This window comes from Gouania willdenowi, chromosome 20, assembly GCF_900634775.1.
Source record: "Gouania willdenowi chromosome 20, fGouWil2.1, whole genome shotgun sequence".
Taxonomy (NCBI): Eukaryota; Metazoa; Chordata; class Actinopteri; order Blenniiformes; family Gobiesocidae; genus Gouania; species Gouania willdenowi.
In genome coordinates this window covers 25870908-26001070 of record NC_041063.1, presented here as the reverse complement: position 1 = coordinate 26001070, position 130163 = coordinate 25870908, and the positions used below count along the sequence as shown (strand labels likewise).

General features: G+C 36.4%; 5 protein-coding genes and 1 non-coding gene across 9 annotated transcripts; 3 read left to right on the top strand and 3 right to left on the bottom strand.

Moving 5' to 3' along the window:
* Positions 1-25129: 25129 nt before the first annotated feature.
* On the bottom strand, positions 25130-69058 carry mtrr (5-methyltetrahydrofolate-homocysteine methyltransferase reductase). Of its 3 annotated transcripts, none has more exons than XM_028434167.1 (15): positions 68944-69058; positions 66802-66955; positions 64871-65024; positions 64615-64732; positions 62845-63316; positions 62521-62634; positions 60637-60793; positions 60461-60549; positions 57610-57790; positions 47169-47211; positions 42537-42717; positions 41989-42107; positions 34550-34642; positions 27119-27313; positions 25130-25866 (listed from the first exon to the last, which is right to left on the bottom strand). In XM_028434167.1, the coding sequence occupies exons 2-15, from the start codon at positions 66943-66945 to the stop codon at positions 25722-25724; spliced, it is 2205 nt and encodes a 734-aa protein (XP_028289968.1). In that variant the 5' UTR covers positions 66946-66955; positions 68944-69058; the 3' UTR covers positions 25130-25721. The 3 variants fall into 3 exon arrangements, with proteins under 3 accessions (XP_028289968.1, XP_028289969.1, XP_028289967.1); XM_028434168.1 differs by lacking the exon at positions 68944-69058 and adding an exon at positions 68704-68920; XM_028434166.1 differs by lacking the exon at positions 68944-69058 and adding an exon at positions 68712-68920 and having other exon boundaries at positions 25131-25866.
* A 13-nt stretch (positions 69059-69071) lies between these two features.
* cct5 (chaperonin containing TCP1, subunit 5 (epsilon)) lies at positions 69072-75862 on the top strand. The gene is made up of 11 exons (XM_028434169.1): positions 69072-69442; positions 70285-70345; positions 70431-70595; positions 70688-70886; positions 72700-72892; positions 73891-74040; positions 74116-74235; positions 74326-74511; positions 75106-75243; positions 75307-75487; positions 75573-75862. Exons 1-11 carry the CDS (start codon positions 69338-69340, stop codon positions 75698-75700), a joined length of 1626 nt encoding a protein of 541 aa, XP_028289970.1. The 5' UTR covers positions 69072-69337; the 3' UTR covers positions 75701-75862.
* Positions 75863-78383: 2521 nt separating this feature from the next.
* trnat-agu (transfer RNA threonine (anticodon AGU)) lies at positions 78384-78457 on the bottom strand. The gene has a single exon. It is a non-coding gene; the product is annotated as a tRNA-Thr (tRNA).
* Positions 78458-79279: 822 nt separating this feature from the next.
* Positions 79280-103310, top strand: marchf6 (membrane-associated ring finger (C3HC4) 6). The gene is made up of 25 exons (XM_028434165.1): positions 79280-79651; positions 82243-82342; positions 84493-84566; positions 85637-85780; positions 86958-87030; positions 87118-87286; positions 87395-87587; positions 89693-89754; positions 90557-90589; positions 90723-90774; positions 90870-90928; positions 91004-91084; positions 91233-91301; positions 92344-92418; positions 92888-93022; positions 93109-93329; positions 94780-94917; positions 94978-95200; positions 96243-96312; positions 96399-96580; positions 96655-96789; positions 98390-98479; positions 100067-100199; positions 100342-100477; positions 102785-103310. Exons 1-25 carry the CDS (start codon positions 79633-79635, stop codon positions 102870-102872), a joined length of 2754 nt encoding a protein of 917 aa, XP_028289966.1. The 5' UTR covers positions 79280-79632; the 3' UTR covers positions 102873-103310.
* Positions 103263-105127, bottom strand: LOC114454067 (arylamine N-acetyltransferase, pineal gland isozyme NAT-3-like). The gene has a single exon (XM_028434176.1). It carries the CDS (start codon positions 105056-105058, stop codon positions 104207-104209), a length of 852 nt encoding a protein of 283 aa, XP_028289977.1. The 5' UTR covers positions 105059-105127; the 3' UTR covers positions 103263-104206.
* Positions 105128-106992: 1865 nt separating this feature from the next.
* Positions 106993-120612, top strand: zdhhc20b (zDHHC palmitoyltransferase 20b). Of its 2 annotated transcripts, XM_028434171.1 has the most exons (14): positions 106993-107120; positions 109051-109077; positions 110190-110284; positions 110363-110483; positions 110552-110621; positions 110731-110763; positions 111880-112000; positions 113312-113347; positions 113552-113690; positions 115607-115733; positions 117411-117500; positions 117576-117688; positions 117770-117817; positions 118974-120612. In XM_028434171.1, the coding sequence occupies exons 1-13, from the start codon at positions 107003-107005 to the stop codon at positions 117811-117813; spliced, it is 1134 nt and encodes a 377-aa protein (XP_028289972.1). In that variant the 5' UTR covers positions 106993-107002; the 3' UTR covers positions 117814-117817; positions 118974-120612. The 2 variants fall into 2 exon arrangements, with proteins under 2 accessions (XP_028289972.1, XP_028289973.1); XM_028434172.1 differs by lacking the exon at positions 113312-113347.
* Positions 120613-130163: the final 9551 nt, after the last annotated feature.

Genomic DNA, 130163 nt, shown 5'->3' with positions numbered 1-130163 from the left:
ATCACTGGCTGGCTTTCCGTTTCAGATTTTCGCTAAAGAAAAGCGATATTTGTAAATGTCGACAAAGCATGCTTTTGCTTTGAATGTGTTTCCATTGAACGTTGTTTTGAGCTGGAGCCCTGCGACTCCCGTGAAATCTCATCCCGCGAGACTTCGGCACAGGAAGACGGACGCTCCAAACCTCCTAATAACGCTCCTTATTACTTTGTCAGTAATCATTTTTCACGTATAACGCTAAAAAATGTCCCGGTCTCTTCTGTCTACATGTACCGCGTCATGTTTACTCTGAGAGAAATGGTCATGCGACACGTATTTGTAGAAAAAGTGTTTCCATAGCGCTTTTGCGACACATTTGAAATATTGAAACGTCTGAAAAACCTCCTCATTGAAGCGTAAAAACTTTTTTCTGTTATTTGAGTGTTTTTCCATTACCAGTTTTTATTGCACTATTTAGATTTTGCACATTTCCAAGGATAATGGAAACGCAACTAATGAAAGATAAGGATTTTTTCATGTTTTGAAACTGATCCAGAATCAGTATATTGATCCTGACCCCCTTCAAAATTGAATGGAATCTTCCATGTCATAAGGTCTGTCTAATTTGTCAAAATTTGTTGAGTACTAGACCCCGCTGGGCTTGTAATCGGAGGGTCGCCGGTTCAAATCTCACCGGGGCCATCGCTGTGGGATGTGGAACAAATTTGTATAAGTATAAAAACATATATGCCAATAAATAAAGGCGAAAGCCCCGATTTAATCTTTATCTGAAATGTGCAATCCCGATCGAATTTGAAATAAATTCAGTAAAGAAATTGAAGAACAATCCAAGAATAGTTTTTTAAATTTTGTCAATGAAAGAAAGGGATTTTTCTGTCTTTTGAAAGTGATCCAGAATCAGTATATTGATTTGGATCCCCTCCAAAATGTAATGAAATCTTCCATGGCATAAGCTGTATCTTTGGTTAATATTTTGTCAAAATTCATTGAGTACTTTTGACGTAATCCCATGAAATGCCCAATCCAGATTGAATCTGGAATAAACTCAGTAAAGAAATTAAGGATCAAGAGTTTTTGAAATTTCGACAATGACTGATTGGGATTCTTCACTGTTTTGAAACGGATCTGGAATCAGTATATTGATCCAGATCCCCTACCAATTTTAGGTAAATCCTCCATGGCACAACTCATTTTGTCAAAATTAGCTGAGTACTTTTGACTTAATCCCATGAAATACGCAATCCAGATCGATTCCGGAATGAACTTGGTCATGAAATTGAGAAACGTGTTTTTTTAAATTTCATCAATGAATGGTTTTTCCCTGCTTTGAAAGCGATCCAGAATCAGTGTATTGATCCGGATCCACTCCAAAATGTAATGGAATCTTCCATGACATAATGTGTTTCTTTGGTTAATATTTGTTGAGTACTTATGACGCAATCCTGCTAAAAGGTTAATGGATACGTACACCAAAGCTATCCTTTGTCTTCCTCATAACAAAAGGCCATTTTGATATTTCATGCCTAACTCATGTATTTTTATGTGTACTTTCTAAGTTATGTAAAACTGCTCAAGTCATTGTGAACTTCCTGGAGCATGTGACCCACAATAGTCACTTTTGCCAAAGTCCGTTTTGTGATTTAGGCATATTTCGTCATGACTTTGGCTTTTTTTCTCACCCTCTCACAATGTCTGATGGACTAAAAATATTAGTTTTTTTTGTGTAAGTCATCTATTAAACATCTACGTTAGTCAGAAACCATTAGCTTTGCCTGTGTGACCATTATGTAATCATAATAATGTAGTATTTGTGCACAAAGGAGATAAAAATTACTCATTGGTGTAAAAATGTAACCGTTCATTTTGCATTTTCTCATAAAGGGGCACAAAATGACTTGGATGTTTTTGTTTTGAAATGTGGAAACTTGCCCAGTGCCTTTTTGGGAAAAGCTGTTAAATGAGGTTTGGTCCTTTGCTTGCTACTTTAAAATTAATTCACAAATCACAGTGCCAAACTATTCTCTCTAGGCACACAATTGTGATTGATGACCTGACTGCCCTCCTGTAGCTTATCATTATATCAGAAAAATCAAACATTGCTGTTGACTTCAGGTGTATTGAAATTAAGAGTCGCACTGTCGTGAATTATTGTGGTTTAGCTTGTATGTAAAGCTGGAGAAAAAAAAGGCTTTTATTCCTCTCAAGGGACTTCTCTGACGAATAGGGAAGCACTTGTCGTACCCGTGGTCGTAAAACTAAAACAAGCTTCGAGACTACTGAGATACCACAATTGTGCTCTCGACTAATTAGATTTGATTTATCAAATAGACAGCTTGGTTGTGAAAGAAAACTGTTGGCTGTGTGGAAATACTTTAAAAGTTAGTGAGCGTTAAAGAACAATATGAGCAAGTGATTGTTTCTGTAGTTGCACCAATTGGTATTTGTGTTTGTGCTCATTTTGGAATAACGTGGTATAGCCATCCCACTACATTATCAGTGACACCATGTAGAAGCCGTTATTAATTCAGTGATGCTCAACATGTGGCTTTTTATGTCTTAATTTGAATTATTCCCCCAGAAAACCTTCAGAGGGGGACAATTTTTAACCCCTTTTTACCGATTTCCTTTTTGTCCCATTTTTGCCCCTTTTCAAAAACGTTCTGATGCTTTTTCCAGACTACTTTTTTGCCAATAAATACCCATTTTTCCTATTTTTTTGTCCATTTTTGCATGTTCTTTTTACAGTTTTATCCCATTTTTGTCCACTTTTTATCCAAATAATCTAACTTTTGCCCAATAAATACTACTTTGCTCTTTATCACTATCGTTTGCCACATTTTGTCCATTTAAGCTACCGTTTGCCATTACATACCATCCGATTCTTATTTATTTGACCATTTTTTGGCCACTCTCCACTGCTTTTGGCCCATTTTTACACTCTTTTTTTGCCACGTTTTTTGCCACTTTTGAACCATTTTTGTTACCATGTCTGAATGCACTCGGTTGTTAAAAAAAAAAAAAAAACGTTGTGGACCTGACTTGATGGCCAGTCAACCCCTGGGTGTAGGACATCGTTACTGACAAAAAAGATCAAATATTGAGTTTTAAATAAGTGCCGACTTCACAAAATGCTGGTTGTAGGATCTTTTTTCTTTATCTGTCTCAGAAAATGAGAGTGCGGAGGATGGTGACACTGGTGGTTGATCATTGACTTACCTCATTAGTGGCCTGGTTTCTTCTCTGGTCTCAGCTTTAATCCAAGACACATATAGCCTTCATCTTCCCTACATAACACACTCTTTAACACGTCCTCTACAATATATAAGAGCAGGTAGATTCTGTACTTTTCCAGATATTTTCAACCTTAATAACCACTAACAGATAATGTCTTAGATTATTGTGAAAGGCTAACCTGAAGCTACAGAACAGAACACGAGAATAATTGGTTGGAAACCATGTCAAGAAAGACTTTAAATCATCTGCTTTCACAAAAATATCTATTACAGCTCATAATAACCTCAAAACAAAACCTCGTCCACCCTTTGAGTCATTGAAATGAAATCTACATATACGTCTGGATTTACCAGGATACAGTATGTCATCTTTTCACATCTTGTCTGGACCGTTTGGCCGGATTTTATAAATAGATGAACATGTTAATTTAAAACACCGTAACTCTGCTAATATTTGCTCTATTGGAGAAATTCCACCAGTTTCTGGAAGCCAAAGAGTTTCTTTTTACAGCCAATATGGTTCATTACGGTAATTTTACTCACATGTGATGGAATCATTGAAGATTCCACAGCAGAGAGAAGAGAAAGCCTGTGGATTTCAAACCTCCATGGGTGTTCAGAGAAACGTATCCTAAGTTAAGTTCACAGTTATATATTGAAGTCTATATTTAATGATAATTGAATGTTACGTAATGTTATGTATGGTAAAGTTTTCATTTCTCATTGTTTCAATGATAGAGAGATTTTAAGGTTATGGTTTATATGAGATTTTTTCAGGACAGATTGTTATAATCATGATAAAGGTGATTGACTTGAGTCACCACTGATTTCTGTTTTTTTTTATTAATATGTTTATATATTTGTTTAAAAATGCATTTCTCTCTTTATAACCATAATGTTATGGTCCATTATGGACCATAACATCTGTCATTTTTGAAATAAAAACCTTGAATACGGCCGGGTTTGGCCCAAGTGTTGTCTTTTTTGGAAATCTAATTATGGTCACCCTATCTACATATGCTGTACACTAATGTAATGAGAATCATTTCTATAGCAGCAAAGTTTTCTGTTCAGTAGCATCTATAAATACCAACATTGTGTACATGGTCTTAACTAGTCCCACAGTTGTTGATGCACCTCTGAGCCTGTGGGAACACATTTGTTTGTGACTATGCAGGAAAAGATTAGCAAAGTTATTCGAACAAGCTGTAAAACTATTTTGAAGCACATGCCTGGGTCCTATGGGGTGAAGGCTTCTAGCTTAATTAACCTAAGAATGACCCAGACTAATTGCGGCGAGTTATTAAAACTTCCTTTGAGCTGCTCGGTGTGTATAGAGTCGAGCCTTTTAGCACATGGTCATTACTACAGCCAGCTAAACATTCTGCACTTACACAGTTATGGTGATTAAATAATGAGTCACATTATTAATGAAGGAATGGAAGAAAAAGCTCCTATAAGAAGAAATTATGTTGGGCCTGAAAATATTCTGACATTTTTACCCATTTTTATCCATGATTATTAAATAGACGCACTGTAAAAGATTAGTTTGATTGGATGAATACTTTTAGAGATATGGACATCTGAAGATTTTCAATGGGGTTGAAATCTGGAGACTGGCTAGGCCACTCCAGGACCTTGAAATGCTTCTTACGAAGCCACTCCTTCGTTGCCCGGGCGTTGTGTTTGTGATCATTGTCGTGCTTGGGTGACACGCTCTGGAAATCCCAAAAAATACTTTTTTATACCATTTTTATTGGCCCATAACTACATGTGGGAATGTAAGTCATTTTTCTATCTCCGTTTTAATTTATAATATAAAGATTGTTCTTTCTTTGAGATATAAAACTATTTTTCTTTATGTGACTTTATTTTGGACCCCCAACTTGGGTTATTTCATCTCTTATTTCAGGGGCTGGCATGTCCACCAGATAGAATGTATAGCAGATATTTTAGTACTGTACATTCTGAGAGAGTAGGTGGAGCTATATTACTATAACAGTTTCATATGTGACGTAGATCCTGAGATATTAGAAGCTGAAAAAGGAAGAAAAATAAGGACGAACAAAAATGAACACATACCCCACCTCACTGAATTGTCCATATCTCTAAAAGTATTAATCTGATCAAACAAAGTGTGGCTATTAAATAATCATGGAACAAATGGTTAAAATTTTGGATTTTTTTTTAGATATTCTGAAAATGTGTTGAAATGGCATGAAATGATTTAAACTTTTACTCCTTCTTGTTGGCGTTCAGTCCTTACCTTTCTTGTCCGTTTGAAGTATAAAGATGGATGTTTATAATGTTCTGCAGTCTTATTGCCTCATTTTCCCAATGTATGACCAATGAAAAGCCGGAGTTTAAACTAAGCAAGCCCTCAAGATGTCTGTACGTGCTTATAGTACAGGACCAATATCACACATGGGTAGATATGATATCTGTTTGAAGCTTATGGTAAGCTATTAATTCCACAGAGCTGCCCCTTGGCTTCAGACTATAAGTCGTCAACCAAGTCTTCGTTCTTTAACTTCTTCTCGATACGTCATCCGATCCTACATATAGTCAACTCGATAAAATCTCTAGAGTTAACTTTTCTCTTCATGTACTTTTGTCATTTTTTACGAGATGTTATTTGAGCTCAGTTGGCGCGCTCTTCCTGAGATAATAAAATAATCAAGACAAACAATTCTGAGACATTTGTGTTTGCAGCTCACACAGATCAAACCTCCAGGTGCAAAAATAATGATGCACTGCTGGTTTTTAGCATGCAGAGTCAGGTGGAGCAATTTCCCCCACTGCCTCATCACTGAACATGTAATTTCACAAGTTTCTTGCGGGGGAAAAATGTAAAAGATAGTGATTTTGGCAGTGCAGGTATCTAAAAATAACACACAGCTTGTGATTCATCCAGGGTCCGCTCCTCCAATGAGGAAGATATGAGGACCTAAACAGAAAAAAACGTGTTTAAAAATGTGCCTGTGTGCAATAAAAAGACATTTTTAAAAATGGCCCAAGTTAAAAATCAAGCAAGTTAAATACCACATTGTGTTCAGGGTATCTCTGCTACAACTGTATTTTTAAAACTTACCAGTTTTAGAAACCTTGTACTTTAAAACTGGTAAAAGGCTCTTTTTCTCTTCTGCGTATGACTGAGAGGGAGATTCTAAATCAAATTATTGTTGATTTAATGTAGAGGTCGAGCGTTATATGGACTTTTTTCAATATCGGCCAATTTTTTTATTATAATTTTTTTAGCACTTTCGAGAAGCCATTAAAGGAAAAAAGAAAGAACATTAAAAATGTACGTATGAATATACAATATTACAAATAAAAAGCCGATTTAATAGGATAAGGATAGAATATAATAGTGCCTGATCAAATATCTTTATCCTATTATATCTTTAATAGGATAAAAAATGTTGTTTAACTTGGTCATTTACTGGTTTATATAAAGTTCAATTCATGTTAAGAGTTCTACTGGTGTATTTAATGTAATTTCTAACTTTATATTTTATGAGTGTTTCAATTGTCTTTCATAATGAAATCGGCCATCGGCTGAATTTAAAAAATAAAATAAAAATTGGTATCTGCATCGGCCTTTGAAAATCCCATAACGGTCAACCTCTAATTTAATGTTTTTACTGCTGATTTTATGTTTTTACTGCTGCTTTTATGTATTTACTGTTGATTTTATGTTTTTACTGCTGAATTTAATGTTTTTACTGCTGAATTTAATGTTTTTACTGCTGATTTTAATGTTTTTACTGCTGATTTTATGTTTTTACTGCTGCTTTTATGTATTTACTGTTGATTTTATGTTTTTACTGCTGCTTTTAATGTTTTTACTGCCGAATTTAATGTTTTTACTGCTGATTTTAATGTTTTTACTGCTGATTTTATGTTTTTCCTGCTTCTTCTTCTTCATTCTTAAACTGTTAAATGTTTTCTGTTGCACTTTTGAATCATGTAAAGCACAATGAATTGCCTTTTGTATGAAATGCGTATACAAATACATTTGCTCTGGCTTGCCTAAAAGGAACCAACCATTTGTTAAAATGCAATGCAATATATGTCAAGGGAAATCACCCACAAGGATCATTATTTATCCCTCAGTGATGCATAATCTGAAAAAAACTGAAACAAATTGAAACTTGAGGAAGAAGGAATACAGTCACCTTGCAGTAAAACCCAAATCTCTAAATGTTCTGGATAAGCATTTGTCGACTGCACCACTTGTAATAAAAAGGTAAAGGTGCATTTATTGTCATCGTAAAAAGGAAGTGCACTTAAAAGTAGACCTTGATTCTGACCTGTTCCAAATAGGCACGGCTCCAACCTTTTTCTAACCTTGAACTAATTCTCTACATCACGTGTCAAACTCGAGGTCCGGGGGCCAAATCTGGCTCTTTAGAATAGATCACCCAATTCAACCCACAGGAAAAAAGTAAAAAAAGTAAAATAAAACATGAATTATTGCATTAATTTACCAAATATTGAATTTGTTGCCATCTTTGTCCCTCCATATACACACATTTAATAAAATAACACAATGTTTGAAGGGGGAAACAGTGTTGTCTTGTGCCTATATCACACAACTGCATTCATAATTTATTGTAAATTGTGGAAATATTTCAAATTTTTTCAGAATTCCAGCATTTTCCCACACAACTTCTCTAAATTACAAAGAAAACAGTAAAAAAAAAAAATAAATTCTTGATGAAATCAGATCGGCGGATGCTTTCGGCTTCATTTTTGCTGCAGTACCATACATGAACTGCAGGGTGCAGTGGTGCTTCATCTTTTACATTGTGATGAAGAATTGCGCAACAGAGGAAGAACCAAGTCACATGACTCGAGCGCCAAAAAATTACTTGCCAGTGGGGGGGGCAATGATCCCCCTGCCCCCAGCAAACTCCATATATGGCACAAAGTACACAAAAATACACAACATGGCAAAAAGACAGAAACAGCAACCACTTGAACTAACAAAATTACTACAAAAACACACAAAAACATAGACACATTACAGAATAGCTCCAAAGACACACAAACTGTCAACAAAATTACGCAAAATGAAAACACCTACAAAAATTAACAAACAGAATTAGAAAAAGCAGATATTTGTTCCGTGTATCCTCAGGAATTGTGAAACTGTGTTAAATTAAAGTTCTATTGTTGAACTATTTTGTTTAATAAAGCTCAAACCTATCTTCCAGCCACTCCTCTATCATTGACGTTCATGAGTTTGCACAAAACTCCCAAGATATCAGTCATCGGTCCTGATTCATCACTGAAGCAACACCAGTCTGCAGTTGTCCAGTTCTTCCCCTGTGTGCACGTACGTCTGTCTTCTACGTGCACATTTGTGCTCATTGCAGGGAAAACATGCATAGATATGCATATCATAAATGCTCCAGGGAAATATCTCACAGCAGATGACTTTTCATTATTATGATTGCATTTTTTTTTTCTCCCCAAAGGACAGGAGGACGACCATTATTTAGCTTTTATTTTTTATTTTTTCTCCATACGCGGTACAAACCAAAAAGTGATTGAAGCCGTGACCTTGAATGCTGGTCATTGTCGTTCATATCTCGTTATTATTCAGACGCTCTAATCAGACATTGACTTACACCTGGAGACACAGGTTAATCCAATTTCTTGTAATTAACGCTTGGCACGCAACCAGAATTTAAAACCTCTCTTTTAGTCAGAGGAAGAACGTCAAAACCTAACATAATAATAATAATAATAATAATAATAATAATAATAATAATAATAATAATAATAACTAGGCAAGACCTGTATTAACAAGGCAAGTACATATTTAATAAATGAAAATTGAAAAATTGGCAAAAATGACAACCTGTATCTGGATTTGTTGACAAATGTGTTCTTTTTACAAATTAAATTGAAAGCAAAGGTCAAGGTCACACATTGAACAACAATGTTGTTCAATGGTGCCAGTCTGAGCACTGTATCTCAATTTGTGTTCAAGTTATAGGGAAAAAAAGTATTGGAGGTCTTACTTTGTTGACGCAACCTTGACATTGACCTTGACATTTTGGCTCCAAGAAAGATTGATTGCACATCCTTGACATTGTCCCTATGAGATGACATACTGTACGTGTCATTAGTGCTGCATTAACAGCCTAGGAGGAGTTCCACAACAAAGGAGTTGCAGAAAAAAAATGATAATAACTCCTACGACAACATTGTATTTAGCATTTTTCAATTATCAAATAAAATAAATCCAACACTGAAACAATAATTTGAAATTAAGTGCATCAAAAGACTTGATTATAAATTAAACTGTAAGCCTGTGGGCAGCTTGACAGTATTCATCAAACTGTTAGGCTTAATATTGTATTTTAGTTTACACATTTACACGTTTGTCGTTGTTTTTTCCCCTGATGAAATGGGAACTTGTCAATAATTTACCAAAATAAAATAAAGGTCAAATAAATAAATAAAATGTAAATTTCCAATTATTTTCTAAAGTTTAGTCCTCATCCTTTAGTCCTCATGCCATATTTTTGCTCCTTTTAATGCATTTTTGCTACATTACTCCCATTTCTGACACTTCTCCACCAAATTTTAATGTGTTTTCTGCACATTATTATAATATAAACCCTTTTTCACCACTTCTCACACTAATAATGTTGCACATGTTGACTTATTATTGTCACTTTTAACCTCTTTTCACCATAATTCATGCTTATTTTTGCCATTTTAACCATATTTACCATTTGTCATGCCAATTATTTGCCAGTTTAAACTAATTGTTCCAATATTGACACTTCTGTCCATTTTTGTCCACTTTAATTTGCAACTTTTAACCAATTTCTGTGGTTTTTAAAATCCCATTTCACCACCTTTTCCGCCATTTTTTTTAATTTTTTGTCACTTTAGTACCCATTTCACTTACCCATATTATGCTTAGAAATAAAAATAGGATATCAGAATAAAATAAACCACTATCATGAGCAAGGCTGATGTTTTTTTTAAGGCATATTTATGTTCAAAGTCAAGTTGTATATGACTACATATAGAGTGGAAACGTGGAAAAATTACATACATTGTTTCCCCTTTTTATGTAAAATCGGACCCCAAACATCATCCAACATAGGGTCCCCACAAATCAAGAAATGGTTTTAAGAATATTTTCTAACAAAATATATATATTTTTGATATTTATTTGACATATTTTTCCTGATTTATTAATTTTTTTTCTTACACCAGAAAAAGCCAGAGAGATTTATTGCTTCCTTTTTTTAAATGTCCAAGTGTCTTTTGTCTTTGATGACTTTTTATTGATCAAAGATTAATACTATGACATAATGAGAGTTTTTTTTTTAAGCCTTAAAGCTTTCGTTTTGCTCAGTCTTGACAGTATTGTTGATTTAACACACAAAAAAAGCATAATTCAGACAATTTAGCAGCTATCAAAGACAGAGATTTAAACAGCACATGTAATACTTTGATCTTTGGCTCTTACTGAATAAAAGAAAGTTCTATAAATGAAGTTAAACTTTATATATATATATATATGTATGTATATTGTGCATGTGTCTCTGATGGAAATCCTTTAATAATCTCAGAAACATTTAATCTGCTAAAAGATTAAAGTTCCGTCTTGTCAAGATTTCCTTTTTTAAGTCCAAACTCCTTTTGTTTGATGATATGCACGACGTTTGGCCTCTTTGAACATCATTAGTGATTCATCTCAGAAACAGAGAAGGAGCAGAACATGAGGGTATAACACGTTTCCGTTTGGATTCTTACTTTGTTCTTTGAGTTTAATTTTGCACATGAAAGCTCAACCTTGGGGTCAGGACCCCATTTGGGGTCGCGAGACGCTGGGATGGGGTTGCCAGATGCCTTCAAAAAACTAATTTAAGCCCATTTTTGCTTATTTTTACCCATATTTGAACCTAGTTTCATCACTTTTTCTTGCCATATTTTTGCTCCTTTAAATGCATTTTTTCTATGTTACACTTCCCTATCAAATTTCAACACCTTTTCTGCACATTATTTCCACTTTAAAGACATTTTCAGCACTTTTAAACCCTTCCCACCACTTTTCCACCAGATGTTACATATATTTGTTGCATAAGTTGACCCATTATTATTTAACCTCTTTTCACCAAATTTCTTGCTTATTTTTGGCAATTTAACCACATTCACGATTAGTCGTGCCCAATATTTTCAGTTTAAACTAATTGTTCCTATTAATTCTTACAATATTAACACTTGGAACCCTTTTTACCACTTTTATCACCTGTGGGTATCTTGACTGTTGGCAACATCAAACTGATAGGCTTGATATTACAGTTCACACATTTCTGCAACTATTCTGAAAAATCAGAGCCTGGAAGTGAAGTTAAAGTTTCAAAATAAAACAGCAAAACAATCTGTTTAAAAGTATCCAACTTGTTTCAGCGCGGAGCAAGTTTGTTGCTTATTTTTATCCTTTTTCTGCATCCTTTAACCTATTTTCATCACTTTTTTTGCCATATTTTTGCTCCTTTTAATGCATTTAGCTACATTTCTCCCATTTCTGCCACTTCTCCATCAAATGTCAATGCCTTTTCTGCACATTTTTCCACTTTAAAGACATTTTCAGCACTAATATACCATTTCAACCACTTTTCCCACTTAATGTGGCACATTTTGACCCATTATTGTCACTTTTAACCTCTTTTCACCATATTTCATGCTTATTTGTTGCCAATTTAACACATTCACAATTTGTCACGCCCATTATCTACCAGTGTAAACTAATTATTCCTATTAATTGTTCCAATTTTGACACTTTAAACCTTTTTTACCAGTTTTTGTCTGTTTTTGCCCACTCTAATTTGCAAGTGATAACACATTTCTGTGGTGAGGTTTGGAACCACTGCTTTAGAGCTCAGTTTGCATGTTTTCCTTCAATATATAACCCAGTCTCATTGGCTAGACAGGTGAAAAATTCATCAAATCATTTGCATACAAGCCTAGAAATAATAAAATCATGTAAATTAATTTAACTCGAAATAATAGAAGGAATTTAACATGCAATTTTTCATTTTGATTAAATATTTAATTGGAATTAATGATAACAATTCACTATGTCTAGATTTATTAGCAACGGTGTCACACCTAAGGGCTTTGAATTTATTATTTTCTTTGCAGCCGTTCCAGGTTCTAATCAATTATTGATACATGGGTTTTTACACTGTGGAAATGCCAATATTTTAAAGGAGAACATGTAAACTCAGCACACTGAGAAGCGACTGTAGCTAAACCATGAGCCACTGATTATTGTCGTGATAATATGATCTGTAGAATCAATTAAAATGCATTTTACAGCACAAATAAACCCAATGTCCTGAACATCTGTGTGGAAACAGTTACTTGGCAACTGCAGTGTTGGTATTTCTTAAGATGACTGCAGCGCTTCAATCACTGGGTTTATTCTTGTTCTGTAGGAGTGATGCACAGAACGGTGTGTACAACTATTTCAGCCTTTGATTTTTCTCATTTGTACAGCGTTTCATAAAATGATATTCTGCTCTTCCTTTGAAAATAGATGCCATAGACAACTTGTGTCAAACTCATGGCCCGGGGGCCAAATCTGGCCCTTTAGTACGTCAATGAAACTCAATATTATCTGCAGGGCTCACTGTTTTTCCATGCATACTGTATCTCACATTTTTAATCTCAATTTGTTGAAAGGAATATAAATTATTCAGAAATCCTCCAATTTCATCAAGTTATTTCACAAAATTCCCCCAAAATTAAATAAGAATTGGTCACAAAAACAATGATATTCTGAAGTGGGAGATCCTACAGGGACTGATGTCTGTCATTTATTGTTTGGGAATTGTCTGTGTTTTACATACTTTATCATTTATATGTGGAAGTGCGAAGTAGGGCACGATAGTGTTTAAATGACTGGTTTTCTCGCCTATAATCTGCAGCCCAGTTGATATTAAACTGGTCCATATTTTACCCCTGAATAAAAACAAGTTTAACACCTGCCATAGACTTATTGTAAATTCATTGAAAAATAATACAACAAATAATTTCCTCAAAATGATTGTTTTTTTCCCATGGTTTAAAAACATGTTTGCCTGTAGGAGTCAATGTGTGAGGGCTGGGATTATTATGACCTTCTTTCTCATATTTATGACTTTCTTTCCCATAATTATGACTTTCTCATAATTATGACTTTCTCATAATTATGACTCTTTCTCATACTGTAATTATGACTTTCTTCCTTCTAATCATGACTTTCTTTCTCATAATTATGACTTTCTTTCTCATAATTCTGACTTTCTTTCTTATAATTATGACTTTATTCCTATAATTATGACTTTCCTAACTCGTAATTATGACCTTCTTTCTCATAATTATGACTCTTTCTCATACTGTAATTATGACTGTCTTCCTTCTAATCATGGCTTTCTTTCTCATAATCATGACTTTCTTTCTCATAATGATGACTTTCCTAACTCATAATTATGACTTGCCATAGTGATTTTATTTAGTGGCAGACACACGCTTCCATTTTCTGCTAAAACATATTAAAAGTTGAATTATTTAACTGTTAAACACGTAACAGTAGCAACTCAACGCCTTAAAAAACACCATACGCCTATCAGTGAGTTAGCCGTTAGCTATAGCTCTTTGCTAACACGTGTGCTTTGTGTATCAGACAAGCTAAGCTACATTTAGCCAATTCATAAGATAAGTTTAATATATATAATTTAACCTAAATTACAGAAACTGCCCTTTTATGTATGATGGTTTTTTTTCTGTATAAAAAATTAATTAAATAAACACTGAAAAATAACAAAAAGGAACATTAATAAAATAAATACAAACAAATGAAAAAATACAACAACAACAAAAATTAAATATAGATTGAAAAGAACAGGTGGAAATAAAAAGAAAATACAAACGAAGTATTTTATTGTTCCATTTTTACTTTTATTCATTTAATCATTGTAGTAAATATGTGTTTGTGTTTTGTTTTTATTGTTTTATTCACTTGTTATTAATTTTGGCAATTTTGCTTCATAACAAAATACAAATGTAAATGAGGGGGCTTTTAACTTTTGTATTTTTCCCATTTATTATTTATTTATTTGTATTTAATTTTAAATTTTCCTTTTTTCTATTTTACACATTTACTTATTTATTCATTTAATTTACATTTGTGCAGGTTTGGTCCTAAATACTAAAATGTTCTTCCAAGTTGTTTTTCCTGCTTTAGGAAAAAAGTTCAGCAAAAAAAGTTACTTTGAATCTTAACTTTTAATCAGATCGACTGACATTTTCTTGTTTGTTTGCATCATTTTTCTCCACCTTGTTTGTTTTGTTTTGCCGACTATTAATCTTTAATTCATCTGTTTGTCGCAGCGTATCCGACTAATTTCATTCAAAATATCTCAAATATGCAGAAAAACATTATTATTGTTGTGATGTATGATTTGCGTTGGACAGTGAAGCCCTGATGCAAGTTACTACAATTTATGTTGTAACATTTTGTAATTGCTCTTCTTGGTTTGTGTGGATTTTAGTTTTATTTTATTTTTTCAATAAAACTGTAATTACACTGGAAAATCCCAACTGTCACATGAAGCTTTTACTTTGAAGGATGGTGATTAATCACACAAACAGTTTCTGGTATTTAAAAAAACAAAACAAAAAATAACTCTAATGCGATATAATATCTTGCATTATTTAGCACTAAGTTTCAACACAATTTCATGTCGCTCTCAACTTTTGATGCATCGTGTTTGGATCCTAAATATGGGGTTGGGGGTGAGGGTGGGGGGTGCACTATGCAATAATTCATTGAGCTTCACCTCCTACTGCACTGAAAGCAAAGTAATAAATTCAGTGTCAGGGACCTCTCTCATCCACCTGCTGTCAGTCTATTTCTAGTCCCCCATCCAACCCCTTTTTATTCCTCTTTTTTCTTTATTTTTCAGGATAAAGTTGTTGTTTTTTTGTTTATTTCTCTATATTTTCCCTGTTTACCCAGGCCTCCCTCCCTTTAGTGTCACTGTTGTTTAGCTCAGCTTTGTTATTCTCTCTTCCAAGGCAAAGGCTGATAATGTAAAGCTGAACATTAATCCACCCGTGATGAGAACGACAGCTCATGGCTTCTCATTGGCCAACGGGTGAGATTAGGACGTCTGCAGTAAGACCTGAGATAAAAACTTCTTTTTTTTTATCTTTAAACTCACACTTTTAGGTTCAAAGACTTAGGAATACACTTCCTCTTATTTTTTTTGTATTTCTTTTCAATTCAATCAACATAAAATCTGCCATTTCTTACTTTGTTTTAAATACCAGCTCAGTGTCCGTAGGCAGTATGTGTTGCTATAGAAAAGTAAGAAAAATGAGGTTGTGTTTGAAGGTGGGACGTCAGGGACATTTAGGTTTGTTGTGAAATGTGTACAGTGATAACTATTGTGTTTTCAAATATTTTGGCTTTTTAGCAAGGACACTGTCGGGAGTTGAACCCCATCTATTCCTATTCCGGTTTGTTGTCCTGGCGGATCCTGGTCTCCTCAGACCAGAACAGACTTGATCCAGACTCGTTTCGTGTCATTAATCCACAACAGTCAGTTTAGATGCACTGATGACATCATCACTGTAGAGGTAGGACTGATGACTTCATCACTGTAGAGGTAGGACTGATGACATCATCACTGTAGAGGTAGGACTGATGACATCATCACTGTAGAGGTAGGACTGATGACATCATCACTGTAGAGGTAGGACTGATGACATCATCACTGTAGAGGTAGGGCTGATGACATCATCACTGATGTCATGCTGTGGTAGCTCTGCCCCGGTGGACAATTATATGAAATTATTTATTAACAGAATCATTGCAGTCGAAACAAATCCGACCCGGCACAATCTTGAACCAAGCAGCAGCCATGTTGAAAGTCTCACGTCAGTCTGATCCTGATGCGAAATGATACAGTATTTGAGGAAGACAGACAGAGATTCCTTGCTTTACAGATAGATAGATGCATCTACCAGTATATACTTTGTTACTAAAAACATCATAAACATAACAGGCCAAAATACAAAAAGAATTAAAAAACCAAACAAAACCAAAACACATTACTTTTCAAGTTTTAGCCGACGCGTAATTAAGCACTAAAACTAAATCGTGCTATTTAATTACAGACTCTCTGTGGGAGCGAAAATACAAAAATGATGCCTGACGTGAAGCAAATGCTTATTGTTGGAACCTCTAAAATGGCTATGAACATGTTCAGGAATATTACATGTATTCTAAGGCTAAAAGTTGATATAAAGTCATTTCTGAATTAGCTACAATGTTTTAATATTTACCTTTAGACCGATCATCTAAAGCAGGGGTTCTCAACCTTGCGAGACACTGGGAGGCCTTCAAGAAACAAAGAATATTTTCTGAACAATTTGAGCCCATTTTTGCTTATGTTTTACTCTTTTTCTGCAACTACACCAAACTTGTCATATTTAGACCTATTTTCGTCACTTTTTTGCCATTCATTCTGTTCCTCTTAATGCATTTTTGCAACATTACTCCCATTTCTGCCACTTTGCAATCAAATGTCAACGTCATTTCTGCACATTTTTACCACTTTCGAGACATTTTCAGCACTTTCAAACCCTTTCCACCACTTTTCCACCTAAAGTCACATATGTTGACCCATTATTGTCACTTTTAACCTCTTTTTCACCATATTTCATGCTTATTTTTTGCCAATTTTACCACTTTTTCTGTCTGTTTTTTCCCACTTTAATTATCAACTTTGAACCAATTTCTTTGGTTTTTAAATCCCATTTCACAACCTTTTCCACCATTTTTGGTCACTGTTAACCCATTTTATTCCTGAATAAAACACAGATTTACATCTTAAAGATGACTATATACTGTGGCCCAAATAATAATAAACGTTCCTGGATAACAGTGGATATTATTTAGATAAATAAATAAATGTGGTTATCACAGATTCATAGAACAATGGACTTTATGGATAGATTCTGGTCTCTGACACCTTTATTTTGGGCTGAAAAGGTTGAGAACCACTGCAATACACTATAATATGTACTGTATATATCTTTCCATGTGCCTCATTGAAATTCTAAATATGTAATTATGCATCTTACTGTGTTTATCTTTAAATTTCTCTTTTTTAAAACTTAGTCAGATCAAAAATCCATCCTAAATTCATCTCTGCTTTCTGTTCAAATTTAAACATCTCTGAAATGGGTGGAATTACACACGTTACGTGGTGTAGTGTATCCCACTCAGCAGAGACAAATGTCAGATGTGCGCTAAGTATTTTCTTTTTTTTCCTTCCACGTCTCATCCCTCCTTCCACTGTTTTTGCTGAACAGCTTCATCTCAGCTCTTAACCTTCGATTTGCATAAGTCATTATGGCTGTCTGCAGCAAGGAGGCCATAAATTCTGCTAAGTGTTCATCCATCTCTGTAAACTAAACCAATTTTTACATTTCTTTTGACTAATGAAGACAGAAGGAGCATCCGTTGCTGAAACATCATTAATACATTTGATGAGCCAAGCATTTTCTGCCCAATTCATCTGGACCAGCGGTACCCGACGTGTAGAGAGCGCCGCACTCCACTGCTCAGGTGTTTGTGTTCACGCCAACAAATCCAAAATCAATCACGTTTTAATGACGACAGGCGCCGAAAATGGGAAAATCTGGTAATGACTGCATAGGGAACGTCTTAAAAAATTCATACAACATCAGCAAACATGGAGAGCAATAATAATCAAGGAAAAGAACAAAAAGCATCAGAAAGAAGAAAGTCTGGGTTGAATTAGGCCAGTGGTTCCCAACAAACTGATAATTTTTTCCAAACAATTTGGCCCAATTTTTTCTGCAATTACACAAAACTTGCCACATATTTTAACTTGTTTCCATCATTTCAATGTATTTTTTCTATATTTTTCCCATTTCTGACACTTTTCCATCAAATTTCAATTCCTTTTCTGCAAATTATTTCCACTTTAAAGACATTTTTGGCACTTATAAACCCTTTCCACCCCTTTTCCCACCTAACGTTACATATTTGTTGCATATGTTGAGCCATTATTGTCACTTTTATCCTCTTTATACCATATATTGTGTTTTATTTTAATCAGAATCACTGAAAAAAAAGTGGTCAAAAAGGTTTAAAGTGGCAGAAAATGGGGAAGGGGTTTGGAGTAATGTGATTTAAAAAGTAAGAACAATTAGTTTAAACTGGCAAATAATGGACATGACAAATTGTGAATGTGTTTAAATTGGCAAAAAAAAAAAAAAAAATAAGCATGAAATATGGTGAAAAGAGGTTAAAGTGACAATAATGGGTAAACATATGCGATAGTAGGTGGAAAAGTGGTGGAAAGGGTTTATAAGTGTTGAAAATGTCTTTAAAGTAGAAAAATATACTGAAAAGTCATTGGAATGTGATGGAGAAGTGGCAGAAATGGGAGAAATGTAGCAAAAATGCATTAAAAGGAGCAAAATGATGAAAAAAGGTTAAAGGTTGCAGGAAAAGAATAAAAATAAGCAATAAACTTGTCCCGCGCTGAAACAAATTGGATACTTTTAAACAGAGTGTTTTGCTTGTTTTATTTTGAAACTTTAACTTCACTTCCAGGCTCTGATTTTTCAAGCGCACGCCTGATAGAAGCCGAGAACACCAACACCTGATGCCAAATACTTTTAATTGGAGCAAACCATTTTAGGAAGAGGGAGGAGTCTGTGTTTAGTTAGTTATTTATAGATGTTAGATATTTTGGGGGATGGTAAACAGTTTATTTAATACGTTTGACTTAACTATATACTTTGAGGGAATGTGTAGTAAATTGTTGATGTTATTCCTGTTTATTTTCTGTGTATCTCATTAAGGCCAGTGTTACACCTGGGTAGGAGGTGATAAATAGAGCTGAGCTGGGATGTGACCATGTGTGGAGCTCAGAGTGTTGTCTGGATAATGTTTAGCCATTTTTTATCTGCACTGATACTGGGTTAGAGAAGATGAATAGGACTGTTTCTGCTGCTTCTTTCTCCACCAACACCTCTCATAATCGCCCCTAGTCACTCCCAGGTAGAGGTTTAATACCAGCTAAACCCTACAATCAATCAACAGCACTATTTCATAATAACCAAACATTGTTTTCATCTGGGGAGAAAAATGTTTTTGGGGTTCAGTTACACTTTAAACTGTTAAAGGTTTTCTGTTGCACTTTTTAATCATGTAAAGCCTACGTAAATTACCATGAGGGTCCGTGAATAGAGATTAAAAACAGTGTGAGATATTGGAAATTAGGACATAAATAGAGCAGCAGTCAGGAGCCTCCATGCATTGCCTCTGTAAGTCTGCCCTCTAGTGGTGACACAAAAACCTCATCAAAAAAGTGCAAATATAAAGAGCACAACATTGCTTTCCACTAACCCAGGGGTCTGCAACCTGTGGCTCTGGAGCCTCATGTGGCTCTTTGACTCTTTTGCAATGGCTCTCTGTAGCTTTAACAAAACAAACAAAATTAAATAATGAATTATTTCTTACACAGGGTATTCATCATTAATGACATCAACTTGGTCCATTGGTCAACCTAAAAATAAATCACATTGTGCAATGACTCAGCACCTTCCTACTTCAACTCCTACAACATCTACAGACCATCAACTTTCCTGCACCTGTGGCAAACCTTACGTTTTAAATCCCTGCGAAAAAATAACTAAGCTAACAAAAAACGACTATTCTGGAAGAAAATAGAGATTTTAATTGTGTGGGAAAAGATTTATTTAATTGCCAACATGCCGGCTTAATATGCATGCTTGATATGTTACAAAAAAATTAGCATGTGTCATGAAATGATCATCAACCATCAAACCATTAACTCGTGAAATTATTCAATACTTTTTTAACTGTATAGAATTTAATAATTTGTTTTGGCTCCGGAAGGACTTTAATCCAGGCGAGATGAGGTTAAATGGCTCCTTTCAGAGTAAAGGTTTCAGACCTCTACACTAACCAAACATGCTTGACGTACTGTGTGAAAGTGGATTTTCAGCTTTGACACACATGAAAACAAACGTGACTTTGCGTGGAGAAAGATTTAAGACTCAGTTCATCCTCTCAACCTCACACTTCTCATTAAAGTTGTAGCTATAGTTGTATTTCACAGTTTCAGAGTGATTCATGTATGGATGTATTACTGGTATATGTTCAATCAACGCTGTCACTGAAAATGCCAATAGGCAAAATAATTAACTACATTGAGGGATAATTATGAATAAGATGTTTTCTTCTGTGCTTACAGATTATTATTGTTTTCTTTATTACATATTATTCCTCAATAAGATAGGTAAAATTCAAGGACAAATTACACAGTAGGGTTACATTGTATATATTACATTATGTTTTTGAAGTGTGCAGGAGAAGGGGGTACATGGCTTCAGGTAATGAAGGGGTACGGGACTGTGGAAAGATTGGGAACCTAGGATGTAAAGCCTTGTGTATGAAATGCGCTATACAAATACATTTTGCCTCCTTGGTGCAGAAAGTACAAGTGTTGATGAGAAGCGTAACAGGCTCCTCCCATATTCGTCCAACTTTAAAACGTCTTAAGCCCCAGCCTCTTTTCTCCGAGAAGCACATACAGTACTTATAACAAATAACGTTTTTCTAAGCTTCTACATGACCTACATGGCTCATTTTTGTTCAGATTGAAGTAGGACCCATCGTGGTTACAGATGATGTGAAACTTTGAAAATGTATGATACTGAGTGACAATAAATGATGTTTTAAATATAGAAATCTGTAGTCTGCTCAAAAAAAAACTTGAGTTACATCAAATGTAAATCAGAATCAGAATCAGAGATGCTTTATTGGCCAAGTACAGTTTTTTAAGACGGTACAAGGAATTTGACTTGGTAGTCTGTGTGCAAAATAAACAAAAACGGAAGAAAAAAAACAAAGAAAGAAGAAAAAGAAAAAAAACAAAGAAGACAATTCTCATTAGCGAAGGCTATCAAAGCAGAAATAATTAAACTAATGTATGAACATCAACTGGTTGGGCCAGGCGCCGTAGTGATAATAATAAAAACTAGAGCACTCGGAGAATGCAGACTTCCGCCAAGTACAGCACAAGTACCGGGGCTGAACATACACACAATGCACTTCCATAAGCCACCACGCCTAAAGGAGCAGGCTCAGGCACAGCTCCTATTTTCCTATTTTTTGGTATTTTCTCATTTTTGGTAATCCAGAACATCACCAAAATGTAATCACCCGTTCCTTGTCCCATTATCAACATTTCATATAGATTTCATCCAAATCCATTCATAAGCTTTAAAGTTATCTTGCCAACACAGACAGACAGACAGATGAATGCATGGTAAAATATAACTTTCCGCTCTGCGCTTGGCGGTGGTAATTAAGCCAAAGATGCTCGTTTTTGTACAGAAGTTCAGGTGGAAGCCCACTTTGTCACAAATGTGTCAAAGTTTTCCACAAGTTTGGGAACAAGTGTGTGACTGTAATGTCAGTCAAATTAATTCCAACCATTGTTGGTCTTATGTTTGACCACTAGAGGTTGCAATTTGGCTTGAAATAAACACATATCCATTTTTATTCAGGGTTCTGCGGTGCCTGCGTAATGCTACTTTACGTAACATACCCGACCTGTATATCAGTGGATTCAGCTCTGCCTGTAGTTTCACGCAGGCTCTTGTTATAGAGCTTTGTGTTTATTTTGTGACTCACAGCAGTGGAAAAATGCCGAGTTGTCGACTTTTCCCTATTTGAAAATAATGGCCTGGTGTGTGTGCTGTGGTCTTTTGTTCTGAATGTAGGTTGGATACAGTTTTACCTTCTTTAGGAGAGGTATATGATGTGTGATTTCATTAATTCTTTACAACATTTAAACCCGTGAGAGTTGCAGAAGCTGATGCTGCCCCCACGGGTGGGTCCGTCGGGGTTGAAGAGGTAAAGAAATGAGCTGTTGGAATTCAGAATTCAGCAAGTGACGACCCATTCGAGTCTGTATTTGAGAATCAAGGCTGCAGGTTTTTACAGGTTTTTGTGTTTGTGCAGAGATTAAAAAAAAAAAAACAGATGGGAAGTCTTTAACTTATTTTTACAGCAACAAACACAAATAAAAGTTTTTTGAAGTGTCTGGAAAAACACATCCTTCACTAAACCAGGGCTAGATACAGTCAGTGTGAGAACTTCATTTACCCAAAGTTCCTCAAACTGATTCTTAGCCTCGACTTTTGTCCCAGTCTTTAGAGTAGTTTTTTTTTTTCTTATCTTTTGGGAAAACGTGGAAATGTTCAACGTATTCCAGCTTTTTCTCGACTGTGTTTATTACCAGGAGAGATACTAGTGCTCTGTCTGTGACCCGGGAACGCTGACTCATCACTTTGACGTGGCGTCGTCGATGTTTTTCTGCTTCTCAGTTGTTCATAAAAAAACACTTTACACTTCAGCATCTGGAGGGAAATCTCTATGTTGCTACTATTGAGTTTCCTGTTCTCTGAGTTATTCTGGTGTGTGCTTATTGATGTAGGGGAACATAAATATAGATATATATAGAGAGAGCACCGCCTCAGATGGTGAAGAACAAATGTTTGGTGTAATTGATGCCAGCAGAGGATGCCTCTGGGGGGGGGGGTTGCATGTGCTCACATGACTGATACACAACAGAAACTTCAAAATAAGAGCCCTATTTACAAAAGAGTTATAAAAAAAAAAAAAAACTAATGAAAGACAAAAAGAGATGCTTTTATTTTGAAAAGGGGATGTTTGATTTTTAACTTGGCACAATGCATGATGGGACGGTTGATATGGCTAGTGTGCCCACCGTGCATACTGGGGTGACCGTGGCTCAGTTGTAGAGTGGGTCGTCCAGTAACCGAAGGGTTGGGAGTTCGAATCCTGCTCTATCCAAGTCATTGTGTCCTTGGGCAAGGCATGAATGGGTATAAATTGTGCATAAATGTTGGTGGTGGTCAGAGGTGCAAAATGGCAGCCACGCCTCTGTCAGGATGCACCAGGGCAGCTGTGGCTACATTATAGCTTACCACCAAGGATGTCACTGACTGGTGTGAATGAATAATGGTCTCTGTACGTTACAGTATTATTAAAACATTTCACTATATACTCATTTAGACGTCAGACCTGTAGTATGAGCAGTACATTACTAAGAGATTTACAACACAGCCTTGGTTTTGAACTTGAGCATTGATCATGATTCATGCATGTGTCGAGCGTGCACGTGGGTGGACCAACGGTCATTTTCAGGATGTCCAAGCAGCAGGACACTGATGATGAGGGTGAAGAGGTGCAGCCAGCTGTGTCCGACACCTTCCACCAATTATTCACCATCAGGGATTGTTTTCCTGCCACCGTTAATGCTTTGTTTATTAGACCCCCCCTCCCAAAAAAAGATGGCAACAAATGTGGTGTCAACCATAACAGACATTGTAAACATTGCCCCCGCCCACCCCCTCCATCCTGCACAAGAAGATAAATACAATGACAGTTTTCTGCAGCTCAAAGACGCCCAAATGGGAATAAAAGGCTTCATTTAGCAGAGAACGCCTTCATCATGTGACCAAAGTCACCTTCAACCATCAAATTAAGCGTAAATCTAAATAATAGGATCACGCCCAATCAATCAGAGTTCATTAGTTCCAGAATAATTCCCAAACAATACGCTTCCTCTCCTGTGTGTGTGTGTGTGTGTGTGTGTGTGTGTGTGTTAGATCATCTACAAATGGAATAAACAAAAACTCTTTTGACTTTTTCAGTCATTAATCACTACTTTTCTGATCATATTGTTGCACTTTCCAATATTTATACTGTACATCTGTTCTCTCACACACACACATTCACACTCGCTCAAACTGGGATCTGAAGACCCCCAGGCCAGGGGTCCTTAAGCCATTGTTTGGCGGTCCGTAAATGTTTTTTTTTTCCAATACTTTTTAATACATGATGCACTACTTTGTTACTGAGAAGTGCAGTGGCTATAAATTCGTGCAGATTTTTTTTTTTTTCAAATAAATAGGCACATATTTAGTTTAGCTTTTATTTTTTTAAAATAAATGTACACATATTTTCTTTTTTTTTTTAGATTTGCACATTTTTTTTTGTAAATACATTTGTGCACATTTTTTTTTCAATTAAATGTGCACATATTTAGTTTTTCAAATAAATGTGCTCATATTTTTAGTTCTTTTTATTTTAAATAAATGTGCACGTATTTAGTTTTTAGTTTTTTCAACTAAATGTGCACTTTTTATTAATTTTTTTAAATAAATGTGCACATATTTATTCATTTATTAGTAATACGTTAAACACATTTTATGTCAGATATAAAAAAAAAACTAGTACAGGTGCTCTTTAGATTCATTTCTACTCCAAGTATTCTAAATATTTAAGACAAGACATCATTTCTATGGTATTTAGGGGAACAAATTACAGTAAATTGTGTTTATTTGATGTGAGGATTATTAGGGGGTCCTTACATGAATATTTTCTCTCCTGTAAGGAGTCCCCGGATCTCAAAAGTTTCAGAACCCCTGCCCTACATAACTCATTTTACCCTTATTTAAAATCATCTTTTTACAGTATTTTTCCCGGACGCAATAAATCCTGTAATGCATTTTTATTAATTTTTAAAGCACAAAAATGAAGGATTACCTTAGAGTGAAATGCTTTTTAATTCTCAGCCACACGAGCACAGCATAGAATGGTTTATTTGAGAAAAAACACTTCAGTTTTGCAACTATTAAGTTATTTTATTCAGAGTCAGTGGATAATTGTGTTCAATGAATCTCTGAAAAAGTGAGTCATTCTGTTAACCATTAATAAGATTTCATATCCAAAAATGCCCTGAATGCCATATTTCTCATAACATTTTACACATATCTGAGAGAATCTTTACTCCATTTATCTGGCAGTGATAAAAAAAATGTTTCTTTCATTCCTGATGTGACTGAATCACTTCCTTTCTTTCATTCTCTGTGCGCGTGTGTGTGTGTGTGTTAAAGATTTCCAATTACAGATTACTGAGATGTTTCCAAAAAGGATGGAGTGATGTTCCTCTCTGTTCCATCACATTCCCTCCGTAAAGCCTTTTCTTTTATTCCTCCTGTGCAGACTTTTCTCCACTAAAAGCATTTTTTTTCCACAATCTTCATCACTGCAGCTCTGACCAAGGTCATTTCTGCTCAAACACTAAAGCCTGAGATGATGTAGTGAACCCGTGTCCTGGGGTCAGCGACACGTGCTACAGTATATTCCATCTTGTGGAAACTCTGGGTGGAGTAAACTAACCCCAGGCTTCAGCGTCCACAATTTTCACGGTTCGAAAGGTTGTAGCTGAGCGCTGGGTTTTTATTTTATTTTTATTTTTTTGCGCGTCAAGCAAAATAAAGTTGATCTCGTCATCATGTGCATCAAGCCCAGATGTCCTGTAGGTAGCGTTTCTGCTCCCTGAGCGTGGCCAGATGTTTCATAGCGTCCAACTGATCCACCTTTAGCTCGTCTCTGATCATCTCCACCAGGGCCTCGTTCACATCTTTAGCCATGTTTTTAGCATCCCTAGAAAACACAGAAACACGGTAAATATGAGCGGTATAGTTTGAAGGGCTACCAGTTAGAAAAGAACTTCTTAAATACTAAATGTTCACAGTTTCACTTTAATTAGAGGCTAAGATAATAAAGAAGCCCAGTCATAACTTAAAAAGGTCAGAAATGTTTGTTTCAACATGAAACACTTTTTTTCTCCTAATTTATGCAATTTTATCGTTTTCATGATACATTTTATTGAAAATGATCATCTTCCTATTTTAATACTAGCTACTAACAAACAACTTTACTAGGCAATCTTAACATGAAACACTTGTAAAAATGTTAAAATTATTATCCAAAAATCTACCATGCATTTTTGAAAATATATATTATACTGTATATCATAATATATATAACTTACACCAAATCTGCTACAGTTAAAAATATTTGTCACAATAAACACTGAAAGATGGTTAATTTACTACTAAAACTTTATCTGTCATATATATTTATCAGTGTGAGTTTGAATCCTGGAAAGTAAATCAGATTTTAGATGGAGCTCAGTGATGACTAGAGCCCCTGAGGGCCCCTCACATGGTCCATGTAGGCTACATGGGGCCCACGGACGCCGTGTTGGTGACCCTTGGTGTCCCAAAAAAAAGAAAGAGTTGATCATTGTAAATAATAAATCTTCAAAAAACTAACCTCACTCAAAAAACCAGGAAAGATAGTTGAAATTGTTTAGAAATGCATGCAAAATAGGAGTGTGCATTGATGTGAATCTAAATATATGATACGATTCAGGAATTCCATGTCACGATACAATATATCCAAATATATCCAAATGACATACATTGCCATATATTGCAATATCAATAATTACAAATTTCACCTTTACATGTACAAAATGGTATGAAATACAATTTATTTCATTTTTTCCAAGAAGGAAAAAAAGTAACAACATACCTTTATAAACGTGTTCAGTATGTTTTATGAAAATAAAGTGAAATCCACCTCCAGCTAAAATGTATTGAGGAGTTTAACAAGGTCTGATGAACACATGAATTCATCCCAAGACTTTGGAAAAACTGACATGTGCCATAAAGCCACTAAGTTAAATTTTGCCATTAATTTTCATATTCATGTGTTTGACCTATATTCATGTGAAAGTGGTATAAGCTGTAATTGTAATGTCCTGCAGCGCTCCAAGGAGACGTGTAATTACAGTCCTGGACACTGAGGAGAAAGTCCCACAGATAAGAAAGACCGAGGCTGTTCTTACCCGCAGACATAGATAACGCCGTTCTGCTTGAGCAGGATGTCGGTAACGTGTCGGCTGTGGCGGCGCAGGTTGTGTTGGACGTATTTGGTTGGATGAGCTGAGGAGGTGGAGCCGTCGTTCACCGCGTCGTCCCTGGAGAAGCAAACCTTGAGGTGTGTCAGGGTACCGCTGGACACAAAGCCCTCCAGATCCTCCCTTGAAACAAAAAAACATAAATACGAAGCTCATTCGGATATTTATTGCATTCGATTGGACATTTATTCACTTATTTATTCACTTTCATTAAAAACTCCAATCCTGCATATTTAAGATTAGACATGCGGCCTTCAGCTGCACCAAATAACTCCAAAAACACCCAGAATGACAATAAAATATCCACAAAATGACTTCATAAACACATAAGACGTTTAGAAATCGATACAAAACAAGGAAAGAAATGCACAATAAGACACAAACGCATAGAATAAGAGTAAAATACACAAGTAGGTCCAAAATACACAAAAACAACAATAGAAAATAGACAAAATAACTCCAAAAACACCCAAAATGACAGTAAAACATCCACAAAATTACTTCATAAACACACATGATTTTAAATGTATATAAAAATAGCTGAAAACATACAAAACAAGAATGTAAATACACAAAAGGACCCTAAAACACAAAAACAACAATGAAAAATACACAAAAGAAAAACAAAGAATGACAGTAAAACATCTACAAAATTACTTAATAAACACACAAGTTGGTTATAAATATATGCAAAAACTGCAGAAAATACACAAAACAAGAAAAAAATGACACGAAACAAGACAAAAACACACAGAATAAGAGTAAAATACACAAAATGATTCCAAAACACAAAAACAGTTATAGAAAATTCACAAAATGACAATAAAACATCCCAAAAATTACTTCCTAAACCACATAGACGATTTTAAATATATACAAAAATAGCAGAAAACATACAAAACAAGAATAACTATACACAAAAATGACACAAATACACATAGAAAAATAGTAAAATACACAAAAAAGCCTCCAAAAACACAACATTTTAGTAAAAATCTACACAATGGCAACGAAACAAACCAAAGCAACTTATAAACCACAGAACAAGAATATAAATACACAAAAATACACAAAAACAGAGCTAAAAAAAAACCAAAACAACAAAGGGCCTGTACTACTGTAAGCTAGATAAATATATCCTGATATACTGTATTTCCGTTAGCTTCATTAAACCAAACATTCTCCTTCTCAGAGCAGCTGTACTATGAAGCAGGATATGAACACATTCACTTCAACCTTTGTCCCGCCTACCATGCAACAAAAAGTATTCTTGATTGGCTCCGTTCCAAAAAAGAAACATGTTCCCATTAGTGAATGAAAATATCAATATATTTGGATATAGTTTTCTTTTACATGTATTTTTGGTTAATCAGCCATTGTCTCTACTGTGAGCTTAATGGAAGGACACAAAATAAACATCTTGCTGAACAATTACCAATTCTTATCTCCCTTCCTCATAGTTATTTAAATCCTCCACATTATAATGCAACTCCTCGAAAACTTCCGTTGAACACAAAATTAATCCGTCAAGCTCGATGAAACCAAGCTGTGATGGTGGAAAAATTGTGCCAGATACCCAATTTATCTTTGTTAACAAGAGAGGGAGCAGAAAATAGGAGATAGTGTTTGAACAAGGTCAAGTCTGGTCTTTAAAAACCTTTTTGCATTCGATCCCGATGGTTTTGTGTTTGGGTGAAACCTTGATACTTATCAGTGTTTTTGTCTGGCAACGACTACTTCTTCTTCATTAGTGTTTTTTTACAGGCCTGAGGTGCTTTGGAAACACAAGGAAGGGTGTGAGGAGAGATGGTTTACTGTTGTTTATGAAAGCAGAACACACACACACACACACACACTCATAACAACGCTTCGACATTGTGGCTCTGCCTCAGGGGTGTGAGTGCAGGGCGTAAAAAAGCTTCTTTAAAAAAACAGAGTGCAGCATGAATACCAAAAAACGCACAATTGTTCATTTAAAATTATAGAAAATGTGTTTTTTTGGGGTCCATCCATAAAGTCAGTAAAATGATGGTCCATTGTTCTATGAATCCGTGATAACCACATTTATTTATTCATCTGAATAATATCCACTGTTATCCAGGAACATTTATGATTATTTGCACCCTAGTATATTATCATCTTAAAGACGTAAATACTTGTTTTAATCAGAAATAAAATGAGTTAAAAGTGACCAAAAATGGTGAAAAAGGTGGTGAAATGGGATTTTAAAAACCACAGAAATTGGTTAAAAGCTGCATATTAGAGTGGGCAAAAACGGACAGAAAAAGTGGTAAAAAGGCGTCAAAGTGTCAATATTGGAACAATTAGTTTAAACTGGCAAATATAGGGGCATGACAAATCCTGAATGTGGTTAAATTGGCAAAAATAGGCATGAAATATGGTGAAAAATTATGGTTAAATGTGATGATAATGGCTTAACATTTGGGTAATAGTGGTGGAAAGGGTTCATAAGTGCCAAAAATGTCTTAAAAGAGGAAAAAATGTGCAGAAAAGGCATTGAAATGTGATGGAGAAGTGGCAGAAATAAGAGTAATGTAACAAAAATGCATAAAAAAAGGCAAAAATGGGCTAAAATTTCTTAAAGGCATCTGGCGACCCCCTCCTAGTGTCTCGCGACCCCAAATGGGGTCCTTACCTCAAGGTTAAGAACCCCCAAAGGATAAATATAATGATAGAAAAGGCGGTGAAATGGGATTTAAAAAAATGTTAAAAGTTGCAAATTAGAGTGGGCAAAAAACAGACAGAAAAAGTGGTTAAAAAAAAAAAAAAGGGGTTCAAAGTGTCAGTATTAGCTTAAAAGTGGCAAAAATGGGGGTGTTGGGGTAATGTAATTTAAAAAGTAGAAACAATTAATTTAAACTGGCAAATAATGCATTACAAATCGTGAATGTGGTTAAATTGGCAAAAACAAGCATGAAATATGGTGAAAAGAGGTTAAACAAGACAATAATGAATGTTTTGAAAGTGGAAAAATTGTGCAGAAAAGGCATTGAAATGTGATGAAGAAGTGGCAGAAATGGGAGTAATGTAGCAAAAATGCATTAAAAGGAGCAAAAACTAGTGATGAAAATAGGTTAAAATATGGCAAGTTTGATGTAGTTGCAGAAAAATGGTTGAAAAAAAAAAAGCAAAAATGAGCTCAAATTGGTTCGAAAATATTCTTAGTTACTTGAAGGCAGCTGGCAACCCCCGCCCAGTGTCTTGGGACCCCAAATGTGGTCCTGACCCAAAGGTTAGGAACCCCTGTTCTACATAAAAAAATGTGAAGCTAAACAAAAATCCCTGAAAAACACACACACACTCTAACATTATTTACATATAATCCCTGGTGTATCATTTCAACGGTTTTTCCTTTAAATTTGCAAATAATTTAATGTATTTTCTGCATTCAAAATATCACAAATCAACTTCTCCTTAAAGTGAGCGCTGCAGCGCAGATGAACGCAGTCAGCCCATTCAGCTGATGGCGCGTTGCTCTAATACTGCAAACCTGTTTAAAATTGAGTTCAACTCTTCACAGGCGGCTCATAAAACACACGCTAATCACTTTGGTCAACACCCAGGGAGTATTCATGAGAACGGCCCACACTGTGAGTAAACACTGCCTACTACCTGGTGTGCACTTTATATTTAAATAAAGGGAGCAAACAACACGCTCTCAGATCTATACTGGTATCATTAACGATGTTAATCTATTCCCTTCATTTGATCTGGGAACAACGGCTCAATCGCTGCACACAAGCTCTCTGCTGAAACTGGAAAAAGCATGTGTTGTTACTAAATAAAGACGCTTATAAATGTGTCCAGTGTCTTTTTCTTTAATCCCTGAATGATCATCATTCATGTAGATTTATAAAATGTATTTTCTTTGTTATTGTAATGGTATAAGGTTTTACACTGGTTGCCGACCACAGATCAAAGCGATCAAAGATGCTTTGATCCGTGATCAAAGATGAAGATATATACTATGTACTATTAGTATGATTAGGATGATGAGCATTCCCACTGAAGTATACTTTCAAGTTTCCCAAGATGCATTTGGAACCTACAAGAACAAAATCCTGAATCACACTGACGATAAATATCTCTGTTGATTCTCCGCCTTTACTTTGAAAGTTTTGAAAACATTTGAAGTGAGAAAGTGACCAAGTAGAATATCAACACATTTGATCCATAAAACTCACGTAGACTCATTTCATTTTAAATAATCTCATTTTGTAAATAAGTAGGGATGTAACAATTAATCGTAAGGCAGTTAAAAATCAATTCATAGGTAACACGGTTCACATCGATGCTCTGAAAATTGAATCGCAGTACTTTTTTTAAACAGCAGAGGGCACTATATATATATATATATCCTTCTCTTGTCCAGAAGTATTGGCGGTGGACGTAATCTGCTACTTCTTTCTTTCTGGCCGCCTTCTACTCTTAAACATGTTCATAAATGATTCCTTACCCATTAAGCACCGAAAGAATATCTGTAATATTACGTGAATATCTGTAAGAGTCACGTTTTTCTATTAGCTCTGTCTGCTAGCATAACATCTCTTCTTCACTGCAAGAATTTCTGCATGCCAACCGACCATTAGGTTACCAGCGCCCTCTGTTGGTCCAAACAAATATCTGACGTAAATACAGTGAAATGAAATTTTTAAAGTCCAATTGTTAAGGCACAAAAAACATTTTCAGTTGCACTTTTAAAAAGAAAAAGAACTATTATGCAGTTTTGCATTGTTTACTTTAGAACCAGAATTTAAATTAATAGGCTTCTTCTTCATTTGTATTATTCCTTTATTTATTTCATTCAAGATTTATTTTTAGTTAAATTGCATTGTTTTGAATAGTTTATCAAGGGATTCTTTTGACAATGAAAAATAAAACGAAAATAGTACAGTATTTTCCCAAAAAAATAAAGGAATATTTTTCAGTCATTTGTCTACAGTCCCATTTTGTAAAATAAATCGTATCGTGAACCCAGTATCGTGAATCGAATCAAATCAGAAGTTGAGTGAATCGTTGCATTCCTCGTTCACACTAACAAAGTAACTACTGTTGTTGACTATTGTTCTATGTTTGAATAACATCACTTGATCAAACCTTTTCTAACATCCAGCACTACAAAATAAGTAATAAAAGTATGAAGGATTCATGCTGATATCATATTGAATCAATATCGGTATCGGCCGATACGCAAGGCTGCAATATTGGTGTCGTATCGCACATCCCTAATGTTAATGACATTTTGAACACAGCTAATAAAAATAATGAGGAAGACTAGGGTGAAGAAGATGATTCAGTAAAAAAAAGGAAAAGAGTTAACAAAAAGAATAGGAAGTGTAAAAGAAGAAGAGATGTGCACATGATGACACCAAGACGATGTTACCACACTTGGAGATTCACAGCATATCAGCACTAATTCTGTTGACACGTCTTTTTCAGTCTGGGATGCTTTTCAACGCACTTCCCATATGGCATGGTTTTAATCTTGATCAGGTTTTTCTGGTGCCTTCGTTAAAACTAAAACGTGCCTCTTAACCACTCGAGTGATGGACGGAGGCTCAGGTGTCGGAATACAGACTCATCAAGAAGTTGGCTGTTCAATCCTGAGATAAACATTTCAATACACCAAACTGTCTTTGTGCAAATTAAAGAAGTTTATTAAAAATGGAGGAAAAGTTCCTTTCTAGATGGTCTGTCACTGTTGGTGTATGCGTGTTCACATGTGTGTGTGAAACACTGGCTGTGTTGTAAACATCATACTACTCATACTAAGTCAGACATGCAAGAAATACCTGGATGTATATTATATGAGGACATTTTTCAAGTATGCACAGTGGGAACACTAGTCATACTCAACCGTCCCATGATGCATTGCGAGCGGAATGTAAAATGGTCCAAATACTGACTTCAACCTAAAAGGCAAACATGCCTGTTTCAAAATAAAAGCATCTCTTCTTGTCTTCCATTGGTTGTTTTAACTCTTTTGTAAATAGGGCTCTTACTTTGAAGTTAACCGTAAGTTCAGTCAGTAGCACAATGGACGGTCTCTGAAAATCTTTAAAATGTGTGAATGAAATGTGTCTACATGAGTTTTATGGATCAAATGAGCACATGTTGATATTCTACTTGGTCACTTCCTCACTTCAAATGTTTTCAGAACTTTCAAAGTAAAGGTGGAGAATCAACAGAGATATTTAGCCTCAGTGTGCTTCAGGTTTTTGTCCTTGTAGGATCCAAATGCATCTTGGGAAACTTGAAAGTATACTTCAGTGGGAACGCTCATCATCCGAATCATACTAATAGTATATAGTAGACAGTATATACTCATTGAGTTTGTAGTACGTTAGTGTAGACATTTCCAACACAGCTATTGAAATACTTTGACTAAAATGTCAAGAGTTGGACAATAATCAACACCACTTCATAAAGTGGTTACACTTCAATATCTTGCACTTACTTACTTACAAAGATATTCAAATGTAACAACACACACTAAAGGAACTGATTACACAAGATGTTCATGTAAAATAGCTTTCAGAACGTCCTTTAATACATGTACTGTATATCCTTGAGCTGAGTGGTTAATACGTTCCCAACACCCACTTCTTATATCTGTACTGAGATTTTCATTATGCAGGTCATAGATTTCAAAGGTTTGAAAAGTTTGGGGGCAAGGTGAAGCCTGATGTGTGCACGAAAAGCAGATGCTGCAATTCTGAGAAGGTTGGACAGAGTGTGCTTACACGTTGCTGTCGTAATCGTAATTAAATTGTAATTGCCATGAAAATTCTATAAAAAATTGTCCATTAAACGGAAAACTGGGAAACGATGTTACAGTTCTATGTACAGTCTACTACACATATGTAGTTAATAATTGTTCAAATGTTTCATATCAAGCTTTTACACATTTTACCATTTAAAGAAAAAATTTAAATCTAGGGCTATACTGACACAAAAAAGGTTCAGACGCCCACACCAAAAATATTAAAACCTATTTTTCCATTTATTATGAAGCCTAACAAGGTAATTGAATAAATGGGAAAGAAATTATATGATGTATATTTGTTTTTAGTGTATTTTACAGCTGATTTAGCACCCAATGCTAACAGAAAGCTAACACAAGCGGAATGTCAACTTTTATTAGGTTATTTATTTCAGGCTCAGTAATGTATTTGTATGTGAACTTTAGTAAATGAGAACTTTCTGAAGATCAAATACAGTATTATTATAATTTAACTGGAATTGAACATGGGTAATTGAAAATGTGATTGCAACTGAAAAATGTAATTGACCGAGCTTCTGAACAGAAAACATAAAAAACGCAGAATAGAAACTCACCTAAACAGGTAGTCTCTGTCTTTGTGGCGACATCCATAAAACAGCCACGTGTTGCCCAACACGCGGTCAGGGTGCGTCTTCCTGGTCTCCTCTCTGAAAGTCAAAGGATGGATGTGATGTGAGTGGTGGATCGATATGGATCAGATGAAGGATGGATGGCAGATGGGAGAGAGGTTGGTTTTTTACTCCCAGTGGAGGTTAAAGGAGGGATGTGACATATTAGGTGAAGGCTGATGCACGGAAGCGACCGTGCGTGTAGAGCTTTGACATGAAATGTATTATTAAACTTCACCCAAACAAACATTAGATCATTATAGACAGAAACTGGGAAGGAAAACAGCTTTCACTGAATGGCTCCTTAAACACTGCAAAAATATTATTCAATGCCAAAAAAACCCAACTAAAAAGCTCATTAGAAAATGATTTATTATTTTTTTCTTTCCAGAGGCTTTCAAATTTTGGCAAATCTCCCAGAATCCTTTGCAGGCGGGAGCAGGCTCTGAGGAGGACCGTGTTATCTGTGCTCAGCACCTGCTGTAAAAAGTGACAGCTCAGTCCCAGATAACAGCAGTTGACCTCTGACCTTTCACCATGCCATCAGTCAGCTGACTGTCTAAAGAGACCGCCACGATCTGCTAACCCCCCCTCAGTGGGGGGTGGAGGGGGCTTAAAGGGACTGACCGTGACGGCCGACACTTTGTGCCGTGCTGCTGCACTTATCTGAGGATAGGGTGCATGTTGGTGTCAAATCCATCCATGGATGGTCACAAACTCACTGAATCTCACTGTGGTTTTCAACCATCAGCAAATACATGGCAGCAGAATTATGAGCATAAAAGACCCTGTGAAGAATTACTCTTTAGATTTCATCACAAACACCTAATTACCCAAGAACTCCCTATGGGCTCATGTTATCAGGCAAGATCTTAAAAAAAACATAGTGTCAATCCTGTTGTAAAAGCTCTACAGCAGAACATCCAGTGGGACAAAAAGGTATTTGGCAGCCACCGATTGTGCAAGTTGTCCCCTTTGCAGAAAAGCAGCCCCAAAGCATAATGTTTCCACCCCCATGCTTCACAGTGGGTATGGTGTTCTTGGGATGCAACTCGTTTATACCAAAAGGTTAGATTTTGGTCTCATCTGACCACATGACATTCTCCCAGTCCTCCTCTGGATTATCCAGATGATCACCGGTAAACTTTTGACGGGCCTGTACATGTGCTGGCTTAAGTAGGGGGCACTGCAGGATTTTAATCCTTGACGGCGTAGTGTGTCACTTATGGCGCATTTCCATTGAGCACCAACCTGACATGTGAAACTGTCAGACACACTTTTTTGCTTCCATTCTCACAAGATCACCAACAAAAATCAATGGCGGCCAAACGCTTCCTCTCTGTGCGTGAGTTGATGATTCTACGCTGTGATGATTCTCAGACCCAATCAGTGTTTGCTTTGTGTCTACGTCACATTTTCAGACCAGGGATGCTTTTTTTGGAATCTCAACAAAGGAGGTACTAAAAAAAACAGCACCAGGTACCACGGAGGAGGTACTTCTTCCCAATGGAAATGCGCAAATAGAGAGTAGAGCCGAGCCGAACCTCTCTTCAGGTCATTGACCAGTTTCCCCCGTGTAGTTCTGGGCTGATTCCTCACCGTTTTCAGGATCATTTGTACCTCACAAGGTGAGATCTTGCATGGAGCCCCAAGTTGAGGGAGATTGTCAGTGATCTTGTATTTGATGGTGGTAAATGGTAAATAGACTTGATTTATATAGCGCTTAATCACCACCAAGGTAGTCCCAAAGCCCTTCACAATATCAGCTCATTCACACATCAATGGGACTGAGCTGCCATGCTAGGCGCTAGTCAACCACTGGGAGCAACTTTGGGTTCAGTGTCCTGCCCACGGACACATCGACAGGTATAGACTGGGATCGAACCCCCAACCTCTAGATCAGAAGACGACCTCAAACCATTTCAGTGCAAGAACATATAAATGTTCACGTCACTGCTACTAATGAACATAGATTTCTAATTCCTTCATGTCCACTTCAGAAAGGTTATAAGCCTGTATTCATCAGGAAATTATTCCAAATCAAGCTTCCAGTGTCAACCTATGTACTCCAGTTAATCTCAGACAATCAAAGGAAGCAACAATGCAATAATAAACAACACTTTCTATTACAGAATAGATTTAATCAGCAGATTTGAAACTGAAGGTCACCACAGACAATCCGGAAGGTCAGAGACGAGGAACACAATCACAGCCAAGTCTGTGTTCGGCTATAATAAACAAAGAAAGATTGCTTTTATCAAGCGTTGCTATTAGGATTCAATTTTCCCAGATTTAGTTCAGACATCTTGATGAAATACACAATGATAGGATGAGAAAAAAAAAGATTACTCTGTCATATTAAACAAAGTCATGTGCTACAAAGAATAAAAAAGGTTTTGATTATTCTTTAATCCATTCCTTAAGTTTTAAAAAAACAATAGCAAGACATTTTTTTATCATTATATATAATGCAAACAGCAGACGCCTCTGAAGAAGACTGGCAGTTTACAGTCAGAAAATGTCAGGAGATCAAAGTGAATTTCCTAAATAAAAAAAAGCTGTCTGAATAAATGAAACCTTAAAATATTATTCAAAAAGAAGACAAAACAAACTTGCTGGAATTATTACGCGGAAGTCAAGGAAACATCAAAACGAACAGCAGACGCCTCTGAAGAAGACTGGCAGTTTACAGTCGGAAAATGTCAGGAGATCAAAGTGAATGTCCTTAAAAAAAATTAAAAAAAAGTTGCCTGAATGAATGAAACCTTGACATACAGTTTCATTCAAATCAAGTTAAATGTGTGATTGTATTGTAATACCAATCAGAGCAGTAAACAAAGCAGTGTGTAAATGTGAGGCGTGTGAATAACGTCTCAGATCCATTAACGTCCTGAACGAGAATCTCGTGCTCTGCAAACAGCCTAAAGTAAACTCATTCCGGCTGCTCGTCTCTTTATCTTCTCTCACCGCCTGCCCTAAAGGGATCAATACTAATATGAAAAACCTGGATTCAATTGGAAAGCAGACCACACTGGCGCTTTTCTCTGAATACAAATCACATCACATGCCCACACTGCGCCGCCCTGCAACACAATCCCAAAGGACGGCAGCAGCATCTTCTAGACAGCACTCACATTTATGATCAGAATCAAAGTTGAATGCTTTATAAGAAGCTCTCAGATGATCAGCAGGCGAGGATAATTGAGAGAGAAGCTGAGGTCAAGATTAGCTTAACATCACCATTATCTCACATTTGTTATTCTTTGCTCTCAGAGAACGCTGTTGCTTCCTACGCTTCATAATGCAACAATAACCATAAACGCACAGGTTTGGTTTTTTTTCTTCCTTTTTTTACAAAACCTACAATAGTTTTTCAACACAGAAATGAGACGGCTGATTGGAGTCAGCTGTCTTTTCAGATGAATGAATACGAGGCCAAGTATTTGTTTGTTTACCGACAACAAAAAACTTCAACTGTCAAATTAATTCTGCGCCGTGTGCACCTCGTTGGCATAACACGGTGAATGTGAACAGAATTAAACTGATTTCTTCCCTCAAAGAAATGCCTGTTGAAGAGATTGTGGCTATGAACTTGATAAAGATGCAAAATGTGTTAAGTTGTCGCAGTTTTCAACATAAAGTGACACAGAGTCGTGTCTTTTGAAAAAATTCTCTCACACCAACCTCTGCAATCAATATTAAAGAGGTAGTATAATGGAAAATTCCCTTTATAATGCTTTTGGTGAAGTGATATCCATTCCTTTAGCCTCATTCAGAGCGCTAAAAGTTAAAAAAGTCCCTCCCTTGTTATTCCACATTTTGTAAAAAGTCAGCTCCAAACAGGCGAGTTGGACTTTTGTCTCCTTATGACTCATAAGGGGGCAAAGACTCCTCCTCTTGACAACCCTGGCTCCCCCTACCTACATAAGAACGTGAGCTCCTCCCTCTCAAACTACCTCACCTGTAAAACAAACGTGGCAAATGCAGGGCATTGTCACAAAAGTTGCGCCGAAAATATATTTCGACTACCCACATCAGAGCTTCTCAAGACCCAGTGGCTAGATTTTATCTTTGCTGGTCATGGACCAAGAGAAAAGGGTAGAGTTCTGACTGGCGGGGCCTCGAAGTCTCTCCCATCGATTTTCCAAAAGTGCTCGGATGGGGCCGAACGAGGTATCAGCAGAAAGGTCTGGTCACCCCCCGAGTCCGAATATGTAAATAATTCCAGTCCGGATTGCACCAGCTGGAGGCCCTAAAAAATTAGTGTTTCCCTCTACAAGAGGAAACCTCGGTCAATGGAAGTGTGCATCTACAGACACACATACTCATTCATATGCATGAAAGGTCTCAAACTCCGGAAAACATGCGAGTTTGGGAAAATAAACCTTGAGTACTATGTTGCAGGGGTTCGTCGAACAATTGGAGATGGGAGAAAAATAGCATATAACTGGATCTTTAAGCCTTGGTAAAAAAAAAATAAAGAAAAGAGTCTTCTGCTCTTACCCAATGAGCATCTGACCTTTTAAAGTCTTCCTTTGCTTCTCAGCATCACGACAAAACCCTAAAAAGCCTATTTGAAAGCCTTCATCGATTAACAGTAGAGATAGAAGGAGGTTGAAGGGGGAGATCGAAGTCTCCCTATGTCACGCCGCTAACAGGAGCCTTCATGTGCCCTGAGGCAGCAAACGGTGTCCCATTGACTAACCAGTGATTATCTGCTATCAGAGAGAAGCATCAGCCCAAGAGGCTTTGTTCCCAGAATGCTGCACACACCATGACGGCTCTTTACAATCTTCCAACACAATACGCAGCTGAGTGATGGACGCAGAGAAAGAGACGCAACGGAGGAGAGAGATGAACTGATAGATCCAATCATGGGGGGTTGGTTTTTTTTCCCCAAACTGAGGAAATTACAGTAAAGCTCGAAATGTTAAACAGGTGCGAGGTGCTTTATTGTCATAGATTGACACTTTGGAAACCACGTGCCGATATACATTTCCACAAACTACAAAACTTTTTAAGCTTCAAAATCAATAATGTGCGATATGGATATGCAAGAGTCAAACTCTTTGCCAATCAATATAGAATGTGTAAAAACAAGCGCATCGGCTTTAATTATTCTTTTGAAATGGGGGAAAGACATTTTTTCCAAAATTCAGTAAAGAAAAAAAAAAATCCCCAAGCAAAACATGAATTAGTATTTGGTGGAGTAATCCGATTCTTGTAGTTGGTCAGCAGGTTTGCACACATCCCTGGAGGGATTTTGGTCCACTCCTCTTTACAGATCCTCTCCAAATCTTGAAGGTTTCGAGCCTCTTGCTTTGCTACTCAAAGTTTCAGTTCCCTACACAAATTTTCAACGACATTAAGGTCCGAAGACTGGCTAGATCACTCCATGACCTTAATGTGCTTCTTCTTTCGCCATTCCTTTGTTGCTTGGGCTGTATGTTTGTGGTCGTAGTCATGCTGGAAGACCCATCCATGACCCATTGAGGAAAGGAGGTTCTCGTCCAAGATCATACGATATTTGGCCCCATCCATCGTCCCCTCAATGCGGGGAAGTTTTCCTGTGGAATTAACAGAGAAACCGCCCCAAAACATGATGTTTCCTCCTCTACGCTTGACAGTGGGGATGTTGTTCTTGGGTTGGTGTTCAGCATTTCTCTCCCTCCAAACACGGTGACTCATTGGACTCATCTGACCACATCATCTTCTCCCAAGACTTCTTTAGGTCATTTAGGTGTTCACTGGCAAACTTCAGACGGGCTTGGACATGTGTCTTCTTGAGAAAATTGCAATTAAATGTACAACCGTGAACTTACCCTTAATTGTTATAATTACAAAAAGATCGATCAATTACAAACCGAGATAAACAGATTCTGAATCTGTATATTGATCCCAACTCCTCACAAAATTTACCGCAATCTTGCATGGTGTAAAGTCTATCTTTGGTTAAAATTTTGTCAAACTCTGTGAAGTACTTTTGACGTAATCATGCAAACAGACAATGAAACAGTGGTGATAATATGATCTGAGACTGTAGCTGGGATCCCATGTTATTGCACATTACTTGCAACGCATGCATAAGTGGTACTTTAACACTCTAAATATTCCAATTTAATGAAAGTGATCAGTGTCACTGTAGAACCCAACCTGATGACTCACACTTGGTTACTCTTGACAAAGATCCTTCAAAATAATGGGTGTCAAACTCCACCCATCATTCTCAATCCCTTAATCCGCTAAGTATTGCATTACGGAGAAAAAAGACGATCTGACACCTCTGCCCTGCCACTTCCCAGTCCTGAATCCTTCCTATTACAGCCTATAGATGTAATCTTCCCTGCAGATCTAGGTCATATCCAAACCCCATTCTGGTGACTCGAGTCGTAACGTAAAGGTTCATGACCGCAGCCAAGTAGAAAAGCTAATTAACTGACATACATGTTTTCAAAAATCACTTTGACGATGCGTCTCAACAATGTATGACAATGGAGGATTTATAGGAAAACCTTAACACAGCATTTTCAGAATAAAGAACTCTGGAAATACTTCCCTAGTATCTGACCTTAACCCTCTTATTACCCTCAAATATTACTAACACATATTACCCTGGGGGTCAATCTGACCCCAGGGTTATTTGCCACTAGAAAAACATGTTTTTCAGAAACTTGTTGGCCAAGTTTTTGTGTCAGACACTTTGTTTATTTGTTGAATACATAAATAATCCATTGATAATGAAACCATGACCTGTTCTCTAGCGCCACCATTAGGTCAAACTTTTAGTTTTAGAGTTGGTGTATCTTAAAAATCTTTCATCCAAATCTTTTCTAATTCAGGGTGCACATTCACGACTCGCACAAAATGAACCATATTGATTAATGTTGGTGACCCCCACCTTTCCTCTCATAAACTGATTTTTATCTCCTATTTTGTAACACATTTGGGCTTATTCACAATGAAACCCTCTGTCTCAGACATATTCTCCTCTACGTCACTTTTACTGTGAAAGAGCTGTTCCAAAACCTCAGAGAGTAAACCTTTTTCCTAGAGGGCATTTAGGATAATAGGAGGGTCAAGACCCCTCCATGTCAGGTTATGGACCTCTAGGTCAGTGGTTTGAGGCTATAATGTCAATTTAAAAAGACACATTATAATAATAAACCAATATTTCTAGCAGGCCCTGATTTTAGCTATAATATATTCTCTTTGTTTTTGTATTTTAATTGAATAAATAATTTTCCTTATTATGTTAACAGGAGGTCCCTTTTTTGGTTGTTGTTGTCGTTGCTCAGGCAAATGCCAACGACCCACGACTTTTGGCCTTTGAGAACTTGTGTTCTGGGTGTTTTTCTCAGATTTCAATATTCTTCATACTCTCATACCTGTGTTGAAGGAAACCGATGAACGGAGCGACTCCGGTGCCTGGTCCAACCATGATGTAAGGCACTGATGGGTCGGAGGGAGGCCTAAAGGAACAGCTGGACCTCAGGCTCACATGGATCTGTGGTTGGAGTGATTTACATAAAGGTTTCAAACCACTTAATATTCAACACTGCAAAAACAAAGGTTACGGATGGTGGATTTCTTCCTGCAAACCGAAGGACATCTAATTTTCTCATTCAAAGCTTATTTCTATCGTTCCCTTCCCCGAGGCTGATCAGTGCAGAGTGCAATATATGACGCCTCACACAGGGTTTATTTTCTCCTCCAGACGTTCTTCATCTAGATTAGGGTTAAAGTGAATTGGTACTTCTCCTCTTTTGAGTATCGTTTGAAAAATGAAACAATGTAGGAAAGGTTAAAAGAGTTTGGATTTCATCCAGAGGAAATGAATCTTTCGTCTCGTAATCATGAACTCAAAAACCACAACACAAAAGCACTTTCCGAAAAAAGCCTTTAGATGATGACTTTCTTTAAGACTACTTATTACCTTTGGCAGAGGAAGGCTGTCAGAAGATTCAGTATTCTCCATAGAAAAGGGGCCAGAGTGAATGAGGTCGAACATCCAACCAGTACACAAGCCCCGCCTCTTCACCAGCCGCTCAGAGGAAGCTGGGAATTCCACCACGTTGAAGACAAAACGCAGCTTTCCTGGATGTCTAAGGCAGGAGCTGCAGAAAAAGACACACCAGAGGATGTGAGATGAAATATACAAAATAAAATATTCAGAGAAAGAGTTGAAAATACTTCATAAATAATGTATTATGACAGACATTCCTCATGAATATTATATAATTATCACTTTGGAGTGATTTATTCTGAATATCAACAGAAAAAACTCAATTACAAGTCATTTAATTGCATTAAAGCAAAACTTTCAAATATCCATAATAAATTAGCTTAAACAGTGCTTTATCACACCCTGAGGTTTTGGCAGACCTGCATCTAGACTGGAAATTCAAAAAAGTTCCTTGATTATGGGCGGAGCTCCTGGTATCATTAAGACACGCCCAGTCTATACTATAAAATCTCCAAAGAACAGTCCGTTACCCCTTCAGACATTTAACCTGAAACCATGTACCCCCTACTCCTGCACACGTCATACACAATGTAGCCCTACAGTGACATTTGTCTCTGAATTCCTGTTGAGGAATAATATATACCTAATAATAATTAAAAAATAAAAATAATAATTTTGCATTTCGCAACTTCCTGTGTCTCGTTTTTGCCCCTTCTGACACTTTTTTCAGACTTAGGCTAATAAATATAAATGTTTTCATATTTTTGGTCAATTTTTGAAAGTTATTTTTGACACTTTTATTAAATTTTTGTCCTTTCTTAAAAAACATTTTGGCCACTTTTCATTTAAATTAGCTAACTTTTGCCCATTTAATACCTTGTTTCCTTTTTCCCCTACATTTTGCCTCTTTTTGTTCCACATTTTTGCCTTTTTTCACTATATCGATTTCACGATATCGCAATTTTTTGGAGTGCCGATTTTAAATAAATTTTTCTAACTTAAAAAATCTATTTTTTTATTTGTGTATTTGTGAAATATTTCAGTGGTTACAATGCTTTCAATGTGTTGCAATGATTATTCGATTAACTTTTTATTTTATGATGGCAGTGTGTAATGTCTGCAATATTTATGTACGCACATATAATCTGTTCTTATCAGTGTTTAAACTGACACATTGTGCATTGTCAGTAAATCAGGGTGATTTATCCTTAATGTTCTCACTTACAGTTGTTACAATGCCTTCATTATGTTGTCATGGTTACTATGAGACTTCTACACAGTAGTTTCAGTGAAAAGAAACTTGTTGCACTTTATTTTATGATGACAGTGTGTAAAACTGCATTTTTTTTTCAGTGAAAATGTGCAAAAACACTAATAATAAATAATAAATAGGATGTTTTGAAGCAAATAGTTTTGACTCAAATTGTTCTCTGAAAGATCAATATCTTCTGATGAACGTATACAGGAACTTGATTTTTCATCTCTATGTTTAATTTTGATATTAACTGGGTAGAATATCGTCATAATATCGTATCGTGACCCAAGTATCATGATACGTATCATATTCCAACATCCTTGCCAATACTCACCCCTACTCTTGACTGCTTTTGGCCCATTTTAGTCACTTTTCACTCTTTTCTTGCCTCAATTTTGTCACTTTTGGACTATTTTTGGCCACCTGTTAACATGTCTGCCTCCACTCGCTCGTCAAAAAAGAATGTCGTAGACCGGACCGGCCCACTTCGAGTCGACGGCCCACAGGGACGAGCCCGGTATGCCAAATGGCCAGTCCACCCCTGCGCATACCCCACTTTGGGAACCTAGGATCTATGCTATGCTAACTAGCTACTCAATACACACTATAGCTCTTTATTCACAGTTCTCTCAATCTGACCTACTTCCACAGGTGTTAATTTTTATAGAAGGGGCGGGGCTAACATTGACGAAAATGACACAAACCTCCATTCTCATTCAATTGCAACATTAGATTGCAATAGAAGGTAGTCACTTTTACATTTTTTCAACAAAATAAGCCGAATTGAAATACTCTGGACAAGAATCAATCAACAACACTATTTCATCCCAAAATACACTTGTTTTCATCACAACAAAGTTGTTTTGGGGGTTTAGATACATTTTTTTTAAGACTGCATTGTCCTAAATAAAGCTAGAGTTCATAGATCAGCACCATGTTTCATTATTTAACCTTTGGTCAAGCTGGTAGAAAATGTGATCCTAGGTTGTGTATAGTAGCAAATTATTTAATGCTGACAGGATGACATGTTCAGAATGTGGAGAGATGAGATCAATGATGGATGGACGGAATACCGTATTGTTTCCTCTGTCATCGCTGAGTCATAATTGTTATAATGATGATGTAGTTTAGAATGAAATGAGTTTTTCCTCTCTAAAAACAACTGAGTTACACATTAATATGTCCAATAGCCGCTGGCAGCACTGGAAGCTACCCCTCTACTGCCTGAAAGATTAAAGTTTCTGTCAGTCTTGCTTTAATAAAAACAGCCTCTCCCTCTTCCTCCTCCTCTTCCTCTTCCTCGCTGGCTGACAGACTCCCACTCACTCATCCTTTCACTCTCCAGTTCCTGTAGGCCACTCGAGACCCTCTATTGACCACAACATCAATAATGCAGGTCTGTAATGTCTGTGCACCATCTGATAAACTACAGCCATCCTCTCTCCTGTCCACTTCTCGTCTCGTTTACACAACAAAAGACGGAAAGTGATGAGAGTGAAGGAGTTCTGACACTGCGATGGATGTTTCTGCTTTAGTGTGAATGGGAAATGGATTTAAAAATCAATGACTAGCTAAAAAGTAAGGAGCACTGGGTAAAAATCAAACTAAACACCCATGAATACTTCAAAGTATTTACGCTCCGTTCATTAGCGCAACTTCCTGCTCTCGTGACTCAGCTGAGGAAATGACGTTGATAAGTGCTTTTCTCCACGCGGCAAAAAAAACAAGAACCGTCACGTAAAACAATATTAGATACTATTTCTTAAAGCGAACGCAGTAAATAATAGTGTTTCAAGCTTTCAACATCACTTAGTGCCAGATCAATTATCTGCTAATCTTTAGTGGACAACAGGAGATAAAAACACTGCTTTTAGTGTCAGGGGGGAAACAAAGTTTTATTGTGCAAACTTCTGGCTGAACCTGTCAGAACTGGCAGATTTAAACGCTTACACCATGAGTAAAATACAAAGCTACATTTTGAGGTTACGCTGTTTTCCCACGGTTGACGACAGATAAATCTACAGTACAAGAAGCAGGTTGTAATCTTCTTTATTGAGACTTTCTGCTGACAAATGCAAACGATATTGAGAGAAATGGACTTGTTACATTACGGAAATGAGTTCCTGATCGTATATTTGATTCTAGTTTTATTTAATATATTGAGATGATAGAATATACTTTTGTTATTATTCATGCATGCTCGATCGAGATGCTCTGTATTGTTTATTTATTGTTTGTGGTCATCTATTTTTTTTTTCTTCTTTTGTTTGTCTACACTTAAAACACTTGAAAAATAAAGTTTTGGGGGGGAAAAAAACAGGTTGGAATTATTGTTTTTATTTTTACACGTCTGACACAAAAATAAATAAAAAATAAATAAATAAAATACATTCTTAAAGAGCGTAAACAGGGCATCAGTGTTTAAAACCAAAAAAAACTTACACAATATAACTAATTGAAAATGTATATATATTTTTTTCTTTCCACCTGTTTCATCTCTGGTTATGGGAAGGCAGTTACATTCATTATTTAGGAAAATCTTTGATGTTGTGCATTGTCCACATTTTTGACAAATTTGCAGCCAGAGAATAAAAGGAAAAACATCAATATATGGATCAAAATTGTAAGTATTCCTGCTAAATTATTGTGTAAATTCAGGGGGAATAAAGGGGAGAGGTTTTTGAAGTCCAATCCATAAAGTCAGCAAAATGATGGTCCATTGTTCTATGAATCTGTGATAACCACATTTACTTATTCATCTGAATAATATCCACTGTTATCCAGGAACGTTTATTATTATTTGGGCCATCGTTTATAGTCATCTTAAAGATGTATATAATGGTTTTAATTAGAAATAAAATGGTTAAAAGTGACCAAAAATAGTGGAGAATGTGGTGAAATGGGATTTTAAAAACCACAGAAATTGGTTAAAAGTTGCAAATTAGAGTGGGCAAAATGGATAGAAAAAGTGGCAGTGGGGGGAAGATAATTATAATTATTTAAAAAGTAGGAACAATTACTTTAAACTGGCAATGACAAATCGTGAATGTGGTTAAATTGTCAAAAAACATAAGCATAAAATATGGTGAAAAGAGGTTAAAAGTGACAATAATGGGTCAACATATATGACATTAGATTGAAAAGTGGTGGAAAGGGTTTATAAGTGCTGAAAATGTCTTGAAAGTGGAAAAAAAAAGCAAGAAAAAGAAAAGGCATTAAAATGTGATGGAGAAGTGTCAGAAATGGGAGTAATGTAGCAAAAATGCATTAAAATAAGCACAAATAGGCTGAAAATGTTCAAAAAATATTAGTAGTTTTATATATATATATATATATTTGTACCTTACCTTGCAGCTGAATAAGGCCGAGGCTGTAGTTTTGGCAAATGTTCTGAAAAGAAACACAAAGACAATCATTCACTACCTTCCTGATATCTACCAACACAGAAACCAACAACCAAATATATGAAAGTCATCTTGGTCCTTTGAAGGCCTCATTGACGGTGTCTCCCTAACCCCTATCACTGTCAGGTGACAGTGCAGTTTCCAGGACACGCCTCTTAATTCATTAAATCATAGACTCAGGGTTATGGATTCCCAAGTGTCCAGATGTGTAGTCGCTGAGAAACAGATTGCTTACTCAGGCCCCGTAACAAAGCCAGACGTGAAGGTGCCCTCTTTAGGGTAATAAGTGGAGTCTGCTGTCGTGGATGCATTAGGCAATAGTGCAAAATCAAAGATAACTTTAAAGATGGGCAACTATTATCACAGCAGGGCCACAAAAATGTGACTGTCTGATCCGAGGGCCACATTATCAACTGAGCATTAACACAGGAAAGAACAAAGGGGTTTTTGTTGTTATTTGTCTTTTTTTTTTCATTTTGTGTATTGATATTTCATTTTGGGAATTTCTGCTGGCATTTTGTTTATTTTATGAGTCATTATATGTGTTTTTGTTATTTCTTGTGTCTTATAATTGCATTTTGTTTGTCAATCTGGGCCTTTTTTTTATTTTTTTCAGTATTTTTGTCGTTTTGGGGATTTTTTCTGTCATTTTGTGTATTTGTTGTTGTTCTGTGAGTTTAGGTAGTTGTTTTTTGTGTATTATGTCCTTTTGTGTGTGTGTATTATGAGTCTTTTTTGTGTATTTTTGTTGACGTTCTGTGTATTTTGCTGACGTTTTGTGTGTTTTTGGAGTTATTTTGTGTATTGTTTTGTCTTGGGGAGGCGAACAGAATGAGACCGATGCCAACACTTCAACTCAATAATTGTAATTAATTGTAATTGAACATTCGCAATCGAGAACATAATTGCAATTGACTTTCGTGGGAAAATAATAGTTGGAATTTTAATTGTAATTGAAAAAAATGCTGGTTAACGTAATCATAATTGAGTTGTAATTGAACATGGATAATTGAAGACGTAATTGTAAGAAATAATTGTAACTGGCGACCATTGCCAGGAGTACACATTTCCTATACAGCGCTAGTTATTGAATGAATGCGAAGAGGAAATGACTGAGTGTTTTGTGGCCTGTTTGCTTTACACCATCTTCTATTTTATTTGTATCTCCGTGACAGATGAAAGTGGAAAAGTAAAGCTGCACCATATGCACCAGCACATTTTTCTGCTAGATTGCTCCGATAGACAAGCAGATGGACTGGATCTCCACTCCCCTCTCTGTCCACATTTCTGATTTCCAACAAGCTCAGGGTTTTACAACAAACACGTTTTTTAACAAAAAAAACATGAGCTCTGCTTAAAAAACAATTCTCATTTTATCTCTAAGATGAAAATGCACAAAAATGCCCAAAGCAGACTTTGCATTCTTTCATCCACGTCAAACAATGGAGTAAATTCCAGCCTACCCAGGGTATTTCACACGTTTTTAAACTTTTAGCACACGTTAGGGGTAAACTCTTTGTAAACAAGTTTGGATGAACTACGGTCGGGCTTGCGCAAATGACTCGGTTCAAGGTAAAATTGTAATTTACGTTGAATTTGCCTTTGAAACGACACATCACACGACTATGTTCTGATGAATTTAGAAATTACCGGAAAAGGGGGTGGGCCCCGAGCATCTCATCGACTTAAATTTTTTTTTTTCTTCTTCTTTTCATATTTTGGGATTCCTTGAAATTTAAAATCGGGCTTGAGCGTCAACGCGTACACATCCATAGTTTATAGCTATCAAATTTCAGCTCGATCCGTTCACAAATAACAGAAGTAGTGATTTTAACTAGTGTACACAACAACAACAACAACAACAACAAAGTGAGTGGCATTTTGAGCCCGGCCTAAAAAGACTGGAAGAAACTGGATCCACGCTTTTTCTAGCTGCGAAGTAACATCATTGTATTTTACTTCAACACGAGCCACAGACTTAGCATACAAAGAATACTGAGCTACCATGCAAGGCGCTAATGGTTTAAAAACGGGTTCAAAGAGACCAAAAATGGTGGAAAAGGTGAAGAAATGGGATTATAAAAACCACAAAAATTGGCCAAAAAAGAGTGGCCAAAAATAGAAAGTGTTAATTTTGGAACAATTAGTTTAAACTGGCAAATAATGGGCATGACAAATTGTGAATGTGGTTAAATTGGCAAAAATAAGCATGAAATATGGTGAAAAGAGGTTAAAAGTGACAATAATGGGTCAACATATGAATTGTCAAATGGGAAAAGTGGTGGAAAGTCGTTTTCTGAGATCTTTAAAAAATTTGCATCACTTTTTCTTGCCATATTTTTGTCCTTTTTAAGCAGAACTTAGTAATCTTCAGCTTAGTGCTCCCCCTAAAAGTCTCTTTTGTCGTAAACACTCTGCACCCCCCGCCGCCTGCCCCACCCCACAGCTACAAGCGCACCTTTGCTCTCCCCAGACAGGAGCAACCGATCACTGAAAAATCCTAATACATCAGTGACGCAAAGGGTGCTTTCACACATATAGTCCCATGTGACCATGTGAACAGTATGAAGAAGAGAGACAAGTAAAATAAATGAATGATGTGGGAGTAATATGAAAGGGAGCGTGGGAATGTGTGTGATGTGTTTGTTTGTGTGCTGACAAAGCGGCTCTGAAAATGAATGGATGGATTTATAGATAGATAGATAAAGATTTGTGTGTGCTGCCTGATGGAGCGCTGGGTTACGAGTGTGTGTGCGTGTCTGTTGTGCAACCACACACACTACGACGACAGTGTGTGTGATTGCTGTGTGTTGCTGCTGAGCTGTCACTGCATGGAGTTGCTCCGTTCCTCAGACAAAGGTCTTCTCTGACTTTTTTTTGCTGGCTCCGCCCTGATATAAGTTTGAGAAACGTGAATTTGTAGACAACCGTGTGCAGCCACGGGGTTGATCATAATCTAGCATTAGCTTGTATTGGGCTGACGTAAAGCAGTACGTCTGACACCAGGTGGGGGGCGGGGAAAGTTGCAAGTGCTGTTTTCTGGCCAGAGACAGCAGGGGGGATGAAAGACACCCCAATCACCCAATAAACACTTGTATTAACACTTGGAAAAATATTTAATAAGGTGAAAAAGTTATTTAGTTCTGCTTCAATACATTTTTGCAACTTTTCTCCCATTTATGACACTTCTCCAACAAATTTCAATGCCTTTTCTGCACATTTTTTCCACTTTCAGGACATTTTCGGCACTTAAAATCCCTTTCCACCACCCCATATTTCACAATAAAATGGCCTAAGTAATAAAATTGTGCTATAAAATCATGATTTGTTTGTAATAATAACCCTTAATATGTACTAATGTATATATTCTGTGGTGCCATTGGGAGACTGCAGAGGAACAACCAGCATTTTTCTCATTCTTACATATTTTATGACGTGCACTGCCTATTTTCAAAATAAAACAAACCACAATAAAACAACACAAATAATTACTGGATATTGGTCATGGTCACAATTAATGATTTAAAATGTGAATCGAGATTAGCTAACAAACAGCTAACACAAGAGGAAGGTTGCGTTTTATGGAATTATTTATTTCAGACTCAGTAATTGTGATTAATTGTAATTGAACTTTAGTAACTGAGAATGTAATTGCAAATTGGTTTTAAGGGGAAAAAGAATAATTGTAATTCTAAGTGTAATTAGAAAAAATGCATGTCAACATAATCGAGTTGTAATTGAACATGAAAAATTGAAGACAAAATTGTAATTACAAATTTTAATTGACCCCAACCCTGGACTCAGTAATTGGGATTAATTGTAAATAAACTTTAGTAAGTAGAACGTAATTGTAATTGATTTTCAGGGGGGAAATAATCATTGTAATTGAAAAAAACACTGGTCAACATTATTTGACAACATTAGTTGTACATGAACAGGGATAATTGAGGACGTAATTGTATGTAATTGTAAATGATTTTCAGGGGGAAAATGATCATTTTAATTGTAACTGGAAAAAATGTGGGTCACTGTAATCGTAACTGAGATGTAATTGAACATGGATAAATGAAGATGTAATTGTAATTGAAAAACGTAATTGACCCCAACCCTGGAAAAAACTAACCCTTTATCAAAATAGATGCTTACAGAAAGCTAACACAAGTGGAAGGTTACGTTTTATGAAATTATTTATTTCAGACACAGTAATTGTGATCAATTGTAATTGAACTTTAGCAATTGAGAACATGATTGTAATTGGCTTTCAGTGGAAAAATAACTGTAATTTTAATTGTACCGTAATTAGGGAAAAAAAAGCTGGTGAACAACATCATAATTGAGTTGTAATGTAATTGACAAATGTAATGGACCCCAACCCTGGAAGTGGTACACACACAAACACTAGTGGTACGCGCGCACACAAACACTCTGCACGTGCACGCAAACACTCGTGGTGTTCACACACACAAACACTGGTGGTGCGCAAAAAGGAAGCCTTTTTTTTTTTACATGACAGGACACACACACGCACGGACCCACACACGCGCACACACACACACACACACACACACACACACACACACACACACACACACACACACACACACACACACACACACACACACACACACACACACACACACAGCTCCATCTTAAGGTGTATCATCCACAGTGAGTTCCAATGGCTTCCTTCCTTCCTTCCTTCCTTTCTCTCTCTCTCTCTCTCTCTCTCTCACACACACACACACACACACACACACACACGCCCGTCTGAAGCAGGGAACCGTCAATCCATCATCTCACATCACTGCACCACAGTGATCCTGCTTCTGGATGCAACGGATAAATCTCCTTTTACAACCTTTTTTAAGAGCAAAGCCTTTTCTGCCACACTGAGTGAGAGGACACATCTTATAATATGAATTTCACTAAACGCTTTCTCTTCCCAGAACGTATAGTTTCAGTGTCCTCACTTTGTTTTTGGGGGAAATTATGATTTTCGGGGGGGGGGGTGTCATCGATCACACTGCAAAACAATGTAATCTATTCTATCTTCTAAGTCTTGCTGCACTGCGATTCATATGCAGACAACAAGGTTTTAGTGGAAAACAATGAGATAGCAACATAGTAGTTGGACAGAGAGGTAGTATATACTCCTCAGAATGAATTAATAGAGTCTCAGGCAGGCAGGCTGTGTATCGAAGCATAAACATGAACACAGAATCCTCCTGGAAGGCTTTCAGGGGGTTTATTTTAATATAGCAAAACAAAACAAAATGAGAATGCATATTCAAAGTTTAATGGTTGTCCTTTAAATTATATTTCCTTTCTTCACGTGCACATTTACACTACATGCATAATGTTTATTCTCTATAGAGACACTAGGAGGGGGTTGCCAGATGCCTTCAAGAAACTAACAATATTTTCTGAACAATTTGAGCCCATTTTTGCTTATTTTTTTTTCACTACACCAAACTTGCCATATTTTAACCTGTTTTCATCACTTTTTCTTGCCATATTTTCGCTCCTTTTAATGCATTTTTGCTTCATTACTCCCATTTAAACACATCTACATCACATTTTAATGCCTTTTCTGCACATTTTTTCGACTTTCAAGACATTTTCAACACTTATAAACCCTTTCCACCACTTTTACACCTAATGTCACATATGTTGACCCATTATTGTCACTTTTAACCTCTTTTCACCATATTTCATGATTATTTTTTGCCACATTCACAATTTGTCATGCCCATTATTTGCCAGTTGACAATTTCAACCCTTTTTTACCACTTTTTCTGTTTTCTGTTTTTGTCCACTCTCATTTGCAACTTTTAACCAATTTCTGTGGTTTTTAAAAATCCCATTTCACCTTTTGCCTTTTCTACCATTTTTTTCTACATGCATAATATTTATCCTCGAGGGGTTCTCAACCTTGAGGTAAAATAACGATTTACATCTTTAAGATGACTATATATATACTATGGTGCAAATATTAAAAACAACTTTCTGGATAACTATCATTCAGATAAATAAATAAACCTTCAGGCACAGTGGGAGTCCCTGGTCTCTGGCACCTTTATTTTGGGGGCCGTGGGCTGAAAAAGTTCAGAACCACTGCTTCATTGATGATTTTACACAATGATTTAGCAGGAATAGCTATAACTAGGACTCATGAATTGAGGTTTTTTTCTTTCTATGCTTGTTTGCTCATTTAGTTTAAACTTGCAAATATTGGACGAATCATGAAAGTGGGTAAACTGGCAAAAATAAACGTGAAATCTGGTGAAAATTGGTTAAAAGTGACAATAATGGATCAACGTAGGCTACATTAGGTGGAATCGTGATGGAAAGGGTTTATAAGTGGAAAAAATGTGCAGAAAAGGCATTGAAATGTGATGAAAAAGTGGCAGAAATAGGAGTAATGTAGCAAAAAGACATTAAAAGGAGCAAAAATATGGCAAGAAAAAGTGATGAAAATAGGTTGAAATGTGGAAAGTTTGATGTAGTTGTAGAAAAATGGTAAAAAAAAAATAAGCAAAGTTGGGCTGAAATTGTTGAAAAAATATTCATAAAGGCCCCTGGCAACCCCCTCCCAGTGTCTCGTGAGAAACTGTATTCTTAATTTGGGTCACAGTCAATGAATAATTACCATAACAAACTGATCTCCATCCTCCTGAGTTTACTGTGGTTTACTTGTTCATATTTAATATTATATAGAGAGAAAAGGTTGTTTTTTTGTTTTTTTAAAGCACTGCAGTTAAGTGGAATGAAAAAGATGTGCATGGACAGCCTTGGGTTCCCAGGAGTTTTACCTGACACTCTTCATGAAACAATGGACTATAGAAACACAGAACGCTGACTACAGGAAGCGTGTATCTATCTCCATTTGGCTCCAGCTTGTACTCGACACAAAATGTGAGTGTACGGACGCAAACGCCTCGTCTGCATCCAGGCTAATGAAGCACAGCAGTGTGCTTTAAAACGCTCACTCCTCTATACATTACCATTAACCTGCTGCCATCCACTCCACGCTGACCTTCAGCACCACTGTCCTTGTGAAGCACGGTGGCTCATCACCAACCAACAGCTGCTGGCCCCCAAAGGGCCTCTGACCTCACATTTTTCACGCAGGCACGATTGTCCCGGATGCCGATTACTGCCTCACCTCACCAGTTGGGGGAAAAAGGTGCTGGCGTTGGCAAATACGCCTAAAATAACTGACACGGAGCATGTGACACAGCTGTTTCAGACCAGACTTTTTTGGTTCAAGTTCCTCCTTATGTTTGACTACTACATTGTGCTCAGAATTCTGTGAAAAAACAACTATACAGCATAAAGATGGAATGAATGAGTGATAACACACATTTTAAAGAATCTCATTTTGTAAATAAGTGGAAATAAACAGTATTTAGTGTAGAGCTGCAATTAACAATTATTTTCATAATCTATTAATCGGCCAGTAAATTAATCGATGAGTCAAATTTTTTTAAAACAGTTTATAAAGCACATTTAAGCCATGCTTAAGCTGATGAAACTGAAATAAAAGTGTCTCTCATGCACAAACAAACACTCGCGTACGCAAGTCATACAAATACTGGTGCGCGCACATGCAATAACACTTCTGCATGCACACCCAAACACTGCGCGTGTACACACACACTGTGCACACACACACTGTGCACACACAAAAACATCCATGGTGCATGCACACACGCACAGCGCGCGCACACAAACAATGGTGGTGCGCGCACACATAAACACTGGTGGTGCACACACACACAAACACTGGTGGTGCGCACACACACAAACACTAGTGGTACGCGCACACACAAACACTGGTGGTGCGCACACACAAACACTAGTGGTACGCGCACACACAAACACTAGTGGCATGCGCACACACAAACACTCGTGGTGCCCACACACACAAACACTCGTGGTGCCCACACACACAAACACCCGTGGTGCGCAGACACACAAACACTAGTAGTGCGCGCACACACAAAAACTAGTGGTGCGCGCACACACAAACACTAGTGGTACGCGCACACAGAAACACTCGCGGTGCCCACACACACAAACACCCGTGGTGCACACACACACAAACACCCGTGGTGCGCACACACACCAACACTGGTGGTGCGCGCACACACACACGAACACTAGTGGTACGCACACACACAAACACTAGTGGTACACACACAAACACTAGTGGTACGTACACACACACAAACACTGGTGGTGCGCAAACACACACTAACTTTCATGCGCGCACACACAACCATGACATTGATTGCCAACGCTTTTAATAATAGATTTTCATCAATTTTATCGGTTGTTATTGCAGCCTTAATTTAGTGCCTCCTGAATAGATTTATTTCTATACTTTTTATCCCTAAAGTTTAAGGACATCTCCCGCATGGGACCAAGACGGACTTTTGAATTTTCAGTTCATGTTCTAATCAAGATCAGTTTCTTATGTTTTGTGTATGTTTCTTTGTCCTTTTCTTCTGTGTTTTTGTTGTTGTTTGTGAGTTTCTGGTATTATTTAGTATGATTATCATTTTGAACTGAAAATAAACATATTTTTAATGCTTTCATGTGTTAATTTTCCTCTCGATCCCCCAGTAGTGCCATCACGTGCCACTATTTGAGAAACACTGTTTTAGAGGACTAATCTTAGCTGTGATGCTAAAGCCAACTCATTTCACTGTCTGATAACTTTCACTGACTCAAAGCTGATTAAATCCACACTGGACCATGAGCCAACTGTTCTAATGAGCTCAGAAAAATGACGCAGTAGCAGAAAGTTGTACATGAGGAGGGGTGGAGTTAATAAAAGGGACTCAGAGCTGCAACACTAGGTGTTTTATTTACTGACACTGTGGCATGGAACCATATTTGAGCAGTGGATGCTGAAAATGAGAAAAGGAAATGAGTGTTGACCCTTTGGAAATCCTGTTGATGCTCTCGGCTTTATCATCCTGCATGAGAGGCTGAAGTCAGGGGCTGCTTTAGAAAGGCTGTAGTGACCCCCGCTGGATGGAAAACATCCAGGTTTAAAGAATATTCCTTCATCTCACATTGTCTTTGCATAGATGCAGAGTACGGTAAATATCCACCACATACTCTAATACAATGTGCTGTTAATAGTAATACGATTCTTATCACTTTGAAACAAAAAAAACACTGAAGTTTTAACCTACAGTCATTTTTTTGTTTTTTTACGTAATGCTTTTACGTGATCTTTATACATGAAAAAAAAAAGTCAAATACTCAACAAATCAGCAAATACTTGCAAATATATCCAACTGAAAACCATTTTTATGTAATGCTTATGAACAAATTCAAAGCCGCTCAGAACCTCCTTTGAAGGATTTCAACCCATTCAAATCCAGTTTATCTCCAGGATTTAAGTTATTAATGTTTGGTAAAAAAAAAAAAATTACAAGTACTTATTTTGCATATAACAACAAATTCATTTTTCAAAGAGCCTTTATCAAACCTAAGACTTTTGTTTTATCATATACCAAAGGATGATGAGCGTTCCCACTGAAGTATACTTTCAAGTTTCCCAAGATGCATTTGGAACCTACAGCATTAAAAACCACACTGAGGCTAAATATCTCTGTTGATTCTCCACCTTTACTTTGAAAGTTCTGACAACATTTGAAGTGAGAAAGTGACCAAGTAGAATATCAACATGTGCTCATTTGATCCATAAAACTCACAGAAACACATTTTATTCCAACATTTTGGAGATTTTAAGAGACCCTCCATTGTGCTACTAACTATACTTCCTGTCAACTTCAAAATAAGAGCCCTATTTACAAAAGAGTCCAAAAAAAACTAATGGAAGACAAAAAGTGATGCTTTTATTTTGAAAAGGGGATGGCTAATTTTTAGTTTGAAGCCGGTCCCAGAACCATTTTACCTTCCACTCGCAGTGCATCATGGGACAGTTGAGTATGACTAGTGTGCCCACCATGCATACTTAAAAAGTGTCCCTATATAGTATATATCTGGGTATTTCTCACATACGCAATTTTTTCATACTATCTAATGTGAACTACATACTCATTTTGACATATTGACATATTGACATATTTGACATTTTGATATATTTTGATGATTATCATCATTTTTTATTGGTTATAATATATCATGTAAAAATCACCCAGCAATAGTGATGTTACTCATTTCAGCAATAGTTTTTGGCTTTTATCATTTATTATCATTAATTTATTTTTACTGCGATTGCACATCTTATGTTATTTTTATGAGTTTTGAAGAAGAATAATCACAGTTTTTACCTCCTTATCAACCCTGTGTTGATCTATATGTCTGTGATGTGAATGAGTGAGACGACAGTGTTGGTTCTGACCTATCAGGAGGCTGAGAGGAGGCGAGCAGGACGGGAACGCTGTGAGGAGCTCCATCAGGCTGAGACTAGCGTCTCTAACGTAAAGGTTGTAGTCAGCGGCTCCTTGTTTACTGCAGAGCTCCTGGAGCCTCCTTCTGTGCACGCTGTCACACGTGTGCTCCACCAGCGCTCGCACAAAAGCCTGCGTACAAACACAAACACAACAACAACAAATAAACAAACATGAATATTCTGAACAACAAGGTGTTTTAAGATGTGTTGAGTATTTTATTTGAACTGTTTTGATATGTGTTGTTCAGTATTTATATATATATATATATATATATATATATATATATATATATATATATATATATATATATATATATATATATACTGTATGTTTTTGTATGAATACTTAAGTGTTTAAAAATATATATTGTTTAAAAAAAACACGCACACCCCACCTCTTTCAGCAGACTCTTTGTTCTTTTGTATATACAGTAGTTATTGTGTTATTGTGACAAGGGAAGAATTCTATCTTTTTGAACTTCTGAGTATGAAGATTTTTGTTTCAGTATCAAATTAAAAAGCTTTAAAACACTCCTTAAAACCCACCTTTTTTTACTTTTATTGTTATTTCTTTATTTTTCTGTATTCTGTAAAGTGGCTTTTAGTTCCAAAAAAAGTGCTATAAAATGTATTTATTAATAATATTATTATTATTATTATTATTATTAAATAAGCAGAAAAAAGATGCCCAGGTTGTCGAATTTCTTTAAGTCCATCTAAGTTTAATTTGTAATTTTGTTGAGTAGTAGTTTTATTTAATTATAATATTTTTTTAAACTAAATGGAAAAGAGGGTGATTTGAACCTCAAAGGAAGAAATACTTATTCTCTGTTTTTCCAGCTTTATTTAATTTCATTTAATTTCATTTAATTTAATTTCATTTCATTATTTGTTATTTCTCTCGTAAAGACCACAGGCATCTATTTACTGTATTATTGTATCTGTCAAATTGTGTTGTATGCCACTCTTTGTTCAAATAAAAATACAGAAAAATAAACAATTTTTCTTAAAAAAAAAAAAAAAAAACAAAAAAAACAAGAATATTCTACATTTAAAACTCCAATTGTATTCAAACTTTCAGAAAGTGTTGGTTTAATTTCCTCTTGCACCACACTATAGCCCACAAAACAAATAACCCGTGTCAACTTCCTTCTAAATAATCCATTTTTAAAATGTAATGTATGTCTCAAAGAGTGCAGCCATGGCGTAACATTACGCACCATTCTTCAAACAATGTTAATTAAAGCCTTTGGACTGTTGCCTTTTATTGTTTCCATTTTGTCCTTCGATGAGCAGTTACACATTAATTGCAAGCTGCGCCTGACAGCTTTATTTCACCTCGACTATAAAGCAAAAATGAATTGACGATTAATTTTATACTGCCACCAGATCAACGTGCACGCGACTGCAGCAGAAGGTGTGCTGTGTTTCTCATACATCATTAGCACCTTTGACTGCTATCATTTAGCAGTTTTTAAATACAGTAACAATGGATTATTAAACCAACACAGATGATGACGATTCCTTTATAATTTTGGGAATTCAGCTGGTAACATGGAAGCATGTGAAGGAATTAAACACTTTGGCCCTCATTTATCAACTTTGCCGTAAAAACCTGTAAATCTGAGTTCACATTGTGTCGTACGACATGAACCAATGTGTGATTTATGAAACAGTCGTATCTGACCAATCCCAGCGTACCAATGACCGGGTGTTGATAAATGCAGCGGATGAATTCGATCATCATTAACTTGTTTCTGAGGCCCCACCCACTGAGGTCAAACAAGAAAAGAAACTTTACCAAGATGAAAATCGGCATTTTCACTTCTGAGGTGGAGTAAAACAAAGATGTGCTTTTTGAACGTGTGAAAACTGGATTTAAAAGAGCTCATTTAAAAGCTCTGTGGAAGAAAATCAGCTACTGAGGTGGTGAAGTCTGCCCCCCTGTGTGCAGGAGTGTCAAACACATTTAAGTTCAAGGGCTGCAGATTTTAGGTGGGGATAAAAAGAGAAAATTCAACATTAATGTGTCCTAGTTTGCACTTCCACATAAAAATGATATATACATGTATAGTAGATAATATCAGTCCCCGCAGGATCTTCAATTAAATCTCCCTGATTTTGAGAATTTTGTTGAATAATTTGAGGACATTTGCAAGATTCTGGAAAAAATTGAGAGTGCAAAAAAGTGCCATCATGTGATATGAGCACTGGAAAACCGAGCTCTGCAAATATTGTGGAGTTGAATTTGATTTTGGTATTTGGAGGGGCTAAGAAATCTAAAACTGAATTAGTTGGTAATTTACAAAATGTTTCATGTTTTTTTTTTCTATCATTTTTACTTTTTTGAGCAGGCCAAATTTGATGCTCTAAAGGGCTGGATTTGGCCCCCGGGCCTCCAGTTTGACACGTGCTTTAGATAATAAACATCACATTAAAAGATATTAACGATCGAAAGAATTAAAAATGACTAAATGTTGTCCCGTGTCTGTGTTTATTATGCTTAATTCAGTCAAGTTATCCTATAATTCATCACATTACTGATTAAATACTGCAGCACATTTATAAAAGTTTAAGGAACTATTTTAGAACTGATCGTAGCGTACAATCACGTCACAAATGATAAATACCAAAGCTTTGCGCAAATTTGGTCGAACGCACGTCGTACGCTCAGATCTGAACGCTCAACGGTTGCTAAATGAGGGTCACTGACAGTAAATCTCTGCGATCGTTGGCATCATAAGCTGTTTATTTATTTCCCAGTTAAACTTCAGAGCAAAGGTTGAATATGATGTTGTACCTTCTTGGGAACACTGCGGATTTCCAGACACCAGGAAAACAGGAAATGTAGCGATGCTTTCTCCGGAATGTGGGATGGAACCTGAGCACCTTTGACGAGAAAAGACGTAGAGATTTAAAATCAAATAAAAAAAACATGACAGTTTGAACAAACAACTATTTGTGCACATTATTTACCTTTCTTCTTGGTGTCTTTTATTAGAGAAATATTAACAAGGCAGTGTTTTTGGTTGTAAAGGCTCAGTCTATGGAGTAAGTTGTCCACCTCTGTGGTCCTATTGGGACAGTAAACATCAAAGGAATCCCCCGGTTGGTAGATCATCTCAGGGTAAGGCTGAGAAACAGGAATAAAATAATTAACATTAATTAATTAATGTTAATAATTAATATTTCCTCAGTACGTTTAAATTAAGTTTTGGTTGACAAAATGAAAAGTTGAAATGACTGTTTTTCTGTTTAAAACATTAATATGGTAAGAAAATGAATTAAATGTAAATAAATTGGCAGCCAATCCACAGACAGTCAACCAGTTTAGTGTGTATATGTATATATTCTGTTTTATTGTTTTTATTGTGCAATTTCCTTTCTTGGAAAAGCCCATATATATATATATATGTATATTCAAGTTTATCTGCTGCTTAAACTCTGCAAATTTCCCTTTTATGGGATGAATAAATTACATCTTATCTTACAGTAAAAGGTGTTTGTCAGTCAAATATGGTCTTACAAAACATGCATTTGTTTAGGTTTGAAAATCTTACAGTCTAGCTGCAGATTGCAGACCTCTGTTTAACCATTTTTTTCAGTGTGTGAGCTGTAGTGTTGGATGTAGCCGTTATATATATAATATTGTAAAGTGTAACACTCGAATTATTCATATTCAAAAGATGAAAAACAGCTTCTTTTTTTTTTTTACACAGTTTGGGGCCACACCCTAACCTTAACAAGTACAAGACGCACGCAGTTATTTTTTTTTTTTGCTGCAATTCGAGACAGACGAAGTGAAAGTCAAAGAGACTCCTCTCACAGCAGCTGGCAGAAAGATGTTCTCTACTTTAATCGAAAAAAATGGGCAAAGTCAGACTATAATTTAAAGGCAATAATTCTTTGGATTTTAGGTCAATTTTTGGGTTCTTTCTTGAGAGAACCACATGCAGTTATGAGCCAATGAAAATAGTAAAAAAAAAGTTGTTTTTTTTCACATTTCCAGAGCGTGTCGCCCATGAACCAATGCATATATGTGACTAATCATTAGCAATGTAAACAGTCTGTGTTCATAGCTCTAAGCTGATCTAATTACAGGTTTACTGAAGGCCCAAACATGTTCCAGCCTGAAACTAAATTGGCCATATCTCAAAAAGTTTTCATCCGATCAAACAAAAAATTGACAGTGTGCCTATTAGCGCTGGGCAATATATCGTGTTTCAAGATATATCGAGTTTTCTATTTTGGCGATGTATAAAATGACAATATCGCCTTTATCGAGATATATCTTTTTTTTTGTTTTACTTGCTTTTATTTATGCAATCACACAGTACAAATCACATCATACAAGTATTTAATATTATTCATAGAGTACAGTCAAACAGTGTCCTAAATATTTTATAGCTTATTTTGTATAAAAGGACTTGTTTTAGGAGTCGCTACTTTCATTACTTCTCAGAACAGTTAGATGATCACTGAGTATGTCCAAATCCAGACCTTCATCTAAACAAGCCACACTACAGAACTCACTCGCACGTGCTGTCCCTTCGAGGAGAAAAAGTCAAAAGTGGAACATATTGTGCAGCTGTTTGTCAATAAATGTTAATAAATGAGCCTGTGTGGCAAATTTAACCCAGAATTGTCTTTCAGGTCATACTTTATTGAGTTAAAAATATTGATATCATATATCGCCATATGAGTTTTGGTCCATATCGCCCAGCACTAGCGCCTATTGAATAATGACGGAACAATTGTTAAAAATTTGAGAATTTTTTTAGACTGAAGTGCATAGGATTTCTAGAAAATGAGTTGAAATTACATTAAATAATGAAAAAAATTGATGAAAAAAAAACTCACCGAAATGTCTAACTCTAACAGTAACGCTGTCTTAACTGAATCGTCTCTGGTCATCTGCAGTGCCTTTGAAATGTTCACCTCACGAAGAACCTCTCTGTTGATTGGTCCAGTCATCTAAAACATGAATAAATATCAACTTTAAATGGTGGCGCACTTTTGTTCCTGTCATGTTTATCAGCAGCAACATTCACACAAATAAATAAATAAATAAATAAATAAATAAATAAATAAATAAATAAATAAATAAATACATAAATACATAAATTAATAAATAAATAAATAAATAAATAAATACATTTAAAAAGCAGCAACATTTATCATCACCTCACTACACGTGTCCGACTCCTGAAGAGAGACTTTTAAGTACAGAGGGGGCAGCGTGGGGACATTAAGGGCAGACACAGACAGCGGCGGCAGCGAGTGTGTCAGTGAGGACGCCAACAAAACGGTGGAAAGTCCAACATCCCTGCTTTGTGATTCTGTGGGAGCACTGGCAGCAGCATCGCACTGAGGGCCTCCTGCGGGAGAAGCTGGCCCACGATCACAAGCAGCCGAGGTTGAAGATGAAACAGCAGATGTGTGTTTGGAGCCTGCGTTCCCAGCTGTGCCAGCGGACGTACAGTCCTGGCGCTCGCCGATGGTTAGGAGGTTAAGACGGACATCTGGGGAGAATAAATCTTTACTTTCCTCTGCGTTCTCTTTTAAATGTGCACTTCTATCAGACGCCATGTTGGGTAGAACTCCTTTGATGGCGTTCCACAGTCCTTCCAGCCAGGGGTCCACAACCAGCTCCAGCCTGCACACATGAATCCAGAAGGCAGTGTAGACAACAACGAGAAAGAAAAAAAAATAAGGTTCATCCGTGCTCTGTTTGTTCTATGGTTATTCTGTGTTAAAACCAAATCAAAATAACAAATAAACAGTGTGGTTATTGTGTTTTACTGACTTAAAACCAAAACAGAAATACAGAAAAATCAAAAACCCGATTAGTCATGTTTTTCTGTTTTAATATTAAATCTTTCTCTGTTTGTGTGATATTTGGATATTTATGGGAAACTATGGCAAGAGCTTCATGTTTTAATCTCACCACAAAGGTGACACACAGGGGGGCAGACTTTTACTCCCTGACAAAAAAAGAGCAACACATAAATCACATTACTGATGAACCGGTGAATTGAAACTTTATTAATACACAAATTAAAAAAAACAAAACAAAACAATGAATGTTATGAAAAGCATGCACATGATATGTGATTAAGGGAACCAGAGGTGGTGTAATGAATCTACTGGTGCTCTTCGTTTCTTGTGATCAACTTGTGTGTGTGTGTGTGTGTGTGTGTGTGTGTGTGTGTGTGTGTGTGTGTGTGTGTGTGTGTGTGTGTGTGTGTGTGTGTGTGTGTGTGTGTGTGTGTGTGTGTGTGTGTGTGTGTGTGTGTGTGTGTGTGCGTGCGTGCGTGTGTGTGTGTGTGTGTGTGCTACCGTTAGTGGTTAGCGGTATTAAAACGTATCCAAATAAACTGGTGACTGACTATCTACTGTGAGGCTGGTGTGAGGAACAATAAATGTTAGAACTTCTACCATTTGACACTTTTGCAAAAACAATTACAGCTTTTTTTGAGGGCAGTAAAAATATTTATTTTGCACGATATAATACAGCTAATGGCAACCATTATCACACAGACGTTGATCACAAAAAACAAGGAGGACCAGTAGATTCATTACACCACCTCTGGTTCCTTTAATCACATATCACGTGCATGCTTTCCATAACATCTATTTTTTGTTTATTTACTTATGTATTAATAAAGTTTTAATTCACCAGTTAATCAGTAATGTGACTTATGCGTTTGCTCCTTTGTGTGGTGAGATTAAAAACAATAACATTTCATTTCATTTTCATTTTTTTGTTTTTTTTCTGTATTTCTTTTTCGGTTTCACTTCAGTAAAACAAAATTACCACACCCTTTATTTGTTATTTGTATTTGGTTTTAAAACAGAATAACCAAAAAACAAAGGATACACAGATTAAGGTTGTCGGCTGAATTCTGAAAAGTTGGATATATGCGTTTCCATTTCCCTGCAGAACTCACTCACCCTATACCATCATCTGCAAATCCTGTCGCATAAAATTGTTTTGCACCGAGTTCCTGCAGCCTGCGCTCTATCGTCTTCCCACAGTTGCAAAAATTTGCATAGTTTGTGTCTCCTAAAGCTGGAGAAGTCGAAAGAGAAAATCAAATGAGGATTTCCACACACATACTGCTGGGATAGTAAACAATAAGTACAGCTCAGCTCTGCATGGACTTACAGTATGTACAAAAAAAAATCACATTCTGAAACATGAATTTACCCAACAGTGCATAGCACAGGTGTTTAAAGTGGTCAGACGTGAGGGTCTTCCTCCGGATGCGTTTCACAAATTGCAGAGCGTTGTCTGGCGCTTCCCCGTCTCCAGTTGTAGACACAATAAAGACCACTGGGGAATTCTCCTCCTCCAAGTTGTACTGGAACCAGTTGTGTGAATAATTAGGGACTGGTGCCATACAACAGGTGATTAGGAAACACATTAGGGTTCTCATTTATTAACCTTTGCATGAAAACGGGTGTAAATTTGAGTAGGGCTGGGCAATATATTGAGATTTCTATTTTGACGATATATAAAATTACAATATCACTTATACCAATATATAGATTTATTATTTTATAGCTTATTTTATATCAAAATACATGTTTTAGGAGTTGCTGGTTTCTCTATTTCTCAGAAAATCACAGTTAGATGGATTACTGAGAGCTTCCTAACCCAGATCTACCACTTAAAAAGCCACACTACCGAACTCACTTACACACAAAAATATTGAGATATGAGTTTAGGTTCATATCGCCCAACCCTAAATTTGAGTGCACATTTGGTCGTACGTCATGAACAAAAGTGTGATTAAACACGTAAACATTCAGCGGCTGAATTTGATCGTCATTAACTTTTTTCTGAGGCCCCGCCCACTGAGGTCAAACAAGAAAATGACCCTTTTCCAAGATGAAACTCATATCTGAGATGGAGCAAAACAAAGATGAGCTTTTTGAACATGTGAAAACTGGACTTAAAGGAGGTCATTTAAACGTTCTGTGGCTACTGAGCAGGAGATGTCTGCCCCCCTGTGTGCGCCGAGAACAACTTCACAACAGAGATACTGGAGAGACACGGATATGATGTTTATCGACCTCAGTCTACACGCTATAGGCCAATGGTGTCAAATTTATTTTAGTTCAAGGGCCAAATATGAAGTGGTTTGATCTTAAGTGGGCCGCAAAGTTTAGGCGAGAAAACAAGCAATTTCAACATTAATGTCACCAAGTTTGCACTTAACACAATATATAAATGATACATAAAATACAAAAATATCCAGGCAATAATTGACAGATATCAGTCCCTGCAAGACTTTTTCCTTAAAATGTAATTGATTTTGTGATTTTTTTTAAATTTAATTTGAGGACATTATGTGAAATAATTTCAGAAAAATGTAGTTCTTTGAACAATTTGACATTAAAAATAACGCCCATCACGTGATTAAAGCCTGGGGGAATGTGTTCCTCTAAATGGATCAGGTTGTTGTTGATATAATGTGTTTGTTGATGATTTTAAATGTTTTTACTGCTGATTTTAATGTTCTTATTGATTGATGAATGTTTTCTGTGGCACTTTTTAAACATGTAAAGCACATTGAGTGGCCTTGTGTATGAAATGCACTAGACAAATAAATTTGCCTTGCCTAAATATTGTGGAGTTTCTTTGAATTCGTTACATTATTACAACATTATTACAACTGAATTCTTTTTAACTTTCTCCTGCGGGCGAAATCGGGTGGCCAGAAAGGGCCAGATTTTGTCCCCGGGCCTTGACTTTGACACTTATGCTTAGACCATAAATGTCACATTAAAAGAAAAATTAACAATCAAAACCCTTTAAAAATGACTAAATGTTGTCCATTGTCTCAGTTTATTGCCTTTTGCCAATTTCACCTTTAATCCATCACATTACTGATGAAATACTGCAGTGATTTTCTAAAAGTTTAAGCAACTATTTACATTTTAAAGCATGACTTTCGAAGCTTGCGTGAATACGGTCGAACGCACGTGATACGCTCAGATCTGAACGTACGAACGGTTGATAAATGAGAGCCCTGATGATTAAGCAGCAAAGCATACATCTTAAAGTGCCAACGATGAATGAATGAAGAAAGCCAAGCAGCTGTGTCTGAACTAAATCTATTGCAGGCATCAAACCTTGTCGTTTTGGTCCAAGCAGCTGAGATCAGCAGCCAGGCCGTGACCTTTGGCCTCCTCAGCGATGCCCTCTGCTATAGACTGAGCCTGACCTTTCTGAGAGCCGTACAGCAGCACAAAGCGAGACGTCACCTCACAGGGCATAATCGAGCATCTAAAAAATAAAAAACATAAACGTGACAATTTTTTCCTTTTTTCCTATTTTTTTTATTCTTATTTTAAATTATGTATTCTTTAAATCCTCATTTAATGTATCTATCTATTATTCATTCATCTTAAAATATGGCTTTACCTCAGCAGGTTAGTGCGAAAAGATAAATCCTAAACAGATCATCAGTCCGTCACAAACACACCATGAGCTTTTTATGTGAGCTATTCGTAAGCCTGAAGCATGTGTTTAGAGGAAAGACGATGTATAAATATATAACACACATGCACAAAAATCTAACAAAAATAAAACATTTTTATGCAGCGAACCAATAGTAAAAATAACAACAGAGTATACTGTATTTTCCTTGAGTCCGAGCATACTGGTAAACTACAGTGGATTATCGTACCTTTAAAGTAATTTAGTGTGCTGCAAATAGTTATGAAACAATTTTGTAAGAAATAATCTCCAATGATATTGTGATGTAAACCAGCCTTCCCAATTAAATTACTTTGCTATGTGTTTTTGATATTTATTAAATCCAAAATATTAATCATCTTAAGAGTGACACAACTGACAAGTACCAGTATAACTAATAGGGATGTCCCGATAAAACTTTTTCACTTCCGATACGATGCCGATATTGCCTTGCTTATTGGTCGATACCGATATGGATCTGATGCAATATCGGCACGAATCATGCATACTTTTAATACTTATTTTGTAGTGTGGAATGTTAGAAAAGGTTTGCTCAAGTGTTGTGACTTAAAGAACAATAGTCAGCAACAGTAGGGATGAGAAAAACTGACCCATTTATTATTAACCAATTGGTTACATACGTACATTTTTACCTTCAATATAATATGTACAGTATTCTACAATTGAATAAATATAATACAATATATATCAGGGATTTGAAATGCAGTCCGATAAAATCTGATATTCGTTCAATATCGGATCGGGACACCCCTAATAACTAAGTAATGAATGATTTCTTAGTGTGCACTCCATATCATGCATGATGGAATATACCAGTATATAAATTGCATTGCATTACATACTTACAAACATCATTAGAATGTTCATTAAAAAAAAAATCTGCATTTTGTGCAAATACATTTTTTTCCAGTTTTTTCTGACCACTGGTTAAAATGTGTTTCGGTTTTTTTGTTTTTTGTTACCATTTTTAAACTTGTGTAATTTTTTTTTTACCAATCCTGATATTTATGGAGGTAAATGTGTGTCTTGATTTTTCAATAAAAACATATGTTCAATAAAAAAAAATCACTCCAACAAAAAAAAAAAAAAAAAAAAATTTGTAATCAAAAAAAAGTTTACTTCAATCAAAAAATAAATGTTTTGAATTAAAAAAAAAAAAAAAAACGTTAAAATGCTAAAATAAAGACACAAATCTACCTCCATAGATATTCAGTAATACATAGGATTTCAACAACAACAACAACAAAGTTCTATACTGGGTAATATTTGGGTCTTGATCACGTCAATAAAAATAAATATAATTCATAAAGCAAACAAATCGCGCAAGAGAATTATGTAATTACAATTGCAATTACAATGGTAATACTGGCTGGAAAACCAAAATCTTTCATTTGATCACAACAAGAGAAAGTCTCTTGATTCAAATGTTTAGACTTCGAACGACCTGGTTAAAAAGGGAACAACGCCATTCTGATTAGCATGTTGATTGGAAGATGTTGTCGATAATTGGTTAGTTTAAAGTAATATATTCTTACCAACATACATAATGTTAGAAGCAGCAGATAAACACCGATAAAACCGGGCAGCGTGTCTCACTACAGTAGCCCTACATTTCATCACGAGGCACCGGAAGTTACGTATCTCTCTAATACTGTACACCACGGACAAACCTAAAAGCCGATTATTCTTGTTAAGATTTAATGTAATATATATTAATATATATATTTAAGAAAAGTTTGTGGGCCATATCTATCAAATGGATGGAAATGTTTTACCTTTAAAGTCCTAAAAATCGAAGATTTCCTCTCTCTTCTATGATGTCACAACTCTCGCGAGAATTGAGAGAACGCGATATTGGATCATTACATTTTTCAGAAATTTACTTTTTTTGTTTTCTTAGTGTGTTCTTAATTGTAATACTGTAGAACATTTTTAAAGCTAAAAAGTCACTTGTATGCGTTTATGTTTAATTAGAGTTAAGAGTTTATACAACATTGAAATTAGATATATATACCGGAACATGGTATCGCCCTCTCCGCCCGTGGAGCCTTCCAGAAGCCGCCCGCAGAACGCGCGGCTGACGACACATCAACTTCTATCATTGTGCACCGTTTAAACTCAAATTTCACCGACTTTAAGCTTATACCGAGGTCCATACTTTCAGTCACCATGTCGTCTCTGGGGACGCTGGCTTTCGATGAATATGGGAGGCCGTTTATCATTATTAAAGACCAGGATACGAAGACACGGCTAACGGGCATTGACGCTTTGAAGGTACAATGGGCTACGCTATAGCAGCATGTTGGTTAGCTAGCTAGCTAGACACCCGGACTCTTGTTAGTGCTGACATTAGATCGTTTGCGAAGCTGACCAGACATTAATGTATACGCAAAGTAAAGATTTACAAGTCTGCCATCGATTAAACGTTTTGTGAACACTTTAGAGTAGCTATGTGTGAAAGAATTAGCAAGTCATGCTAACATTGCGGCGCATGTGCTCTCTGGATTTGGGTTAGCTTGTGGGTGTTGCTACTGTCAGGCTATGGCAGCATCATTAGAGATGAGCAGCATCCTCACTACAACTAAGCATTTAAGTCCTAATCTTTGACGTTTTGTCTATTGTTTGTTTGGTTCCCACCCTTATTTTTCCTTCTACAATTAGTTTTTGATGATGTTCGTTATACTGTTACAATCACAGAGTAGTCAGGATTAATTTTTATGTATATATATTTGATAAAGTGAAAATATTGAATACAGTTTTTCATAGGATTGTGTGTTTTAATTTGAAAAAAATATTTTAAAAATATAATTATCAGTAACTTTTTTTTATTTTTTAATAATTAACTAGACATTTCAGGCACCCTACATGGGGTCACGACCTAAAGGTTTAATCACACTGCTTTAAGGTCACTAATACAAAGCGCTGTATTGCACCGATCAATTATCAATAAGTATGCATCGATTTTTTTTAACTCTGGATATAAATCTATTTGCATCAATTTTAGCTTAAAATTAAAAAAAAAAATGTAGCTGTAACCCCTGATGAGATGTAAAATAATTTATAGATGGACATCATGCCTTTTTCTGACATGAAAAATTTATTTTGTTGTATTTCAGTCTCACATAATGGCGGCCAAAGCAATCGCATCAACACTTAAGACATCACTTGGACCAAATGGTGAGCTATAAACCACTGCATTAATTAGTCTTTATCCAAACATGTGATTGGTCTGAAATATTTCCTGTAACTGTTGAATAAACAGGTCTTGATAAGATGATGGTTGACAAAGACGGAGAAGTGACCGTCACCAATGATGGAGCCACTATCCTCAGCATGATGGATGTAGATCACCAGATTGCCAAACTGATGGTGGAACTGTCCAAGTCTCAGGATGATGAGATCGGTGACGGTACAACTGGAGTCGTTGGTGAGACAAAGAAACACTGATGCTTTTTAAAGTCAGTGAGTCCCAACGCAGACATTTGTGAAATATATTCCTGTGTTTCTGTGGTGTGTCAGTCCTGGCTGGAGCTCTGCTGGAGCAGGCCGAGCAGCTGCTGGATCGTGGACTCCACCCGATCAGGATCAGTGACGGTTACGATCAGGCCGCACGCGTCGCCATCGAAGAGCTGGACAAGATGGCTGAAACCTTTGTGTGTGACCCCAACAACAAGGAACCACTCATTCAGACTGCCATGACCACACTTGGATCCAAAGTGTGAGTTCTCATTTATCTGAACTAGGGGTGCAAAGATAACAATTTTATGGCCGATCTTGATTTTATATATTTTTTTTTATAACTGACATTATACACATTTAAAGGTGCCGTCCGCAACTCTCCCCCTCCCTCCTCGCTGCTCTCTTGCCCTGCCTCCAAACTTTCCAAAGTCCCTCCCTTAGAGGAGCTAACAAGCCAACGTTAGTCCGACAGCAACATCACAGTAATATAACATGCTCTGTTAAAAGCATATTACTGCAGCGCTTCTCTTTCTCAATGTGCACACACCTCAGCAGCAGCAACAACTCGATGTCACTTAAAGCACCCAAACGGAGGATGCTGCGTGCACATGAACAACACATGCACCACAGAGTTCTAGTGTAACAATTACAAATCAAACATGTCAATCAAGCAGCAGTAATTACCTTTCAAGCAGAAAAGTCACCAATTCCAAGTTCTACTCCTCCAGATCATACACTAAAAAAGACGGCGCTCCAGCCCGGGAAAGGGGCTGCTGTGAGCAACAGCTATCAGACTGTCCATCAAACGCAATCCTGGCTCTGATTGGTTCTTTTTGCTCGGTCGCAGTGCATTCTGGCAATCTGCCAAAGGCTGCAGTAGTAGCAGGGGGTGGGGCTCAATGAGTCTTTTTTTTTCCACACAACTAGTAGTTTGATGTAAAGCTGTTCTTACGTAGTGACAGCTTTAGCAAATATGACAAAAAGTCACTTTTATGAGAGTTGCAGACTGTACCTTTAATGTTCCAATCTTAATTAATTGTAAAATATTGAATAATACTGTGAAATAATACAAACTTGTAGTTTTAACTGCACGAGGTAGTTTTAACTGCACATGTTGAACTCAAAGCCCTTTGGGCCATTCATGATGGCCCGCAGGAGAAAGCAAAAATCACAGAAAACATGGATCCTTGTGTAAATTACTAAATAATACATATGTGGATATCTCAGTTTCTTCAAATTAAATCAAACTCCACAGTATTTGCAGGCCTTTAGTTTCCATATGTCAAATTCCATGACTGCCGTCATTTTGAATCACAAATTGTTGAAAGAACTCTGTTTTTTCAAAATCCTGCATTTTTCCTCGAACCTTTTCACAAAATGTTGCCTAATTGAATAAAAATGAGTCACAAAATCAAGGAGGGAAGATCCTGTAGGGACTGATCTGTCACTTATGGCTTTGATATGATAGTATCTGTGCATTACAAACTGTATAAATTATTTATACATGGAATTACAAACTAGGGAACATTCATGTTAAAATTACTAATTTCCCTTCTAGATAGAGATCAAACTGCTTTGTATTTGGCCCTTGAAGTAAAATGAGTTTGACACCCTTGGTTTAGGTCATTGCTGTCCAAAATACTAAATTAATTTTTTTACAATTACACAATTACACTTGTCCAACCGAATACACTGCAGACCTGTTTGGATCTCTTTACTAAAAATAAAGTGCACAGAAAATCACAAGGTTTAAGATAAAAGATAAAATAATAATCTACAGCACAAACTAACAAAATATCATAAACCAACAATAAAGTGTGCTGAATTTTAGGTTTCTTTGGAGTGCAAAAAGAAAAAAATGTCCAAATGCAGCAGCTTTGTGTATATTTAAATGTAAAAATATAAATCTAAAAAAAGCTTGCAACATCTTAAAGTATAAAAGCTACTAAAAGTCAAGCGTTCTACAAAAAATTAAGTTTTTCTATTTATTTTAAAGGTGAAACCATCAAATGTTGGTGGTCTTAACACAGGGTCAGAGTTCACTCATAGATTTTTCCCTAACATTGTTTCAGAATCAACCGATGCCACAGGCAGATGGCAGAGATCGCCGTGAACGCCATTCTCACCGTGGCTGACATGGACCGGAAGGACGTAGACTTTGAGCTCATCAAGATGGAGGGCAAGGTGGGAGGAAAGCTGGAGGACACACAGCTCATCAAGGGAGTCATCGTGGACAAGGAGTTCAGCCACCCTCAGATGCCCAAAGTAAGACCAAATGGAAAAACTCTCCACATGAAGCTGAAAACAAAAACTATCCAACAGTTTAGTTCATTTGTAAATTAAAAACATGTTGCTTTACTTTAAAGGGAGCCTGTGTTCACCATCTTAAAATCATGTGATTGATGATGTCACACTGCCTCAGAGCCTGTAAACATCCCATTGTTTTCTATTGGAGTGAAACATTCAGCTTTTTAGATCATTTAGCAGCTGTTTAGATCAAACAGTTGTGACCTGAAAAAAAAATGACGGTTACGACTCAGGTTTGGTAATAGACAATGAAGCAGAGAAGATGAGCTCCCCTAAGGGGCCTTAACTCCCCCTTAAATCTTTGACTGTTGACTACTGAAAATAGAAGTCCTTTTGGGTGGGAGTCCTTCATCAGTCCGTGATTATTTGCTAACTTCAGCCACCAGAGCGTGTTAGTGCACTGTTTAAGGGAGAGTAAAGGCCCCTTATTAGAGCGCTTCTTCTCTCCTTCATTGTCTACTACCAAACTGCAGATTTGGAACTGTCGCCACCTGCAGTCACGTAATTTTTTTCGGGACACAACTTATTTTTTTCCTCTTGCGAGAAACAAAGGAGGTTTACATTGACATGTAATTTAACTGATTATTTAGAGCAACAATAAACAGCGCAAGATATTTTGACTGAAAAAGCTGCTAAATGATCTAAAAAGCAGGCTGAATATTTAATTTTAATAGAAAACAATGGGGACACAGGCTCTAAAACTGTAGTCCCATTTATAAAAGTTAATTAAAAAAAACAAATATGGTGCAACATAATTTGTTTTGTTAGGCATAGATTTTCTATTGTCATTTTAAATGTTTTAGTTCACATTTGTAAAATAAACTATGAGGGATCCCTTTAATAAAGCCTGAACCACATGTATTTCAATTGGCTTTGACTCAGCATACATTTATTTCTCTCTGATTGATCCATGGAAGTAGAATTGACTCCTAGCTTTTTTTCTTGCTATGATTCAGGCACTGAAAGATGTGAAAATCGCCATCCTAACCTGCCCGTTTGAGCCCCCAAAGCCAAAAACCAAACACAAGTTGGACATCACGTCTGTGGAAGACTACAAAGCCCTTCAGAAATACGAGAAGGAGAAGTTTGAAGAGATGATTAAACAGGTTAGAAACTTTGATTTTGAGTAACATTTATGATGATAGTTAAAACTAAATGTGTTTCCTAATTACTTTGTTTAGGTCAAAAGCAATGGAGCCAACCTCGCCATCTGCCAGTGGGGCTTTGATGATGAAGCGAACCACCTTTTGCTGCAAAATCAGTTGCCTGCCGTGCGCTGGGTGGGAGGGCCTGAGATCGAGGTGAGAGAAGTTTAGCAGCTAATGAAGAATCTTGATTAAAAATGCCACAAAAGAGCATCAGGACGATTATACGATCAATTCTCATTCCAGTTGATCGCCATCGCCACAGGGGGCCGCATCGTACCTCGATTCTGTGAGCTGACGCCAGAGAAACTTGGGACCGCCGGCGTTGTGAAAGAGATCTCCTTTGGTACCACCAAGGACCGCATGTTGGTTATACAGGAGTGCAAAAACACCAGAGCTGTGACCATATTCATCCGTGGAGGAAACAAGATGGTGAGCATTATAAACACAGTGATCTATTTTTTTTTTTTTTTTTTCTATGTTGATCTAACGCATGGTTCCTGTAATTTTAATATCACATAAGACTTTATTTTTCTTCTAGAATTAGTTTTTGAACATGGTTGTTATTCTGTATTACAACCACAGAGTAGGCAGGATTATAATTTAAATATTCTGTGTATATGTGTAATTTTATTCTGTTTGAGAAAGTGAAAATATAGATACAGTTGTTTAAGATTGTTTTACTTTTGAAAACAATAATTACAAAATACATTTATATTTTATTATTTATCTATATATTATTTATTGTATATATTTGTAATTTTTTTTAACATTATATTTGAGAAAGTGAAAATATAGAATAGTTTTTTAAAACTGTTTTGAATTTGAAAATATTTAAAAAAAAATATATATATATATATATATATATATATATATAAATTGTATTATATATATTATTAAATTATTATATATATTTTTTATTTACTAGACATTTCAGACACAATTTATATTCCAGGTGACCCCACATGGGGTCACGACCCCAAGGTTGAATAACACTGATCTTACGCTGTCTTCTTATCTCCACAGATCATTGAGGAGGCAAAGCGAGCCCTGCATGACGCTCTGTGTGTGATTCGTAACTTGGTCAGAGACAACCGTGTAGTGTATGGAGGCGGAGCTTCAGAGATCGCATGTGCTCTGGCTGTCAACGAAGCCGCAGATAAGGTAAAATATTATAGATATTATATTTAAAGTGCTCTTCAGTTCTGAATCTACCTCTGTGTTCAGTGCCCGTCTCTGGAACAATACGCCATGAGGGCGTTTGCTGATGCTCTGGAGGTGATCCCCATGGCTCTGGCTGAGAACAGCGGCTTTAACCCCATCCACACCATGACGGAGGTCCGAGCCAGACAGGTCCGAGAAGCCAGACCCTTCCTGGGCATCGACTGTTTACGCAACAACACCAACGGTAAACAACAGAGCATGCTGCAATGCAAAGGATTAACACTAAAAAATGGTTTTATTTTGATCACTTTGTTTATTTTCTACATCAGACATGAAACAGCAGCACGTGATCGAGACTCTGATTGGAAAGAAGCAGCAGATCCTGTTGGCGACTCAAGTGGTGAAAATGATCCTAAAGATAGACGACATCCGCAGTCCTGGTGAAGTGGAGGACTGAAGATCGTTAACCCAGCGCTGCTTATGAAACCGTAACGAGACGTCAGCGGATCTTTGTGTCCCAACAGCACTGCTTACTGATATTTATCATTTGATACAAAGTGTTCAACATGTTGTCATAACAGTCACCATTAAAATGTTGGTTCAGTCCAAATTTCCAGAATCTTACGGTTTTTTTGTCTTGAAATGAGATGTTGGTACCATGAAATGTGGGCAGAGGACTAAAGGTTTTTCAAATAAAGGTTATAAAAAACTAAAATCACATTTTAACATACCAAAAGATTTAACACTACGCTTGAAATAAGTTCCAACAATATTGAGACAGTAAAATATATTAAATTGGTTTCTCTTTATGAATTGATAAAATATGAAACATAATTTGAATGCCTTGTGGGTTTCTGCATCACAATTAAAAATCACTTGTCAATTTTTAAGAACAATTGCATAAAATGTCATGGTAAGTGAAACATTTTATACTTTGGGGAGATTTTTGCCCAATGGTCCCTGGAATTATGTGAAATTTTTGTTTTCATTTGTTAATCTGACAAGAATCGCATACCATAAAAACAGACGTCTGCACTGCCTCAATCTCTGTGATTAAAGACATTGAACGTGTAAAAATAATAGAAAACTTGCAATTTTCTACTTTAGTTAATTTTCACAACGTTTGAGAAAGTTAGTTTTTTTTTTGTCAAAAGACTTGTTTATATACACTAAAAGTTATTGATATTTGGCTTTCGGGTGAATTTTCAAGATTGACCTAAAATGCAATTATAACATTCAAAGGGGACCTTGGATGCACATGTCCAACTAGTCAACGTTTCAGTAGTTTTTGCACAAATTGCTGTTCTCTACCAAGGAGTTAAATGGCAAAATTCCAAACAGGTGCTTGATCCATGATTCAACCAATAAATGTCCTGGTTCAGTTGGCTATCACAGAGACTGGAAGAGTCACAGAAAGGCCCAGAAGTGGACGGCCTTTGGCCACATCCCACATTGATGACCACTTCATTATGAGCAGTGCCCCGAGGAACCGGATGATGAATACCACTCAACTCTGGGCACAATTAAGGAAGGTGGAAGGCACCAAAGTGTTGTCGTACTCAAGACTACATTTTAAAGGTCTTGTTTTTGTCTCGGACTCTGAAGCATTTTTGCTCGGTCTTGGGCTGGCCAGACTGGATTTTCCGTGATCAAGATCAGCACTAATTCCTGCTATTTTAAAACTTCTTTTTTTTTTGATGTGATAACAAGGAGAAGAACTGGATAAAACGATGCATATCATGCACATTGTTCATGCATTAAACCACACCTTAATGTGACTGACGCACACACCACTAAACGCAAACGGGGAGAGAGGTGGGAGGCTGTACATTCACGTGACCTAAAAATCTTGTTTTCAGATACTTAGAATTTTTGTGAATTTATCAGTAGTTTTGGTTTATTAGGCTGGTCTTCTTCTTGTTGTGTACACTAGTTAAAATCACTACTCTGTTATTCGTGAACGGATCGGGCTAAAATTTGGTAGCTATAATCTATGGATGTGTACACATCGACGCTCTGAGGTCCCTTTTTGATTTGGGGCCCTAAAAGAAAAAAAAAACAAAGTCGATTTCTTATTTACTGTATTTGCATGTCAAACATTACGACGGTTAGTAGTACAGAATCATTGGCACATGCCAATATATAAATGGGGCCCATTACTCCGTATGCGCCACGGGGCTCCATTTTTCAAATGACTACTCCTCCGTTTGTTCTCGTTAGATCGGAATGCAATTTGCAATTTGGTATGAATACTTTATGAATGAATAGGATGAGATGCTTGGAGCCTTTTTTGTGAAATGGGGCCCGGGGGCACGCCCCCATTTCCGGTAATTTCCAAATTTCTGGGAACTTAGCCGTGTGATATATCGTTTCAAAGGTAATTCAGTTGCACACATTTTTTGTGTAGTTGAGAGTTTTACACGTTTTGTATGTAAAAGAAACTAAAGATGAATGTTATTTAACTGTTGAACCTCATCGTGGTTTAAATTATTTATTTTTTTATGGTCTTGGTCTCGGTGCATTCTGGTCTCGGGCAAGTCTTGGTCTCGAATAGTGTGGTCTTGAGCACAACTCTACGTCAGACCATTTGAAATCGTTCATATCAGCATGGTGTGCGTGCTAGATGAACTGTAAGGCTACTTGACCACACCACCAGGCACAGGTGTCATCTTTAATGGGCCAGGGAGCATTTACACTGGACGTGGGACCAGTGGGTCTCAGTGCTGTTCTCTGATGAAAGTCGATTCACATTGAGCAGAAATCATGGCCTCCAACGATGTCTGAGACGTCAAGGAGAGCGCTATGCATCAGCCTCAGCAGATAATAAGTCGACTTATTGAACAGCATGAGCTGTAATTGATGCTCAATGGCACATGGCACGTTATTGAGAAATTGACATGTTTTGTTGTGGTATACCCACCATTGTTGCTAGCTTTTGTTTCAACAAATTGCTGGAGATGAGGAAATCACAAGTGCACTTTATACACCTAATACAGTATGAAACTTTTTATTGTTCATTATTCAAATTCTATAAGGACTATGATTTATTAGATACTTTTGTTTCTCAGATGGTATTACTTTACAATAAGTTTGGCGAAGAAACAATAGTTTTACTAAGGTTTTTACGTTGTATTCTCAAAAGGCACCGCTGGGATTCGAACCCAGGATCTCCTGTTTACTAGACAGGCGCTTTAACCATCTAAGCCACGGCGCCGATGCATCACGCTGGGTCCTAGAGAAACCGAATCAGTGCCTAAGCAACTTTCATTCAGGTGTTGATCTAAATTATACCAGTAGGTGTCACTGTAAATACTTGTTCAATGCACATTCTTTCCTTTATATTTTTAGTCAATGTCGTAAGTTTTAGTAAATACTAAGATTTATGATGTATTTTGTAATTATTAAACTGGTAAATAATGGGCATGACAAATCGTGAATGTGTTCAAGTTGGCAAAAATCAGCATGAAATTTGGTTGAAAAGAGGTAAAAATATGGCAAGTTTGGTGTTTGCATAAAAATGGTAAAATAAATAAATAAATAAGCAAAGCAAAAATGGCCTCAAAATAGTCTTAGTTTTGACACAATAGGAATATAAATGAATAAAAACAAACCTTGTTGATCTAACGTGCAGTAAATCGTGTGGATTTTTTCAAAAATATTTTTAATCTTATATGCACAAACGATATTACCTGTTTTATTTTATTGTTTTATTTTGTTTTCTATGATTGTTTACATAATACTGTTTAATATTGGGTGAATTGAACAAGTTGCTTTAAGTTGCTGTTCCCTTTGCAAGGTGTTAATTTGGGTATTTTGTTGTAAAATGCCAAATTTGTTTATTCTTGTACGTATTTGTCATTAACAAAAAAAATAAAAATTGTATCTCATTCAAAAGTCAATAATTTGTAAATCAAGGAAGGAAAATTCGATTCGATTTTTAAAAAAAATTATTTATTCACACTGATATGTCGAATCTACTGCTCTACATCTATACTCCCTCACAGTGTTCGGCGGTAATGCTCGATTCGGTCTAGTTTCAACCACAGAAGAAGTCCTATCTGACGTCAGCGCATGCGTTAGCGGATTTGGCTAGCTATTAGCTAGCCGTTTTATTCTTGTACAAACTGAGGGCTTTTCTTTCACTGTTTAATGTAATGTTTCTCTCGCTTGTTTTTTAAGTTGATGGGCCACCGCTGTATAGACACACCGTTTGACTCATTGTACACACCCGCAGGAGGCGAAAGGAAACGGCACACAGGCTGTTCCGTCGTTAATCTGCGGGGTGACCATTTTATGACAGCTAATGCATACTAGCCTAGCTTAGCTTAGCATAGCGACACCGCTTGACGTGGATGGGTTGACTGCACTGACTGCTGTTGAACGACCAACATGGACACTGCAGAAGAAGGTACGCAGCGAATAAATCAGTTTATTCATTATTTTATTGTTCACTTTGAGGCCGGTAGAGACTGTTCGCGCTAGTGTTGCTTAAAATAGCTCGTTTTTGTCGTCCATGCTAATTCGATTAGGCTGGATACGACTGCTAAATAACTCGTTGTTGACATAATGTTAATTACACTGTTGTACCAAATGATTTGTAGACGAACTGTTAGTTAGTGGTTATGTCATCAATCACCGGTTTCCTTCACTTTATTATGTGTTTCTCACGGTCAGATGTGTAAAGAGTACTGATATATCCTACTCTAGCAGTAGAAGTACTGTTACGTGATTGAAATTGTACCCAAGTACAAGTAAAAAGTAGCTAAAGTAAACAGAATTCAAAGTAAAAGTTACTAGTTTCTTTGACCTGCACGTTTATTTCAGGTAATAAATCTTGCCACGGCCCTTGATCTCATGTATGAACTTAAAAAGGAAAAAACGAAATATTGCACAAATGGAATTTAATTTATTTTCCACAAACGCACCTCTATGAAATAAATGGTTTGTTAAAATGGGAAAAGTCTTTTTTAAATATTGGGAACTGGCAATTCAATCCACGCTTATCAAATGTCAATAAAAAAAATATTGGTTTGTTTCAAATATCAAGACATAACAATGCAGTTTTGCGACACAACAAACCATTGAAAAAAAGAAAGTGTCTGGAGGTGCGTTAAACGTAGCCCCCGAGACTATAGATACATTTCTGGAGCTTTTCTGCTCTCACCGCTGTCGTGGGTTTCACTGGCAGTGATTTGAATCCCACACTTGACAAGTTTTGTTTTTGTTTGTTTTTTTCTCTAACACGGAAAATTCCACCTTTAAAAATACATTTACCACAAAGATAAACATTTTAGGGTTAGGGCTAAAATAAAAGGGTTAGCGGGGTAGCGCCAGGTAAATGAGTTAAAATACAAATGACGGAACTTTAAGTCACGTGGTGCACATATCAAGTGACCTAAACTGGCCAATGAGGGGCGCTGCGTATCCATAAATTGGCAGTCTACAGATATGTTTAACGTATCCGTAGCCACGGCCTTGAAAAATTACAACCTGTTTTAAAATTTTGAATAATACACTATAATACAATACAACACCTACAGGTATTGAAAATGGTGCAAAAGCAATGCTAAACAGTGCAATCGAAAGTGAAAATAAGATGTAAAAACTTTCAGTACAAGGAAATTTCTACTTGCCTGATTGGTTTTACTAGTCGGTAACACATCTTAAAACCAAAGAACACAATGTGCAAACACAATAGAATTATATAGAATAGAACAAGAATTAAAATGAAATAAATATAGGCAGAAGATTAGCAGGCATCGTTACGGATTTTTTATATTAATATTAAATGTAAAAAAAAACATGGACAGTTATTTTAAAGGGTGTGTTTCACATTTATTATACTTTTTAAAATTTATATTTAAAAAAAAAAAATTGGGGGGTGCAATTTGGCACCCCTCCAGCAGATAGCGCCCTAGGCGGCCGCCTGTGTTGCCTGTCAGGAAGGCCGGCCCTGGCTTCAACTTTATTATAACAACAAATGGCAATGTTAATTTAGAGCAAGTCCCCGATTGTTGTTGATGAACGTTTTAAAGTACACGTGTCAAACTCAAGGCCCGGGGGCCAAATCCAGCCCTTTAGAGCAGGGGTTCTCAACTGGTCTCACCCTGGGATCTATATTTTGTAACAGTCTTTAAATCGCGACCCACTTTTTTTTTTAGAATTCAACAAACCAATTTAGTTTTTTAAAAATAGCTGTTGAAAACACACATAATCTTTACAATTTTCCTGTGCAACATGCATTTCACAGCATGCCTGTCAAAAGAAAAGTTTTCAAAACAAAAGACAAGTCCAACGTGAGAGACATTAAGTATTTAATATTTTTTTTGACCAGCTGTCTGAGACCCACCCAGTACAGGTCCACGACCCACCAGTTAAAAATCGCTGCTTTAGAGCATCTAATTCACTCCGCAGGAGAAGGTGAAAAAAAATGACACGAATAAAATAATGTGTCATTGTGTAAATTACAAAATAATTCAGTTGTAGATATCTCAGCCCCTCCAAATACACATGTATACAAATTTACAGATTTCCCACGCTTATATCACATGGATGATGGCAGCAGTCATTTTTTAATCTAACTGATGAAAAAATAAATACATTTCCTCAAATTTTTTACAAAATTAGGTAATTGTTCATAATATCAAGGAAATGTTAGTGAATTTAAGTTTAAGGTAATTTAATAAACATATGCTGTTTTATTTATCTGCTGCTGGAACTACACTGAAACACATATCTGCTTTGTGGGACTATACAGGTTATCTTATCTTAATGTTTGGATATTGTCATTCTCATGCACCATATGTAATTTATACCTGTAAGTGCAAACTAGGACACAATGTTGAAATTGCCTTTTTTCCGAAAAAATTGATTGATTGTCATGTTTTTTAATATTAATGACTTAAAGCCACATGGTCAACCCCAGCTTTAAATGTGTCCATTGGTGTCTAGTAACCCTGTCCTCCTCCTACATGTTGTTGTTGTTGTTTGTTTTCACAGCGGACATTTGCCGTGTGTGTCGCTCTGAAGGGACCCCCGACAAGCCCCTCTACCACCCATGTGTCTGCACAGGCAGTATCAAGTTCATCCACCAGGAATGGTGAGTGTGTGTGTGTTCAGCTTTCTTCTTCTTCACGGTCACCTTGCACACCAACAACAACAACAACAACATCATAATTTCTCCTCAGGTGACCCATGCCGTGCTAAATCCATGCCTCCACTACTAGTTTATATATATGTAGACATGGATATTTGACACCCATACAGCGCCACCACTCACTTGTACTGCTGCAGTAGTGTAGTGACCTTTATTAGCTTTTCTACATACTTTAATGAAGAATATAAAAGTCAGAAAATAGCAAATTGAACAATAAAGGGGAGAATAGGGGGGAATAAAGGGGAGAGGTTCTTGGGGCCCATTCATGAAGTCATCAAAATTATGTTTCATTGTTTCATTGAATCTGTGATTATCACATTTATTTATTCATCTGAATAATATCCACTGTTATCCGGGAAATTTATAGTCATCTTAAAGGTGTAAATCCTTGATTTAATCAGAAATAAAATAGGTTAAAAGTGACCAAAAATGGTGGAAAAGGTGCTGAAATAGGATTTTAAAAACCACAAAAATGGGTTAAAAGTTGCACATTAGAGTAACCAAAACAGACAGAAAAGTGCTAAAAAAAAAAAGTTTCAATATTGGAACAATTAGTTTAAACTGGCAAATAACGGGCACGACACATGGTGTATGTGGCTACATTGGTTAAAAGTGAGGATAATGCATCAACATATGTGACATTAGGTGGAAAGGGTTTATAATTGCCAAAAATGTTTTGAAAGTGGAAAAAATGTGCAGAAGAGGCATTGAAATTTGATGGAGAAGTGTCAGAAATGGGAGTAATTTAGAAAAAACGCATTAAAAGGAGCAAAAATATGGCAAGTCTGGAGTAGTTGCAGAAAAAGGGTAAAAAAATAACCAAAAATGGGCTCAGATATTCTTAGTGTCTTGAAGGCATCTGTAGACCCCCTCCCAGTGTCTCACGACCCGAAGATTGAGAACCCCTGCTCTATGGAAGTCGTATTTAATGTGTAATATAAAATCTCAATTGTGCATTAATACAACATAGTCATAGTCACAGCTTATATTATTGTTTTATATTCTATAAGTTAATATTGCGTTACACAAACAGAGGTGAACTAAACTGGCTTTAGGAAGCATAAAGATAAACGGACTTTATCTTGTTTCACTGAGAGACTGAGTTTGTTTTGTGGTAGTTGAAACACACAGTTGGTTCTTTCTGGATGGTAACCCACGGCTGAGTGAGTGCACGTGTGAACAATGCAGCTAATCTGTCCCTTTAGAAAAGTGCACACTTTATCACACGTTGTGGGGGCACACATGGCTATTTTATTTTAGAGTGTAAATAACATACTTCAGCATACTGGTATTGTTGGGATTAACTGGTGTAATGAGTCCTTTACACAGCATAGTTGTTAATAATCCCACCCTACAGTTGGTTACATGTTACTATGGGGAATAGGTCAAGTGTTGGATAAATCAGCACGGTGGAGTTTCTTTTCATTTTCATGTTTGTTCAGGTGTCGCGTTTCATAAAGTCATATAAGATCAGACCCTTTAACCATGACCTAGATTGATGTGTTGATATTCCTTATTCTTTATACGATTTATAATTTCCTCTCTCCTGAAATACAATTTATTTACTTTTTTACAAACTTGCGAGAACAAGTAAATGGTACTGTAATTCAAATACAAATATCAAAAACAAGTGGTATGTTTGTCTGTCAAATTAATTTTTTCCAAAAAGTCTAACTTTTGCTTCTACAACAGATTCTGACAGTGTTAAATTCATTAAAAAAAAAAGAAAAGAAAAGGTAACCACATACATCTATAAACGTGTTCAGCATGTTTTATGAAAATAAAATGCAATCAACTTCAGTGAAGTAGTTTAACAAGGTCTGATGGTGCATTCACTGACACCGAGTGACCAGTTGTTTCCGTGCTATGCATATGTTCATGCAATTATTTGTTTTTCACATTAAACAAAACATAATTAAAATTATCTTTTTTTTTTTTTTGGTTGATTGATTTGATAATTGTCTGGTAAAATATTGTGATACATCACCAAATCAGTTACACTCATTTATTAGATACAAAAAAAATGTCTAAACTCTTCTATTTGCATCATTTTATTAAAGCTTTTTTTCTTTCCATTTTTGAACTTTTTCCAGTCTGGTCCAGTGGTTGAAGCACAGCAGGAAGGAGTACTGTGAATTATGCAAACACAGATTTGCTTTCACACCAAGTAAGTCCTATTGATGACTCATCTGTGTTATATACCGTAATTTCCGGACTATAAGCCGCTCCTTTTTTTCTCACGCTTTGAACCATGTGGCTTAAACAATGACGTGGCTAAATTGTGGATTTTTCCTGGTTTTATAAGCTTCATGCCACCACAAAATTGAGCTCCATCACATTAGACCAGGTGGAACAATGAAATTGTTAACTTTTAATCGTTCTTGCTCGCACATAATCATTCTGATCACTCATTTAGTCATGATGCACACTGCCTCATCATGGCAACGACGCAGAGAAATGTTGTCAGAGAGAGAGAAAGAGCGCCTGCTGCAGCAGCAACGTGGATGCAGTAAAAGTCAATTTGTAATAAAAAGATAAACAGCATAAAGTTGTTAAATCACCACGTTAGGTTTGTTCAGGATTGATCGGTGCTCTGGACTCTGAGGCTGATGGAGACGCTTCCGTAAGGAGGACGGACAGACGGAGCTGAGATCAGAACAGCCTGGATACAGGCTGTTCTGATCTCTGCTCCGTCTACAGTAAAAGTCAGCCAGTTTGTAATAGTAGCATAACAGTAAGAAGTTGTCAAATCACCACGATGGATTTGTTTAGAAGCGATCGCGTCCGTATTCTTACTCAGAGTCCAACTCGCTGTGATCGCTGGTTCCAGTAAAAAGTGACATAAAAAGCTATAAATGGACTAATACGTAGACGTGGAGCAGTGAGGAGGAGATTTCATGTAATAACGGAAACTTATCAGTGGAAACAGACATTTCCCTGTAACCTAACTTGAGTACAGCAGCCCTCCTACCTGCCCGTTCTGATTGGCCAAGTTGTCTTAAGGGTACCCTCAACAGCCAATAGGATGCGGGCTATGTTAGGCTGCAGCATTTGTGTGGATTTGACTTAGAAAATTGCTAAATTATTGTAATGCGGCCAATAAAACAGTTTATAGCCCGGAAATTACGGTAGTTTTAAGTACCGTGTGTAACATTAGATTAGCTGCTTGTCTATGATTATGTGTTTTTTTACTGTTGTGATACAAAACGTCTCAGTCACTGTGTGTGTGTGTGTCAGTTTACTCCCCAGACATGCCCTCCCGTCTGCCCATCCAGGACATTTGTGCAGGCCTTTTGACCAGTGTGGGAACAGCCATTCGCTACTGGTTCCATTACACGCTGGTAGCCTTTGCATGGCTGGGAGTGGTTCCTCTCACAGCATGTAAGTATACAAACTATTAGATCCCATTATTCAGTGCAAATTTGCATAAAAGTTTTAAATTTAGAGGCTTGTTTTTATGTGTAAGAATAAAGTAATTTTCATTGAATAGTAGCAGTCGTACTGAAACTCATATTGAAATACAGCGTCATACAGTAAAGCAGGGTTTTTCAAACTTGGGTTGCCTGAAATATCTAGTAATAATAAAATATTAAGAAATTGCACATTAAAATTACATTTTTTTTTAAATGTATTTATTTATTTTTGCACAGTTAAAACAAACTACACAATTCAAAGATTTTTATTTGTCATCGTTTTGTGCATGAACATGTACATAAACGAAAAAACGTTTCCAAGTTCCCTGTTAAGCTCTTCTGTTATGTTATGTAAAGTTTAATTCAGATATGAACTATTTTAATTCCAAAAGGAAAAAAGAAAATGATATCTGTAACTGTGCCTGAAAAGGAGCAAGATGAAGTTTACGCTTAAAGAATAAATAGAACAAAATAATTAAAAAAAAATAGAAAAACACCAGTCATATCAATACAAAATAATACAGATATACAAAAAAATAGTGACAATAATATCAGTAATGATATAAAGTGCAGGAAGGGGCAGAAAGCTTAAAGAGCTTTAATTATTATTGTTCTTTTTCAAATTAAAACACCACATACACGTGTTCTAAACTTTCACTTTCTCAAATATAAATCTAGTTCAAATAAAAAGCAGTATGAAAATATCTGAGCTGGTGCATATTGTCACTTTATATTTGTAACGCTGTATAACAAACATAATCAAGAAACTGATTTTAAAGAATGAAAGGTTCTGGGGTCGCCAGCAATTCATGATCTAAAACTGGGGTCACGATAATAAAAAGGTTGGGAACCAGTGCAGTAACGGAAGGAAAGTGACCTAAGCTTTGTTTAACACGATCAAGATACAGTAATTAGAGTTCTCCTATTACTTTACTTAGTCCTGGTAAATAATGCTGTGTGTGATGTCAAAGTTATGTTAATCTCTCTGAGCTTTTGAGCCAACGATATAATCAGGAAATAATTCTGTAAAATGTGATATTATTGGATAATTCAGTAGTCGTTTGGTGCCTAATTTATCAGAGGTGTATACACTGACTTATTTCTATTTATTTAGGTGTTTTTTGTTGTTTTTTTTTTTCTCTCAGGTCGCATCTACAAGTGTCTCTTTACTGGCTCTGTGAGCTCTCTCCTGACACTTCCACTGGACATGCTTTCTACGTGAGTGACACCAACGTTAAATCTAATAAACGCTTTAAAAACTAGTGATTAATAAACCCTTGTTTCCTATTGTTTGTGTTGGTGCAGAGAGAACTTGTTGGCAGATTGTCTACAGGGCTGCTTCGTGGTCACCTGCACCCTGTGTGCGTTCATTAGCTTAGTGTGGCTTAGAGAGCAGATAGTGCACGGTGGGGCTCCTCATTGGTTAGAGCAGCACCAGCCCCCACAACACAACGCAGCCGGACAAGCCAATGAGGTAAAGCACATCATGACTATTGTAGTTTGTTTTACATTATTTCAAATGGGTTTTAAAGTCGATTTTAAAGCTGTTTTCTACTAAAGATCCTTTATTCTTCTCCCTCAGGCCCAGGCTGCAGGTCAAGGTGCTGCTGACGATCCACCTGCCGCCCAGCATGCTGAGCCAGCTGACCCCCCAGCCCCTAATGAAGCAGAGCCCGAGCCCCCTGATGTCCCACCAGACCAGGGTGACGACCCAGAACTGGAGGAGGAGGAGGCGGCAGCAGCAGAGGATGCAGATCCCAACAATGGAGCACAAGGTTCAAGATGATTAATTTTTTTATTGACTGTAAACACCACATATTTTTCTCTATTGAAGGAAAAGTAGGGCCCTATGAAATCAGTTTTATTTTTTTTTCCAATGTGTTTTCCACATTCATTTTTTAAAATTCCGTTTTTTTTTTTTTTTTTTTTAAATATTAGTGAATTTTTTAGAAAGTATTAGTTTTTAACTCCTGTGAGGAAACAAAATAGATTCTAATAAATAAAAAAACCCATAAATAATAAAAATATATGTCAAAAATAAAGTAAGATATAAGTTGTAGTGACATGGATTATTATGACTGTTCCTTTTTGATTTTTTATGTCATATAAAGATGTATGAGAGCAGCATTATTGTCACAACTTAATTTAAATGATCCTGATGACATCATTCCACACGTGCACCTAATGAGCGATCCCTAGAAACGTTTCCCCGTTTTAAAAAAAGTCATTTGCCTCACGGTGACGGCGTTTCGTCCCGATTTGTCCATTTCCACATTTAACAGTGGATTCCAGTCTATTCCGTGATTCCATCCGAAATTCTGTTCACGTGGATTTTTTAGGGCTTTGAAAAGCTATTTACTTTTACAAATATATTCAATAATGTAACAAATTAAAGTTCTTACTAAGGATACACATATCGTTCGTCGCCGATTTCTCTGGATCGGCCGCTATTTGCATATGAAATCGTTTTTTGTACGGTACTTGTATTAGTTGCACTCTTCTAGGCCCTGTTTACACAACAAGGTTTTTAAGTGAAACCGGAAAAGTTTTGTTGCCTTTTGGCGGTCCATTTACACGGTGTTTTGGTGCTTGATAACAGAACTTTCTAAAAATGGGCTCCAGATTAAAAGTTTCTGAAAATGCCTTCCTCTCCATCTCTGTGTAAACAGGGAACAGATACTTCACTGCACACTGAGGCTGCAGAGCTGTTTGTGTGTCTCACTCTTTGGAATCTAACTGAACTTCTCCAACAAAGTGTTGATATATTTCACCATCACTTGGAACAGCGGAGACGTATTTCACGTCTGCACCAGATTCTGACCACAATCACAGAGCTGCACTCCTACTGAGAGCTTTAGATACAGTCTGTGCTCAAACATGGAGTTAGGTTTAATTTCTATGTTTTTAACACAGACTCTGGTTAGACTCGACTCAGACGCAGTGTTTGGATTAGAGCGAGAAAGAGGAGGTGAATAGAGGCTGTTCTCTGGTACATTACCATGACTCAGTGGCAGAGTGGGGCATCCAGTAACTGAAGGGTTGGGGTTTGAATCCTCAGGGCAGCTGTGGCTACATTGTCGCTTATTACCACCGAATAATAGTGTGTATACGCTTTGAGTCTCCTTGAAAAAATGTGCTATATAATTCCAAGCCATTATGAATAAATTATGTTAGAGAGAGCAGGTTTATGAGCTGCATGTGTTACATGTTTGCGCCGCGCATGGATGTGAATAGGCAGCAATGGCTTCAGGCTTAAAGAGAGATACTCTCTCCGCATGTGCTTATTTTTGTTCATTGCAGAACTGCACCGTCATCTATTGGCCTGGCTCATTTTACTACATTGTTTTTTTATGTTTCCCGCGGTTTCATGTAAACAGATCTTTTTGAATGGGAAACATTTTGGAAACAGAAGCAATGCGTTGTCGTGTAAACAGAGCCTTAGATTTGTTAGAGCTAATGTTGTAGCAGCACTCTGCATGTCCACCATTACATTTGGAATGTTACACTAAAGCTTTTAAAAACCATGAGCTCCCTTTGTGCTTGATGAAAGAAACACAAAAGACACACTAAGAATGGATGTTGTTTATCTCACAGCAAATAGCTTTTCCGTTCTAATGCTCCTAAGTATATTGCATTGTAAATGTGTTTAGTCAAGTGCATTAATGGGTCGGCGAAAGATGAAAATATTATCCATCAATCGTCTGTATCCACTTACTGAGTCAGTCGATCTCTGCTTACTGTGGCCAATCATACACAACATTTAGGTTTTCTGGTTGTGATTTATTCCAGTTCTATTTGAGCTGATATGGGCTTTTATGCTTCATTAATATTGATGTTTTTCATGTTGAAAATGTGCTGACATGCTTTGTTTGTCCTGTAGATGATATGAACTGGAATGCTCTGGAGTGGGACCGGGCTGCAGAGGAGCTCACCTGGGAGAGGGTAACTAAATACTCCCACCAGGGTTAGGGACCGTTATAATAAAAACAAGACAACACTGACTACAGATGAGAATACACAAGAAAGGACTGTTCAACAACTCAAGAATGTTTGACCAGAGAGACATGTAAACCCATGTAAATTTGCGATGGTAAAACAGGGGATGGGACCCTGATAAGCAAACTGCTTCTCTCGTCTCCTTTTTCGGCATGTACAAAAAATGTAAAAAAAAAAAAAAAGTGAATGTAACCGTGTCGGAAATAAACTGAATAAATAAATAAATAATCGTCATAATATAATAAATCTCTCAGAATTGCCACACAGTATATTACAACAGGACCACAGTTCAAACAAAATAGTTAATCTATTCCTAACACAAGAGAGACCATGTTGAAAAATCCAAATAAAATAAAAGGCTGTCAGTGTGAACATAATTGGTCAAGAAGCCATATATTTAGCTGCCAAACAAGGTGACCAAGAGATTAAAAAAAGCCTAATTAGATGATAAATAATATTTTTTTTAGTTTATTTCACAGCTGATATAAGACATAAGTCAAATCTGGCCTGTTATCATAAGAAATGCTAACAGGATGCTAACACAAGAGGAAGGTTACGTGGTAATTACGAATAATTGAGTTTGAACTTCAATAATTCGTAACATGATTGTAATTTACTTCTATGGGGAAAATAATTATTTTTATTTTTATTGTATTTGAAAAAATGCCAGTCATCGTAAATTGAGTTGTAATTGAACATGATAATTGAAGACGCAATTAAATTTGTATTCTCCTTCTCCCCCACTCAGATGCTTGGACTGGATGGTTCACTAGTATTTTTGGTAAGTTGTTTGTTTTGTTTTTCTTCGCTGTTTAACTTTTAGTCTGAATATCTTTCATCACAAAGAAGGAAGTGAGTGAAAGTTAAGTTATTTCCTGGTATTTTTGTCTGAAGATGGTTTTGTTGTTTTGCAGGAGCACGTGTTCTGGGTCGTGTCTCTCAACACACTTTTCATCCTGGTTTTTGGTGAGAAAAAACAAACCTGTATAGAAATATAAAGAAGAAGTGTTGTTGTGAGGTTCTACACTAACTGTGATATGTCTCTTTTCTTTGTTAAACAGCGTTTTGTCCGTACCACATCGGACACTTTTCAGTCGTTGGCCTTGGCTTTGAGGAATATGTAAGAATGATTCATTTATTTATTTATTGTAACACTTTACACAAGTGTTCTTACTGACTTTGAACTGTTCTGTAGGTCCAGGCCTCACACTTTGAGGGCTTGATCACGACTATCGTCGGCTACATTCTGCTGGCTATGACTCTCATCCTTTGTCACGTATCCTTCAACCAAACAGCCTAACTACACCTCAGTAAATACAAAGACTAGATGCAGTGTAATGCATGCTGCTTATTGTTTTTTTTAGTTTGTTTTATACTGTATGTGACAGTGTGGTTATAGTATTGATCCTTAATGGCCACCGTAGGGACTGGCTGCTTTGGTCAGGTTCCAACGTTCACGGCGTCTCCTGGGAGTCTGCTACATCGTTGTTAAGGTAACGTCTAACTTTTTAAGTGCTTTACATTGATCATATATAGACCAGGGGAATCAAACTAATTTTGCTTCAGGAATTAAAACACAACACAGCAGGGTTGGGCTCAGTTATTTTTGTAATCACGTAATTGATGGTTAAATACAATTATTATGTTGTTAATATAATTGTAATTGAAAAAAGCCATTGTAATAATAACGGAACTTTGTTGTTGTAATTGGAAATGAAAATGCTATACAAACTGTCATTTGCAATGTAATTTAGCACAGAACTGGAGAACAATGCTAGTTCTATAGTTTACACACTCTTGAGGATCATTTCACCATTTAAAATGATTAATAAAATCAAGCGGTATACAGACAGAAAAAAGGCACATACACCCGCACCAAAATTATTACCAGCAATATTTTATTATTGATTAAGAAGTCTAACAAGGTAACCAATACAAACAAATTAGATGATGGATAATATGTTGTAGTGTATTTTACAGCTGATTTAAGACATGGGTCACAACTGACCCGTTATCGTATGAGATGCTAACAGAAAGCTAATAAGAGGAAGGAAAAATGTAATTGATCCCAACCTTGGAACACAGTTTGATCTCAAGTGGAGCCGGACCCGAAAAAGGAAAAACAAAAATATTTTTTTCATTATTGTGCCAAATCAACAATGTATTTAATTAACTTCCAATATCAAAGCAAAACATTTTACAGCATACTTGGGGATTATTGCTACCAGTTTGCATAGATATACATAATTTATATATAAAATACATATGTACCTGTAATCTTTGTAAATTTGATGGGATTATTGTGAGAAATTGCAGGTTGTTCTTGCAACAATTTGTGAAGAAACTGAAATATCTAAGTAAATATATATATATATATATTTTTTTTTTTTTTTCTTGATCCATGTTTCCCTGTAAATTTTCTAAATCCTCTCGTGGGCCAAAGTGAAGCCTCTGGTGGGGCCAAATTTGGCCCACGGACCATGAGTTTGACATTTTTTGACATACTTTATGACTAAAGCTTTGATCCAATCACAGGTCTCTCTGCTGGTCGTTGTGGAGATTGGTGTGTTTCCATTGATCTGTGGCTGGTGGCTCGACATCTGTTCTTTAGTAAGATCAACTTTTTTTTTTTTTTTTACTATTTTCTCTATTTCCTTCATTCTCTCTCAATTTTTAGTATTTATTTACTCTTACATGGGATTTGTAGTGCATTTATTTATATATTTATTTATTTGGAGCAATTTATTACAAACAGAAAAAAGCTTTAGTAGTATGTGTGCATACATTTTTCTATTTATAGCCTACATGGCTAATGATGTGATATATATTAACATCAATATTGTGGATGACATAAATACAATACTCAAAAGGGAGTGGGATGAACTAGCACGTATCTTCCACCCCCATTTTTTATTAAGTTTTCAAAACTTATGTTCCTGACATTTTCATCATTACATACATTAATTAATATTATAAACTATGTTTGATCTTATTGCTCTTCCTCAGCTTTATGCTTTAAGAAAATGGATTGTTTGTACGTCGATATTAGGAATAACTTTTCCCTCGTCTCCTCCTGCAGGAGATGTTTGACGCTTCTCTGAAAGACAGAGAATTGAGCTTTAAATCAGCGCCGGGTACAACAATGTTTCTGCACTGGCTCGTGGGAATGGTCTACGTCTTCTACTTTGCGTCTTTTATCCTCCTCCTGAGAGAGGTAAAACTAACCATATGATTGATATTTCCCTCTTCCTGCTTCCTCTTCTTCTAAATTCAGTCATTTCCCCCTGTTTTTCCCACCAGGTTCTGAGGCCTGGAGTTCTGTGGTTTCTAAGAAACCTCAATGATCCAGACTTTAACCCAGTGCAGGAGATGATCCACCTGCCTATCTACAGACACCTGCGGAGGTTCATCTTGTCTGTGGTCGTGTTCGGCTCCATCGTGTTGCTCATGCTGTGGTTGCCAATCAGGTTGATCAAAGTCCTGTTGCCTGCTTTCCTCCCGTACAACGTCATGCTCTACAGGTAGTCACCACACACAGAGACCATTACACCTTAACATTTCATTATCTATTATTAGCTGTGCAATTGATCACATTTTAATCGTGATTATGATTTTGGCCTTTATGATTAAATTAAGCTGATCGTTGACAATTTTTACATTTAAAATGCTGCTCTGCTGCATATCTAATCAGGCACTTTCTCAACCCCAGTAGTCAGCCAACCACTAGGGGGCAAACACTTAATGAAGGCTTCATTAAGCTACAGGTCACTCTGTAAACTAGGCTGATGAGATCGAGTATTGTCGAGCGACCAACCTGCAATGCTGCTTTTTTGCTGGTTTTTATTAAGAAAAAGCAACATGTTAACATGTTCTGGTCTCAGCTTGGTCTGTCACACACGATGGATATCCTACCACACCCAATCCCGATTAAACCAGACGGTGGGGCCGAGTTCGGACACATTTGTAGGTCACGTCATTGTTAACATAACTTAACGTGGAAGTGAGTGGGAGTCGAGAAAACTAGAGAATTTTAGGGGTGTTTTTGAGGTGGGGAGAACGCCTGTGTTGCGCGTGCAGACACGCCCCCATGAGTTGATAGACATGCCCCCATGAGTTGATAGACATAAGTACCGAATTATTTAGCATTATTCGGTTTAAGTTTTTGGTATTGGTTAACCGGTTAACTGTGAGCATCTCTAGTCTGTACTTCATGACATATGTAAAGAGTGCAGCAGAGTCGTGTGTGTGCGTTGCAGGGAAACAACTAACCTGTTCAACCACCTATAAAAAATATCACAAATTCAAATACGATAAATGCGTGAAGGCTAAAGCTAATGTTGCATCACAAAATTCCTATTTGTGTCCAGCAGATACTGAAGACAGATTATGTTAAACAGTCTGCTGTTCTTTGCCCTAAACCTGTAGGTTTAAGCCTTATGCTCCCATTTTATTTATACGCTGTCTTTGTTTTCACGAGTTGCACTCTGAGTCTGTAACAGTGTATTTATAGTTGGCCCTTAGTACATTTTAGTATTTATCATTATTCTTGTTTACATTTTTTCTGTTGGAAGTGGTATTACATTTTTTCTGTTGGGAGTGGTGGCCTAGTGGTTAAGAACGCTGGGCTTGTAATTGAAGGGTTGCCGGTTTGGTATGTTGCGCAAATCCCTCAACCCCTAACTGCTCCCCAGGCGACGCAATATGGCTGCCCGCTGCTCCTCAGGGATGGGTTAAATGCAGAGGACAAATTTCATTTATGTAATAACATATATGACCAATAAAGGTGAAAGCCCTGATTTAATCTTAAACTGTTCACATATTGTTTGATAAAGTGTAGGTAAACAAGAATACAGATGTTTTCCATCACATGATGAATAATCGTGATTATCATTTTGGCCTCGACGATTAAATTAACCTGATCGTTGATGATTTTTACATTTAAAATGCATAACCTTTTTCTCTTTTTACCAGCGACGCCCCGGTCAGCGAGCTGTCTTTGGAGCTGTTGTTACTCCAGGTTGTTCTTCCCGCTTTGCTGGAGCAGGGCCACACACGTCAGTGGCTCAAAGGCCTGGTCAGAGCCTGGACCGTCAGTGCTGGATATTTACTGTGAGTCACATTTACATTAAAACAACAAAGCTTCCACTGAATGTCCTTTTTTGTTTCCAGGGATCTTCATTCCTACCTCCTTGGTGAGCAGGAAGACAACGATGCCAATCAGCCTGTGAACAACAATAACAACAACAACCCTCCACACGGTCAACACAACAACAATAACAACCCTGCCCCAGCCGTTGGTGAGGGGCTGCATGCTGCCCATCAGGCCATCCTGCAGCAAGGGGGACCAGTGGGCTTTCAGCCCTACCACAGACCTCTGCGGTTCCCTTTCAGGGTGAGACTCACCTTCAGCATCATTAGCCACGTTTACACAAGAGCTTTATTTCAGAATGAAAATGGCCATTCCAAATTAAACTTAAGCCCAAATTAAATGGCGGGTTAATTATTTTTTAGATTTGATTAGATTAGATAATTCTTTATTTTATCCCACAGTGGGGAAATTGACACGCTACAGCAGCCAAAGACACACAGAGCAAGCAAACGAGAAATACAAATACAAATAGAGAGGAAAAATTAAGGCAATAAAAATAAAATAAATAATATATACTGATCAAGATAACAGTACAGGAAAAAAAAAGATGTATACAGTATATAAGTGATAAGTGGGGTTTTGCAATGACTACCTAGTAATATTGCTACCCCTCAGAGAAACTGGGTAAAATTTTCACTATGGTGATAAATAAACATTATTGCACATAGTAAGGCTGTGGAGGATCATTATTATTTACAGATGAGAAAAAATAAATAAATGAGTAATTCCGTATGGAAATATTTCTCGCTCTTTTATACGTTCAATTCCGCTTTAAATATATTCCTATCATTCTGCACATGCAATAATTAATTCTGAGTAAAAAAACATCATACAACGTGGACATGACATTGTGGATTAATACATCCCATTAAGGAACATATTTATATCATCCTGCTCTAATACGAGTTTTATTATCAAAGCAAATACATTTGTTCAAACTGCTTATTGAAAAAAAATGGAATTTAATGGAATTGTGCAGCGACATCTCTCTGTTGTCTACAGAGATGAATAATACACTGCTAAGTGCTGATAATAACCAACATTTAGAGACTTTCATCTTAACATTTGAGATTTATAATGCTATGTTCAAAACCCAGAATGGGAGCTATTTTAGACATGACTCAGGTCTTTAAAAAGAAGTGCTCTGTCATTTGTGGTTTGAAGCCTAAATTAAATGCATCTGGTCCTCTTTTTATCTGAACCTTTGCTCCTTTAAAAAGCTTTTTTTATAAACTGATTCCTACTGGGTTTTTTTTATTTATTATTTTTTTTTTTTTACCTATAGATTGTGTTGCTGATTGCTTTCATGTGCATTACACTACTGGTGGCCAGCCTGGTGTGCCTAACTCTACCAGGTGAGATGACATTTGTTGAGTCACAACTAAACCATCTCCATTATTAGATTACAGTGACCACTAATGTAGCTTTGTGTGTGTTTCAGTGTTCACTGGCCGTTGGCTGATGTCCTTTTGGACAGGAAACTCTAAAATCCACGAGCTGTACACAGCGGCGTGCGGACTGTACGTGTGCTGGTTGTCTATTAGAGGAATCACTGTGCTGCTGGCCTGGATGCCTCAGGGACGCACGGTCATCATGCACAAAGTCCAGGAGTGGACTCTCATGGTAAATACCAGCACGAGCTGCTGCCTTGCTCGTATTCATGTCACAAACATTAACAGTGTGAATTATTTTTCCAGATCCTAAAGACTCTTGTGGTGGCTCTGCTGGTTGCGGGAGCGATTCCCCTCCTCCTGGGTTTGCTGTTTGAACTGGTCATTGTGGCTCCACTCAGGGTCCCCCTGGACCAAACCCCCCTGTTCTACCCTTGGCAGGTAGGACTGTTGCTCATTGGTCTGAACCATCACAAACAACAAAGAGATCACTTGTTTTACCATATTTGAGTTACTGTGTAGAAGTTTGAGGAAATGGGTACAGAACTAACATCCAACCATTATTCATAGTGCAAAAAGAGCAATAAGACTAATACAGAGAACACACACATGGATTATTCTTAAAAACACCAGATTTAAAACTCCGAGATCTCATCCAACTCAGAACTGTCCAAATGATTTATAAAGCAAGCAAAGGTTCACTTCCAAAAGGGTTGCAGAAAAGATTTTTAGAATTAGAGGGGAATATAAAAGAAAAAAACACTATATTTCAATGTGCAACATGCCATAAAAACAGTGAAAAGGATGAGTATAACAACAATAGCAGGGGTTAAATTATAGAAATGTCTAGATTATTATATAAAACAAAGCAGCAAAATAAACCAGTTTAAAAAGGTTTTTAAATCATATATTATTAGTACATGGTTCCCCAGGTTTGCATTTAATTAAATTGACTTTGTAATTTAAAAACTGTAAATTGCAATGATCTGAAATCAATTACAACTAGATTATTTGCATTTCCTGAAGAAAATGCAAGTGAGGATGCAGGTTCTGGCCCACGTTGTCAAACACTGCATTAGCATTAGCTTAGCATTAGCTAGATTGGCCTAATATTATCATTACTTTGCGTGAGCATTAACTAAATTTAGCCTCGCGTTAGCATTACTTAGGTTAATGCTAGGCGAAATCTAGTGAATGCTAATGCTCGGCAAATGCTAACAGTAATTAAATTTAGCCTAGCATTACTTAGCATTAGCATTCACTAGATCTAGCCTCGCCTTGACATTACTTAGCATTGGCATTTGCCTAGCATTAGTTAGATTTAGCCTAGCATTAGCATTCATTAAATTTAGCCAGCTATTAGCATAGCAATAGCATTAACCTGGTTAAATTATGGAACTGTCTAAATTATTAGATAAAACAAAGCGTCATCATAAACCAGTTTAAAAAGCTTTTTAAATCATATATAATTAATAAGTATAAGAAAGAGAGCAATGATTTTACCTCAGACAGCAACAATATATAATGGTATAAAATATATTAGTACTTAATAAACATGATAAAATGTATATATTGTGATCAAGACTATTATTGATTTAAACATTGCCACACAATAATTTAAATTGAAATTTAATTGATAAAATTTTTGTAGTAAATATTAAATAGTAAAATATTAATATTATTTTATATTATAACATTTTAAGTCATTTACATGCATGTGTGAATGTACATGTATATATGTTTGATGTGCATATATAGAACTTTATGCAGAATATAAATTGAATGTGTATTGTAAAACTAGCAACATTAGTTTCCTACTTATTATTGTATATGTTTGTGATATTATCTAGAGCCTTGTTTAGTTTTTGTGATGTGGTAGGTGTGGATATGTATAAGCTTGTGTTTCAACCTACACCCTTTAGGGTCATTAGTGAGATAATTAAGTGTTGTTTGTCCTGGGTTTTTTTTTTTTTCTGAAGACTGCCAAAATAAAATTCAAATTCAGCAACTCTTTAATGTGTATTTGTCTCGACCTCTGCAGGATTGGGCTCTTGGAGTTCTTCACGCCAAAATTATTGCTGCCATCACTCTGATGGGCCCCCAGTGGTGGCTGAAGACTGTTATTGAGCAGGTTGGCTATAGCAGCATGGCTAAGTCTATTATGGGATGTTTCTATTGCCCTCCAACATCCATAAGAGAAATGTTATGCATGTCTTTAATTAGGGATGTAAGGATATTTCCTAAATCAGCTAAAAATTGATGCAAATATGAGGGTATTAAAATGGATATGTGCTTCAATACTCTGCTTCAACAATAGGGGGTGCTGGGACTGCTTTAGAGACGCTAGTTTAGACGTCACGGTCGTGAGAGAAAAGCTTTAATCCAACCAAAAAAAAGATGACCCGACCCGAGTCCAACAGAACACGACCCGAACTTGTCCGACAAAAAAAAGAAGCCAGTGTCACTTAAAGCCCAAACCCGTTTCAACCAGACACTATTCACATCCATGCGTTAGTCAGCATCCATTTGTGCGTTTTTCTTTCACCAATAGAAACACAATCACCTGACTTACCTTGCATCGTCTGAACCCGTGGTATAACGATCAAAATTAAGCCAGAACCTGCCAAAGCCTGATGCCTCGTTTGCAAGAAAACACACACACACATTTTCTTAAGATAAATATGTCAATTCCAAACAGGAACATAAGCTGCACATTTAAAAAAAACAGGAGAAAGTTACCTCTATTTGTTTTCACTGTATTTATGATTTGAAAACTTTTCATAAATTTTTGTTCAACTTTGCATGGTGATCAATGAAGAAATGTGCTTATTTTGGTTTGAGTTAGAGCTGAGCAAAAAATCGATTTGTTGAATTTGTAGATAAAAAACATTTTTATTTTGCAAATTCAAGTTAAAAAAATTAAAAATTCCACCACAGTTTTTTCAGACTTTTTCACGTTTCGTCCTTGTGGGTTACTGTAGCGCAATGTGAGCCCGCCCCCTCTTTATTTACATGTGTTTACCTTCTGAGTAGGCTATATGTGTGCCACAGGCATGTTTAATGTTTTATTTGCACTATGCTGAGATGGTAAGGGAAGAGTTTATTATTTTTTTAATTGTAACGTTATGTTATAAAATATATAGTTATCTAATTTCTTAATGAGAATATTTAAGCTACTGTGAAGTTGCTGTTGTTGGACTTTAGCTTAAACCTGGGTTAACGCTTGAAATTGTTGAATGACAGAGCCTCCTTTACTTTTTATTCATGGTTTGTTCTATGCATTTTAACTCTTGAGGACAATCACAGCAATAAAGTTACACTTTTGATATTATATCTGATGTCTGCAGTCATTTTTAAGTGCGTTAAAAAAAAAAAATCGAATCGAAACTCGAATGTTGTATTAAAAAATGAGAGATTTTTTTTTAGGCAAAATCGCCCAGCTTTAGTTTGAGTTAAAACAGTTCAAACGGTTTGTAAGAAGAAAATAATTGTAAAATAAAATATTGACTGAATTTAAATAAACTTGAAAGGAGTTAAGTGTATGCCTCCACCTTTATTTTTAATTCATTCTTCTGTAGATTCAATCTCTTGATTTATTGACATGGCTTTCGAGAGAACATGTTGTGTTGATACTAAAGTTTACTGATGGAAGTACACACAGTAGTAACAGTTCGTCCCTGTGGTGTGTATGAGCTCTTCGTTTGTTTGATCTCCTCAGGTTTACGCCAACGGAATTCGCAACATTGACCTGCACTTCATCATCCGTAAACTAGCTGCTCCTGTTATCTGTGTGCTGCTGCTTTCCCTGTGCGTGCCCTACGTGATCGCTGCTGGGGTGGTGCCTGCTGTAGGTCAGTGTCTGAAAACCATTACACGCTGTTTAATCATTTATGTTCATTCATCATGTTTTACTGCCAGTAGATCTTTTTTTTCTGACACTGACAGTCATTTTTTTAATCTAATTTAAACCATAATTTTTTTTTCCTTTTCCAGGAGTTACACCTGAGATGGAGATTCTAATGCAAAGAAGAATTTATCCGTTCCTGTTGATGGTGGTGTCGCTCATCGGCATCCTCTCCTTCCAGATCAGACAATTTAAACGCTTGTACGAACACATCAAGAACGACAAGTAAGAGTTAACACATCTGTTTAAAGTTAACTATAAAGATGTTTTTTGCTTTGATTACAATGTAAGTTGAATTAAAATAAACCCCAGTCATCACTTAAAGCTGCTGAAGACGAGCAAATGATGTTAGATTAATTGATCCGAGGCCTACACTGTGTAAATCCAGCAGCTTTAACTTATTTAAAGGGATTTTGAAAAATCTAGCCTCGTGTGGACTTAGGACTAGTGCTCATTAGTGGCAGCGCACCAGCAGATTAAAACATTCTAAATGTACTTATTATTCAATTCAATTCAACTTTATTTGTATAGCGCAAATTACAACAGTCACCTCAATGTGCTTTTTAAAATATAAAATTCATAATAAGAAAGAAAAAACCCAACAAGATCCACATGAATAAGCATTTAGCGACAGTGGGAAGAAACAACTCCCTTTTAACAGGTAGAAATCTCCGTTAGAACCAGGTTCAGAGGTGGCAGCCATCTGCGTCGATTGGTTGGGGTTAGTGGACAGAAGGACCAACAGAACAGAACAGGATAGAGAGATAGAACATCAGAGTGTCTCAGACTAGTTGAGTCGTGAACCACAGATCAGGAACTGCCATCATCAGCTTCACGACACCTGAAACAGAGCAGAGAGAGAAGGACGAGGAGAAGACACTGACTGCAGAAAAACATGATACATTATTATCAAGTCAGTCTGCCCTGGCCTTCGGCCTCACTCCCAGTGGCCGAGTCAGCACTTATTATAAAAGTGATGAATCTCTTTCCGTTTATTGGTAAGATAATAGCGACTCCAAGGTCTGTAAATGTGACCGTTTACAGACGAGCCGATGTTCGCTCTAGTGTTTCGATTGTTATGATTCAGTCCTATTAGAAGATTCATGCCTAACAAAACATTATTTTGTACAATATTCATTTGAACTTTAAAAAAAAATGGGACTACTTTACAGGCTCTTCAGTCAAAATGACAACTTGTGCTTCTTTTGGTTGCTCTAAATAATCATGAAAACTTAAAGATGTCAATGTAAACCTCTTTTGTTTAATGGAAAGAGAAGTTGTGACCCAAAAAGATCTGTGACTGTAGGGAGCAACAGTTCCAACTCTGAGGTGTGGTAGTAGACTCCCACCCAAAATGACTTTTATTCTCAGGGTTAGTGTCTTTTCCAACAGTGTGTGATTTACTTGCTAACTTCAGCCACCAGAGCGTGTCAGCGCACTGTTTACGGGAGAGTAAAGGTTCCTAATGAGAGCTCTTCTTCTCTGCTTCATTGTCAACGATAAAATTGCAGAGTTGGAACTGTCACCTTCTGCGGTCATCTTTTCAGGTCACAACTGTTTTTAATCCTCTTTTGGTAAACAAAAGATTTACATACACATCTTTAACGTTTCCTGATTATTTAGAGCAACCAAAAGCAAGAAATGGGGCCATATGACATCATCAATCACAATAGTTCAAGATGGCGGTAAAACTATAAATTAGTCCCATTTTTAAAAATTAATAGAACTCATGGTAAAAAATAATGTCTTGTTAGGCATAGATTTACTAATAAGTACATTTCAAAGGTTTTAGTCCACATTTGTAAAAACAGTGGAGGATCCCTTTAATGTTTTGCTTTATTGTATTTTCAGTCAGAAAATTATCATTTTTGTAACAGTTACGGTATTAACACAGTGGTTCCCAAACTTTTCACAGTCCCGTACCCCTTCAGACATTTAACCTGAAGCCATGTACCCCCTACTTCTGCACACTTAAAAACATAATAATGTAATGTCATATACAACGTAGCACTACAGCACAAATCTGGCCATCAAATTTGGCTTGCAGGAGAAAGTTAAAAAGACAGAAACAACATAAATTATTGTCCAGATTACCAAATAATTCAGTTGTAGATAAATCAGCTCAGATATCTAAATACACAAATTGAATGTATATTCCACAATATTTGGAGAATTGCAATTTTCCCATGCTTTTTTCCCCATGACTGCAATCATTTTACATTTTAAATTGTTCAAAAAAAGTCAATTTTCCTGCAATTATTTAACACAATTTCCACAAATTCAATGAAATTTGAAAGAGCAAATCCTGCAGGACTGATGTCACTTATTGCTAGGATACTGTTGGTGCCTTACATACGTAATGTATGATTTATACGTTGTGTAAAATACAAACTTGTGTACATTGATCAATGTTTTTTTTTTTTTAATTATTTCTACTCACTTACCCCCTATGACAATTTGCGTACCCCTGGGGGTACCCGTACCCCTCTTTGGGAACCTAGGTGTTAACATTTAAATCTTTATTTCTTGCAGGTATCTCGTCGGCCAGAGGCTCGTCAACTATGAACGTAAAGCTGGCAGAACGAGCTCAGTCCCCCCCTCTAATCCACTTGCAGATTAGATTATTCTGTCATATTTTTGCACCAGTTACACTGCAAATATCACTTCTCACCCCTATTTTTCATTCTCCACTCAGTCCACTGACTGAAATCCCACTGCACCTCCTGCGGTTCTTTGATGAATTCTGACAAGTGTTGTCCACCGATGCCCGTCAAAGATTGAAGGGTAAAACTGTATTAAGATTCACTGGATTGCTGAGTCATGCTCTTTATCACACACAGTAGAAGGAAGAGGATTAAAGCTTCAACCATCGGTATTGTCATTCTTGCCTTGCTTTGTAAAACGCTGCCTGATTATTGTACATTATGTGTAAATACTTTGAACGCGGACTTTGTCTTAAAAAAAAAAAAAAAAAAACAGACAGATGTGGAAATAATGCAATTCACCATTGTACATCTTAAAATGTATGTATAATTTATTAAATCAAAGTGACAATTTATATTTGTAGCGTGTCTTTTGAAAGAAGTTTTTCAATCATGTCATAGTAGTCGTTAAATCACCAGAGGAAGAGTTCCAACACTAGTGTCACACACGGTTGGGGTCAATTACATTTTTAAATTACAATTACATCTTCATGTTTATTTACCACTCAATTATGGTTACAGTGATCAGCATTTTTCCCCCAATTAAAAATACATTAAGACATAGATCTGTAACATGGTTCCCCAGGTTTGCATTTAATTGAATTTACTTTGTAATTTTAAAACTGTAAATTACAAATATCTGAAATAAATTACAATTCAATTACAACCAGAATATTCATATTTCCTGAAGAAAATGCAAGTGAGGATGCAGGTTCTGGCCCACGTTGTCAAATACTGCATTAGCTTAGCATTAACGAGATTTGCCTAACATTATCATTACTTTGCATGAGTATTAACTAAAATTAGCCAAGCATTGGCTAGCATTAGCATTACTTAGGTTAATGCTAGGCTAAATCTAGTGATTACTAAAGCTCGGCAAATGCTAACATTGTTATGCATTAGCATTCATTAAATTTAGCCTAGCATTACTTAGTATTCATTAGATTTAGCCTAATTAGCATTTGCTTAGCATAAATTAAATTTGGCCTAGGATTAGCATAGCAATAGCATTAACCGAGCAGTAGTTTAGCATTAGCATCAACCTCGCACTGGATTAGCATTTTCCTAGCATTAGCATTAGCCTAATCAATGAATCCTCTTGAAGGATATGAAATAATCTAAAGTTTTTTTTGTTTTTTTGTTTTTAAATGAAGAAAGTTGAAGTGATGCCTCCTGTATCCTCACTAATTATGAGATAATAGTAATTATCAATTACTACAATTGTAATTGACTCCGCCCTAGTGTGTGATCATTAATATGTGAGTGGAGGTGGAGGGACGGTCTCATCCTTTATTATCAGAGGAGCAGAAAGCACGATCCCAAACTTTTCTGCTAGTATGACTGTGAGCTCCTGGTCCTCCAGATCTCTACTGGTACTTTCCTCCAACCCGTTGGGTTCTGATGGAAAGGTTCTGGTGATGAGCTTATGACCCACATAGATGATCTGTCCTCCTGGTTTCAGGACCGTACAGAGGGACTTGCAGAAGAACAGTGAGTAGGGGGAACTCTGATGATACTGGCACATCTCTGTGAAGTCTCCCAGACAGCGAGGCTCCAGGGTGAACTTGTACATCTCCACCCAGTCTCCATCTGGGCCCTGGCCACGCTCCTCCAGGAAGTGGAACTCTGTGGTCCTCCTGATGCGGTACCATCGGTGGCCCTGGTTCTGGGGCTCCTCAGAGTCCAGCAGGAGTGGTGACAGCAAACCACGTGCTCCGAACCCGACGTCACACAACCACTGGTTCCCCTCGAGGCTCAGCAGGAGGACCAGGTGGTCAAAAGGTGGTCCGTAGCACCCTGTGATGGCGCTCTTCACCTGAGCTGAGAGCAGAGTCACGTGGAAGCCCAGCTGGCTCAATAACCATGACAACAGGCTGTTGACTTCGTAGCAGAAGCCGCCGCGGCGCCGCTTTACGACCTTGTCGTAAATCAAAGGGAGCTCGAGCTCCACTCTCCCGCCACTGTGAGCCGTGAGGTTCTCAAACGGTACCGACATCAGGTGACAGGTGTGGATCCTCCTCAGAACCTCCAGACTGGGCTCAGACACGCCTTCAAAGCCGATGCGAGACAAGTACGGCCCTGTAAGCATGTTTACGGAGCTCATTTTAGCAGAAAGCTTCCTCAAACAGACGGTAAGGAAGTCCAAAAGTACAACTTTTGAACTTCCGGTAACGCAATCATCACTTCCGGGCAGCCCCACAGGTGTGACAAACCGGAATCGTGCCTCTCTGAAAATGTACTTCTTGGACTTATTTTATGCTTACTGTATAAGTAGTGTTGATATAAAATATTTTTCATTATCGTTTCTTTTAGACATACTATAATCATATATTCTTATACTAAATAATCCTTATAATAAAATATATCATTTATCAGGTCAAATTTTGCAAGGCCTATTTTATGGAACTAACAGTTTAAAATGAAACATCTGATTTTAACTTAATCTAAATTTAACAACAACACAAACTACGTATGTGATGAGAGAAATCAGATATAAACAACTGGAAACTGTCAGATTATCACTAAAAGACAGTAAAGAATTAACAACGGTAATAAAAGAAATGTCTGCCTTCTCTTCTAAATACTAAAATTAATACACAATAAACATCTCATATACATATACCAAATAAATCACAAAAACAGACACATTAGACCCCTCAATGGTAAACAATATCTAACAATCAATAATCATGTGCGTAATCTGTATCTAGCAACGTCATCTTTAACTACAATAACTGATTTTGATTTCCAAATGGAAAAACCTTCTAATTAAAAACTTGTTAGATATAAACTTTTGAATTTCTACCTGACTTAAATAAAATGTGTATATGTTTTTATCTCTTGATGTGCGACAGCTAATGTTTTGACTCTGGCAATCAGAAATGTCTTAACATATTTTAACAAAAGAAGACACATGGCTGAAACCATGGTTCATGCCAAATGGAGGAGGGATACTAGATAATAACAAATGGATAAAATGTGGAGAAAAACTATCTTCAGGGCTGGAGACCTGGACCTGTTGGTTCAGACAAATGTCTTGGTACGTTCAGAAAGGGTGTGTACTTCACACCACAAGTAACATCACTATTCTAACAGTCGCTTCTTATGTCTTTAGGTCAAAAAATATTCATACATGAAAAGGCTTGAGTTATTTTTTAGGAAGTGTGCAACAAAAATTGTTTCTCTTTCTTTGTTCCATAGCACAGTTTAGTGGGGAGTGAAGTTATGAACAAAACACATTTTTGCTGGAAATAAAACAAGTTTACGAAATTTAGAAAGCTGTGGAAGTTTGGATGCATCATAATTGCATAAAAAATAAATGTAATTGTCCATTTCTTTTAAATATGTTTTTTTGTGGAATCAAATTCTCTAAATATTTTGTAGCTTTTAAAAATTATTGAATCCGTTTTAAATTAAAGGTATTGTTCAGATTCATAAAGTCCAACAATGTTTGTAAACTACTGATTGTTTGTAAACATTGTGACGTATTTTGTTGGGCGGAGCTTACCCTGGAGGCGAACCCACAATTGTCTCGTTTTTTCTGAGCACGAGTGTCCGCTGGAATCCTATAAAACTATCATTTACGGTCACTAACGTTATTCCTCCTATTCTGGCACCCAAACACACAATAATACGACATTATAAAGTTTTAACATTACTAGCCTCCATAGGCTTTATCCGGCGGCGTTTCCTTTTATTTTATTATTATTATTTTTTTTAAAATGTCAAGTGTACATTATAAAAATATACAGAAAGGAGACAAGCAAGAATCCATATATAAAATTACCAGCGGCGTTTCCTGTTTTTGCCTACAGCTTAGTTTTTTAGTTTTTTGTTGTTTTTCATGCTGATTTTTTTTTTTTTTCTGTTATTTATTTATTTATTTTCTGTGGTGATTTTCTTCTGTTTTTCGGACAAAACTTTTGTTTTGTTTTTCGAACTCCTTTTTTTCCGTGTTTCCGTTGGTTTCTTTTCTATTTTTTGGAGGGGAGGGGGGGTTGGTGACGTCACACAGGGCCACTCCCTTTTTCCCAGCAGAGGGACAAAGATGGCGCCCACACACGTCCTGAGATGCTGTCAACGGGGCTTGGCTTGGATACCGGTGATTTTTATCGCCCTGGTCGTCTGCTGGTCGTATTACGCGTACGTGGTGGAGCTTTGTATTTGTAAGTAAACGCCCTGGCTGTGCCGTAAAGCCTGTAATAAACGGTGTAAAATAAACACTGGTGTTTTTCATTGTGCCGCCGCTGGCCAGCAGGAAGTGAAAGGACTTCAGTTCAACAAAAGGTGTTGTTTTCACCTCTGTTAACATTCTGGATACTGACACATACACATGGGTTAGCTCCGCTTTATGTAGGACTGTTTTATAAAAGGACACTTTAGGATGTTATAGAGCAACTTTCAGCTCATAGTCTCTGTTTAATGAGATTTAAGAGTAAAATAAATGTGATTTTTTTTTTTTTTTTAGCTTCAGTTTTCCTTCTTCCTGCTGCATTACTGATACATGTAATTGATTTGGTATGTGTTGGCCAATCAGTATTGAGGATGTTGGTGTGTGTCAACAAACATGATTTTCTGAATCTTCACCTCTGTTTTGTGCAACAATTTTTCATTTGATCTGTTTTTAAACACGTGCTATGATTTATTTAGCTCTGTAATGGAATAATTCTAGATTTTTTAACACGAAAAGCACCTATAACGACTAAGAAACGTCACATTGTCTTGAAAATGCACATATTTACTGGGTTTGACCTGTTACTGACCTGTTTCCCTTCATATTTTTATTTATTTGTTGGTTTATTTAACAGGGATCGTGTACATTAATGTCAATATAGAAAATATACCAGATTTAGCCAGAAAGCTATTTTTCATCTTCAGTTCCTGGACAGAAGGTTTCAATTGTCACCCTAAAAAAATACAACTTACAGGAAATATACAGCAGCATAACATAACACTTCCATTTACAAATACAAAAACAGCATTTGATAGGAGACAATCCCCCCCCCAATTTTATTTTTAATTTGAAAAACGTGTCAAACTCAAGGCTCGGGGGCCAAATCCGGCCCTTCAGAGCATCTGATTCTGCCACAAAATCTTGGTTAAAAAAAAAAGTAAATAAATCAAAAGACATTTAAATATCTGTCACGTACTGCTTTGATATCGTTGATGCCTTCCATACTTTGTCTAATTTATAACTAGAAAAGTACAATCTTGGGCACATTAATGTTGAAATTGTTTTTCCGCCTAAAACCTGCGGCCCACTTGTGATCAAACTGGTATTTGGTCCGTTGAACTGAAATGTGAAAGAAAAATGATAATTTTAAAATAATTAAATTATCTGTCCAATCCATACACTCACTGGACGTTAATAGTCTAGTTATCCAGGAAGATTGTTATTTGTGCCATAGTATATTGTCATCTTAAAGATGTAAATCCTTGTTTTAATCAGAAATAAATTGGGTTAAAAGGGACCAAAAATGGTGGAGAAGGTGGTGAAATGGGGTTTTAAAAACCACAAAAATTGGTTAAAAGATGCATATCAGAGTGGACAAAAACGGACAGAAAAAGTGATTAAAAGGGTCAATATTGGAACAATTAGTTAAAACTGGCATATAATGTGCATGATAAATCATGAATTTGGTTAAAATGTCAAAAATAAGCATGAAATATGTTGAAAAGAGGTTAAAAGTGACAATAATGGGTCAACATAAGTGTGACATTAGGTGGAAAAGTGGTGGAAATTGATTATAAGTGCTGAAAATGTCTTGAAAGTGGAAAAAAATGTGCAGCAAAGGCATTGAAATATGATGTAGAAGTGTCAGAAATGGGAGTAATGTAGCAAAAATGCATTAAAAGGAGCCAAAATATGGCAAGAAAAAGTGATGAAAATAGGTTAAAATATAGCAAGTTTGGTATAGTTTCAGAAAAATGGAAAAAATAAGCTAAAATGGGCTCAAATTAATAAAAAAAAAATACATTCAAAGTTACTTAAAAGCATCGGGAAACCCCCTCCCAGTGTTTCGCCACCCCAAATAGGGTCCTGACCCTAAGGTTGAGAATAGATGAGGTCTAACGTGTGTTTTCTTCTCGTTCCAGTTACCATTCCCAGTATAGGAGAGCAAGGTAAGAGTCGCATCATGTTTCAACAGAATGAAATGAAGGTCTTACATTTCAGTTGTGATGATGAGTTACTTTCCATTGTCAGATTGATTTTAATATTATACATTTATCTTTGCAGACCTCAGCCACTTTCCCTCCTATGAAAGTAATCCCACGTGTACTTTGTTAAATTAGCTTTCACTGATATTTTTAGTAAGTGCTGAGGTTTGCTTGCTCAAAGCCCAGGGGCTCCCAGCATTAGTAATTAGCTCTGCTTTCTCATTAATTAACTACGTGGATAATATACAGTCATGGACAAAAGTATTGGCACCCCTGAAATTTGTCCAGAAAATACACAATTTCTTCCAGAAAAAGTTGATATTACAAATGTTTTTGGTATACTAGGGCTGCAAAATTATGATTAAATTAACCTGATCATTAGTATTTACATTTATAATATGGGCTCTGTAATAGTGTATTCATTCAGTTAGCCTTTGGTACATTTTAAATTCTTGGATTCATTTTTTAAATATTCTTTTTTTATTATAATCATTATTTAAAGCTTAATTTTGCACTGTAAACTGTACATATTGATTGTTTAAAAGCAGTGAAATAGAACTGTTTTTTGTTTTTTTTTTTACTTTGTTTTAATTTGCAATTTATAACATACAAACAACTTATAAGTATAACAAACAAAACAAAAAATTAACAAAGGGTGAACATAAAAACAGTTTTTTTCATGCCAAATATGATAAATAATTGTGATTATAATTGTGATTACAATATTGATCAAAATAATCATGATTATTGTTATGGCCATAATCGTGCAGCCCTATAGTATACACTTGCTCATTTAAACTCATCTTCTGCACAACTTCTGCTTTTGTGTGTTTTTTCAATGAACATAAAGGAAATAAACAAGTATATACCAAAAACATTTGTAATTGTTAATATTTCTGGGAGAAATTGTGTATTTTCTAGAGAAATTCCAGGGGTGCCAATATTTTAGTCCTCACTGTATGATGGCTGTGCTTGTTTAAACTCATTCTTGCTTCTGTCTGGAATAAAATATGGCATTTTTTTATGTGTGAATACACCTGATGTAATCCTGACGCTGGTTTTTTGTCCTCTCCCAGTTGTTTACATGATCTTCTTCCACCTCTCCTTCATCATGTTCGTTTGGTCTTACTGGAAGACCATATTCACGATGCCCGCAAACCCCTCCAAAGAGGTACGACGGCCTCATTCTAAGTCCTGATTCTACACCACGAATGTCACCGTTAAAGCTTCCTAACGCCTGTAATTCCAGTTCTGCCTCCCCAAAGCTGAGAAGGAGCGTTATGAGAAGGAGGAGAGACCAGAGTCTCAGCAGGAGATCCTGTGGAGAGCCGCTACCAGCCTGCCCCTGTACACCCGCACAGGAGCTGGAGGTGGGACAGAAAACGCGTGTTTTTATCTGTGATAGTGTTTCAGTTGTAAACATGTGTTTGTTGAACAGCTATCAGATACTGTGACCGCTGTCAGGTGATCAAACCAGACCGGTGTCACCACTGCTCCGCCTGTGACATGTAAGACTGTTGTTAAACTTATTATAACTGTTATTATGTGGCTGTGTTTGTGTGTGTGTGTGTGTGGAGGCTCGTTACATCCTGTTCCTGTGTTTGCTCTGTTTGACAGGTGTGTGCTGAAGATGGATCATCACTGTCCCTGGTATGTAGGACTCACACATCACTCACATGTTCACTGTGTTTGTTTGATCAGAGGTAGACAACTATTATCACAGCGGGAGTCACAAACATGTGTTTGTTTGATCAGAGGGTCACATGATCAACATTCATGTCAGCGTTTAGAATAATGAGTGACCTGAGCATTAATAAAGGAAAGAACAAAGAGTTTTTATAGTCATTTTGTGTGTTTTTCTGTCATTCTGTGTATGTTTGTTGTTGTCTTGCTCATTGTGAGGCATTTCTGTAGTCCTTTTGTGTATTTTGTGTCATATTGTGTATTTGTGCTGTCGTTTTGTGTTTTTTTTAGAGTAATTTCTATGCATTTCTGTTGTCGTTTTGCCTGTTTGTGAGTACTGTGGGTTTGCAGAGTCAATTTTTTTTGTGTTTTTATTGTCTTTTGATGTACTTTTGTTGACATTTTCTGCATTTCCTGAGTAAATTTTTTGTGTTACTGTTGTTTTGTTCATTTTTGTTGTAGTTTTGGTTTTTTTGGAGTATTTTCTGTGTATTTTTTAATATATCCTTGCTTTTGTTTTGTGTATTTTTCTGTCATGTTGTACGTTTACTTCGTGGGCCGCATAAAATTAGACCAAGGGCCACATGTGGCCTATGTCTGCTGTAGATTTTACCAATTATTCCTACCCAAACGTTATAGATCAGCAATGAATTCAACGTGAAATTGTGATACGCAAACATTTAAAGTACATCATTAGATATTTTAAATTTCGAGCTAACACTTTACTTGAAGTTTTATACATTACGCTGTCATTATCTGTCATCAGCGTGAAATTATGACACCTTTGGAGCTATGTTGGCATTTTTTGGGTGAAGTGGAGGGATCTCGTGGGGTTAGGTAGGGATAATAACGGCATAATGTCTGCCTTATGTATAAAAGTTTAAGTAAAGTGCTACCAATTTTAAAGCTAATAGCTTTCACACACTATTTGAAGTTTCAGTGTAGATTCTATGATTTTTTTTTAGCTTCACATTTTTAATAAAAAGGTTAAAGTTTCCCTGTGTCGGGCCAAAGTTTCCTGGTTTTAAAGCTGAATGTGATGAGGATTCAGTGATGTCATCTATGATCCTTGTGTCTCTGCAGGGTGAACAACTGTGTCGGGTTCTCCAACTACAAGTTCTTCATCCTCTTCCTCGCCTACTCTCTGGTTTACTGCTTGTTCATCGCAGCCACAGTGCTGCAGTATTTCATAAAGTTCTGGACAGTAAGTATTAATGCAGAGTCAGGACAACCATTGACTGTGTTGGAAATGTCACACTGTACAAACTCATTGAGTATATACTGTTTACTTTTTACTTTTTTGTATATATAGTATATACTAGAATCAACAGAGATGTGTAGCCTCAGTGTGCTTCAGGTTTTTGTCCTTTGTTGACTCCAAATGCATCTTGGGAAACTTGGAAGTATACTTCAGTGGTAACGCTCAACATCCTAATCAGTTTGTAGGGTATAGTAGGGATTCTCAACATTGGGGTCAGGACCCCAATTGGGGTTGTGAGACACTGGGAGAGGGTCACCAGATGCCTTCAAGAAACTAAGAGTATTTTTATTTAACAATTTGAACCCATTTTTGCTTATTTTGACCCTTTTTCTGTTGTACCAAACTTGTCATTTTTAAACCCTTTCCACCACTTTTCCACCTAATGTTTTAAATGTTGACCCATTATTGTCACTTTTAAACTCTTTTCACCATATTTCATGCTTATTTTTTGCCAATTTAATCACACATGATTTGCTATTCCCATTATTTGCCTGTTTAGATTAATTTTTCCATCTTTTTAATCAACATTACCCTTTCCCCCATTTCTGTCACTTTTAATTGATATTTTGAACCCTTTTTCTGTCTGTTTTTGGCCCCTCTAATTTGCAACTTTTAACCAATTTTTGTGGTTTTTAAAATCCAATTTCACCAACTTTTCCACCATATTTTGTCCTTTTTAACCCCTTTATATTTCTGATTAAAACAAGGATGTACATCTTTAAGATGACTATATACTAGAGCACATCTTCATCTTCAATGTTCATGTTCAACCACCATCAGGTACAGTGGGGGTCCCAGGTCTCTGAAACCTTTATTTTGGGGGTCGCGGGCTGAAGATGTTGAGAACCACTGGTGTATCGTACGTTAGTGTGACGTTTCCAACACAGCCATTGTCTTAGCTGTTAGTGCATGGTGCTGATCTTCCCCTCTGTGTCTCATGTCCTCCCTCACCCTCCACCCTGTGACCCCCGTTTTGTTTCTTCGTTGGTCGACAGTAGCTCATTGTGTCAAACATCAGTCTCAGCTCTCATCCAGCTGCAAACAGCTGCTCTCCTTTCTCTGCTCACTGTCGCAGCTTAAATCATATTCCTCTCATCTCTTTTTTCTCTCCTCGTAGACACTCACACCCTCTTTCCTCTCTGTTGTTCCCGCCCGTCACCTCACTTGGCCTTGTCCTGTGACGTGCTCTCCTTTCCATTCCCGCCTGTTTGCTCCTGGTGTTGCTAACCACTCTTGTTTCTGTTTGAACTAAAGCTTTGCCGGAGGAAAGCGGCAGAGAACTGCCCAAAGGTAAAACCCAGTGCAGTGCCTCTCCATCATAGCCATGGATTTCAGTTGTGACGTGCCACACACAGCATCTTTTGTTTTTTGTTTTTTTCCTTTCTCTTTTATTTTTTCAAAGCCACCACCTCCTCCTCTTAGTGCTGTCATCTCCTGTGGAATTGTTATTGATTTTTGTCTGGCTCTTTTCTTTTTTTGTCTCCTCCTCCTCAGAACGAGCTTCCAGACACTCACACTCACGCCAAATTCCACGTCTTGTTTCTTTTCTTCGTGGCGGCCATGTTTTGCATCAGCATTTTGTCCCTCTTCAGTTACCACCTGTGGCTCGTAGGAAAAAACAGATCCACCATAGGTAACACACACACACACACACACACACACGCCATGACAGAGAAAACATGAATCACTGTGTAAATGAAACTCAACAGTTGCTTATATTGAATGTTTGCAATCCTTTTTTTATGTTAAACTGTTGAAAAAACTCAAAATTCTTGCAAAATCCGTCAATTATCTTCAAATTATGATGTAATATTTCGCTTAATTAAATATAGATATAGATATATGCTATAACATGTTGGAAAAGCAGTGACAGTTGAAATAAGCTCAAAAAGTTGCAGAAATGTGAAAAAGCTAAAAAAAAATAATGTAGAATTAAGATGAAAAATATTTCAACTTAAAATCATGGCCCGGGGCCCAAATCCGGCCCTTTGGAGCATCAAATTTGGCCTGCGGGAGAAAGTAAAAATGACAGAAAAAACATGAATAATTGTGTAAATAAAACTCAACACTATTTGCAGGGGCTCACCGTTTTTCCGGTGACAATTTTTAATGTTAAACAGTTGGAAAAAGTCCTTCAATTTTCCCCAATTTATGACTTATTTCCCTTAATTAAATAGAAATTGATTACAAAATCTAGGAAATTGAATGTGAAAACCCTTTTGGGACTAATCACTTATTGCTTGGATATTGTTGGTTTCTTACATATTTTATATTTTGTGTATACATAGAAATGCAAACTCGGGAACAATAATATTGAAATTACTCGTTTTCAGGGAAAGCAGACTTAAACCAGGGTTCAACAATCCTTATAATCTTGCTGTGAACGGCGTTGCTAACCTAACCACTCCCCCATTGTGTGTTTAATGTCAACATGGTTTGTAATAGATTTAAAAGCCCTTTAAGTATTTACTCATCACAGCAGCCTGTATTTAGAATGAGAAGCTTTATTTTGAAGGTTAAAAGGCCTTTTAACAGTTGAGCATATTGTTGTTGAACGTAACATCTAGACGATCACTTTTAATGAAAGGTTTGTGCATGAAATCACCAAGTCTGTAGAGGCAGCAGTTGTTTTTCAAGATACGTATCACATCCTGCTTCCAAATCAAACTAATGTCAATCAATCTTTATTTATATAAAGCGCTTTTCATACATAAAAACCAGCTCAAAGTGCTTTTACAAGGTTACAAATACAAAGCGAGAGGGCTCCATCTCAGGAAACACTGGGATATTAATCCTAAAACATAACATTAAATAAAATCCAAAAACTATATATTTTTTAAAAAAAAGCATAAAAGATAATCCTAAAACAGCATAAAAGATTATTTTCAACTTTAAAAACAACATAAGATTATCCTAAAACTTTAAAAAACAATGTAAAAACAAAGCCTAAAATTATTTAAAAAAACAACATAAAAGATCATTCTCAAACTATTTTTAAAAAATAACATAAAATATCCTATAACAAAAAAAACAACATAAAAGATCATTCTCAAACTATTTTTAAAAAATAACATAAAATATCCTATAACAATAAAAACAACATAAAAGATAAACCTAAAACAAAACAACTTAAAAGATAATCCTAAATCTATATTTATATTAAAAAAAAGAAAACATACAAACTAATCCTAAAACCAATAAAAACAACATAAAAGATAACAATCTTAAAACTACAAAAATAAAACAGCTCCATGTTGAATTGTGCAGCCCTGTGGGGGCGGGGCTGCTGTGACTGGGCGTGCCTTAACCACTCTAGGAGCCACGCCCATAATCAATGCATTTTTTGATTACATTGAGCCATTTCCCCCTAGTGGCAGGTCAGCAAAAACCTGTGGGTGTTCGTTCACTATAAACATCCTCATCATTCACACTGTTATTCTAAAACCTTCTAGTTCACAGATTGCCATTGATGACCCTCATATAAGTTGTAATAAGTTTAATGTTTTGATGTAGTTTTTGTGTTTGATGTAGTTTTTGTTCCTCCTACAGAGGCGTTCAGAGCGCCCGTCTTTAGAACAGGCTCTGATAAGAACGGCTTCTCTCTGGGTTTCCGTAAAAACATCGCTCAGGTCTTTGGGGACCAGAAGAAGTACTGGCTGCTGCCTGTTTTCACCAGGTATAAATATATAAATATATTTAAATATAGTAGGCCTTCATCTGATACGTCATCAGTAAATGATTGTTTTAGAACCAAAAACATTAATACTGCCTGTTTCTCAGAGTTGCAAAAAACTTCTGCTAAATTTCCACTCGAATTTATGATCAGGAGTTTTGGGAATATTTGAAATGATAAACTTTTCATGGGAATTTTTTATTGGAATTAACCAGAAACTGGGGAATAACTTTAACTAATAACTGATTCCTATCCAAACATGAATATTAGCATCTATTTAAATGAGGGGCGTGCATTGCCATGAATCTAACAATACGATTCACGATTTGCACGTCATTTTACGATATATCACGAAATCAATAATTACAAATTTCACCTTCATGTAAAAAATGGTACAAAATATTTATTTATTTATTAAAAAAAAAAAAAAACTTTGCGAGAACAAGTTAATGGTAATACAAATTAAAAAAAACTTACCATTTCAACTCGGGTTGTAAAATTCTGCTAATTTTCAAATTTGGAAATTTTCCATGAGATTTAATGAGACATTTTCAATATTTAAAGTTGGCCCTTAAGGGATGTTAAATATATTTTTTAGCATCATCTAAAGTATCGCCATCATTTAATTAAAGAGGACATATTATACCTTTTTTTCACCTTTTTAAAACAGTTCCCTGTGTTCTGTATATGACCCTGTATAAACCAACGCTCCATTTTGGCGTATGGTGTGAAGTGATGAGCTGTGCTCCTTTTTCTCCTCTCACAAACATAAACCACCAGTGAAAAAAGCCGGTGTGCTTAGCGGCTAATGCTAACCTAGCTCAGTGCCGACTTTCAGAGATGAAAACTACAGAAAGAACTTTTACCTGCTACTACCACCTCCTCGCTGATTCTTCTCCACGCCAAATCCTTCTGAGTCCGGTCCTGGTTATAAAGGGCGTGTCATACAGCTCCAGGTGGTCACACACAGCTTTTACTCCATGGTTGAATGGGTGAACAGACTGGTGTCTGTGTGGACTGCCTGATGTCATCGTTAACAAAGACTCTGATTGGCTTTCAACTCTTGCGGGTGTGTGGATATGCGTAAAATCGGGAGCGTGCTCGCACGGCCAACGCACTTGACGTGCGGATTGCACCGCTGCACAGGAAAGATTTTCCATCTGGGACGCATCTATCCATTGACTTTGTTTGTAATCTGGACGTACGGACATTTCAGATGCATCCGGTGTGAACGCAGCATTAGGAGTTCCCAACTCCGCTGTCCGATCTTTAATCAGACACTCCTTCATCCCGACTAGCTCCAACACACGCATTCGTGCACGCAAAGATACGCTAACTGCAGACGTTGACTACTACTATCACTCCTTCGTTCGCGAGAAAAAAATGGCGGACTTTGCCAAAACATTTCATCAGGTTGGAGTTGGAATCCATGGGTGGAGTTACCAGCGGAGGGGAGGGGATTTTCTTTCCCAATTTAGCTTGTGACATCTCAATATGTCCACTTTAAAATCACACCTGATTTTTGGTTAATTCCGCTAAATAATTCCCATGAAATTTCCAATTTTTGAAGATTCTCGAGGCCACGTTCATGTGAAAATTTACTATAAACTTTCCACTCCTTTCAGAAGCATCTGACCTAATAATATCCTGTGAAGTTGAATTCCTTTGTGTTCATAACAGTCAGGGAGACGGCTTCACTTTCCCTACTCGGCTGGTCAGTGCTGACCCTGAACAAGCTACAGTTAACCTGCAACCAGAGTCCAGTAAAAGGTGATCAGCTTTAACATATAATCAATCAATGTAAAGAAGTTTAAACTCTAGTGCTGACGACGGTTTATTTTCTAGTGTTGCTGAAGTCACTGTGAGTCCACTCAGCGAGTCACAGAACCGCCTCCTGAGCAGCGAGCAGCACGCTAACAACGTAGGGGACCCCGTGGCTGACGACCACCTAAAACCTGGTACGTAATAAAAAAGTGGGCGACTGTAGGCGTTTTCATACTGATGTTTCACATGTTTACATCTTCTGATTGGCTCCACAGCTGAAAGTGAAACCATCACAATTTCCATGGAAAGCGAGTCGTAACCAGGTAATCATTCAAGTCTGAGCAATGGGTTGTTTTTATTACCTGCACTACTGTATATATGATCATATATATATATTAATCCGTATATATATTATTATTAGTGATGATGCAGGAGGCACCCTCCCTATTCTATATCTGTTTTTTTCGTCACAGAATTTTGGCGCGTTTTAACTCCTTCAGCATGCAGGGGTGCTTGCTGTATTTTTGTGATTTGTACCTTTTGTAAATTTTTTAAATACATTTTTTTTTGTTCAAAAATTTCTTTATTCATTTCAATTGAGAATTTTATCGTTTTAAGATTTAGCGGCTTTAACTTTGAACTTAAGCGTTTCAGCCATTTTTCAACGGATTTCAACCATTCAACTTTTAAAATATTCAACTGTTTGATGGTTAATGCTAATGCTAGGTAAATATTAATGCTAGGCTAATGCCAGCTAATGTTATTGCTAGGTTAATGTTAGGCTAATGATAATATACGGCTAATGTTAGATTAATGCTAGCAAACATTAATGTTAGTCTAATGTTTATATTAGCTAATACTATTTAGTGCTAATGCTAGCTAATGATAATGATAGAGTAATGTTAAGTTAATGTTTATGCTTGGTTAATGCTAATGCTAGTAAATGTTAATGTTAGGCTAATGTTAATGTTAGCTAATGCTATTTAGTGCTAATGCTAGCTAATGTTAATGGTAGTTTAATGTTAGGTTAATGTTAATGTTTATGCTTGGTTAATGCTAATGCTAGCAAATGTGAATGTTAGGTAATGCTATTTAGTGCTAATGCTATGTAGTTTTTCAATGGATATCAACCATTGCTATGTTAATGCTAGGCTAATTTCAGTTCATGTTTATTGTTAGGTTAATGCTAGCTAATGCTAATATTAGGTTAATGGTAGGCTAATGCTAGCAAATGTTAATGTTGGGCCAATGTTAATGTTAGGCTAATGCTAGCTAATGATGAGGGTAGTTTAATGTTATGTTAATGCTAATGCTAATGCAGTGTTCGATGACGCTGGCCAGCACCTGCATCCTCACTTGTATTTTCTTCAGGAAATGTAAATGATCTTGTTATTATAGTGTTTCTTTACACTATCTGTCTAAACGTCTAAAAACTCTACTTGACCATAAAACTGAGTGATTTTGTATTTCCTGCCTCAGGAGAAGCTCCTCAGTCATCTGATCTGATGCCTTAAAGCGAGTTCACCACCGTCACCACGGACCCATTTACTGTTACTATGGAAATGTGCTTCTAGGAGCAATCATGCATCTACGATGTGGACAGGTTGTTGTATTTTTCATTTATTCCATAAGCACGTCTCACACCTACTGCCACAAATCATGTTTTCCAAGCTCGCTCGTTGAGTTCTACTCTAAAGTTCTTCTGAGAGTTGGAGTTTTCTACGGTTTCAGGCAGATTTTTGTGCCAAAAGCTTCACCCGTCTGAGACTTTGACCGATAACATGCTAGAGATAGGGACAAACAAGGAGAAGGACTTGTTTACTGTTGGTTTTTGTTTGTTTTTTAAGCAATGAAATCATTGACCTGCACATTTTTGAAACGGATAATGTTCCCGAGGACTGAGTGACAGCAAGAAATTATTTTGCTGCTTTTTTTTTAAACTCTAGAGCGCAAGATTGTGCATTTACTCATCTAAGATTCTCAATATACACGTTAAAATAAGTGCTGCTTTGGTTTGAAGACATCCGTAGATGTTTACTCATCAATGAGAGCAAACATGTATAATAACTACTGATGCACCGAAATTCAAAGGTGCCTTTGCGGTCATAAATGGCCCAAAGGTGCACTTTAGGTCGAAAATGGCCCAAATGTGCTTTTGCATTTTCAAAGCTTTGATTTTAGTGAGGATTGTACACATTCATAAACCCATAAATGCAATGGTACTAATAAATGCCGTTATCATTGATTTTGGAGTTTTGGTTTTTGGCCAAAAATGTTCATTTCGGTGCATCCCTAATAGAAAAGTGCTGCTTTGATTCCAAACATGGATAATAAGTGACTTTTTTATTTTTGTTTTGTTGTTTGCTTCTTTGTTGTTGTTGTTTTTTTGTTTCAACAATTTTCCAAAGTAAAAGCCTCAGCCTCTTAGCGTTTCTGTGACCAAATTGTGTCAAACCAGCTGCTCATGAAGGATTTTCACACCACTTATTTAGTTGTTTGTCTTGTTTCCTGCGCTGGATGCCAACATTCATTCAATGCCAAACAACAACAACAAAAGGGCTGGTCTGTCACGAGCTCGGACCTCTGAAGTGTTTACAATATCGTAGCTTTACCTTCACCTCGCTGGCTGTAATGTACTCATTATTGTCAGTTTTAGAATTTTTTTTTTTTTAAATCTCGGTAGTAGTACTAGTGCTGGACAGGAGATGGCGACGTAAAGCCTATATTTGACCTCACCTGCATCTTTTGATTTAAGGAGCTGCTTGTTTTTATTTTATCAGTTTTTTCTCAAATAATGTGATATGAAATGATCACGAAGTCATCCCATGTCACTTTTAATGTGAACTGAACCCATGAGGAGGTGGTTTTTTTTGGTGAGTGATTTCAAAGGCTGCACCAAATTCAGAAGAAATTTACTCCAAAATATGTCGACTTCATAGAAACGTTGGGAGGGGTTGTGAAAAGCAAGGGTTCTTCTCAACCTTGTGGTCAGGGCCCAACTTGGGGTCGCCAGATGCCTTCAGGAATATTTTTTTTTTACAATTTCAGTACTTATTTTTACCCTTTTTCTGCAACTACACCAAACTTGACATATTTTAACCTATTTTCATCACTTTTTCTTGCCATATTTTTGATTCTTTTAATGTATTTTTGCTACATTACTCCCATTTCAGCCAAATTTCATTGCCTTTTTTGCACATTTTTTCCACTTTCAAGACATTTTTGGCACTTTTAAACCCTTTTCATGACTTTTCCCACCAAATGTCACATATGTTGTCCCATTATTGTCACTTTTTAACCTCTTTTCACCATATTTCATGCTTATTGAGGCCAATTTAACCACATTCACGATTTGCCAGGCCCACTATTTGCCGGTTTAAAGTAATTGTTCTTACTTTTTAAATTACATTTCCCCATTTCTGCTACTTTTAAACCAATATTGACTTGTTGAAACCTTTTTACCACTTTTTCTGTCCATTTTTGGCCATTCTAATTTGCAACTTTTAACCACCTTTTCCACCATTATTGTCACTTTTAGCTTCTTTTCACCATATTTAATGCTCATTTTTGCCAATTTCACCGCATTCACGATTTGTCATGGCCATTATTTGCCAGTTCAAACTAATTGTATTGTAAATATTGACTTTTTGAACCCTTTTTTACCACTTTTTTTGTCTGTTTTTGGCCATGCTAATTTGCAACTATTAACCAATTTTTGTGGTTTTTAAAATTCCATTTCACCACCTTTTCCACCCATTTTATTTGTGATTAAAACAATGATTTTCATCTTTCTGATGACTATATACTACGGCCCAAATAATAATAAACGTCCTAGATAACAGTGGATATTATTCAGATAAATAAATAAATAAATGTGGTTATCACAGATTCATAGAACGATGGACCATCATTTTACTGACTTTATGAATGAACCCCAAAAAGTTCTTCCTTTTATTCCCCGGTCTCTGGCACCTTTATTTTGGCGGTCATGGGCTGTAAAAGGTTGAGGACCACTGTAGTAGAGGGTGATAAATCATTTGTAATGTAACTTGTATCACTGTGCTGCTGGCTAGGCCACATCTGTTTACAGCTGTATATGTCGTGTTACGCTGGTTCTCCGTTGCACAGACTGATGATAAACGTATTTTAATGAGTATCGGAGTGATTGGGCGATACTGCTATAGTTTTACTTCCTGTTTTAAAACATGTGGATGGTTTTGTTAATGTCACCTAACGAGATCCTGGTATAGATTCCACTCGCAGCTTATGTACATCCAACGACCAACACATCCAACCTGGCGTCTTGTTTTTCTTCTTGCCTTTGATGTCTCTCCAGGCTGGTCATCCTCCAGACTAAACTTTGTGTGCGCGTGTGTGTGTGTGTGTGTTTTGTAACACTTTACTGAGTGTTTTTTTGTAATGAGATTCAAACCTGTCTGTGAAACATAAATCTGAAACGATGCCCTGCAGCATGGTGTCTGTAAATAGTGAATACGATGTGTTTTCTTATGATAATGTTCTATTTATAATCAGCTTTTACTCTACAAATGAAGCCATAAAACTCCTGATCATTCACTCACTCTACATCTTTATCCAGAGTTCAGGTGGAAGTCCATCATATCCCATTTATTGTGACGTTCTGGTTGATTTTATTTTATTTTATTTTTTTGGTTTTGTTACGATGATGTATTTTACAGTGTGTGTATATATATATATTGATAATGTATGAAAAAAACATATATTTTTCTTGTCTGATTAATTTTACAGTTCTTATGTGAATGAAGTACATGCCTCGACACAACTAACGTGAAGTTAACAATAAAAATGTTTTATATAAAAATCTAAAGAAACTGGTGGATTTGTGAGTTATTTTCCTATTTTACTAAGAGGTATTATACTGACTCCGAGGTATTATCGTGACTCCGAGATGTTGTACCAACTCCAAAGTATTATAGTGACTCTGCGGTATACTAGTGACTCTAAGGTATTATAGTGACTCCGAGGGGTTCATATTATGCATCCTCACTTGCATTTTTTAGTAAATGCAGTTTACTATTAACCTCATTCCCGGGGCTGCTTCCTGCAGAGTGAATGAATAGATACGGTAACGAGATTGGCTTTATCAGTGAGGGCCTGTACTATGAAGCTGGATTTCCTCTTATTGCTCTAACGTCCGGGATTTATTAGGTGTGTGCTGTGCTACGACTCTGGCTAAATCACCATTGTTACTTAGGTAACAGTGTTTTAGGTCTGAATGATGGATTTTAATATTTCATATTTTTAAAGAATTGTTCCTCAATTGTGACGTAAATTGAGGAGTGTGCACGTCGTCAGGCTGAAATCACCTGGATTAAGTGAACATCCTGCTTCATAGTACAGCTGCCCTGTGACAGTGTTTGTTTAGGTGAAGCTAACAAAGAGATATCCCAGGGATACTTATTCAGCTTTGTAGTACAGGTCCTTAATAGTTAGTTATTTAGTTAATGTGTATTCTTGTGAAACTGACCCCATGCCTAAGTAACTTAAGAACCAGGAGCTGCAGAACCATCAGTCACTTATAAACTCCAAGCACACAGCATGTGTTTGTGCTACTGTGGTGGTAAATGTTTGTGTTCACATTGTGACTCACTGTTATCTAGATTCCAGATGTGGAAATGATCCTGACAGTGGTTTCACAGCAGTGTGTCGTGTGTGGATCCTTGTGCTGTCAGATATAGACCTCCATTAGATCCAGTAAACACAGCGTTGGTTTCCACAGCAGGACCAGTGGACATTGACCTTTACTATCAGCGTGACAGACAGGCCCTTGACCTCTACGACTCACACTGTTGCTGCTTTTCCTCTTTACTGAGTACTCCATTACTTTACTGTTCAATAGAAACACTCTGCGTGTCCCAATGAGATGAGACGAGGTTAGAAAAACCTGTCCCACTCTGCAGATATGATCCTTAATGCAGTGGTCTGTGGGGTTTGAATGTAAAAAATCACTCACTGTTTTATAGCTGACATATTGTGAACATTTAGCTAATTTTTCTTTCATTTGAGGCAAATTAATGAAAAACTATGTTCTATATCATTGTTAAAAATGTGTACACATGAAAAATAAATCTAAATGTAAAAGTTAAATCCAAATTTAAATGTGCAATGTTAATGTTAAATCTAAATCTTGAAACTAAATGTATTTAAATCTAAATGTTGAATCCAAATGTTAAATCTAAATGTAAATGTTAAATCTAAATCTAATTTTTAAAAACTAAATATATTTAAATGTAAATGTTAAATATAAATGTAAAAGTTAAATCCAAATCTAAATGTGAAATGTAAATGTAAATCTTAAAATTTTATTCTTTCTGCTCCCTTCCATTCAGAAGTTTGTAAACTTTTATTATTAAATTGATTTTTTTTAAATGAATGGAATAAATAAAAATACAAATACAATACAAAACTAAATGTTATACGTAAATCTAAATGTTGAATGTAAATTTCAAATCTAAATCTTAAAACTAAATGTTACGTTTAAATCTAAATGTTACGTTTAAATCTAAATGTTAAATCCAAAACTAAATGTAAATGTTAAATCTAAATATTTAAACTAAATGTTACATTTAAATCTAAATGTTGAATGTAAATGTTAAATCTAAATCCAAATGTTAAATGTAAATCAAAATTTTTTATTTATCTACTTTCAAGTTATTAATTTTATCAATGTATTTTTAATCAACTTATTTATTATCAAAGCAACAGATGGTGTTCTTGTGTTTCTGCGTTCCCTTTGAGTTTGTATAGAAAAAAATAGCAAGAACAGATGTTCTTTTTTTGCCCCTTTTTTTCTCTCAAATTTGAATAAACAATAAATCCTAAAACAGAAAAATCCAGATTTTTTTTAAAAATGTACATTAATGTAAAGCTTAACTCTGGATCTATTGTAAATATTGACTGTTGACACGTGAGGTAAATGACCTGGGGTTCACTTTTCCTTTTAGAGAAAGCAAACAATACGTTTACAACTAGAAGATAATGATGTAATAATCACAGCCATAGCAGCCCTATAGGGTTCAGGGAGAAATAAATGATCAAAGGAACGTTACCCACAAACACCAAAGTCAGCGGTCACGTGTCGTCAGAAAAGCCGTAGTTTCTCTTCTATTTGGACTTTAATCCGTCCTTCTGTTTTCCAGATGTGGACTCTCGTCATTTCCAAGTAATGAGCACATCAGCCTGGTTTTGTTTCATGAGACTCTCTCTGCAGTCGATCACCAAAACATCTCACATACAAACAACACACGTTATAGTCAATATTCTAATCTCAGGCCTGTCAGGACGCGTTGTTTTTATCATTAATGCACAAACAAACATTAAAGAGATCCTCCACTATTTCTACAAATGTGACCTAATACCTTTAAAATATACTTATTAGTGTTTCAAACTCAACGTAGGAGAAAGTAAAAATGACATGGAAAGCATGAATATTACCTGCAGCACTCGTATATGTGTATATATATTTATCCCTTATCCTTTATATTTATATTTATTATTGTTTCTGGTTTTGTTCTGTTTCTGTTCTTCACACCAACTGCCAAGTTAAATTCCTCGTGCTGTTCTGAAACTGTACTTGGCGAATAAAAACCTTTCTGATGTATCATTGTGTAAATGTAAATGCAACTCAACAATATTTTCAGAGGCTCACGGTTTTCCTGGTACTTATATCGCACGATTGTAGTGATTTTTTAATGTTAAACAGTTGAAAAAACTCAAAATTCTTACAAGTATGAGGTAATATTTCCCTTAATTAAATAGAAATTGGTACAAAATCTAGGAAATTCTAAAGTGAAGATCATGTTGGGAATGATATCTGTCACTTATTGCTTGGATATGGTTGTTTTCTTACATATTTAGTATTTTATGTATACATAGAAGTGCAAACTATAGAACAATAATGTTGAAATTACTCATTTTCCTGCATAAAATCTGTGGCTCACTTGAGATCAAACTGCTTCGTATTTGGTCCCTGAACTAAAATGAGTTTAACAGTTCTGTATTAGTAGATCTATGTCTAACTAAACACATTAGTTTATTAACTTTACAGTTTTAAAGCCTTTGTTCCACTTCCTCCATCTTGAAACCATGTGATTGATGATGTCACACGGCCCCACAGAATGTAAACGTCCCATTGTTTTCTATTGGAGTCAAACATTAAGCTTGTTGTTTTTATCCTCCTTCAGTAAACATAATATGTTTACATGGACACCGTGTTTTTTAACTTATGTTCAGTTTAGTTTTTGTTGACGTTCAGACTTATTACGCAGGCTTTAGAGTCAGAAAAATTCATGGTGCGTCAAGATTTGCAGCAAATGCCTCACGTGACGATACTTCTGCGTGTGCAGGTCGTCATGGGAACAGGGTGGCATGTGATGTTAAAGGCCTGCGTTTGTTCACCACGTTAAAGAAATCCAGTATCACACACACACACACACACACACACACACACACAGGGTGGGGAATAACACGTCCTTAGACTGGCCTTGGTATCATGTTTAGCTTGTCAAGGAAATCTGTGATGTTTAGCAAAGTAACACAAACAGATAAAAGGTCATTCGTATCTTAAAATACACACAAAAACAACACAAAAAGTGCTGCTACGCAATGATTGTTGAGTTTTAAACTTCAAGCAATCACCACTATCTATCATTTTTAATTACGAAGTCTTAATACGCATTAATAATGGAGGCCAGTTGACCAATTAAAACCATGATGTATTTGATATGTGGGTTATTTCTACAAATTTTCAGGACATTTCTACGCACTTCAATCTAAAAAAAATTCAGATTTTTTTTTTTACCAATTGTTCTGTGATTATTCAATAGGCACAATGTACATTTTTAGTTTGATCAGATTAATATGGACAGAAAACATAAGAAAATGTAAAAAAAAAACATGATAAATTATGTATTTTCATTTTGTTTATCTTTCTGTAATTGTATATTTTGTGTTGTTCTACGGACTGTGGCTAATGGGGATCCTAATAAATAAACATAAATATAAACATGTTTTCAAAAATATGATGCAACTGTTTTCATATTTTTATGTTACTATTGAAAAACTGATAAACAATAAATTATTATAAGACAAAGAGGAAAGCTACAATGGCCTCATGTAAAGTTGCATTAAATAATTATATATATATATATATATATATATATATATATCCCAATAAAGAGTAACCTTTAAACTATAAACTAAAACAGAGATAGATTATTTTCTAATATTCTCACATGCAGTTATGGGCCAATGGAAATTTTTCTGGATTTCCAGAGCTTGTCACCCTAGAACCAATGCACTTATGTGACTAATCATTAGTGATGTGAACAGTCTATGTTCATAGCTCTAAGCTGATCACATCACAGAGACATATGCTAAGTAGTTTACTGAAGGACCAAACATGTTCCAGACCTAAACCACGACTAACTTTTCTCCAATTTTGATGGTCTGGCATGTCCACCAGATAAGATGTATAGCAGATGTTTTTATATATTCTGAGAGAGTAGGTGGAGCTATATTACTATACCATATTACAGTTTCCTATGTGATGTAGTGCCTGACATATTGGAAGATGAAAATGGAAGAAAAATAAGGACAACACATACCCCTCCTCACGAAATTGTTCATATCAAAAAGTATTAATCTGATCAAACTAAAAATGTACAGTGTGACTATTGAATTATTAAGGAACAATTGTGGGATGGTTTTGTGCAAAAAAATAACAATTCCAAAAAACAAACCAAAACATAAAACCAATTTTAAAAAAAAGGCTGCGTCAGCATCTTATGTCTCACAACAAACATAACAATGATGAAATGACTTGTTGTTCGTAGCCGTTTTTGTAAAATATCAACACTTTTTCACTTTTATCAGAAGTGACAAATGGTGCCTGTCGTCAGACGCCAACTCAACGTCTAGTGAATCTGATAGCAGTGACACATCAAAGATAAAAACCACATCCTGTCACAGTGCTGCATGAATTAAGGAAATTCTTTTAGGTGATTATAACGATAAAACGTCATCACACTGAGTTTACCACACATCCTGCAGAATGTGAAGAACGTTCAGTAAATCTAGTGTTTCTTAAAATTTAGCATCTTCTTTAGATGTTTAGCTCTATATTAATCTCACGGTTTTAAAAAAACCAAAAAAAAAAACAATGGTGAAATATCATGTAGATATACACATTATACAGACATAAATATAGTAGTAAAGTTTGAATAATTCCAGCATGTTCATTTTGTCTTCTTTTTGAATAATATGTTAAGGTTTCATTTATTCAGAAACCTTTTTTTCAGAAAGTGTACTTTGATCTCCTAACATGTTAGGACTGTCAACTGCCAGTCTTCCTCAGGGGCAGAGGAGAAGACAAAATTATTTTGCTAGAAGTCATGGACAAAACTCTGTCCAAGCATTGGACACATCAAAGCCATCAGCAGACGCATCTGAAGAAGACTGGCACATGATAGTTGAAATAATCAGGAGATCAAAGTCAATTTCCTGAAAAAAAACAAATTCTGAATAAACGAAACCTCAACATATTTTAAAAAAAAAAAAAAAGCCAAAAAAAACTTGCTGGAATCATTACACAGAAGCAAAGGACATATCAAAGCAATTAGCAGACGCCTCTGTAGAAGACTGGCAGTTGAAAGTCAAAACATGTCAGATCAAAGTAAATTTCCTTGACAGAGTTTGTCTGAATGAATAAAACTTTAACATATTAATTAAAAAGAAAACTAAATTAACTAGCTGGAATTATTACATGGAAGCCAAGGACACATCAAAACCATCAGCAGACGCCTCTGAAGAAGACTGGCACATGATTGGTGAAATATGTCAAGAGATCAAAGTAAATTTCCTGAAAAGAAGTCATCTGAATGAATGAAACCTTAACATATTAATCAAAAAGACTTGCTGGAATTATGACGCGGAAGTCAAGGACACATCAAAGTGATCATTAGGAGCTTTTGAAGATGACTGGCAGATGACAGTCGAAATATGTCAGGAGATCAAAGTACATTTCCTGAAAAAGGTTTGTCTGAATAAATAATACTTTATTCAAAAAGAACCTGGTGGAATTATTACATGGATGGACTTTACTTATTTTAAAACGTACTTAAGTACAAGTCAAATTACTGATTTGACTCTTCTGACTATTAGTGCAAGTAGATTTAAAATATCTTACTAGAAAAAACTCTAATCTTACTTGTGTACTAGTGTACGCGTACTAAATGCGCTTTATGTCTGAAGATTAAATTGACTTTGAGCTGAGTTTTATTGGTTTTATGATAGTTTTCATTAAATATAAATACTGCCCATATTCATTGGTTTTGTGGGTGTGGATGTTGTGTCTCCACCCCTTTTTCTTCACTGAGCTCCTGCAGGGCTTTGATTGGCTGATTGGCTAAACGCTACACACCTGGGGTTGGATTATTTGGTGCTGAACCAGACTTCAGACCAATGGAGATCTGCAGACGTGGAGACTTGACTCAGACTCCTGTAAAACATAAAACATCTATAGAAAAATGGGGGAAAAAAAGGATAATATAATCAATTATTTTTCAATAATCCAATCAAAACCCAAGTTCTTGGTCATGAGTCTTGTTTGGACCAACTCAGAAAGTCGGGCATCTGGGTAAGTAGTGATGTTTCTGCCTAGCAACACCGGTAGCCATATTTGTTTGGGTTTAGTTTTCATTCTAGATGGCAATATGTTGTATTCTATATATAGAAAAATACACTGTGATTAATGGTGTGTAAGGATTTTACTACATGATATTTCATAAAATGGGCTGAAACAGGCAAAGTTTGAATGAATATTTTGATGACAGACTTTATATGTGCACTCAGGTATCCCTAGCACTCATATCTTATATCTTATATGGTCCCCTGGCCTCTTCTAGTCGTGGGTCTTTATAATCGTCTGACATTTTATAAGAATACAGAGACATTAATAACGCCAGTATTTAAATAAAGACGTTTTTGTCATCGGAAATACAGGAGGTGGACGAGTAATTTTGTAAGTTTGGAAAGTTTTAAAGAGTGTCATTGTGTGGGAAGAGAAAAAGCTTGACATAGCTGCAGATGACAAGGTAGCGTCAACCTGTAATCTTATCTAAACTATGTCAATAAAGTCTAAAACCGCTTTGCTACTGTAATATTTAAATGTTTTAGCTTTAAATGAAGTAACTAATTACATTTCTACACCAAACCGCTATTGAAAAAAATATTATTTTTTATTTTAAAATGATCAACGGACATTGTGACACTACAAAAAAAAATTAAATGAGCAGACAACAATCAAATGCATCACATGATAGCTGACCAATCAGATTAAACGTAACACACCTAGGGCGAACGATATGCTCCCAAAACTCATATCAATATTTTAAAAAAAAAAATAGAAATATACAATATAATTCTTAATATTTTGAACTCAATGAAGTCTAACAACAACTCTGGGATGCAAAATACCAAACAAGCTCATTTATTAACAAACAGCTGCACAATATGAGCCACTTTTGGCCTTTTCTCCTTTAGGGGACAGCACGTGTGAGTGAGTTCTATAGTGTGGCTGTTTAGGGGAAACGTGCTCAGTAATCCATCTAACTAAGCTTTACATGTTGTTCT

What these genes read in the sequence shown, in the direction of transcription:
- cct5 (XM_028434169.1), top strand. Translation starts at nt 69,338, where the DNA reads ATGTCGTCTCTGGGGACGCTGGCTTTCGATGAATATGGGAGGCCGTTT. An exon ending in GCCACCCTCAGATGCCCAAA is followed by an intron (nt 72,893 to 73,890) that starts GTAAGACCAAAT and finishes GCTATGATTCAG; the next exon opens with GCACTGAAAGATGTGAAAAT. An exon ending in TTGAAGAGATGATTAAACAG is followed by an intron (nt 74,041 to 74,115) that starts GTTAGAAACTTT and finishes TACTTTGTTTAG; the next exon opens with GTCAAAAGCAATGGAGCCAA.
- LOC114454067 (XM_028434176.1), bottom strand. Translation starts at nt 105,058, where the DNA reads ATGAGCTCCGTAAACATGCTTACAGGGCCGTACTTGTCTCGCATCGGC.
- marchf6 (XM_028434165.1), top strand. An exon ending in CCACTGGACATGCTTTCTAC is followed by an intron (nt 87,031 to 87,117) that starts GTGAGTGACACC and finishes GTGTTGGTGCAG; the next exon opens with AGAGAACTTGTTGGCAGATT. An exon ending in GTCAGTGCTGGATATTTACT is followed by an intron (nt 94,918 to 94,977) that starts GTGAGTCACATT and finishes TTTTGTTTCCAG; the next exon opens with GGATCTTCATTCCTACCTCC.
- zdhhc20b (XM_028434171.1), top strand. Translation starts at nt 107,003, where the DNA reads ATGGCGCCCACACACGTCCTGAGATGCTGTCAACGGGGCTTGGCTTGG. An exon ending in CGGCAGAGAACTGCCCAAAG is followed by an intron (nt 113,348 to 113,551) that starts GTAAAACCCAGT and finishes CCTCCTCCTCAG; the next exon opens with AACGAGCTTCCAGACACTCA. An exon ending in TGACGACCACCTAAAACCTG is followed by an intron (nt 117,689 to 117,769) that starts GTACGTAATAAA and finishes TTGGCTCCACAG; the next exon opens with CTGAAAGTGAAACCATCACA.
- mtrr (XM_028434166.1), bottom strand. Translation starts at nt 68,785, where the DNA reads ATGAAATGTAGGGCTACTGTAGTGAGACACGCTGCCCGGTTTTATCGG. An exon ending in TCCGCAGTGTTCCCAAGAAG is followed by an intron (nt 57,791 to 60,460) that starts GTACAACATCAT and finishes GTTTGTACGCAG; the next exon opens with GCTTTTGTGCGAGCGCTGGT. An exon ending in CGGCCTTATTCAGCTGCAAG is followed by an intron (nt 42,718 to 47,168) that starts GTAAGGTACAAA and finishes CTTTTTCTGCAG; the next exon opens with CTCCTGCCTTAGACATCCAG.